Genomic DNA, 132,545 nt, shown 5'->3' with positions numbered 1-132,545 from the left:
AAACACTGCCCGCTTCCATCCCCCGTCGTCCTATGGGAGGTTTGGACTAGGAAGTAAACTATCTTCAACTCTGAAGGAACATCCGAAACATGTAAATAACCAAAAAACAACAACCTGGGACCGTCAAGATAATCAGTTCAGCTCTCTAACCGCAATACCAGGCATTGCTCTTAACTTAATAACAAACTGGTTACAAACTAATAGCCTATTATTGATAAAGAGATGTATTACATATTACAGCATGGCATCTACCTGATATGTACAATATGTCAGACGAGCGATTTTAGATATTCTTTCAGCATTGATTTATAATTGAAAAGAAAAAGAAAATAACAGATATATAGTGCCTGTACTTCGATGTGTCAGCACAGTTATCAACAGAGCTATTGGCATTATCATTTAAATGGAACTAGAATAAAGATGTAGATCTACATAAACTAAACTTCTGATGTAGCATTCTTAATATCTACATCTACTAAATCTAGATCTATAATATAAATTTGGAATAATTCAGATGTAATTTAGATTAGATATATGAAAACAAAATCCTAGATAATCTATCAATAGACTGAATGCAACATTAAATTTAAAAATTGTAGATCAGTTTTAGAATATTATAACAATGCAATATTGATCTAGACGTTTGGAAATCAAAATCTACACTTTAAGTCTAGAAATTGAAATTCTATATGTTGATCTAGTCTATATCAGTCTAAACTAGACCTAGAAATTCTATATCTAGACTCTACAATGATTTTAATTAGAATATAAATCCAGATCTAGTTTGAAAAATCTACATATACTGTAAAATAAAATCTAGATCTAGTTCAAAAAATCTAGATTAGATCTAAATCTAGCTATCATGCCTTTTTAAATACGAGTCAAATAACGAGGTTTAATGAACAATTTTATACCGAGTTTTTGTAGCATTTTATTTGAAGAATTCATTCCATATGACGTCAAAGGAAAAAAATCCATTACGTCACACGACCTGATTAGACTACAAAAGGTCTTCATCAATACGAGCAAGATGTCAAGGGATCATAGACATTGGTGCACCGAGTGAGTTCTTTTAACATTTCATTTAAAGAATTAATTCCATATGACGTCAGAGGAAAAAAATTCCATTAAGTCACAATGGGCAAATAAAAAAAATGTTCTTATTAACACGGGAGATTGAACGAGTCGAGTCTCTAGTGCACTGAGTTCTAATAGAATTCATTTAATTATATATATAACAACTAAAAGCTATAGAAAATTTGATTAACCTTTAATTTTCTTCCAAAACATCGCAATAGTTTTAATTATCTTTAATAGATTATTTCGGATGTTTGTATATATAGTGAGAGAAAAAGAGAATTCTAGATAAATCTAATACCGTTAAATAATTTTTGGAATGGTCTCGTATGAAAATTAGATGTACCATAGCCTTGTGAATATTTCGGTGTTATGAAGTTGTTTTCCTTAAAACTCGGAACATGATATTAGCGATAATTAGATTTTTTTAAACGTTTAGCTAGAAAATTAAATGTAATGTACGACATAAGTGCGATTTTACATAGAGTTAGAACGTTTTTCATAAAAATCTTGAACAACCGATGTTCGTAAATGAGAAGATTATTTGTTTTATTTATTAGAAGAGGGATTTCAAACAGTTATTTGTGTTAGTAGATTTTTCATTTAAAATTTTGGCGACGATTTGTAAGAAAATTTAAGTGATGTAGGTGGATTTCTTTTTCAAAACCAAATCTGGAAGATTCTTTACAGATAAAAAAAAAACTTCTGTTAGGTTTTAGCATGAAAATTCAATGTAAAATAAGTCTAAAAAGTGTTATTCAATAATCGTTTCTAGTAAATTACTTTCTGATTTTTAAATCCTGAACAACATATTGTCGATATTTTGGAAGAAAAAAGTCATTTGACATAAATTTGTTTTAAATTGAAAATACGGAACAGTTGGATAACGATAATTAAACTATAGTGACTTATTGTACAAGAGTATAAGGGTAATATAAGTCAATGATGCTTTTTCAAATAATCGTTTGACATATTTTTTTATAAACAATATCTGGAACAACTTCATAGTTCATAACACGGAAATTTCATGTAATTTAAGTTGGAAGAGCAAACAAACATTGTTTGACAATTTTTGGTTTTTCACAAAAACATCCCGAACAATCTATTATAGATACTTAAAACTATTGCAATGTTTTGGAAGGAACATTAAAGGTTTAATCAGATTTTCCATGGCGTTTAGTGTTGTTGTTGTTTTTTATATAAAATATAAACGTGACGGACAGACCGACCAACAAACAAAACGCACAACAATAAGCGGCTTTTATCCTGATGGGGGCACTAAACAAAAAATAAATAAAATGTGATTATTTAAAAATGTTTAAGGAATTAGTTTAGCACCATGTCATGCCGCGGCGTTACTCTACTGCACGAAAGTCGTTGCATAAAAAGTCCATTTAAAAAAAAATTGCTTGATATTTACATACTACGTGCATTCTTAGCCTTTATAAAAAAAAACATATAAATGTTTTCTTTTCATTTTAGCAGCTAGTTGACCAGAAAAAAACACCTTAAACTAATACTTATATTTGTTGTGAACATTTCTTGTACATTTTATAAATATATTTGGCTTAGTGATACTGAAAATATACATATTGTAACATTGCCTCCCTTGCATTTACGTAATTGTTTTAGAATTGGTGTATTTTTTATGAAAAAATCGCTTGCATAGTTAATTTTATAAACTAAACGGTTAGCTTTTAGAAAACCTAAAGTAGCCGTTGCACCTAAACTTTTCAAGCCGCATCGCATGGTGAAATAATATTTTTCATTTCTCTTCTAGTTTTCGAGAGTGTGACAGACGGACATTTTGCACGGACATTTTGCACAAACCTAAAAATGGAAATTTTTCGACTCCATGAAAAATTTGCAAGCTGATAAAAGGAATTTTAATAACAATTCATCCTGTATGAAACTGAAATCATTTTTTTTATGATTCCTTACTTTGCGCGGAATAACTAATGTAAAATTAATAAAGAAAAAAAAATTACCCCATCCCCCACTCGACAAAGAAATCCTGGTTGCGCCTATGTATAAATCTACCAGAGTATAAAAGATTCTAGCTTGGTGGTATTGATCCAGATTTGGAAACATTAAAAGGAAGTGGTCTAGACTAGAATACTAGAGAGATATGGTATAGACGATTCTTGTTTGTTCTAAAGTATCGATGTTTCGTATTGAAAAATTTTATAAGTATTACATTGTCACACTATAATTCTAGCAGTCCACCAAATGATTTCTACATATATCTTCACTGAATACATGCGGGAAATCCCACTGACGTGTGCTCAATATCTATTATATAAAGTAGAAAGTAAGGCGTATGTATGTATGTATGTATGTATGTATGTATGTATGTATGTATGTATGTATGTATGTATGTATGTATGTATGTATGTGACGAATAGAAATAAAAACCGCTTGACCAATCTTCATAAAACTTGGCAGAAATGTTCCTTGGGCACTAACTTAGACCGTAGTGTATGTATTGTAGCCCTAAAACAAACTTAAGACCCTCAAAAAAAATGAAGTTGTCCGACTCTATTAAAGCTATAGTATTTATGGATCTAGGCTTTGTTTACAATGTTGACATGGGAAAAGATCGAAAGGATTTAAATCTAGATCTAATTTTAAGAACTAAACTTTGCGCTTATAGTTGTTGTTTTTTTGACACATGAAAATATAAAATATAGTCCACTGATTTCATTATTTAATAAAATTAACCTTCAAATTTGTGTTTCAAAAGCATTTTTACATTAATTCGTTATTTATATCTGCGAATTTAGATATCCCTATGCACATTCTTTCACTAGACATTACCGAATGGTTACACATTAGCACATCTCTACTGAGTTTATTCCTAGGTCTAAAACTCTTATTCAACTCTAAGATGATAAAACTTCTTTTCGAAAGACAGTTTTATGCTTTAACACATGAACATACTAGTTATAGTCTATTCATTTCATATTTTAATCAAATTAACATTCAAATTTGTTTTTCAAAAGCATTTTTCATACATTCGTTTGCTGTTCGCTGAAGCTGCGTAGCCATGTTGAGATAGGCCTATATTCATTCATGAAAAAAGCTCACGCATGCGCAGAGCAAAGCCTTCACGCAGCACAGAATGAACTCTATAAAAGCCAATTTTTAACTCTAGATTAGTCTAGATCTAGATCTATGTCTACCCCAAGATCTACTTTATACTTTAACACATGAACATAAAAAATTAAATTAGGTCTATTCAATTTAAATTTTAATCAAATATGTGTAGGCCTACAAGCAAATGTTTTAATTTGAAAAAAATGGATTTAAGTAGATTAGCTATTTTGATTTGATAGCTACATTCATACTATTTTTAAATTTACATATTCGCTTTATTTATAACATTATTATTTCGTTTAATTGTTTTTAAAACACTCTCAGTGACTATATCGGCAGTAATACGCAAATAAAGACCCGCGGGTCGCGGGTAAAATATGTCTAGTATAGACTAAATTTAATTTTAAGGTGATTGTATTTTGAAAAAAATTGTAACGGTAAAACCAGATTTTCACCTGTGTGACGAATTAGCTAGTAGCTTTTTCCCCCAAAGATATAAATAAACTGTCCAATTTCTAGGAAATAGGAGGCGTTTACATGATCCGTATCCAACCACCCACTAAGTGCCCACCACCCACTAAGTGCCCACCACCCACTAAGTGCCCACCACCCACTAAGTGTAGGCACTTAGTTATTATAGTTATCAAAAATATTTTACAAATTAGTTTTAAAAATGCGTTCATTTTGCCACAAAAAAAAAACAAACTTTGATAAACCTTTTACAGACCGAAAAAGAAAAAGAAAATATATTCTATACAATTTCTTCTATTGGAATTGAGCATGGTGCCAAGCGATCCCCAGTCAAACGTTTTACAAGTTAAAACCTTTTTTAAAAATGTGCAACTCAAGTTCTGCCATCGCGACTGTAAGTCTGATCGAAAGTTTGAAAACATTTTATTGTTTACTTTACATTTTGTTTACCTTTTTTATGAAAAATTGTTTTGTAATACATATCTATAAATACATATATTTACATATACATATATAATGGAATTCATTGACTGGTTGGTGTCACCCAGTGCGACCAACACTCCCCCCACCCCGCATTCCCTAGTGACGCCAATGCTTGTATTTACTATTCTACTATTTATTTATCGGAAGCTACACGAGAGTGTGTTTGGGGATGGGGGGGGGGAGGGTTAGGAATATTTAATTTTTTTATTTGAACCTCGACATCCCCCTCCCCCCCCCCCTCTGATTACGTCCATGCAAAGGACTAACAGAAGTAATTTTAATTTGAATAATGAATTAACATCTAAATATAAGAATCCAAAACTTACAACTGTACATTGAGTTTTAAGATGTTATCAAAATGTTCCAATTTTCTTACTATAAGTGAATATGTTTTAGCTACTTTATTTTCGAATTCTTTCTGTTAAACATGTATTCAAGATTGTCTAGTGAAAATCCTTCACTACTATCTACATTACATACAGTGGAGAGCTGTCTATATCATTTATAATTGTAACAAAAGCCTAGCATGTTCATTCGTGGTCCTTCTAAGGGAAGTAACTGTTAAATTCTGAAATTGGTAGAACTTATGCACACAAGTAACTTGCCCTTTTAAAGTAAAAGTAAAGATCCCTTTTCAGACATTGTGATCTATAGGTCAGACCACTGTTAACGATGGTGTCATGTGGCCAGCAGAACCACCTTTACTTTTCACCAACTATTGTCAGGTACCCATTGGAGCTGGGTAGACCCCAGTCTTCCCCAAGATTCCAGCCCAGGAGCTCTCGATTCGGAAGCCAAGCGCTTTACTACTCAGCCACCCCGCCTCCAGCTTGCCCTTTTTTTTTTGCAAAATGTACTTTTTTTGAACAGTATTCATATTTGTTTGTTAGACTAATGTATTTAATAATATTCATTCAGGAAATCAAAAACTACCGGGTATTACTTGCTTGCTAATATTGAAAGTGTTTGGTACTGCTATTCACTAGCACACATAAGTATCGAGGAGTTGGACGTTACACGACAATTCATTGGCGGATCCTGCTCTAACCCAATATATTATACATAAATTCATACCTTAATCGCATTCACACTGGAGACCAATATGAGTAGATTGTTTATTATGTAAGTCGCTTTGGGTCAGACTGTCACTTAAGTTTGTGGGAACATATTAAACTCATACATCCACTGTAATTAGAATTACTAATACTGAAACTTCCAATTTCTTGATATTTTAACAAAACTTGATCAAAGGAAATCAAATATATGTAAATTAAATTTAATATATATATATATACTAGCCTGACATTACCCGCGGCCTGCGGGTCTAAGTTTGTGTTTACTAATCTAGTGGATTGGATTTAGATGTATGTTAAACTTAGCTAATGATCCTTTCAAGTTTTTTCTCTTTCGCTACGAAAATAAAATTAGTTTAGCGAAAATGGATTTACCCGAAGTCGATACATTCTTATCTATTAAAAACGAAAAGAGCGATAGCTTTGTTAAATGAATGGGATTATAAAGTGAACAATTAAACGAAATAATTTTTAGTACGCGATTCATGAATGAATATAGATCTAGGCCTATCTCAACTCGGCTTCACAGCTTTCGTAAACGAATGTAGTCTCTTAAAAATGCTTTAGAAAAACAAATTTGAATGTTTATTTGATCAAAATATGAAATGAATGGACTATAATTAGTATGTTCATGTGTTAAAGTATAAAACTATATGTGCGAAGAGAAGTTTTATCATCTTAGAGTTGAATTTTAGATCTAGGGATGGGATTATAAAGTAAACAATTAAACGAATTAATTTTTAGTACGCGATTCATTACGGTATTGTCTAATGAAAGAATGTTCGCCAGGAAATCTGTAGTCACAGATATCAGGAACTAATTTATGTAAAAAAATGCTTTTGAAACACAAAATTGAAGGTTAATTTTATTATATAATGAAATCAATGTATCTTCTTTTGTATTTTCATGTGTCAAAGTAAAAAACTATCTGCGCAAAGTGTATTTTTAAAATTAGATCTAGGTCTAAATCCTTTCGATCTTTTCGATCTTTTCTCATGTCAACATTGTAAACATGGCTTAGATCCATAAATACTATAACTTTAATAGAGTCGGACAACTTTATTTTTTTTAGGGTCTTAAGTTTGTTTTAGGGCTACAATACATACACTACGGTCTAAGTTAGTGCCCAAGAAACATTCCTGCCAAGTTTTATCACATACATACATACGCCAAACATTCTACTTTATAGTATAAGATATAGATATACATATATACATATACCGCTTTCAGAACTTTCTATCTGTTGTACAGATAATGTAAAGGTCATCAGTTTCTAAGGTTAAAGGCTAATGAGAGTTTCGTGTGGCCAGCACAAAAACCAACGTAATTAAAGTCAGGTACCCATTTGAACTGGGTGGAATGATGGAATCGGGGTTGGAGTCAGTGGGACAAGGGTGTTTAAAAGGTGGCCGTTTTAATGTGTCTAGGGGGTTTTAGAGTTTGTGAATCCACACTTGCACAAATTTACATGCAGGCACAACATTAGAAAGACAGGCAACAAATACTTAAATATATATATATATATGGACAACTGGCGATGGACACAAGAAAAACGGGTCGTTCCCACCTCCGGTATGTGGATGTAATCAAACGAGACCTTAAAACGGTGTACATCGATGTTGACTGCTGAGAAGACATAGTCTTAGACTGCACTATTTGGTGAAAAAACATTGGTCTCATCTCTGAAAAACAAAAGCATGACAGACGAAACATGGCTGGCGTCTCTACCACATCTCACCAGAAGAGTGCTCTACAGTCATATCAAAAAATAACTGCTCTACTAGATGAGCTGCGGCTGAATGAGGCCAACAATAAATTCTAGAATTAGATTTTGGCTATTGTGAGGTGACGTTGAGTATAAATTATAAATCTTTTTATTTCACCTATTTTCTAAGTTGTTGTTTTTTTGACACAAAAAATAAAGTTCCTCTTTCAGACCATGCTGTCTATAGGGCAGATGTTGTAAAGGTCATCTTTTTCTGTAGCACACGGTTAACAGGGGTGTCATATTGCCAGCACAACGACCAATCGCCATTACTTTTCCCCAACTAATATCAGGTACCCATTAGAGCTGGGTGGACTCAGAGGCGCCCTAAAGATCCCGGAATTAAAAATCCCAGTCTTCACCAGGATTTGAACCCGTGACCCTCCTGTTTAGAACCCAGAAGCTTTATCACGCAACCACCTCCCATATTTGGCACAGTCATCTCGTGTTATGGCACGATTAGGAATTAATTATTTGTTTCGGAAATAGTTAAAGTTCTGACTTAGAAACAATGACGTGACTAGTAAAAACAAGAATAGGTTTTAGAGATAGAACGAAATATCAGCTGACGTAAACAGACTACTTCCAGCCTGAAGTTCCAGGACGCCTAAGAGATAGGAAGACTTGTTTAGCCAGTTAGCTGACATTCGAAGGTTCCCTTCATCGTTGTTAAACGTCTTGTCCGACATTCAGTATCAGCGTCGACTAAATTATATAGAATGTTCGGCCTTTCGACAGTGTTCTTGGATTTCGTGGAGTGTTACCTCCGTTTTTGTTATTTGCATTAGACACCGCGGAAGCGCCTAACACTCGACATTAATGTAAACAAATGTTTCGGACACATTTTGTCTTCTTCTCGAAATATCCCATCCGAACGAGGTAACACGTAATCTCATGTAGAGTGGCTTGCCCCCAAGATTAACAGTGAAACCTATCCGATCTGGTAACCACTGAGTCATTTCAGATACAGAACTAGTACTTTGGTCCTTCCAATGCTTCAGAGCATGCAAAGGCCAAATTGGCTTTTTTTTAATGTTTTTTTTTTAATTCATTTATTTATTTACCAACTGATTACTTTTGTTCAGTTTAGGCTTATGGCGAACGTATTTAATATCATTAGAAATTAGAATTTAAGAAAACCACTTGATTGATTTTAAAAAATTGTATAGGAAGAACGTTTTTAAATGTAAATGTTTACTAAATAATATGGAAACAAATAAATTATAATATATTGTTATAAACCTGGTGGTGCACAGATGGGGGTAGTGGTGTGAGTGTAGTCAGCCGACGCAAATCGCCCCAGGCCAGCACTAGACGAGCGGTCAACCGTGATGAGTTACGATGGTCAGCCGAGTCGAGTGTCAACACGGCGGTTCGGGAAGGATCAACGGCGGTTCGTGAACAGAGCTCAGAAGCGTCACGAGAGTTGTAGTCATCTGACCACCTAGAAACGTCGAGAGGCGTTCTGTCCTGTTCGAGAAGGCCAGTAGGGACCCTATATAAGAGCGGAGGTATCGCAGTCAAGACGGTCGAGAAAAGGGGCTCATTACAGCAAGGTTCACGGCAGGGGTTCAGAGCCCGGTTCACTACAGTCCGGTCGACTACAGCACAGTTCAGCGGTGTGAGTCTGTACGGAGCATTACGACGGTTCAGTGCGGAGTACTGTCAAGTACAGTTGAGACGGCTGGCGTCTTGATCTTGGTCTGCGATCGAGTCCGACACAACGAGCCTAGTGTGTGAAGTCAGTCCTGAACTGTTGAACCCAGTGCAAGCCCGGAACGAGACGGAGAGGCCAGTGCAAGAGTTGATACTGCGGAACAGTGTTATCGGAGAGATATTTGTACAGTGTACATGTTGCCAATTGTACAGTATTGGCTGTTATTTATTCAACTATTAAAGTGTTACGTTACTTTGGAGCCCTGGGTTGTCAAGTTCTTTAAGTTGGTGGTGTATGGTGCAGTTTGCAGAGAGCCTGGATAGTAAGATTCGTAACAATATATATAGAGAGAGCTTATTATTATCAAATATATTCGCTTTTTCAATTAGCCTCTGATTATCCAAGTGACAGGAACCCTTTCATTTTGGCCTTAGGATTTTGTCTTTTTAACTAGTTAAAAAATGAGTCGATGTTGAAAGCAGAGGTCCTATGATACGTGCAAGATGTAATTGAGAAGAATAATTGAAAATAATTTCTATGTCATAAAGATCGCCGACACGCTATTCTGTCCTTTAATAATGAGACCATTGCTTGATCGCATTCCAAAACATTGTACCAGGACACTCGGTATTTTGTCCGGGCATGTCCCGATGGCCTCTTAGGGTGTAGCCCTGTTTGATCTTCCCTAGCTGGACACCGCAGTCGATTAAGTCTCTGACCGCTTGCTGGGCAGCTGCAGTGGGCATGTGGCTTGTGAACGTACCCACCAAGCAGAAACATGGACGGAATTGATACAGATATAATAGAGTGCGAATGGATCAATGGATGGATGGATGGATGGATGGATATGTAGATGGGTGGGTGGATAAATATAAGGTTAAACTGATGTATGAGTGTTGAGATGGTGAGGTTTATAGGCCATCAATGATTATTGTAGTAAAACTAGGCTGACTGTTAAATATGCTTTTCCCATGACTGTCACGCCATGATTTTGTCAGGCCATGGTTTGTCACGTCATGATTTTGTCAGGTCCTGATTTGTCATGTCATGATTTTGTCAGGCCATGATTTGTCACGTCATGATTTTGTCAGGCCATGATTTGTCACGTCATGATTTTGTCAGGCCATGATTTGTCACGTCATGATTTTGTCAGGTCCTGATTTGTTACGTCATGATTTTGTCAGGTCCTGATTTGTCATGTCATGATTTTGTCAGGCCATGATTTGTCACGTCATGATTTTGTCAGGCCATGATTTGTCACGTCATGATTTTGTCAGGCCATGATTTGTCACGTCATGATTTTGTCAGGTCCTGATTTGTTACGTCATGATTTTGTCAGGCCAAGATTAATCACGTCATGATTTTGTCAGGTCCTGATTTGCCACGTCATGATTTTGTCAGGTCCTGATTTGTCACGTCATGATTTTGTCAGGTCCTGATTTGTCACGTCATGATTTTGTCAGGCCATGATTTGTCACGTCATGATTTTGTCAGGCCATGATTTGTCACGTCATGATTTTGTCAGGTCCTGATTTGTTACGTCATGATTTTGTCAGGTCCTGATTTGTCATGTCATGATTTTGTCAGGCCATGATTTGTCACGTCATGATTTTGTCAGGCCATGATTTGTCACGTCATGATTTTGTCAGGCCATGATTTGTCACGTCATGATTTTGTCAGGTCCTGATTTGTTACGTCATGATTTTGTCAGGCCAAGATTAATCACGTCATGATTTTGTCAGGTCCTGATTTGCCACGTCATGATTTTGTCAGGTCCTGATTTGTCACGTCATGATTTTGTCAGGTCCTGATTTGTCACGTCATGATTTTGTCAGGCCATGATTTGTCACGTCATGATTTTGTCAGGTCATGATTTGTCACGTCATGATTTTTTCAGGCCATGAGTTAAATAAAAATGTTCTTGAAATAAAAATCATACATTATTATTTTTTTAATCGATTATCATAAATACACTATGTGTTATTTTGGCCTTTAAACAGAGCTTCGATGCTCACTATTGCTTTTACTGCTGTAGTTCTATGTCCTTAGAACATATTTTGTGTACTCACCATAGCCAACACTGTTGTAGTTCAATGTATGGGCCCCAACTCTATCCCATCCACGGCCCTCAAAAACAGAGCCGTCACCACCAATGACATAAGTGTAACCGATGTCAGGCCAGCCTGAAAGAATGGCGAAATATATTTGACTTTTATAAGACACACAAGCCATGTAATTATTAAGACATTTGTTCTCTAAAGGATTTGAAAAGTCAGATTTAAAGTTATATTAATTTTGTATATGTTGTGGGCGGTCTTTGACTTGTAGCACCAAACTGCTGGTAAACAGCTAAACCGCTGTATAATAGCTTAACTTTAAAAAATTGAAATATGTTGAATAACTTCTTTGCTAACTATACAATGTTTGTTTTTTTTTACAATATAAACAAATTTAACTTAAGATAAATCAATGTACTAGACAGTAGTTATAATATAAAATGATATACTGAACAAAATATAGCTCGCTACAATAAGATTCAATAACACGTCTTTTCAGTCTTTTCAATCTCGCGTTCAAGAGTGGTCTGTCCTTACACCGATGACCACAATGCCATTTATCTTGCATTATTCACAGCCAATCGCTAACCTTTTCCCGTCGTCACAATAGAACAGGGGCGTAGCTAGGGATTTGGGGGCATGGTGGGATTGACCTCTTTGGGGACCCCGTGCATTTTATATTGGAAATCATGACATGAGATCATGTACGCATCATTTTGCAGAAAGCATGAGAGGGTACTAATTTCTTCAGCAGCTTCCCGTATATGCAGTCCAGACTTTTGTAGTTTCTTCTGAACTATATTAATTGGGCGCAGGAGCTTTGACCAGAATTCCAGATAGGTAAAAAATTCTTAATTTCCACTGCATGAAGAAGATTCTGTGCACTGCTTCTAGTGACCATTCTTTCAGTTCTTGATTCAGAAAGTTTCTCCAATAGCTTGACTTTGTCGAGATGCAAGGAAACTGCCGACGTAGCTTCTTCTCTTGTATTACTTTTTTTTTAACCCCCGGCTTCATCTTCTTTCAGTTTGGCCCATCACTGAAGTTAATTTGAAAAAAAAGTTGAACAATTCATGTACAGTTCCTAAAAAGGTGACAATTGTTGGATCTATCTCAACAGAATGAAAAGCTGCCAGGTTGAGAGAGTGATTATCACAGTTCAGAAATGTTGCCTTTGAATTTATGTCTAACAGACGTATCCGCAGGCCAGACAGAAGGCCACTCATTCTGGTTGTATTATCATAGGTTCAACCTCTGCGGCACGCTGTTTTGTAGCCCCACTCTGGCAAACTCGACATGGGGGAGGTTCCCATTGAAAGAATAACATTTTTTTAATTTCACAAATAAAAAATATGCCATGATTGTGAAATTTCCTCTGACGAAGAGACATACATTAAGGGTTTTTTTAAATTCATTTTCCCACCCTTGCAATTCACTCTTTTATCACTCTATAAGAACAGTTTTTTTGTTTGTTTTTTTTATTTAGGACAACATGTGTCCATTGGATTGAGGAAAGATGAATAGAGGGGTAATAACTCGAGTGTGAAGTTTTCTTCTGAAATTATAGAAGCCAAACCCGAATAATGGACAATTCTAGCATTATTAAGAATAATTATTGGATCTGTTATACACAATTCTGTACATTTTTCTTCAAGGTTAATTAGCATAACCTTAATATACTCGCCATTAAAATCTAGTATTAGTAACAAAGAGAGAAATATTTTTAGTTCTTGCTGCACATGTTTGATCTCTTGTGAGAGGGAAAGAAATCGCCAACATGTCTATTTTTGCGTTTTAAAATTTAAAACTAACTTAAAAAACTTTGATCTGTGGGAAAAAAATATTTTTAAAATGTCAACAATGTCAAGTGGGGGCCCGGGGGATCTTCAAGTTCTCCCCCCATCCCCCCACCCTAACTACGCTACTGCAATAGAAACACACACACACACACTCACACCATAACAGTATAGTAATGTGTCCTGATATAACTTTGTGACATTCGAATATAGGAAACAATCTCCACCCACATATTCCCCCATTAAAAATGCAAAATATGCCTAGGTCTTGAGAATCAGAAATTTGATATGATAAGTAAAACGTAATAGAACAAAGCAACACAGGCATAAAATGTACTCCGCCAGAGTGAGCCATGAAAACCTACGACTTAACATAGTTTAAATCACTGATTAACATGCAGGACTAAAGGGACACATAGATTCACGCAGGACGTAATTATCTTCACTTTTGAAATATCGTCTATAATTTATAAGCTAAGATAATATAAGAATATATATATATATATATATATATATATATATATATATATATATACATATATATATATATATATATATATATATATATATATATATATATCAATTAGAAGAAAATATGTTCCTCAACAATTACAAAAACAAAGGTTTGTTGTGTTAGTTGTTTTTTTTTGACAATAAATAGATATTTTATCTATGGTGGATAAAAATATAAGTAGCTTGCTTTTTAGTGTAGCAGGTGTTTATCCTAAAAGATGTTTTGGTGCACTATGTTTGTCAAATGTTTTACACGTTTCTGATATTCTTTCAGAGTTGAAGATAAAATACTTCTTAGTCAAAACTTCCCGCAGGACGACGGGGGATGGCAGTGAGCATGGTGATGATATGAACCCGGGACAGTCCGAAAGACAGTTAAGCGCACATACTGCCATCAACATGAAGGTAATACAGAATCGAATTGCCTAAGCTCATCTGTTTGCAGCTCTATTTGTTGAGTTGACTTTATTGAACTTCAATGTCGCGTCCTAGACAGAGTCTAGTTGATCATGAAATAAGAATGCTAATCAATTATCCAGCTTCAAAAGTTATAAGACTTCTAAAAAGATTCAAAGTTACTGGAAGATCGTAGAATGATGTTTGAATAAAGTGGAAGTAGCAGACAACAAGAAAATATTTTTTTAAATATTTTTAAGAAACAAACAAATTATAAAATGTGTACTTGTATCAATTAGTCTGCATCAGTCATGTAATAAAATTTGTAATAAATCTAAAGCAGTTATAAAATAATTTTTAAAAAGGGGGAAAACGACCTGAATTCGAACTCGTGGCTCAAGCCTTCCCAGGCTTTTCAAGCCAACACGGTAACCACTCTGCTAGTGGAGATCTTATGAAATTGTATAGTTATCTATTGTTTCTATAGTCTCGACCTAGTTTTCAGGTTTGTGTTCACTAAGACGCATGACCTATAAAATGGGACTAATTCAGCTTATACCACCACAAAATAATTTATTAACAATAGTTAATTAAGTAATTTTTTTTTTAAATTTATTCTTGTGTTGTCAGGTAAAAGAAATAATTGTGCGAAATTTCAGTGTGAGATTTGAGATTGGGTAAGGGAGAAATCACCAGATAGACAGACAGACTGACAGAGTGGGTTGATGTAAGCTTGGTAAAAATACATGTGATGATAAAGCAGCGTTCACACTTCCCAACTGACCGTTTTCTTCATTTCCCCCACGATACTTTCTTAGTAAAAGTGCTAATAGGTTCATAGTCAACTAACATTTCAGAATTTAAGAAAGATACAAATCAAGCCCCAATTATTTTTATATTGTTCTACCACATGTAAATACTTTGATGAATGTGTGTCTTAGTGACCATGAGACAATGAGTGTTAATTTTTGAACAGTTTTCTTTACCATGTGTGTCCATGTGATAATTCTGGAAAGCCTTCACCTGAGCCTGGCAGCTAGCCCTATCATGACAGTCAGGTCCTGCTGAATGGTGAATGAAAGCGTATTGCACTGGGTTGGTCAAGAACCATTCACCATTCGGTGGCCTAGCGCCCCACTCGGCTCTAGTGATGATATGAGGACACGCCCCTGTAGGACGAGCAATGAAAGCAGACAAAAACATTCTTCTTTAAAAAGTCAAACTCCTTTCTACATTTTTAAATACCAGTAAATACGTATCTTTTTTCTCAATGTTTAGATATCAAATAGCAAAACCTTTATATTATTGACAAGCATTGATGTTGAGAATAAACATTTTCCCTAGAACTAGAACAGAAAGAAATAGGATTCTTTACCATAAACATGAGTAATGTGCACTAAAAGTACAACAGCTAATCCAAACATTCTAACAGGACGTGTTAATTCAAAACAACGTTAGAAAAAAATCTTTCTTATATAATACAGAGATTAGCTTTTGATTTGAAAAGAAAAATGAGATACATAGATCTATGTCGCTGATAGTGTGTTAAGGTTAAACATCTGTTTCAATTCTCATTGTCTGAGTGTTAATGCTTTTGTCTTTGAGTATATCTGACTCTTGGTATTAATTTATTAATACAGCTACAATGTTAGCCTTGGGTTACTGTAGAAAGAAAAAAAAGTTCTGAAGTAATTTTATTATTAGGCCTTTATTAATACCATTTCTTGTACTTACAAAACCTGCTCAAAAATGTTTTCTTTGGTATACTTCGCTAGTTGTGTGCTAATCTTTCTACGCTATCCCGAAATGCTAAATTCAAGGAAAGTAGCATAGGTCCTGTTTATTTTTGAAAACACCTATTTTAATCAGTTTTGATTTTTAAAAAACACAATATTATAGTTCAGCAGCCCTCGAAAGGGAGGAAATCTGCCGTTAGTTTTCTGTGGTCTGTCGGTCCATCCGTCCGTCTCGTATGTTAAAATCTCAAAAACTAAAAAAGCAATTGAAAATGTCTGGCTGAGAGGCAAAGACTACTTGGTTATCTTTCTATCTGTCTGTCTAACTCTGTATGTCTGTCTGGTAAAATGTTTGAACATTTTTTTTCTGCCATTTCCCAAATAAAAAAAAGTAACCAATTATTTAATTATTTGGTGATTTCTCATTTTGTTTGATATCGAAATAAATTGAATAACATCTTCCCAATGACAGATGTGGATGTATATATGGATTTAATCCCCTTATCTCGTTTAATACGAATTTTTTAAAAAAGATTTGAACCATAGCACACTGACAATGTTAATGATTACGCTGTACAATCAAAAATCGAAATCTGAGGTCTTAATATTTGCAGCTTAAAAAAAGTTTTCATTCAATGGCTACGTTTTTTTTTTGGTTAAATACATTAGACCTTTTACAAAGCTTGTCTCACTCTGTCTGTCTGTTAAAAAGTTTGTACACGTTATTTCTTCCACACCCAATCTCTACCTGACAACACAAGAATCAATTTAAAAAAAAAAAACTAACCCTATCTCAAACAATGGAAAGAAATTGTTCTTGACTGAAGTGGTGGTATAAGCTGAATTAGTCCCCTTTGTAGGTTGACGCTAGTCTAAATTAAAACAAACAATATATAACTATACAATCTTGTTTAGAAATAAGTACCTCACTAACAGAGTGGTTAGCACGTAGGCCCAGGGAGGCGTGAGCCAAAAGTACGACTTCAGGTCGTACACCTTTTTTTTTTTCGTAAATGCTTTTAAAAACCAATTACAGTAAAATCCACCCAGATTTTCCTTTCTGTCTCCCCCCCCCCCTTTCCATTTTCCAACTGGTCCAGGTAAGTGACAGGCTCATAAAGTAGTGAGAAAGCTAAAAGCTTGAAATAGCGCTAAACAAAATCCATTGGTGAAAATATTTCTAATCGAAGAGATGTATTGTTGTTAGTCTAGATCTATTACAAATTTAATTACATGACTGATCCAAACTAATTGATACAATGACACTTAACACCTTTACCGATCATTAGTCTGTTGAACCGTAGTGGTACCACATAAGATCTGTCAATGTCTTTCTCCATTACTCTCCGTCCTTTGCCTTAGTTAGAGTTTCATGCAATGACAGGCCAGTTCGTTCTTTGATGTTGTCTTCCCATCGCTTACTCTGTCTTCCTCTTCTTCTTCCTGGTAGTATTCCCTAAAAGAAAGTCTTTGCGAGCTCTAGGACCTTGTGATGTGGCCATAGAGTTTGAGTTTAAGTTTTTTGACAGTGGTTAGCAGGTCATCGTGGGGGCTAACTGCTGTATCAAGCCAGTTTCTAATCTCTTCATTCGTGCTGTGGTCTTTGTAAGTGACACCTAGGATCTTTCTGTAACATCTTAGTTCCATTGTAAGGATCCTCTTCTCGAGATCTGCAGCCAGCGTCCAAGATTCGAATGCATTTAAGAATGTGGCCGTGACCTTGGAGCGCATCAGTCTTATTTTTGTGTCAAGGGCTATGCCTTTGTCTGCCCAGATTGTTTTGCAAGTGCTGCTGTAGACTGTGCAGTTCTGGCCAAAAGTTCAGGTTTGGTTCCTTCCTTTGTAAAAGCTTTGTTTGTTGTTGTTGTTGTTATTATTGTTGTTGTTGTTTTAAGTATTTTTTTTTCTTGTTTAATCATAAAAATACATAATTTTCAAACAATATCTTAGTTTAGTAGAAGGCCTATTAGCTATTAATATTATCGATAGGGGCACCGTATCAAGTATTATTTTTATAATGTTCATACATATAGCATTGTTACCAGTCAAAATAATGTGATAAAAAGTATAAACACCTGTATTATTTATTAATAGAAAACATGATATTTTCTTCAGTTAATGTGGATGTTGTATGCACATTTCTTGAAACAAGACTTATAGACAATGTATAGTAAGTATTCACTACAAGTGTACCTCATGCCCATGATTTAAAGTATTTGTTGAATGTCAAACAGACATAAAAGAAATAAAAATGTAAATTTTGATTAACTTGATTATGGAAACCCCCTTCGGAAAAAAAGTATGTATTAAACAGCAAGATTTAAAAAAAAAAAAACATCAAGAAATAGCCTTCAATCCATGAAGAGTTTATTAATAATGTGGCCAGGTCTTAATGAGATTGTAGAAGGCCGTTCCTGGACATTCGGTGGTACCCATGTCACGGTGACCCCTCAAGACGTAGTTGGCCTGGATGTGTCCCTGGGAGACACCGCAAGCAATCAGATCCTTCACAGCTTGCTGGGCAGCAGCGGTGGGGACCTTACTTGTGAAGGTGCCAATGAAGCAGAAACCTTGAAGAATACATTGAAAACAAACAAATAATTCTGTCATTTTAAAACTTGGGAGGAATGAAATGAAGACGAACACGAAAGGAGAGGTGAGAACTTATCTCGGTCAGTACTGTTGATTGGCAGGGGGGGGGGCATTATTATTGATGTTTATGGAAATCAAATTTAAAAAATGTCAACCCTGAATAAGTATCTAAGATAGCGGAGCTCAGAGTTTATTACTGAAAAAGAAAATTAACGCCGTATATTAAAAGCGTCTTCCAAAGAGGTCTAGTTACTTATTCCACATTTGTTAACATAGAGCTACACAGCGGCTACGCCGTGGATATGTTCTCAGGCTACATCTTGTTTATTTTGAATGGAACCCTCCACACTCTTTTTTAGCACTTTCAATAAAATGGGAAGCATTTTAATGGTGCCACTAACATACTTTGTAGCCCTTGAATTCTAGTATCACTTACGTTGAAATGGAATGGACCTCTATCTCTTTTTCTTCTATTTTCATGGATACCCCGCCTTCTATTTTTACACCCTCGAGTTGCATTGGATAGAACCGTTTTGTAATGCATCCCTCGAAAACACACTCTCAACCATATATAGTTTTTGCCCGTGAATTCTAGTATTACTTTTTTTTTTACACACGCATTCACGCATTCCTATTTTAGGGAAAAAGAAATAAAATATGCTTTAAAATTTGAAAAAAATACGGCAGTCTATTTTGTGTTAGTAAATATTTATATTTAAGCTTTATATATAAAATGCAAACTTTTAGAGAAATATTGAAAATAAAATACAAAGGCTTAATGGAAAGCTTGCGGTTTTTAGTGAATGGCGGCGTTAAGGCTGCTATCAAAACCGTGTCTTAGCTAGCTTCAGTAAAATGGAAGCTAACTTGTGCACGAAATTGTTTGCGAATCCGTACGGCAGTTAATGAAATCTTTTGATACATAAATCAGTCAGTGACTGAGTGGTATTTTGCGCTTATATTATAAGATTAAATGTAAAGCCTAATCAATAGACTCAAAGTAACATTTGAAAAAATGTTTTTCTTGTGTTCTGGTTATTAAATGAGAAAACCAGTTTCTTTAAGAGGTGATGAACCCTTCTGCCCCTGGGCAGCATATTGAACTATTTACCGTGTCCGACACTGTTGTAGCCTTGAGTGTGGGCGCCGACAACGTTCCATCCACGTCCCTCAAAAACGGAGCCATCTCCGCCGATGATGAAGCTGTAACCAATGTCAGACCAACCTAAAACCAGACAATAGAACTAGATTTAGTCATCAGAGAAACATCTTTCATTTCTAAGAGATAGAACAAAAGTAAGGAGTTGACTATTGAGAGTTGTGAGCGTTGAAACTGTCATCAGTAGGCTAGTCAATGAGTAAAGAACGAAACCTCGCATGGTGAGTCACGTGATTTCAGTTGTAACTTGCATAGTCAAAGGTTTACATTACATGTTTGAAGTATTGTTTAGGGGACTAAACATTTTGATTCTCCCTCTTATCTCTCGTCTCCATTCTATCTCCCTCTTCTTCGGCCTTTCTCTCTTTTCTCCCTCTTCTCTCTCTCTCTCTTGTCCTCCTCTCTTGTCCCACTTTTCTATTTTATCCCTTATTTTTCTCTTATACCTGTTTCATTTCTATATTTCTCTTTTTTCTCCCTCTTCCCCTCTCCCCTCTCTCTCTTCTCCCTTTTTTCTCTTCTATCTCTTCTCATTCTTCTCTCCTCCCTCTTCTCTTTTGCCCCTACCCTGAAAATATCTTTTCCCTCTTTTCTATATTCTCTCTCCTCCCTCCATCTTTTTCTTCTCTCTCCCCTTTCTCTTTTTGCTCTATTTCTTCTCTCTCTCACTCTTTTTTCACCCTTTTATTGTGGGTTACTTGTAAGATACGTAAATTGATTTTCATTGTTTCAATGAACTAAAAGCTCAGACATAACCACAATGAACTAAGCCCATACATAACCACAATGAACTAAACCCATACAAAACCACAATGAACTAAACCCACACATAACCACAATGAATTAAACCCACACATAACCACAATGAACTAAACCCAGACATAACCACAATGAACTAAGCCCACACATAACCACAATGAACGAAACCCACACATAACCACAGTGAACTAAGCCCACACATAACCACAATGAACGAAACCCACACATAACCACAATGAACTAAGCCCACACATAACCACAATGAACTAAACCCACACATAACCACAATGAACTATAACCACAATGAACTAAACCCAGACATAACCACAATGAACTAAGCCCACACATAACCACAATGAACGAAACCCACACATAACCACAATAAACTAAGCCAAGACATATCCACAATGAACTACACCCAGACATAACCACAATGAACTAAGGCCACACATAACAACAATGAACAAAGCCCAGACTTCATTACATTAAACTAAGCCCAAACACAGACATCAAATGTCCATTAAATTAAACTAAGCCCAAACATAGACAACACCAAATGTCCATTACATTAAACTAAGCCCAAACATAGACAACACCAAATGTCCATTAAATTAAACTAAGCCCAAACACAAACAACAGCAAATGTCCAGTAAATTAAACTAAGCCCAAACAAACACAACACCAAATGTCCATTACATTAAACTAAGCCCAAACAGAGACATCAAATGTCCATTAAATTAAACTAAGCCCAAACATAGACAACACCAAATGTCCATTACCGTGTGTATCCATGTGATAGTTCTGGAAACTCTTCACCTGAGCTTGACATGTCGCCCTGTCGTGGCACTCCGCCCCAGCTGAGTGGTGGATGAAGGAGTAGTGGACGGCTCCATTAATGTGTGTTGGGGTGCTGGATGGCTGTCTGGCCCCCCACTGAGCCCTCGTGATGATGGCGGGACAAGCACCTGTGTAACAAAGAAAGCGAAAGAGAAAATGAAAGCGTCAGGAAGTTGCATGTGTTTAAAATATCTGGAACAATGTCCAACCTGTTCATGTGCAAACAAAGTATTAGTTTGACGCACGTTTCTGTAACAACATATACACGCACAAGGGAAAAAAACACATGTATAAATATAAAGTAAAGTAAAGTCCACCCCCACCTTTCAGACCTTGCGATGATGATGTTAAGGTCATCTGTTTCTTTGGTCAACGGTTAACGAGTAGGGTGTCATGTGGCCAGCACAACTACCGACCGCCTTTACTTTCCCCAACTAAAGTCAGGTACCCATTAGAGACGGGTGAACTCAGGGGAGCCAAAAAAATCCCGAAATTCAAAATCTCAGTCTTCCCCGAGATTCGAACCCAGGACTCCAGGTTCGGAAGCCAAGCACTTAACCACATAGCCACTAACCCCCTGAATATATAGGTCCCTTATGGCTACTCTGTGTATAAGATATAAAGAATTATTGCATTTAAAAGGTTTTCGCAGAAAATATTCATTCTATATTATCATAAAGGCCGACTTGAAAAAGAACCGATGCATAAATGAACGAGCTTGACCAATGTCTAGATTGTCCGAGTCAAACTTACCGAACACAAGGCCCAACTGGGCGAAAGTGAAGACTACTACAATATGTTGAATCATTTCGGCCAGACTTGAATGATAATTGAAACAAATATGTCCACTTGATTATATCTCCTAATCAATTTGTTTTTTGGTTTCACGAAGAGACAAAAATAAACACTAATTTTTTTAAAAAAGTTAATCTATTTTTTTTTGTTGTCTGTGGGACGTGTGCAAAAATATAGTACAGTATTTATAGTTGGTCCAATTTAGCAATTTTGTATTAATTCACTTGTTTAAAAAAAACGCTGAATCAATAGTCACCATGGCTTCACAAATAACAAAATCCAATCAATGTATGTCTTTCCATGTTCACTTATTAAAGGAGAAGTTCCTACAGAACTATAGATCATTGAGTCCTAGTCCAAATGTTTGCTCATTTGTTTGTTTGTAAAATGTTTGACATGTTTCGGATAATCCTTCAGAGTTGAAGATAGTTTACTTCCTAGTTCAAACCTCCCGCAGGGATGGGAGCGGGCAGGGTTTGAACTTACGGCGCGCAAACCGCACCACCAGGTAGTCATTTCCTTTTTATAGTTGTGACAGCTATTGGGATATTACTTGAATGTTAACCTATATATTAGTAGACATTGAAACCCAAACAAAAACACAAGGACAAATAACAGGACCTGCCATTAGCTGGCCTAGAAGACATTTTTTTGTTCAGTTTTCTATTTCTAAGTTAACGCTTGAAAATTTAAGAACTTAAAAAATGTCTGATCTTCGGGCGTTCATGCCAATCGCAGCACATTTATTGTTTTTTTTTTTTTGCTTAACCAAAGTTAAACATGGCATGAACAAACAAAACAATGTGTAGCTACTGATCCTGACAATAGGTTTTAAATAACATAACTTATCACCAGTTCCTAACTCCTGTACATCGGCCGCTCCTAAAAGAGAGCTATTTATAGTTTTATACAGCTGAACATCTCTTATACACTACGTGTATTTTTTATTTTAAAATAAAATTTCTGTCACATTTTTTCATTAATTTTGAACTATTAAAACTAAACTTCTTCTTATTCTGTTTTTTATTACAAAGCTTATATCCACTCATTCGGTCTGGTAAAATGTTTTTAAAAGTTATTTCTCCCACACTCAAAAATATTATTCCTCGTACCCTGAGGTATCACGCCAATCTCGGATTAAGCATAAATTTCGCGCAATTATTTCTTTTACCTGATAACTAAGACTAAGACTGCTTTATTGATCCTTACGGAAATTTGTTGTGATTACAAGGACTCTTTTCTCATATAAAGACAACACAACAGAAAAATACACATAAATACAACAGAAAACATAAAGAGTTCATTCAGCGACTACATACAGGTATCTTGGTGCATTTCATGTTCCCTGGTCAATGAGTGGCGGTGATAGAGTCTGACCGAGTGAGGTACGAGCGAGTTTTTGTACCGCTCCGTTCTTGTTTTGATTGACAGCAGTCGCCCACTTCGCGACGACCTGATGTAGTTCTGATGGAGCGGGTGGCCGTTGTCTTCCATGATTTTTTCGATTTTTCTTAGGCACTTTTGTTCAAAAAGTTCCTTTAAATGTGGTAATGTTGTGAGTGTAATTTTTGATGCTTTTTTAATAATGTTTTCTAGACGTCGCAACAGTTTAAATGAGGCGTTGCCTTGCCAACAGGTTATTCCGTATGTTAGCAGATTTTGTATAGTCGCGCCGTAAAAAGTCTCAAGGATCTTCTTGTTTAGTTTAAAGCTATTGAGTTTGTATAGAAAAAGGAGTCGCTGGGCTGTTTTCTTTGTCAGAGTTCCAAGGTGGTCTTCCCATGAAAGCTTGTTGTTGATGATAACGACTAGATATTTATATGCGTTTACTTGTTCTATAGATGTAGTGTTTATTTGGAGTTCACGTATAGTTTGTTTTATCTTTCTAAAATCTATTATAAGTTCTTTAATTTTTGTTACATTCAGTTCTAGAAAGTTGTCTGTGCACCAGTTTGTAAACTCTTCTATCGAGCTTCGATACTGAGTTTCGTCTCCTGAAATAAGACCGACTATGGCAGCATCATCAGCGAATTTAATGAGTTTAACTGAGTCATAGATGCTTCTTATGTCATTAGTGTAAAGAGTGTATCGTACAGGAGAAAGTACACAACCTTGTGGAGCACCCGTACATAGTACTCGAGTTGACGATTTGGTGTTGTTGACTTTAACATACTGGGGCCGTTGGGTTAAAAAGTTTAGAACCCATGCTTGTAAGTAAGGGCTTACATTTAAGTTACCGAGTTTGTTTATCATTAGATGTGGCTGTATGGTAATGAAAGCCGAGGAGAAATCTACGAAGAGGACTCGTGCATATGTTTTGGGTATATCGAGATGCTTATAAAGCTGGTCCAAAAGCAATAGAATAGCATCCTCAGTTCCTCTAGCTGCTTTGTATGCAAATTGGTGAGGGTCTAGGCTGTTACTGACTTTTGCTACAAGTTTTTTAAGCATACATTTTTCAAAACATTTTATAACAATAGGTGTTAGTGCTACTGGGAAATCATTTAAGCAATCTATTTTTGGTTTCTTTGGCACTGGTATGATCTCTGAAGTTTTCCAGATGTGTGGAATTACGCACGTTTGCAATGAGTGGTTAAAGATGTGACAGAAGATAGAAGAGATTTGCTCCGCACATAGCTTGATCAGCTCGCTACTAATTTTGTCTGGTCCAGAAGCTTTTGTTACGTCTACTCTTTTAAATAACAAGGTTACAATCAATAAAAAAAATTATCCCATTAATTAATAAACTATTGGTAATTAATTATTTAGTTTGGTATCTTGAACAAGGGAAAGAAATCGTACTTGACAGATGTGTTGGTATAAGTTTAATTAGTCCCCTTGTATAATCTTAAGCCCTGAGTGAACATTTTATGCATTTAAAAAACATTCCTTGAGATATCACTTTTTTTTCTCTCCCCCCCCCCTTCCCAACTGGTCCAGACAAGTGACAGGATCATAGCGAGAAAGGTCAACAAAAACAATTGGTAAAAATATTTGTATCGCACAGTTTTATATGTCGAGGTCAGTTACAGGTGTTAGTAACTACATGACAGATCCAAACTAATTCATACAATTACACTTAATATAAGCTTTGTTTTTTTAAAAAGTATTCTGTTTTTCTTGTTTCACTTCGGAGTCGTCTCCAGATTGTTGTCACTCTGTGCGGCACACACACACACACACACACACACTGTGTGCTCTCCTAGAGACATTACAGCTACAAAACACATTACACACATCATTATGCGAAATAAACTCACACGCAAAATGGTAATAAAAACTTACAAACACACACACGATTTTTCTACAAAATACACACACACACAAACACACATCTCCATTGGCCCCATTCAGTCGTAGAACGACTATGGTTCATCTCAGAGCGGTGAGATGAAAGCCTGGGTATTGTTTATGGTCGGAACGATGTCGCCCACAGTGGCCCACACAGCAGTCCCCCCCCCCCTCTCCGCGCAGCTGATGTGACCAAAGGAACGTTTGGGATCAGTAGCGCCGCAGGATCTGCCAGGCTGTAGCACGGTGTGCCACAAACACAAACACACAAATATTACAATAAAACACACACAATTTTACTACCAAACACTCATACTCAAAATGTTACAATAAAATACACACCATTTACTACAAAACACATCCACAAAATGTTACTTTAAAACACACATATATGTTACTGCAAGAACTCACATATACAATGCTATACGAAACACTTACATATAATGTTACTACAAAACACATATGCGCAAACTTTACAGCACATACAAATGTTTACCGCAACATACACACACAAACACTTTGTCTAAATGTAAAATAAAAAGCACCTATCTAGTTTGAAATGACTTGCGTGAAGTGTGCAAAACTATTTAGGTCGTGACTGGAAGTAGTCTTATCTGTTTGAGTTCAATCAGAATACTTAATGATAGCTTTTATTTAGTGTAGGCTATTTATTTAAAAACACCACACAAAAAATACAATAGATTATTTAAACTCAAAGTGATTTGGTGTCCAAGTGGTCAAACACTGGCACGCCTAGAGTCTAGACAAAAGACAAGAACAAGCTGTTTTCCGGACAGAAAAATAATGCACTTTCCATATTGCCACACTACGCATTATCAGAGGAGAATCCATTTAAGGGCACTCCCCTCTCTACATGACCTTTTTTGAGTTTGAGAAAGTCTTCAACAGTATTGGCAGAGACATAATTAGGAGGCTGATGAAATACAGAGTTCAACCAAAGTTCAGCAACATCATTAAAATGCAACGGCTACTACTTTCTTTTCTAAAAGCGAAAAATCTAAATTTTTGAAATCACTTATGCAAACAGTTATTTCATAAAATACGCCACTTTTACAACTATTCACAATTAATAGTTACAAAAACACGGGAGTTTAAACCCCCGTTCAGAGGGGTTTCTTGCTAAAAAATAACTCTTCAATATAAATAAAAAGCAAATTCTTTGAGCGTAGCGAAGCCAATGGGGGGTTTTGAGTTTAAACCCCCCTCCTTCCAGAACGGCTTTTTTTAAAGTCTAAAAACCCCTCCAGATAGTTTTGAGTTTAAAATCCCCATACAGAGAGTTTTAGGTTGAAAACCTCTCCATTCAATATTATTCTAAAGCAAACTACAGTCACCAAATTCTATGACTGTAGCTAAACGGGGTTTTGAATTTTAAAAAAACTCCAGAGATTTTTTAGTTAAAACCCCCCAACAGATGATTTTGACGATAGAATTTCCCTTTTCAATATAAAATCTAAAGCAAACTACAGTCGCCTAATTCCAAGAGCGTAGCCAAGAAAGGTTACACATTTCGACCAGTGGCTGGGCTCCATTAATATAGGGCAGTGAATAGTCATCTGCCGAAATTAAAAAACACTAAATGTGGCTCAACAAAGATGGCTAAGACAGATTTTAGTAGTCAGCTATAGAGATCGGATCTAAATCAAGGAAATCCTATGCCGAACTGTGAGTCGACCCCTTAGTAAGGTTGTAAAAGAGCGACGCATGAGGTTTGCGGGACATGTTCTCCGACAAAATGAATTACGCATAAGAAGAGTTGCGAAGACATTCTAGTACAACTTGGCGCCACACATTCATGGAGGTCCTCAGAGCAGGTGAGAAGAGGCTTCAGACATTACCAGTGACAGATTTTATGGAAACAGCTTGACGGCAAATGCGCCGAACGGCGCGGGAAGGTCTAAGTCAGTCAGAATTACACATTAGGTTTTTGAAATAAGACTTTTTAATAGCAGGAAAATGCACTGTAGATACCTCAGAATATGCATTTTGTTGCCTTTAATACCAGAAATAGTGATTGGCAGGCGGGGCTAGAGCTCCCCCAGACCCCTTGCTAGTAATGGCGGGGAATCAACAATTTTTCCACTAATTCCGGGAAGAACGTATTCTAGGGCACAATAAACGTCTTCCGAAAGAATGAAGGGTCAGAATGTCATAAAGATTATGTACACACACACATAAATACATATTCATAATTTTTTTACGCAGGGGGGGGTCAGGGGGAAAGAAACAAATCCACCCCCTAACCCCCCCCCGAAAAAAATGGCTACTCCCATGTCTCCACTGTATCTAATGTAGATAGCAGTGAAGGTTTTTCACTAGACAATGTTGAATACATATTTAACAGAAAGTATTCGAAAATAAAGTAGCTAAAACATATTCACTTATAGTTAGAAAATTGGAACATCTAAAAACTCAATGTACAGTTGTAAGTTTTGGATTCTTATATTTAGATGTTTATTCATTTTTCAAATTAAAATTACTTCTGTTAGTCCTTTGCATGGACGTAGCCAGAGGGGGGGGGGAGGTCGAGGTTCAAATAAAAAAACTTAAATATTCCAAACCCCCCCCCCCCCCCATCCCTAAACACACTCTCGTGTAGCTTCCGATAAATAAATAGTAGAATAGTAAATACAAGCATTGGCGCTACTAGGGGATGCGGGGGGGGGGGGATTGGTGGCCGCACTGGGTGACACCCACCAGTCAATGAATTCCATGATATATGTATATGTAGATATATGTATTTATAGATATGTATTACAAAACAATTTTTCATAAAAAATTAAAACAAAATGTAAAGTAAACAATAAAATGTTTTCAAACTTTCGATCAAACTTACAGTCACGCTGGCAGAACTTGAGTTGCACATTTTTAAAAAAGGTTTTAACTTGTAAAACGTTTGACTGGGGATCGCTTGGCACCATGCTCAATTCCAATAGAAGAAATTGTATAGAATATATTTTATTTTTCTTTAAATGAATTCTATTAGAACTCAGTGCACTAGAGACTATGAACCCTTGTTAAATCTCTCGTGTTAATAAAAACATTTTTTTTTACTAGCCCATTGTGACTTGATGGAATTTGTTTCCTTTGACGTTATATGAATGAATTCTTTAAAGATAATGCTTAAAAAAAACTCGGCGCACCAATGTCTACGAACCCTCGATCAAGACGTCCGGGGACAAGTTTGGGTGCAGTGGATGACCAGAGACTTTCTGTGTGTCTTGTCCTGCTCTTGAGTACTCCACAGCACTGTGCTGGTACTTGCCATTCTGTCCGATTAGTCTAGTTTTGTGACGTTACGCACAGGCCGCCAAGTCCAGACTTCACATGCTAGGTTTGAAAGAACCTCAGTGTACTGAGTGCCATGGACACGTCAGATACCCTCTACCTGGTTTAGCCGGCCAGTCAAAGCCCGTTTCTGGGGTGTGGCCGCTGCGCATGCAACAGCTTCTGGGAGCCACAGGTGAGAGTTGGGTACCGAGTGGGGACCAAGAGTGAGCCAAGCTACTCTCAAAGAGAGGGTACGACTGCCTGTCCACTAGAGGTGCTACCTCTCTTAGATACCCCATACACCCTCGATAACTGGCTCGTATTGACGAAGACATTTTTTAGTCTAAATAAGCCTTGTGACGTAGTGGATTTTTTTTCCTCTACGTCATATGGAATGAATTCTTCAAATGAAATGCTAAAACAACTCGGCATATTAATGTTCATTAAACCTCGTTATTTGAAAAGGCATGATAGCTAGATTTAGATCTAATCTAGATTTTTTTACAGTATATCTAGATTTTTTAAACTAGATCTGGATTTATATTCTAATTAAAATCTTTGTAGAATCTAGATCTAGAATTTCTAGGTCTAGTTTAGACTTATATAGACTAGATCAAGATATAGAATTTCAATTTCTAGACTTAAAGTGTAGATTTTGATTTCCAAACATCTAGATTAATATTGCAATGTTCTAATATACTGAAACTAATCTACTATTTTTAAATGCAATGTTGCATTCCGTCTATTGATAGATTATCTAGGATTTCGTTTCATAAATCTAATCTAAATTACATCTAAATTATTCCAAATTTATATTATAGATCTAGATCTAGTAGATGTAGATATTAAGAGTGCTAAATCAGAAGTTTAGTTTATGTAGACCTACATCCTTATTCTAGTTCCGTTTAAATCAAAATGCCAATAACTCTGTTGATAAATGTGCTGAGACATCGAAGTACAAGAACGATATATCTGTTATTTTCTTTTTCTTTTCAATTACAAATCAATGCTGAAAGATTATCTAAAATCCTGGCTACGCCAATGTATAGCACCTTTTTCATTCTCCGCTTTTCGTTAGTGTTTTGATACGCCAGACTCCCAGACTCGATAAAACGTTTTGACATATTTACCAATAGGAAATAACAAGGTTCTTCTTCTAACAAAGGTAGTTAAACAAGTAGATCTTAACATTCGCATATAAACCTTCAGTTATAGTAGACTCTTAGAACTAGTAGACTCTTAGAGCTAGTAGACTCTTAGAACTAGGCTAGTAGACAGATCTCGATCCAAGTTGCGCATTGTTTTATCTAAAAATTTGTTCTTATGCGAAGCCCCCCACCAATACGCAGCCCTTGGCGGCTGCCTAGTTTACCCATGCCTAAGACCAGCCCTGCTCCAGATAACAGGTAATACCATCTCCTCCTTATGAGCATGTATCACACTCGTGGAGCTGGAGAGATGAGATGTAGATTATCTGATCTAGAAAATGATATATCTCAAGATATATTTTGTTTTGTACAGTTTCATCGATTAAGCCCTTATTTTTGTTTTAGAAGTGAGAGATAGTAAAATAGATAGATAAAGAGAGAGAGAGAGAGAGAAAAGAGATGAGAGAGAGAGAGTCGGAAAAAAACAGAGCAAGCGGGTTACTAATATATTTTTTTTTTACATAAAGAAAAAACATACACTTTAGTCTTTGTTCTTGTTTCTTATATTTATTCTGTCCTTGTTAATAATGTGGCCAGGTCTTGATGTGATGCCAGAAGGCCGTGCCCGGGCATTCAGTGCTGCCCATGTCACGGTGACCCCTCAGGACGTAGTTATGCTCAATGTGCCCCTCGGCCACTCCGCAGGCTATCAAGTCTTTCACAGCTTGCTGGGCGGCAGCAGTGGGAAGGTGGTTGGTGAAGGTGCCAATGAAACAGAAACCTGCAATAGTTTTTATTTGTGGATTATTTTCTTTACATTATATATATTTATTTTTTTATTAGTGATTCTCTTTTTTGCGGCCCCTAAGGGAGAAATCTGCTTTGAGTTTTGTGTAGTCTGTCTGTCCGTCCATAATTCCGTCTCTGTAACATGTAGATGTCAACAACAAAAAACTATAGAATAAAATTTAATCCGATTGCTTTTTATAGGGCAGATTGTAAAGTTCTGGTGCAATGGCTAGTTTATATCTACGGTACGGAAAGCAAACTGTTTAAATTTCAAAATTAAATATTTAAGGAGGTTTTTTTTACATAAAGTTATACAATTTTTAAAATATTTACTATTAATAGAAATGTAAAAAAAACAAGGTTACAAAGACAGTTTGTGTGGAAACACAAACTTAAAATCGGCCCCCGAAGTGGTCCACCCAGGCAGGCTTCAATATTTTCAGAAAGAACATCCAAATGAAATTATATCAAAGACAAATGAGAGATAAGAATGGAGAAAGAAGGTTGACAGATCTTGTGTAGTGCCCCAATGGTGCTGCAGATCAAGGGATGGGTGCAAGTGAATGCAAGGTTAGATGTGAACCTGGCCTAATTAGTTCCCGCTTCAGACCTTGTGGTCTATAGGGCAGATGATGTAAAGTTCATCTGTTTTTGTGGCCTACGGTTAACGAGGATGTCATGTAGCCAGCACAACGACCAACCGTCTTTGCTTTTCCCCAACTAATGTCAGGTACCCATTAGAGATGGGTAGACTCAGAGGCGCCCAAGGATTCCGAAGTTGATAATCCCAGTCTTCGTACCCGGGACCCTCGGTTCGGAAGCTAAGCGCATTACCGAGCCTCTCCTGGTCTTCACTTAATGTAATTGTTTTAAAAACACTTGTTCCTTTATTTGAATTCTTAAATACCGTACCTTATAAAAAATTGTTTAAGAAAATGAAGTTTATAAGATTACTATTCGTTTTAAATTAGGTTTAACTTTTAATGCATACTAATTAGCTTTTTCTCTTTAAAAAACTGCTTGCATAACTGATTTTAAAAATTAGATTTTTCGCTTTTAGGAAAAAAAAAAGTAGCCGTTGCATCAGAACTTTGAATGGTCTAAAATATTGTGATGTCGGATTTTCAATATCTTTTCTAGTTTACGAGATCTAAACGGGACGGACGGACAGACGGACAGGCGGACAGAAATTTCGCACAAAACTAATAGCGTCTTTTCCCCTTTCGGGGGCCGCTAAAAAGCAGTGGAGGCTATGTTACCTCTGTAATGTCTTTTGGGTATTGTCGTATCACATTTATACAAAAGGTTTTGTTATTTTTCTACTAATCTTATATTATTTATGTGACTTTATCAAGTGTTTTCTGTTATACAAGGTACTATCACTTTATCAAGTGTTTTCTGTTATACAAGGTACTATCACTTTATCAAGTGTTTTCTGTTATACAAGGTACTATCACTTTATCAAGTGTTTTCTGTTATACAAGCTACTATCACTTTATCAAGTGTTTTCTGTTATACAAGGTACTATCACTTTATCAAGTGTTTTCTGTTATACAAGGTACTATCACTTTATCAAGTGTTTTCTGTTATACAAGGTACTATCACTTTATCAAGTGTTTTCTGTTATACAAGCTACTATCACTTTATCAAGTGTTTTCTGTTATACAAGCTACTATCACTTTATCAAGTGTTTTCTGTTATACAAGGTACTATCACTTTATCAAGTGTTTTCTGTTATACAAGGTACTATCACTTTATCAAGTGTTTTCTGTTATACAAGGTACTATCACTTTATCAAGTGTTTTCTGTTATACAAGCTACTATCACTTTATCAAGTGTTTTCTGTTATACAAGCTACTATCACTTTATCAAGTGTTTTCTGTTATACAAGCTACTATCACTTTATCAAGTGTTTTCTGTTATACAAGCTACTATCACTTTATCAAGTGTTTTCTGTTATACAAGCTACTATCACTTTATCAAGTGTTTTCTGTTATACAAGGTACTATCACTTTATCAAGTGTTTTCTGTTATACAAGCTACTATCACTTTATCAAGTGTTTTCTGTTATACAAGCTACTATCACTTTATCAAGTGTTTTCTGTTATACAAGCTACTATCACTTTATCAAGTGTTTTCTGTTATACAAGCTACTATCACTTTATCAAGTGTTTTCTGTTATACAAGCTACTATCACTTTATCAAGTGTTTTCTGTTATACAAGGTACTATCACTTTATCAAGTGTTTTCTGTTATACAAGCTACTATCAGGTTCTATCAATTTACGGAATACGTTTTGTTTTGTAGCAAAAACAACATTTTGGCATGCATGCTATTTAATTTGAAAAAAGATTTAATAAGCATTACTTGTGCTTCTTTACGTTGACACGGCCTTCAATGAGTGGTCATTTATCTACTTAGTTATCTCATCATCTTATACATCCGTTATCCCAGGCTCACACCATATCCTCATAATTATCAGTTCATTGAATATGCATGAACATTAACAATGTAATATTAATAATACTAAAAATATTATTCCTCCTACTCTGAGGTATCACGCCGTCTTGCGGCCCAACCATACAATCATATCGGCGACACTTTGGGCACGCACACGTCCGTTTGATATGGACGGAGGTAGACTTGTGGTTGTTGATAGTTTCACGCTGTCAGGCGGCCCAACCATACAATCATATCGGCGATACTTTGGGCACACTCGTCCGCCTGATATGGACGGAGGTAGGCTTGTGGTTGTTGATAGTCAGTTGTTCCTAGCTTCTAATATTCGTGATGAAAATATTGAAAGCTGCCCATGCTACCTGTCCAAACGGATCACTTCGAGGACCGCTTCTGAGTTTGTGTAATCTTGTTGGCTCCATTAATGTAACACTTTTACAACCAGTAGACTGTTTGGGAATCCTAGCCCAAAAACAAATGTGGCTGGTGAGTATTTTGTCTTTAAACTGATTTTAATGTGAACAAAGCTATTAAAAGTGAAATAGTAAGCACCCCCCCCCCTTGCTTACCGTTGCCTACACTGTTATAGTTCAGAGTATGAGCACCAACCACGTTCCAGCCTCGAGCTTCAAAGATGGAGCCATCACCGCCTATAACAAATGTATATCCGATGTCAGGCCAACCTGCATGGAAACAAACAACAATCGTGGACACGTTAATGACATTGCTAAGGAGTTTCTCCGCGTAAACCTTTTTATTTGTTGAATAGCTTTGTGAGCCTCAGTTCAAGTCATTTATAAAACTTGTCATTTCATATGTAAGCATTGTTTTCATTTCGTTTATGCACGTAACGATTCTTGATAAGGTTTCAATATGCCTATCCCTGACGAATCATGCCAATATAATCTTATCTTCCATGAAAATGTACATGTGGCATACAATAATAGCGGCACTATGGGACCAAGGTTATTAAGGAAAGATGGTAAGTAAAACATGGTGAAACAAACCAATTTCTCGACTGGGTCTGTTTATGTTTCGCCATTGTTTCCTCTACTTCTTCTCTTAATAACCTTGGTCCCTTAGAGCTTCTATTATTAGATGTTACCAGTCATTTGTATTCATAATTTGTTATATTACTAAAAGCTTCAAACTAATATGTTTCATAAAAATAGCAAGTAAAAGTATACACTGAGACATTGCTGATAGACGTGGTAGTAGCATCCAAATAATGATTATTAGTTTTGGTTTATTCTAGCTTCCATCTACTTATTCCATAGAGGTCGATAAATTAATTATAACATACCTCTATTAATAATGTGGTTAATGTTATACACATAATTATAGCGAAATACCTAGTATCTACAAGGAAATATAAATACCCTAACTAAACATGCTTTGTCCCAATATTCATACATAAACTTCAACACATGCCCGTAAAAATTTTAACATATAACTTGCGTCTATGTGGAAATACCAGCATATCCAAAGTATCTGTAAAAATGTTAACATACAACTTGTGTCTATGTGGAAATACCAACTTACCCCTAATTTCCATATGGAAAAGACAACATACCACTAGTGTCTATGTAAAATTACCAGCATACATCTGGTGTCTATTTGGAAATGCCAACATACCCCTAGTGTCCATGTGGTAATTCTGAAAAGCTTTCACTTGAGCCTGGCACGTAGCTCTGTCGTGGCACTCTGGTCCAGCTGAATGGTGGATAAAGGCATAATGAACCGGATGCCCTATGTGTACAGGAGCGCTGGTTGGGTGCCGGGCGCCCCATTGAGCTCTAGTTATGATATGAGGGCAGGCACCTGTATATGAGAAAAGAATGAGCCTTACTTAATATAAATTCTCTATGCGGCATAAAAAAAAATAACATAAGGTTTTTTAAAAAAAAGCCTAAAAATAGAAAACTCAGTTATCCTACAGATTTACCTCATCTACTGTCATCAAATGAGTCATTGGTTTTGTTTTGGTTTTGTTTTGGTTTTGTTTTGGTTTTGTTTTGGTTTTGTTTTGGTTTTGTTTTGGTTTTGTTTTGGTTTTGTTTTGGTTTTGTTTTGGTTTTGTTTTGGTTTTGTTTTGGTTTTGTTTTGGTTTTGTTTTGGTTTTGTTTTGGGTTTTGTTTTGGTAGTTTTGACGTAGTTTTAAAGCTTGCCAACCAGGGAGATTTACGGCAGTGCAAACAGTACATCTGCCCAGGGCCGTCTGCCTAGGGCCTTACATTTAAAGAGTGGCCTCCACAGACTAAAAATGTATTAACCTTCAAAAAGCATGCATATTGAAATACATACATATATTAAACCTAAATAAATAGCAGCAGCAGGGACCAAGTTTTTAAGAGAGAAAGTAGTGAAAGTGTATGTATCACATTTGTTTCAGCTTCAAGTCTATATTGAAATAAACTAGGACAGCCAGGTTAAATGCTTATGTACTTCAGTGAATCATTACCACAGCATTTAGTCAAAGTATTTTCATTAAAATGTAAGCAGGGATGGAGACCATGCCAAGGCCTTCACTATTTCCGATTGTTTTGAAAACACAAAAGAATGATATTCTTTGATTCTAAAGCACTTACCCAACACCAGGCTCAGCTGGCGACACACAAAAACAACCAGAAGTTCTCCCACCATTTTAGACACAGAGCTTATGAAATACAGCAGACTAAGTTAATGTAAACCAAAGTTCATCTAATGACACAGAGAAAAAAAAAAACAAGGCTGTATTTATGATGAAAGTATTTTGGAGATATAGATTCTCTATACATTCAGCTCGGTGTCTGAAAATGAGAACAGAGATTAATTGTATTGCTGCTTTTAATTTGAAGAATTTTATTTAGTGGCTTGATTACGTAAGACATCCATTCAATTAAAATTTATCAAGTTAATCATTTTCATCAATGTTTTGAAAATATCTCGTGACATTTTTTTATGAATATTTCATGAAGTATTTGGGAAGTGTGGTCGAGAGGCCAAGTACTCTTATACTTGTCTTGGCTTGGCTACCTATGAAGGGGGCTCGAGGTTCGACACCCGACTCGAGCAGAGTTGTGTTTACTGAGTGCCTAAAAGCAGCACGGAAAACTTCTTCCAGATGCCCCCCTCCCCCCACTGGTCCACAACTGAGATTGGACCATAGCGCTCTGAGCATGCTATAAGCATGAAAGTAGCGCTATATAAAAGCTATTATTATTATTATTATTTTTATTAAGTATTTCTTGTTCGCACTAAAGCTGAGATCTGCTAATAATCTATTAACAAAACACAAAGGTCCTTTAACTGTAGCTAGTAAACATTGAAATAGTTGACTCTCTCAAGCACTCGGTAACATAAGTTCGTTCTTTCTCTCGGTAACATAAGTTCGTTCTTTCTCTCGGTCACATAAGTTCGTTCTTTCTCTCGGTAATATAAGTTCGTTCTTTCTCTCGGTAACATAAGTTCGTTCTTTCTCTCGGTCACATAAGTTCGTTCTTTCTCTCGGTCACATAAGTTCGTTCTTTCTCTCGGTAATATAAGTTCGTTCTTTCTCTCGGTCACATAAGTTCGTTCTTTCTCTCGGTCACATAAGTTCGTTCTTTCTCTCGGTAACATAAGTTCGTTCTTTCTCTCGGTCACATAAGTTCGTTCTTTCTCTCGGTCACATAAGTTCGTTCTTTCTCTCGGTAACATAAGTTCGTTCTTTCTCTCGGTCACATAAGTTCGTTCTTTCTCTCGGTCACATAAGTTCGTTCTTTCTCTCGGTCACATAAGTTCGTTCTTTCTCTCGGTAACATAAGTTCGTTCTTTCTCTCGGTCACATAAGTTCGTTCTTTCTCTCGGTAACATAAGTTCGTTCTTTCTCTCGGTCACATAAGTTCGTTCTTTCTCTCGGTCACAACATTTCTACCTTAAGCTCTGTGATGGGGTATTACCCTCAGTTTATCCATGACTATCTTTGGTTCTTATTCTTCTGATGTCCTCCATGTTTGCTTTGGTCTCCCAGCCTTTCTCTTCCAGTCTAGAGCCTGTATTTCAATACGTGTTTTTTTTTCCTTACTGCTCTTTACATTGCAGTCCATTCCGTCATCACATTCAGTCTTTTGAGTTCTTTCTCTTTTGGATTGGTGTTGGCTGGGTCGTATCCACAATGAGTTTTTTTGATCATCAAGAACTACTCTAGTCTAAATGTTTTGCACCACTATTCGGCAGGACTTGTGATTTCACTGTTAACATGTTTCTAGGATTCGGTGGGATTGATTTATATTGAAAGAAACGTAGCAGACCTCAGGAAATGATATATTTTCACTTTTTGATAAATGTTTTAGGTTTTCATTTCAAATTGATTAAGTTTTGAATTATGAAGATAAACAAAAAGAATTTCATTTAGTAACTCTTATGTACAAAAAAAATAATATTCTAGGCTCGTTTTTTAAATGAAATTTATGCATCTAAATACATGCTTTTTATCATTCTATAAAACTGTCTCCCAGTTTTAGAAAGCTTACATCAAATCAATCTGTCCGTCTTTCTGGAACAGATTTATAACACGTTATTTCTCCCACACCCATTCTTGAATCAAGTTGAAACTTTACATAACTATGTATTTTACCTAACAAGACATGAATCAATTAACAAATTAACCAATTTGTCAATAAATTATTGGAAATAATTTCTACATTTTTGAGAGATAAAAAAATTACATGTGGAGGGTTCCCCCCTTTTAAAATATATTTTGCTTGTTAATGAATGTAGCTATGACGTTTCTTGTGCGCTCATACCAAGCTCATAGAGTCTGAAGGTTTCTTTCGCAGTAGAAGTCAAAAGGAAATTTAATTTAGATTTTGCTGAACTATCAAAATAAGACCAAGGTTCTGTTCCCTGGACATTGCTTGGACAAAGTAAGAAAGTTACAGAGATTGTTAGATTGACGCTCTAAAAATAAACAAATTATGTTTCGTTAAAAATAATTAGAAGTTAATGTTTTTAGTAAGTTTGATCTAGTTCTTGAATACAAATAGACATTCGTGTTGATGATGGCAGATGGTCTTTTTAGTTTAGTCTCAAACACACGACGTTCATTATTATAGTTCATGTAGCTCGTGACATTCAGCACAGATAGAAAGTGGTTCTACTTTTTTAAAAACGTTATTGTTACATTTGTTTCAATAAATGATACAGAAAAAAAACATAGCAAGGTGAATAGAAGGACATTGGATCTAGAGATTGATGGGTTAGAGGTAGAACGTGGATAAATGAACGGAAAAGGCGTGTTTACTTGTGTGTTTGTGTGCCTTATTTTACGTAGATATGCAGAATTGCAGATAGCTTACCAAGTAGAAATTTTGGTCAGTCTTTTATATAGTCAGGCAGATATGTAGGTAGATGAGGCTTAGAAATGTAGAGAGATTTTAGCTGGGCAGGTTGGTGGGCAGAGTGGTAGCCATTTTTAGCGTTTCATATTTATTCATAACTTTGAAATGAAAAGAATATTGGCTGTATTCGAACTAATTTTCGAAATTCCAAGAGAGTACATATACAATAAGAATCAAACCTTAAGCCTAAACCCTCCAATCATGTTTGAATTCAAAACTATTAGGACAGTATTACAGCTTTAATTTTATTCAGGGTACAATAGGATTTGATATTGACCAGAGTGTCGAAGTTCCTAATTGAAACAAACAATACATGTCATGCTCAAATTTCCCTTAGAAATAGTTCCTTCATATATTTATACGAGTTTATCCCAGCATCTAGAACAAGAAATGTCTTTTCAAATGCTTGTTTCTATCATTGTGTCCATCAGAGTATGTGTGCATGTTAGGTATTTATGTTTGTATGTAGAATATCACGATAATTTTAATAATATCTAAGTTTATTTAAGATTGTTAACAAAAATAATATTGGCTCAAGAAGCTTTAAAAATACGACAAATAATGGACATCTCTAAAAGGACACAATATTCTAAGAAAATTTCAAGCATGTATTCTTCAGGACTCAGTTGGAAACGATTCTCAAAACCTTTGGTTCGTGTACAGAGAAGCACTTGAGGGAAACATAATATTATGAATTTTAATATCTAATGCTTTAAGCTTTTAATGGGTTAATGGTACAGGGTGGGGCATTAAGATCTCCCACATTTGGATGGGGCACCGTATGGGCTGTAGAGGCAGTGGGACAGGTTTCATTCGTTAGGCAAGGGTTAGGGGTTAGGGTTTCAATTATTATAACATTTGTTCTTTCTTTTTCACAAGCCATTATGAATTGGAAAGGTGAACATCGTGACTTTGTTTGTAGCATATATTTAAAACTCTGTAATACCAACGCTTTGCACTCTGTCAAATTGTAGCTGTACCAGGCGGAAAACAATGTTGAAAACCCATTAAAACAAAACTGGGTTTTTTGTATCTACTTTTCAAAAATAAAGCATTTTTTTTCTAATTGTAAGGGTTCTTTTGGTAGATTCATTCAAAATGTTTGAGATTTAATGTTCCACCCTGTAATTTCTCGTGTTCTAATTAAGCATGAACGATCTCTTCACCTACAGTGATAAATTACCAGATACTTAACAGCCCACAACATTCTGAAGTTACTTCGATCAAAAGGAATTCCATTAAGTGGATAGGGAAAAAAAACGTGCTCGGAGACATTCACTAAATCTTTATTTTGTATAATCCCCTTAGAGAAGAAAAGTCCAATCAGTAATGTGGCCAGGTCTTGATATGGTGCCAGAAGGCCGTGCCTGGACATTCAGTGCTGCCTACGTCACGGTGACCTCTCAAGACGTAATTGTGCTGGATCTTTCCCTCCGTAACACCACATGCTATCAAGTCTTTCACAGCTTGTTGTGCAGCAGCGGTGGGTAGGTGGCTGGTGAAAGTACCGATGAAACAAAAACCTGCAGAGGAAATGCATTTCAAATACAGAACATTTGTTGAACATTTGTTGAACATTTGTTGAACATTTGTTGAACATTTGTTGAACATTTGTTGAACATGTGTTGAACATTTGTTGAATGTGTTTCTGGAAATGATTATAATCTCAAAACACAAGGACGTTGTCGCTGTAGAATTTTGTTTGATGACCGTGTCTCCGGGCACCGCTTCTCAGCTTCAGCGTGGCGCCCGGGTGAAAATGTTCGTTAGAGGAGACGAATAAACTAATAAAGAAGCAAATGAGAAGCGAGTTCATTGCACTGTCGGGTTGAAAGAGAGCCCCAACAGCCCCAACAGCCCCAACAGGCTTGTCTTAATCAACTCACCATTTTAGGTTAGACACCCGCAAGGCCGATGTGGCACCGCGAAGGAAAATGAAAGGGTACCCCAGGGGTTCTTGGCTTTCGACCTAGCCTCTAGCTCGAATGTCTCGGGATATGGGCTAAGGTTAAAGATAAAAAAATTGCATCTACTTGGAACCCTTTCACATTAAACGATTGTCCATTCAGCTCGGTGGAGGGAAGCATTCATTGAATGGCAAATCTTACTTTTCCAATAATTTACATGTAATGCACCATCCTACAATTTTCAACAATATATATTGAACTAGCCTGGCATTACCCGCGGCCTGCGGGTCTAAGTTTGTGTTAACTAATGTTGTGGATTGGATTTAGATGTATGTTAAACTTAGCTAATGATCCTTTCAAGTTTTTTTCTCTTTCGCTACGAAAATAAAATTAGTTTTGCGAAAATGGGTTACCCGAAGCCGATACATTCATATCTATTAAAAACGAAAAGAGCGATAGCTTTGTTAAATGAATGGGATTATAAAGTAAACAATTAAACGAAATAATTTTTAGTACGCGATTCATGAATTAATATAGATCTAGGCCTATCTCAACTCGGCTTCGCAGCTTTTGTAAACGAATGTAGTCTCTTGCAAATAATGCTTTAGAAAACCAAATTTGAATGTTTATTTGATCAAAATATGAAATGAATGGACTTTAATTAATATGTTTATGTGTTAAAGTATAAAACTATCCGTGCGAAGAGAAGTTTTATCATGTTAGAGTTGAATTAGAGTTTTAGATCTAGGGATGGGATTATAAAGTAAACAATTAAACGAATCAATATTTAGTACGCGATTCATTACGGAATTGTCTAATGAAAGAATGTTCGTCAGGAAATCTGTAATCACAGATATAAGGAACTAATTAATGTAAAAAATGCTTTTGAAACACAAAATTGAAGGTTATTTTTATTATATAATGAAATCAATGGATCTTCTTTTGTCTTTTCATGTGTCAAAGTAAAAAACTATCTGCGCAAAGTGTATTTCGTAAAATTAGATCTAGGTCTAAATCCTTTTTTTCTTTTATCATGTCAACATTGTAGACATGGCCTAGATCCATAAAATACTATAGCTGTAATAGAGTCGGACAACTTTATTTTATTTTTTTTTTTGAGGGTCTTAAGTTTGTTTTAGGGCTACAATACATACACTACGGTCTAAGTTAGTACCCAAGGAACATTCCTGCCTAGTTTTATCAAGATTGGTCAAGCGGTTTTGATGTCTATAAGTAACATACATCCATACATACATCCATACACCTCACATTCTACTTTATAATATAGATAGTATTCATAAGATGTTTCTTTCTTACCGTATCCAACACTGTTATAACCAAGTGTGTGAGCGCCTACAACATTCCAGCCTCGACCTTCAAAGACTGAGCCATCGCCTCCAATAATAAAAGTGTAGCCAATGTCAGACCAACCTGGGAAATAGTTTGGTGTAAGCCATTTGAAGTATGAAATAAAATGCACCAAATTAAAATACTACAGTAACTACAGGCATATGTAAATAAGTTCTCTGTGACTTTTACTTGTTGGTACAATAGTTCCTAGCTCTATATGATGGAATCGAACTATATGTAAATTTTCTTAGCAACATCATTTCCACATTTCCAGCCCCTGGCCACATAAGACTGTCCATTTCTTCATTATATCTAATTCACCATTTTCTCTCATGGGAAAACAAATGTGATCTCAAGTGCTGTCTGTACGTGCACATATCACAGTTTGAGCTAGTAACATTGATTGTATACGTTTAAATCACCATATGGATATTAGCAGGACTTGAAGAATCGCCATATTTATAAATTAAATTATGGCTTTTATATAGCGCTACTTTCATGCTTATAGCATGCTCAGAGCGCTTTGGTCCAATCTCAGCTGTGGACCAATTGGTGGGGGAGGGATAGGTGCTCAGTAAACACAACTCTGCCCGAGTCGGATGTCGAACGTCGAGCCCCCTTCATAGGTAGCCAAGCCAAGCTAAGTTCAAGCGCACTTAGCCTCTCGACCACGCTTCCCATTTATATGTAAATTATAAGCTGGGCAGCAGTGCTAGGGGAGGGAGAGGAACTGTGTTCCTAATTCGCTACTATGATTAAACCTTAATTATGTTGGAAGCAAGTTCTCTGATTTTGATCAAGATGGGCACAAACAGAAATGTATAGAATGGCCTGTGGGACGATTGTTGGTCACTTATTTTGTCGAAGATCTAAACCTGTGGCCGTTGGAAAAAAACACAATAAGATTCACAACTTCTAGGCATACACAGGTCAAGGAGGAACACGTCTGCAGGAGACCTTTGACATTTTCGTGGACTTCAATCAAAAGACCACTTAAGTCCACATAGCTAACTATAAGATATATATATGGCAATAATACGTACAAATATTATCTATAGATTATGTATCCCAAGAGATCTAAGACATTATCGTGTGATCAGCACATGTGCACACTATTAACTTGTTTGACTATAAAGTTACTTGTCATAGCTAGCTTTTTTAATCAGTAAATTTTTGACAATGGTTGATACCCATAAGAGGGAATTAAAATTTTCTGGATCTAGAAACAATATTGAAAGTAATATTTTATAGCAAGACTACCTAAGATATGGCGGATCCTAGAACCAAATGAACACGCTTTTAGAAATCTATTATTAGTATCACCAGTTACCGTGTGTGTCCATGTGGTAATTTTGAAAACCCTTTACTTGAGCTTGACATGACGCTCTGTCGTGGCACTCCGCGCCTGCTGAATGATGGATGAAGGCATAATGGACAGCGCCGGCTAAATGCGTCGGGGTGCTAGTTGGGTGACGGGCACCCCATTGAGCCCTTGTTATAATGTGTGGGCAAGCTCCTGGACAAAAGAAAAATATTTAATCATATAACTATTTATTGAGGTTTTCCATCATAGTATTTAATCTTTTTTGAAACCCCTGGTTCTCCCAATACCCCAGATTCTTCCATCACTCCTAATTCTCCCATCACCTCTGATTCTTCCATCACCTCTGATTCTCCCATCACCCCAGATTCTTCCATCACCCCTGATTCTCCCATCACCTCTGATTCCCCCATCACCTCTGATTCTTCCATCACCCCTGATTCTCCCATCACCCCAGATTCTTCCATCACCCCTGATTCTCCCATCACTTCTGATTCTTCCATCACCCTTGATTCTCCGATCACCTCTGATTCTCCCATCACCTCTGATTCTCCCATCACCCCTGATTCTTCCATCATCCCTGATTCTCCCATCACTCCTGATTCTACCATCACCTCTGATTCTCCCATCACCCCTGATTCTCCCATCACCCCTGATTCTCACATCACCCCTGATTCACCCATCACCCCCGATTCTCCCATCATTTCTGATTCTTCGATCACCCCTGATTCTCCCATCATTTCTGATTCTTCCATCACCCCTGATTCTCCCATCACCCCTGATTCTCCCATCACCCCTGATTCTCCCATCACCCCTGAATCTCCCATCACCCCTGATTGCACCATCACCCCTGATTCTCCCATCACCCCTGATTCTCCCATCACCCCTGACTCTCCCATCACTCCTGATTCTCCCATCACCCCTGATTCTCCCTTCACCCCTGATTCTCCCATCACCCCTGATTCTCCCATCACCTCTGATTCCCCCATCACCTCTGATTCTTCCATCACCCCTGATTCTCCCATCACCCCAGATTCTCCCATCACCCCTGATTCTCCCATCACCTCTGATTCTCCCATCACCCCTGATTCTCCCATCACTCCTGATTCTCCCATCACCCCTGATTCTCCCATCACCCCTGATTCTCCCATCACCCCTGATTCTCCCATCAACTCTGATTCTCCCATCACCTCTGATTCTCCCATCTCCCCTGATTCTCCCATCACCCCTGATTCTCACATTACCCCTGATTCACCCATCACCCCCGATTCTCCCATCATTTCTGATTCTCCGATCACCCCTGATTCTCCCATCATTTCTGATTCTTCCATCACCCCTGATTCTCCCATCACCCCTGATTCTCCCATCACCCCTGATTCTCCCATCACCCCTGATTCTTCCATCACCCCTGATTCCACCATCACCCCTGATTCTCCCATCACCCCTGATTCTCCCATCACCCCTGATTCTCCCATCACTCCTGATTCTCCCATCACCCCTGATTCTCCCATCACCCCTGATTCTCCCATCACCTCTGATTCTCCCATCACCCCTGATTCTCCCATCACCCCTGATTCTCCCATCAACTCTGATTCTCCCATCACCCCTGATTCTCCCATCACCCCTGATTCTCCCATCACCCCTGATTCTCCCATCACCCTTGATTCTCCCATCACCCCTGATTCTCCCATCAACTCTGATTCTCCCATCAACTCTGATTCTCCCATCACCCCTAATTCTCCGATCACCCCTGATTCTCCCATCACCCCTGATTCTCCCATCAACTCTGATTCTTCCATCACCTCTGATTCTCCCATCACCCCTGATTCTCCCATCACCCCTGATTCTCCCATCACCCTTGATTCTCCCATCACCCCTGATTCTCCCATCAACTCTGATTCTTCCATCACCTCTGATTCTCCCATCAACTCTGATTCTTCCATCACCCCTGATTCTCCCATTACCTCTGATTCTCCCATCACCCCTGATTCTCCCATCACCTCTGATTCTCCCATCACCCCTGATTCTCCCATCACCCCTGATTCTCCCATCATTTCTGATTCTCCGATCACCCCTGATTCTCCCATCATTTCTAATTCTTCCATCACCCCTGATTCTCCCATCACCCCTGATTCTCCCATCACCCCTGATTCTCCCATCACCCCTGATTCTCCCATCACCCCTGATTGCACCATCACCCCTGATTCTCCCATCACCCCTGATTCTCCCATCACCCCTGACTCTCCCATCACTCCTGATTCTCCCATCACCCCTGATTCTCCCATCACCCCTGATTCTCCCATCACCCCTGATTCTCCCATCACCCCTGACTCTCCCATCACTCCTGATTCTCCCATCACCCCTGATTCTCCCATCACCCCTGATTCTCCCATCACCTCTGATTCTCCCATCACCTCTGATTCTCCCATCACCCCTGATTCTCCCATCACCCCAGATTCTTCCATCACCCCTGATTCTCCCATCACCCCTGATTCTCCCATCACTTCTGATTCTTCCATCACCCTTGATTCTCCGATCACCTCTGATTCTCCCATCACCTCTGATTCTCCCATCACCCCTGATTCTTCCATCATCCCTGATTGTCCCATCACTCCTGATTCTACCATCACCTCTGATTCTCCCATCACCCCTGATTCTCCCATCACCCCTGATTCTCACATCACCCCTGATTCACCCATTATTCCCGATTCTCCCATCATTTCTGATTCTCCGATCACCCCTGATTCTCCCATCATTTCTGATTCTTCCATCACCCCTGATTCTCCCATCACCCCTGATTCTCCCATCACCCCTGATTCTCCCATCACCCCTGATTCTCCCATCACCCCTGATTCTCCCATCACCTCTGATTCTCCCATCACCTCTGATTCTCCCATCACCCCTGATTCTCCCATCACCCCAGATTCTTCCATCACCCCTGATTCTCCCATCACCCCTGATTCTCCCATCACTTCTGATTCTTCCATCACCCTTGATTCTCCGATCACCTCTGATTCTCCCATCACCTCTGATTCTCCCATCACCCCTGATTCTTCCATCATCCCTGATTGTCCCATCACTCCTGATTCTACCATCACCTCTGATTCTCCCATCACCCCTGATTCTCCCATCACCCCTGATTCTCACATCACCCCTGATTCACCCATTACCCCCGATTCTCCCATCATTTCTGATTCTCCGATCACCCCTGATTCTCCCATCATTTCTGATTCTTCCATCACCCCTGATTCTCCCATCACCCCTGATTCTCCCATCACCCCTGATTCTCCCATCACTCCTGATTCTCCCATCACCTCTGAAATCTCCCATCACCCCTGATTTTTCCATCATCCCTGATTCTCCCATCACTCCTGATTCTACCATCACCTCTGATTCTCTTATCACCCCTGATTCTCCCACCACCCCTGATTCTCACATCACCCCTGATTCACCCATCACCCCCGATTCTCCCATCATTTCTGATTCTCCGATCACCCCTGATTCTCCCATCATTTCTGATTCTCCCATCACCCCTGATTCTCCCATCACCCCTGATTCTCCCATCACCCCTGATTCTCCCATCACCCCTGATTCTCCCATCACCCCTGATTCTCCTATCACCCCTGATTCTCCCATCCTCTCTGATTCTCCCATCACCCCTGATTCTCCCATCACCCCTGATTCTCCCATCAACTCTGATTCTCCCATCACCCCTGATTCTCCCATCACTCCTGATTCTCCCATCACCCCTGATTCTCCCATCACCCCTGATTTTCCCATCACCCCTGATTCTCCCATCAACTCTGATTCTCCCATCACCTCTGATTCTCCCATCACCCCTGATTCTTTCATCACCCCTGATTCTCACATTACCCCTGATTCACCCATCACCCCCGATTCTCCCATCATTTCTGATTCTCCGATCACCCCTGATTCTCCCATCATTTCTGATTCTTCCATCACCCCTGATTCTCCCATCACCCCTGATTCTCCCATCACCCCTGATTCTCCCATCACCCCTTATTCTTCCATCACCCCTGATTCCACCATCACCCCTGATTCTCCCATCACCCCTGATTCTCCCATCACCCCTGATTCTCCCATCACTCCTGATTCTCCCATCACTCCTGATTCTCCCATCACCCCTGATTCTCCCATCACCTCTGATTCTCCCATCACCCCTGATTCTCCCATCACCCCTGATTCTCCCATCAACTCTGATTCTCCCATCACCCCTGATTCTCCCATCAACTCTGATTCTCCCATCACCCCTGATTCTCCCATCACCCCTGATTCTCCCATCACCCCTGATTCTCCCATCACCCTTGATTCTCCCATCACCCCTGATTCTCCCATCAACTCTGATTCTCCCATCAACTCTGATTCTCCCATCACCCCTGATTCTCCCATCACCCCTGACTCTCCCATCACCCCTGATTCTCCCATCAACTCTGATTCTCCCATCACCTCTGATTCTCCCATCACCCCTGATTCTCCCATCACCCCTGATTCTCCCATCACCCTTGATTCTCCCATCACCCCTGATTCTCCCATCAACTCTGATTCTTCCATCACCCCTGATTCTCCCATTACCTCTGATTCTCCCATCACCCCTGATTCTCCCATCACCCCTGATTCTCCCATCACCTCTGATTCTCCCATCACCCCTGATTCTCCGATCACCCCTGATTCTCCCATCATTTCTGATTCTCCCATCACCCCTGATTCTCCCATCACCCCTGATTCTTCCATCATTTCTGATTCTTCCATCACCCCTGATTCTCCCATCACCCCTGATTCTCCCATCACCCCTGATTCTCCCATCACCCCTGATTGCACCATCACCCCTGATTCTCCCATCACCCCTAATTCTCCCATCACCCCTGACTCTCCCATCACTCCTGATTCTCCCATCACCTCTAAAATCTCCCATCACCCCTGATTCTTCCATCATCCCTGATTCTCCCATCACTCCTGATTCTACCATCACCTCTGATTCTCCCATCACTCCTGATTCTCCCACCACCCCTGATTCTCACATCACCCCTGATTCACCCATCACCCCCGATTCTCCCATCATTTCTGATTCTCCGATCACCCCTGATTCTCCCATCATTTCTGATTCTCCCATCACCCCTGATTCTCCCATCACCCCTGATTCCACCATCACCCCTGATTCTCCCATCACCCCTGATTCTCCCATCACCCCTGATTCTCCCATCACTCCTGATTCTCCCATCACCCCTGATTCTCCTATCACCCCTGATTCTCCCATCCTCTCTGATTCTCCCATCACCCCTGATTCTCCCATCACCCCTGATTCTCCCATCAACTCTGATTCTCCCATCACCCCTGATTCTCCCATCACTCCTGATTCTCCCATCACCCCTGATTCTCCCATCACCCCTGATTTTCCCATCACCCCTGATTCTCCCATCAACTCTGATTCTCCCATCACCTCTGATTCTCCCATCACCCCTGATTCTTTCATCACCCCTGATTCTCACATTACCCCTGATTCACCCATCACCCCCGATTCTCCCATCATTTCTGATTCTCCGATCACCCCTGATTCTCCCATCATTTCTGATTCTTCCATCACCCCTGATTCTCCCATCACCCCTGATTCTCCCATCACCCCTGATTCTCCCATCACCCCTGATTCTTCCATCACCCCTGATTCCACCATCACCCCTGATTCTCCCATCACCCCTGATTCTCCCATCACCCCTGATTCTCCCATCACCTCTGATTCTCCCATCACCCCTGATTCTCCCATCACCTCTGATTCTCCCATCACCCCTGATTCTCCCATCACCCCTGATTCTCCCATCAACTCTGATTCTTCCATCACCCCTGATTCTCCCATCAACTCTGATTCTCCCATCACCCCTGATTCTCCCATCACCCCTGATTCTCCCATCACCCCTGATTCTCCCATCACCCTTGATTCTCCCATCACCCCTGATTCTCCCATCAACTCTGATTCTCCCATCAACTCTGATTCTCCCATCACCCCTGATTCTCCCATCACCCCTGATTCTCTCATCACCCCTGATTCTCCCATCAACTCTGATTCTCCCATCACCTCTGATTCTCCCATCACCCCTGATTCTCCCATCACCCCTGATTCTCCCATCACCCTTGATTCTCCCATCACCCCTGATTCTCCCATCAACTCTGATTCTTCCATCACCTCTGATTCTCCCATCAACTCTGATTCTTCCATCACCCCTGATTCTCCCATTACCTCTGATTCTCCCATCACCCCTGATTCTCCCATCAACTCTGATTCTCCCATCAACTCTGATTCTCCCATCACCCCTGATTCTCCCATCACTTCTGATTCTTCCATCACCCTTGATTCTCCGATCACCTCTGATTCTCCCATCACCTCTGAAATCTCCCATCACCTCTGATTCTTCCATCATCCCTGATTCTCCCATCACCCCTGATTCTCCCATCAACTCTGATTCTCCCATCACCCCTGATTATCCCACCACCCCAGATTCTCACATCACCCCTGATTCACCCATCACCCCCGATTCTCCCATCATTTCTGATTCTCCGATCACCCCTGATTCTCCCATCACTTCTGATTCTTCCATCACCCTTGATTCTCCGATCACCTCTGATTCTCCCATCACCTCTGAAATCTCCCATCACCCCTGATTCTTCCATCATCCCTGATTCTCCCATCACCCCTGATTCTCCCATCAACTCTGATTCTCCCATCACCCCTGATTATCCCACCACCCCAGATTCTCACATCACCCCTGATTCACCCATCACCCCCGATTCTCCCATCATTTCTGATTCTCCGATCACCCCTGATTCTCCCATCACCCCTGATTCTCCCATCACCCCTGATTCTCCCATCAACTCTGATTCTCCCATCACCCCTGATTCTCCCATCAACTCTGATTCTTCCATCACCCCTGATTCTCCCATCACTTCTGATTCTTCCATCACCCTTGATTCTCCGATCACCTCTGATTCTCCCATCACCTCTGAAATCTCCCATCACCCCTGATTCTTCCATCATCCCTGATTCTCCCATCACCCCTGATTCTCCCATCAACTCTGATTCTCCCATCACCCCTGATTCTCCCACCACCCCTGATTCTCACATCACCCCTGATTCACCCATCACCCCCGATTCTCCCATCATTTCTGAATCTCCGATCACCCCTGATTCTCCCATCACCCCTGATTCTCCCATCACCCCTGATTCTCCCATCAACTCTGATTCTTCCATCACCTCTGATTCTCCCATCAACTCTGATTCTTCCATCACCCCTGATTCTCCCATTACCTCTGATTCTCCCATCACCCCTGATTCTCCCATCACCTCTGATTCTCCCATCACCCCTGATTCTCCCATCACCCCTGATTCTCCCATCATTTCTGATTCTCCGATCACCCCTGATTCTCCCATCATTTCTAATTCTTCCATCACCCCTGATTCTCCCATCACCCCTGATTCTCCCATCACCCCTGATTCTCCCATCACCCCTGATTGCACCATCACCCCTGATTGCACCATCACCCCTGATTCTCCCATCACCCCTGATTCTCCCATCACCCCTGACTCTCCCATCACTCCTGATTCTCCCATCACCCCTGATTCTCCCATCACCCCTGATTCTCCCATCACCCCTGATTCTCCCATCACCCCTGACTCTCCCATCACTCCTGATTCTCCCATCACCCCTGATTCTCCCATCACCCCTGATTCTCCCATCACCTCTGATTCTCCCATCACCTCTGATTCTCCCATCACCCCTGATTCTCCCATCACCCCAGATTCTTCCATCACCCCTGATTCTCCCATCACCCCTGATTCTCCCATCACTTCTGATTCTTCCATCACCCTTGATTCTCCGATCACCTCTGATTCTCCCATCACCTCTGATTCTCCCATCACCCCTGATTCTTCCATCATCCCTGATTGTCCCATCACTCCTGATTCTCCCATCACCCCTGATTGCACCATCACCCCTGATTCTCCCATCACCCCTGATTCTCACATCACCCCTGATTCTCCCATCACTCCTGATTCTCCCATCACCTCTGAAATCTCCCATCACCCCTGATTTTTCCATCATCCCTGATTCTCCCATCACTCCTGATTCTACCATCACCTCTGATTCTCCCATCACCCCTGATTCTCCCACCACCCCTGATTCTCACATCACCCCTGATTCACCCATCACCCCCGATTCTCCCATCATTTCTGATTCTCCGATCACCCCTGATTCTCCCATCATTTCTGATTCTCCCATCACCCCTGATTCTCCCATCACCCCTGATTCTCCCATCACCCCTGATTCTCCCATCACCCCTGATTCTCCCATCACCCCTGATTCTCCTATCACCCCTGATTCTCCCATCCTCTCTGATTCTCCCATCACCCCTGATTCTCCCATCACCCCTGATTCTCCCATCAACTCTGATTCTCCCATCACCCCTGATTCTCCCATCACTCCTGATTCTCCCATCACCCCTGATTCTCCCATCACCCCTGATTTTCCCATCACCCCTGATTCTCCCATCAACTCTGATTCTCCCATCACCTCTGATTCTCCCATCACCCCTGATTCTTTCATCACCCCTGATTCTCACATTACCCCTGATTCACCCATCACCCCCGATTCTCCCATCATTTCTGATTCTCCGATCACCCCTGATTCTCCCATCATTTCTGATTCTTCCATCACCCCTGATTCTCCCATCACCCCTGATTCTCCCATCACCCCTGATTCTCCCATCACCCCTTATTCTTCCATCACCCCTGATTCCACCATCACCCCTGATTCTCCCATCACCCCTGATTCTCCCATCACCCCTGATTCTCCCATCACTCCTGATTCTCCCATCACTCCTGATTCTCCCATCACCCCTGATTCTCCCATCACCTCTGATTCTCCCATCACCCCTGATTCTCCCATCACCCCTGATTCTCCCATCAACTCTGATTCTCCCATCACCCCTGATTCTCCCATCAACTCTGATTCTCCCATCACCCCTGATTCTCCCATCACCCCTGATTCTCCCATCACCCCTGATTCTCCCATCACCCTTGATTCTCCCATCACCCCTGATTCTCCCATCAACTCTGATTCTCCCATCAACTCTGATTCTCCCATCACCCCTGATTCTCCCATCACCCCTGACTCTCCCATCACCCCTGATTCTCCCATCAACTCTGATTCTCCCATCACCTCTGATTCTCCCATCACCCCTGATTCTCCCATCACCCCTGATTCTCCCATCACCCTTGATTCTTCCATCACCCCTGATTCTCCCATCAACTCTGATTCTTCCATCACCCCTGATTCTCCCATTACCTCTGATTCTCCCATCACCCCTGATTCTCCCATCACCCCTGATTCTCCCATCACCTCTGATTCTCCCATCACCCCTGATTCTTCCATCATCCCTGATTCTCCCATCACTCCTGATTCTCCCATCATTTCTGATTCTCCCATCACCCCTGATTCTTCCATCATTTCTGATTCTTCCATCACCCCTGATTCTCCCATCACCCCTGATTCTCCCATCACCCCTGATTCTCCCATCACCCCTGATTGCACCATCACCCCTGATTCTCCCATCACCCCTAATTCTCCCATCACCCCTGACTCTCCCATCACTCCTGATTCTCCCATCACCTCTAAAATCTCCCATCACCCCTGATTCTTCCATCATCCCTGATTCTCCCATCACTCCTGATTCTACCATCACCTCTGATTCTCCCATCACTCCTGATTCTCCCACCACCCCTGATTCTCACATCACCCCTGATTCACCCATCACCCCCGATTCTCCCATCATTTCTGATTTTCCGATCACCCCTGATTCTCCCATCATTTCTGATTCTCCCATCACCCCTGATTCTCCCATCACCCCTGATTCCACCATCACCCCTGATTCTCCCATCACCCCTGATTCTCCCATCACCCCTGATTCTCCCATCACTCCTGATTCTCCCATCACCCCTGATTCTCCTATCACCCCTGATTCTCCCATCCTCTCTGATTCTCCCATCACCCCTGATTCTCCCATCACCCCTGATTCTCCCATCAACTCTGATTCTCCCATCACCCCTGATTCTCCCATCACTCCTGATTCTCCCATCACCCCTGATTCTCCCATCACCCCTGATTTTCCCATCACCCCTGATTCTCCCATCAACTCTGATTCTCCCATCACCTCTGATTCTCCCATCACCCCTGATTCTTTCATCACCCCTGATTCTCACATTACCCCTGATTCACCCATCACCCCCGATTCTCCCATCATTTCTGATTCTCCGATCACCCCTGATTCTCCCATCATTTCTGATTCTTCCATCACCCCTGATTCTCCCATCACCCCTGATTCTCCCATCACCCCTGATTCTCCCATCACCCCTGATTCTTCCATCACCCCTGATTCCACCATCACCCCTGATTCTCCCATCACCCCTGATTCTCCCATCACCCCTGATTCTCCCATCACCTCTGATTCTCCCATCACCCCTGATTCTCCCATCACCTCTGATTCTCCCATCACCCCTGATTCTCCCATCACCCCTGATTCTCCCATCAACTCTGATTCTCCCATCACCCCTGATTCTCCCATCAACTCTGATTCTCCCATCACCCCTGATTCTCCCATCACCCCTGATTCTCCCATCACCCCTGATTCTCCCATCACCCTTGATTCTCCCATCACCCCTGATTCTCCCATCAACTCTGATTCTCCCATCAACTCTGATTCTCCCATCACCCCTGATTCTCCCATCACCCCTGATTCTCTCATCACCCCTGATTCTCCCATCAACTCTGATTCTCCCATCACCTCTGATTCTCCCATCACCCCTGATTCTCCCATCACCCCTGATTCTCCCATCACCCTTGATTCTCCCATCACCCCTGATTCTCCCATCAACTCTGATTCTTCCATCACCTCTGATTCTCCCATCAACTCTGATTCTTCCATCACCCCTGATTCTCCCATTACCTCTGATTCTCCTATCACCCCTGATTCTCCCATCAACTCTGATTCTCCCATCAACTCTGATTCTCCCATCACCCCTGATTCTCCCATCACTTCTGATTCTTCCATCACCCTTGATTCTCCGATCACCTCTGATTCTCCCATCACCTCTGAAATCTCCCATCACCCCTGATTCTTCCATCATCCCTGATTCTCCCATCACCCCTGATTCTCCCATCAACTCTGATTCTCCCATCACCCCTGATTCACCCATCACCCCCGATTCTCCCATCATTTCTGAATCTCCGATCACCCCTGATTCTCCCATCACCCCTGATTCTCCCATCACCCCTGATTCTCCCATCAACTCTGATTCTCCCATCACCCCTGATTCTCCCATCAACTCTGATTCTTCCATCACCTCTGATTCTCCCATCAACTCTGATTCTTCCATCACCCCTGATTCACCCATCACCCCTGATTCTTCCATTACCCCAAATTCCCCATTTATTTCTTTAATCACTCCAAGTTCTTTAACCAGTTCAACATTGTTATAACCAAGTGTATGAGCTCTCATCGTCACTCCTAGCTAAAACTATTTTGTCCAATAAAATATATTGCTGCCTCTCTCTCTCTCTCTCTCTCTTCTCTCTCTCTCTCTCTCTCTCTCTTTTTTAGAACCATAATACAAAGAGCAATTACCAGCTTTCGATCAGCCGGGAAAACCAATGACTTAGCAGAGTTTATATCACTACTTAACACGCACTAATGAATTTCATAGTATAAAACAGTAAAATGTTTATTTTTATCACGTATTAAAATCTTTTCCACCAAATCTCGGCCTGTTCAAAAGTGAATAACAAATCTTGTCAAATGCATCAGGGGAGAAGGTTGGTAGGAATTGGTATATTTTGTTATCTACTAACATTTACAAATATATTTTAATATCTTCATCCCACAATTCTACAAGGTCCATAACACAGTAAAAAGTTGTTTCCTTAAACATTTATTTCTAGAGATCATTGTCAGGACTAACAATAGCTATAATAGCCTAAAGAGATGAAAGATAAACTTGACAATCTTATCCAGTCTAATCTCAGCCAAGCATTTTTCATTCTCTCAAAGGTCTTGGACTCAAAACAAAATAAGTTTCATGACGTAGAGAGTGTGATTTCAACAAATAAAACTAAGTGTGATTTCAACAGATAAAACTAAGTGTGATTTCAACAAATAAAACTAAGTGTGATTTAAACAAATAAAACCAAGTGTGATTTAAACAAATAAAACCAAGTGTGATTTAAACAGATAAAACTAAGTGTGATTTAAACAAATAAAACTAAGTGTGATTTCAACAAATAAAACTAAGTGTGATTTAAACAAATAAAACCAAGTGTGATTTCAACAAATAAAACTAAGTGTGATTTCAACAAATAAAACTAAGTGTGATTTCAACAAATAAAACTAAGTGTGATTTAAACAAATAAAACCAAGTGTGATTTCAACAAATAAAACCAAGTGTGATTTCAACAAATAAAACTAAGTGTGATTTAAACAGATAAAACTAAGTGTGATTTAAACAAATAAAACTAAGTGTGATTTCAACAAATAAAACTAAGTGTGATTTAAACAAATAAAACCAAGTGTGATTTCAACAAATAAAACTAAGTGTGATTTCAACAAATAAAACTAAGTGTGATTTCAACAAATAAAACTAAGTGTGATTTAAACAAATAAAACTAAGTGTGATTTAAACAAATAAAACTAAGTGTGATTTCAACAAATAAAACTAAGTGTGATTTCAACAAATAAAACTAAGTGTGATTTAAACAAATAAAACTAAGTGTGATTTAAACAAATAAAACTAAGTGTGATTTCAACAAATAAAACTAAGTGTGATTTCAACAAATAAAACTAAGTGTGATTTAAACAAATAAAACTAAGTGTGATTTAAACAAATAAAACTAAGTGTGATTTCAACAAATAAAACTAAGTGTGATTTAAACAAATAAAACCAAGTGTGATTTAAACAAATAAAACCAAGTGTGATTTAAACAAATAAAACTAAGTGTGATTTCAACAAATAAAACTAAGTGTGATTTCAACAAATAAAACTAAGTGTGATTTAAACAAATAAAACCAAGTGTGATTTAAACAAATAAAACCAAGTGTGATTTAAACAAATAAAACCAAGTGTGATTTAAACAAATAAAACTAAGTGTGATTTAAACAAATAAAACTAAGTGTGATTTAAACAGATAAAACTAAGTGTGATTTCAACAAATAAAACTAAGTGTGATTTCAACAAATAAAACTAAGTGTGATTTAAACAAATAAAACCAAGTGTGATTTAAACAAATAAAACTAAACATGTGAACTGTGTTCTGTTATGCACAGGGATACGATCAAACTCAATTAATAGAGACAGCGCTTTTATTTAATTACAAGAGATGCTGATGAACGAATATTTAAAAACTCTATTTTTTTTAAACTGTCACATCCAGACTCCTGGTGTTCACAAACATAAATAAACAATGATGTAATAGATATACAATATAGCCAGCTGGTATTTAAAAAGAAAATGAAATTATGAAAACCTATTCAATCTTTGTTGTTGATTTTTTTTATTCCTAGATTCTGTGTTTGTATTTTCTTCCCCTCCAATTTTCCACCTTGTCCTCCACTTAATGAGTTCTATTAATACAGTCTAATGAAGCTTACACTTACCAAGCACCAGACTGACCTGCAGACACACGAAGGCCACTAATATTGCTCCCACCATTTCCGACTCGGGTTAAAACTTCACTGATGAAGATTGTGAGAAAAGAAACCAATTTATATTCCAAAGGGATTTCTTGTTTGAAAGATAACAATATACTAAAAGAACACAAGAGAGATAACAATTATTTTTGGTTTTCAAAAGTTGACCAAAGTGACGTCAGCTTATTCTCTGTACATGCATGTATCTTATTTGACGACAAATATCCAAATGATCTATTAAAGGAAAGATGTTTGCGTTCTATATTTTACTGACATTTGAGTGTTTTAAATAAATCCAAGGTAATATGATATATAACTTATTCTATTTGACAAAGAGTGACAATAAAATTTGGGGACATTGTTTTGTCCTACGATTAGATAAAATTGTTTAACTGGGTCAAGTATCGGTTCTATTTTTTTGTTTCTTAACCATAGACATGTAAAATTTAAGTTTTCACTATAAGCAGTAGTAATGTTGTTTTTAAATAGGAGAATTATATGGTCACGCGTTACATGTTGCACACATATGATCTAGAGTTGAATTGTATTGCTGGATTTTTTTTTTAATAAATTTGGCATCACATTTTAACCAAATCTAAACTTTAGTCATTCAAATATATTCAAATTTTAAATAACCGCATCTCATCTATCCTCTGGCTGTCGTCGTAGGGGGTGCTGCGACAGTTCAGGTAACCAAATCCCTCCACTCTATCCGCCCAGCTGTTCTTAGCAGAATATCAAAACAGGCAGCTTCATTCTTTCAAGTTGACCAGTCAGCTTGTTGTTTGGACAACGCTTTCGTCGTGCACCCTTCACTGTACCCTGAAGGATGACTTTAGACAGAGAGTCATGTCTTACAGAGACTTTAGACAGAGAGTCATGTCTTACAGAGACTTTAGACAGAGAGTCATGTCTTACAGAGACTTTAGACAGAGAGTCATGTCTTACAGAGACTTAGACAGAGAGTCATGTCTTACAGAGACTTTAGACAGAGAGTCATGTCTTACAGAGACTTTAGACAGAGAGTCATGTCTTACAGAGACTTTAGACAGAGAGGCATGTCTTACAGAGACTTTCGACAGAGAGTCATGTCTTACAGAGACTTTAGACAGTCATGTCTTACAGAGACTTTAGACAGAGAGTCATGTCTTACAGAGACTTTAGACAGAGAGTCATGTCTTACAGAGACTTTAGACAGAGAGGCATGTCTTACAGAGACTTTAGACAGAGAGTCATGTCTTACAGAGACTTTAGACAGAGAGGCATGTCTTACAGAGACTTTAGACAGAGAGTCATGTCTTACAGAGACTTTAGACAGTCATGTCTTACAGAGACTTTAGACAGAGAGTCATGTCTTACAGAGACTTTAGACAGAGAGTCATGTCTTACAGAGACTTTAGACAGAGAGTCATGTCTTACAGATAATAACGAACCTGTCCACAATTAACAAAAACAGATTTTGTTTCACCACTTTGACCTATTTAGACACAGCAATAACACAGATAGTTTTATAACAGACAAGATAAGGCGACTACTTACAGACCAAATCGCTTGAACCAGATAACAGCCAATCAGTTTTATTGTGTCTTGATGCCCAGGGGATCGAGAGCAACACTCTTAATCTTAATCATTAAATGTTTTAAAGAGTTATATAAGGCATAGAGATCATTTTTATTATAATTGTTATTAGTAAAAGGAGTAATATATCACTAGCCTTTAAATGCAAACAAGTACAACCCTTATTTCACGGGCTTACTAGAGAATTCTCTCAACAAGAAAACTTGGAAAAACACCACACGAAAAAAAAAACTTATACGATGTTAATTGTATCAATTAGTCTGGATCAGTCATGTAATTAAATTTGGAATACATCTAGTATTCTAGACCAACAAAAATAAATGTGATTAGAAATATTTTTACCGATTGTTTTGTTTAGCGCTATTTCATGCTTTTAGCTTTCTCAATACGCTGTGATCCTATCACTTGTCTGGACCAGTTGGGAAAATGGGTTAGAGTTACAAAGAAGGGGGAAAAAAGAAAGGGATATTTGGGTGAATTTTACCGTAATCACTTTTTAAAAGTAATTATAAAGAGAAAAATAGGGGAAACGACCTGAATTCGAACTCATTGTTTACGTCTACTCCAGCCGACACACTAACCACTCTGCTTGTATTGTTATCTATTGTTTGTTTCAAACTTACTTTAAAGCTGCGACCTATAGAGGGGACTAATTCAGCTTATACTATCACGTCAGTCAAGTACAATTTCTTTTCCTTGTTCCAGATTCCAAACAAAATAATTAATTACCAATATCACCTTAGTTGCTTGCTTCTTGTATTGATTATTGTGCTGTCAGTTAAAAGAAATAATTATGCAAAATTTCAGTTTGATACGAATTTGGGTATCGGAGAAATAACAGACAGACAGACAGAGTGAGTTGATATAAGCTTTGTAAAAAGAAATACTGTTATCAATCGTATATAGTATCCCCTTGCTTTTCAATACACTTGGTTCAACATAGTATCCCCTTTGCTTTTCAATACACTTGGTTCAACATAGTGTCCCTTTGCTTGTCAATACACTTGGTTCAACATAGTGTCCCTTTGCTTTTTAATACACTTGGTTCAACATAGTGTCCCTTTGCTTTTTAATACACTTGGTTCAACATAGTGTCCCTTTGCTTTTTAATGCACATGGTTCAACATAGTGTCCCTTTGCTTTTCAATACACTTGGTTCAACATAGTGTCCCTTTGCTTGTCAATACACTTGGTTCAACATAGTGTCCCTTTGCTTTTTAATACACTTGGTTCAACATAGTGTCCCTTTGCTTTTTAATACACTTGGTTCAACATAGTGTCCCTTTGCTTGTCAATACACTTGGTTCAACATAGTGTCCCTTTGCTTGTCAATACACTTGGTTCAACATAGTGTCCCTTTGCTTTTTAATACACTTGGTTCAACATAGTGTCCCTTTGCTTTTTAATACACTTGGTTCAACATAGTGTCCCTTTGCTTTTTAATGCACATGGTTCAACATAGTGTCCCTTTGCTTTTTAATGCACATGGTTCAACATAGTGTCCCTTTGCTTTTTAATGCACATGGTTCAACATAGTGTCCCTTTGCTTTTTAATGCACATGGTTCAACATAGTGTCCCTTTGCTTTTTAATGCACATGGTTCAACATAGTGTCCCTTTGCTTTTTAATGCACATGGTTCAACATAGTGTCCCTTTGCTTTTTAATGCACATGGTTCAACATAGTGTCCCTTTGCTTTTTAATGCACATGGTTCAACATAGTGTCCCTTTGCTTTTTAATGCACATGGTTCAACGTTGCACTCGCTGCAAGCCAGGAATGTACAGCTACTTTCACTACTTCATACGAGGTAAATCTAAGGCCCTTTAATGCCCTTTTGGGTGGACCAAACAGAATTCCGTTGGGGGTCTAAAAAGGGTCTAATGTTATCTTCAACTTTCTAGTTACATGTAACATTATGCCCTAACTGTTAAATTTATTTGGAGAAAGATATGATTGTGGTTAAAGTTAAATATTTCCTACGACTTATTATAGACACAAAAGGACGTTTACAATTACTGCTAAAATGGTTTACTGGTGATATTTCTTTCTGCTCAAAACGTAAAGCGTTGACGTGCTCTATAATTCGACCTTCATAGTCGTGGTGCTTATACAAATTTAAAAAAATTCCTTTGGGCCAAATATAGGGCCCATAATGACGCCCAAGCTTTTATGAAGAAAAAAGCAAACTTCATTTTTTTACAAAGCTTATATTCACTCTGTCTGTCTGTCTGTCTAGTAAAATGTTTTATGCACATTATTTCTCCCATTTGCAATTTCTGATCAAGTTGAAATTTTGCACAATTGTTTCTTGTACCTGACAAAACAAGAATCAATAAAACAAAAATAACCAATGAATAAATTAACTACTGGTAATTAATTATTTTGTTGGGTATCGAACAAGGGAAAGAGATCGTGCTTGACAGATGTGGTGGTATAAGTTGAATTAGTCCCTTTGAGGAGGCTTGAGCTCTGAGTGATGTTTTTATTCATTTAAAACGCAATCAAGTAAACGTTCATCCAGAACCCCCCCCCCTTTCTTCTCTTCCCATTTTCCTAACTGGTCCAGACAGGTGATAAGATCATGGCGCATTGAAAAAGCTAAAAGCATGAAATAGAGCTAAACAAAAACAATTAGTGAGAACTATTTCTCATTGCGCAGATGTATTATTGTTAGTCTAGATCTATCAAAAATTTAATCACATGACTGATCCAAACTAATTGATAAAAGTACACTTAATAAAGGTTTGTTTGTTTTTTTAAATAGTATTTTTATATTTTAATTTATTTTTCAAAATTCATATGACATAGAGAATGTTGAGAACGGAGAGCCTTATCCAAATTTCTATCCAACTTAAAATGGTGATATCAGTTTCAATTGCTCTCTCACTATTGTTGGATTGTTTAGAATGTTTCCAATTTAAATATTTAAATGTGCCGCTCCTCCTGTTGTACGAAACTCAACATCTACTTTATAACGCAAACAGGAATGTAAAGGAAATACGCAGAATGAGCACACGAGGACTTAAAATCGACCATCGAAACCAACACGAAATCTATGTCTGACGCGTGTGAGTCTGCATTTTTCCGCAGTCGTTAAACTTGAAAAGATTTCCCCTTATAAACAGCTGATACCCATCATTAGTAAGCGAACTCACAGAAGGACGTCGAGTTCCCGGTAAACGTTGGGTTTGCAGTTCTACGCTAGAGCCTAGTTCATAGAGTTTTAATTTCATATAACATAAAAACATTAAAATCAACAGAAGCATCGAGACAAGAGTTTGTGTTTATTTAGGATCAAATATTTACATCATCGGTAAATGTGTTTTGTAACCAAATATTTATTAATAGTGTGGCCAGCCCTTGATAAGTCCGTAAAGTACATTTCCAGGACAATCAGTGCTGCCCATATCTCTATGTCCTCTCAGGACATAAGCGCTCTGGATCTTTCCATTGCTGACACCACAGGCGATAATATCTTTGGCTGCTTGAATTGCTGCAGCCGTGGGGGCTTTGGTCATGAAGTTACCAATGAAACAAAAGCCTAGTAAAATAGATTTTTAAAAAAGCCTTTATTACACACAAGCAATGGTCCCCCCAAAAATACAAGTCACCCCACAACACACTTAAGCGAAAGCTCACATTAGCTCAAGTAAAATCACACAATTTAATAAGAAAAACATTACATGTATTAAATTACAAAGACTATCTCCTTTATACAAAGTAAAAACTTATAAATGTTTGATTAAAAAACAATGGAACATTTTTCTTATCCTGCCCCCTCCCCCTAAAGGAATGTCTAGATCTAGTACACTTTATAATATTCCGTGATATGCTTTTAGGTCAAGACTTAGAAGACGATACGCCAAATATTCCTGAACATAATATAACTCTTGGATCAATAAAGCCTTACATTCGGAAAGTCCCGAAAAAAGCAACAGTCCTGTCAAGAACGCGATAGTCCTTTCAAAACCGATGTTTAATCTAGACCTTGTCCTTTAGCCAAATTTAAATTTCTTTAAAAAACTATAACTGTCAAACTAGAGTTTTCCCCGAGTGGCCAACGAGCTAGCAATTCTTTTCTCAGCGATATACATCTGTTAAATTTCTAGGAAAATCGTTACAGCCGTTTTGAGATCAGCGTCCACACACACTCCGCCCACCCAACCCCCATGGAGGTCTGACTTGAATAGCGGAATTGTAGAAAAAAAAATAAATAAGCATTTACAAAACTTTGAATTTTCAATATAAGCTGGAACGTCATTAGTTTGTTTCGAGGTTGACAGGAAAGTATATTGAGCGTGTAAGAAACTTATTTAAATAAAAAGAGAAGAGTAAAGAAAAATGACGACCACTGTCAAGGTTTCCAAGTCTTACCATATCCAACACTGTTGTAGCCTTGAGTATGGGCTCCAACAACATCCCAGCCACGGCCCTCATACACGCTGCCGTCTCCGCCAATCAGAAAGGTGTACCCAATATCTGCCCAGCCTGAAAACACACAATTTGAAAGTCAGTTTGTTATCAAGCTACCCAAATGTTCGCTTCCATTTCTGGGATGTGTGACTGAATGGTATATAACAGCTCTGCTAAATGAGAGGGCTTGAGTTCGAATCTTCATGTAGGCCTGGAATTTTAATTCGTTTGCATTAACTAAACCATCTCCCAGATACCCTTGTAGTGTGTCTGTCACCACCTCAAAGTTGGTGCCATAGAGTAGAAACCCTAATTCTGTATTGTATATGTTAATTCCATATTGTGAATCTTATTCACAACCCATGTTGCACTAAGGTGAACACTTTTGACCTTAGGTGAACCAGAGAGTTAAAGGCAGTCAGTCCACATAGAGATCTTGTAGCAAGCACTTGTATTGAGGCACTTAAGATATAAGCAGTAGAGTTAGATGTTTAAAGTAGTTGGTTATAGAATAAGTACTAAGTTGTGATATTCGTATATTACTGTTGGATTAATACTGACCATTCCTGGGTCGAATTGTATGGTGTATTCACTATGTGGTGTTATATTAAACTTATTGTATCTGCTACACCCAGCGTCATTTCATTATTCAGTGATTTGTAACAAGAACCCAATGTCACCACCACGCCTACATTGATAACCACAGCCACATCCATAATATATAAAAACAACACAGTGACATTTATGGTGTCAGAAGCGGCCGAAAACGACATTTATGACAGCATTGTTCAAAGTCACTTTAACATGATATGCTGAGACAACCTGCATGGACGAAACTAGACAACCCTGATCTTACAACCTGTGTGGGTGAAACTAGACAACCCTGATCTTACAACCTGTGTGGGTGAAACTAGACAACCGTGATACTACAACCGGTGTGGGTGAAAATCTAGTACTACAAGTCATTCAAGTCATCGTTTGAAGACAGCTGATATATGGTCAGTCGAAGTAGCTGACATATTCAAGAATCATCTACATCGAGTGCTCGTCATAATTCTACTGACACACTCCTATTGTCGCTGTCTAACAGCACATTTAATAAGAGAGCGCTCTTACTCTTAGACCTCTCTTGTCGTCACTACCTATGGTCATTTTTAGTTATTTATATTTGTTTCAGCAACTGTATGAAAATGGATTACCTGTCAAACATCTGAAGTATTTATTGGATTACTTATGAACTGTAACATTGTACTGTGGATTTAACAAGTGGATTACTTATGAACTGTGGATTTAACAAGTGGATTACTTATGAACTGTACTATTCTACTGTGGATTTAACAAGTGGATTACTTATGAACTGTGGATTTAACAAGTGGATTACTTATGAACTGTACCGTTGTGCTGCGGATTTAGCAAGTGGATTACTTATGAACTGTACTGTGGACATATTTTATGTGGAGCATCACCGGAACTTTATGTACAAGTCAAGCATCAAGTGAATATTTAAGGGAAGTAACTTTAATTACCCTTAGTATTATCAGTATTGATTAGTTCTCTTGAACTACACCACAATTTTCTTCATTGTTTACATTTGTATTTATATATACATTTGACTTTAGGGACTAAATTTAATTATCTATTGAGTCTGAGCATTTATATTTTTTTCAAGTAAGCATCCAGGTATTGGTAGGGACTCTTTAGATAAAGTAAATACTTGATCGTATAGCTGTACTAGTCAAGTTTGTATTTCGTGAAGTATCTATCATATTGTTAAACTCTTGTATTGATATTGTCTTGTTTACATTTGTTGAATTTCTTTTGCGTCATAGTTATTTCTCATTGTAATTCTTTTGTCTACTATTTCTACTATCTTGTAATGTCTCTTTAAAGCAGACTGTTTAGTATCTATAGTGTATTTATGTTTGTCTAATTACTTATTAATATATATATTTATTTTACTTCTTATTTCAACCTATTTTTTATTATTATCAACACTACACTACACACTTGATACACTATGGGATATATTTTGATTTGAGATTGTGACAAGATTGATTGTATATAATATATACTTTGAGCACATTGAACTATTTTGATACTATTGATACATTGATCACTATTTATCAGACTAATAAGGCTCACATAATTGTGAATTATTTGTTGCAATAAATTTTTATATTGCAAGTGGAGATACTAGAAATACATAATCACATAATTGATCAGTAAAGTATTACATTACGAACTAGACAAAGTACCAAGAATAACTTAAGATACCTCATAACCTCAATTGTTTCGCACAAAATATATATCTACTATTACCTGTAATTACTATTTGAGCAATAATAAGTATTTATAGTACAATATTCATTTACAACTACCTAGTGTACACATATCTATTAATTAACTATATTACTAATTTGAATCTTTGAAAATGGCTGAGTATGAAAAACTAATAGAGATAGTGGAAAAACTAAAGTCAAAAGAAGATGATAGAGCTGCATTCATTAAAATTGAAATAGATAGAATTAGAGTAGAAAAAGACAAGCAACGGGAAGAGAGGCTACATGAAAGAAGACTGAGAGAGAAAGAACAAGAAAACTTAGAGAAAGAAAAAGAACGCCAGCATGAAATAAAATTAAAAGAACATGAAGAAAAAATGGCCAAGCTAGCAAAAGAAAATAAAGACAATTCAGCAAGTCAAACTTCATCTCATCATCAGTATCATAGCAAATTTAGGAACTTTGATCCAAAAGAAGACACATTAGAAAATTTCATTATTCAATTTGAATACATCTGTCAAACAGCAAATATGAATAGTGCACAAATGGCTCAACAACTGCTAGCTAACCTAAGAGGTGAACCACTAAACATCATCGACACACTAACTATGGAGCAAAGAAAAGACTACAACACAGTAAAACAAAGACTTATTGAACATTTTGGCAAAACGGAGGAGCACTATCGAAAACTTTTTAGGGAAATAAAACTAGCTAAGAATACAGATTTAAAAAGAACAATACATGACATGCGCCAGAACATGACTAAGTGGCTACAACTCGCAAACTGCAACTTAGATGACCCCAAACAGATATTAGATTTCTTTCTCATTGAGAATGTGCTAATTAATGTTACAGATGCAGCATTCTCATTCCTGAAGGAGAGAAAAATAAAAAATGAAGCTGAATTGATATCAAACTTAACAACATACAAAGACTCCCACCCAAACATCACCATTGACAAAAGGGAATTGTACAATGTAGCTGCAACAGTGACAGAAAACCATCAAAGAACTACAAATAAATTTAAATATGCCAAGAGCATACAATGTTTTTTCTGTGGCATATTGGGTCACACCAAAGCAGAGTGCAGAAAGAGAATGGCATCAGAAAAACAGCAATATGTAAATAGAAACCATAGATATGGAAGAGATAACAGAACTTTCCAGAGCTTCAGTCCTAACTATAATAGATCCTATCAACAACAATATAACAGAAGAACATGGCAAAGCTACAGTCCAACTAACAGTAGATCACATCAAACAAACAGAAGATGGCAAAACAACAGAATGTCTAGAAGAGATCAATTTCAAGATAGACAACATACTTACCACAATAACAATCATACCAGACAAAACATGGCAGCTGTAGCAACTGAAAGACCAATAGAATATGAAACAGTAGCATATATACAGACAAAGGTAGCCAAATTAAAAGTGTATCCTGCCTATGTGGATGGCATTAAGGTATATGCATTACGTGACAGCGGCTGCACCTCAATCATTGTGAAGAAATCACTAGTAAAACCTGAACAGATACTTGAAGACAAGGTCACACTGACTTATGCGAATAAAGACTTATGGGAAGTATGTGAAACAGCATTAGTTTTCATTGAATCACCATGGTTCACTGGTCAATACAAAGCCATAGTAATGAACAACCCAGCTGAAGAACTAATTATAGGGAACATAGAGAATATAGTTGAACTATCAGAAGAAGCCTTAGTAAAATGGGCTAATAGTGTAAATCAAGAAAATATAGAAGTAGCTGCAGTAACAACAAGAGCTCAAGCTAAATTAGATAAGGAAAGCAGAAACACTGACACAAGTGAAGTGACCAGTGAAAGAAATAAAGGCAAACAGTATATTTCAAACAAAGATACTGTACATATAGAGTGTCAAACGGAGAACACATCAAAAATAAAAAATGACAAGAAAGACAAACCTTTTATGGCCATAATTCCAAACATGAATGTCAACAAAGATGAATTAATTGAGATGCAGCAAAATGATCCAACAATTTCGAACATATGCAAGAATTTATGCAACAGAACTGAAGGACCATACAGCAAAATAAATGGAGTAGCTATAAAGCATAAGAAAATAAGAAATGGAAATGAAGTGCTACAAATAGTAATACCTCAGCAATTGAGAAAAAGCATCATTGAAACATGTCATGACAGTCCCTTGGCTGGACATATGGCTTACACAAGAACACTAGAAAAAATAAGACACAACTGTTTCTGGCCTAAGATGGAGCAAGAAGTGAAGGCATATACTAAGAGTTGTGTACAGTGCATAAGAAGAAATCCAATCACAGGGAAACACAAAGCACCTCTACAAGAAACAGATACAGTAGAGACACCATTCGAAAAACTAGCCATGGATATAGCTGAACTTCCAACTGTAACAGCTAAAGGAAATAGATACATATTATCATTCATGGATTTTGCCACACGCTGGCCTGAAGCTTTCCCATTAAAACACATTGATGCAAGTACGATATGTCAGACGCTATTACTATTATTTACCATGATAGGCTTTCCTAGAACCATTGTCAGTGATAACGGAACTCAGTTTAAAGCGGCCCTAACAGCTGCATTCACAAAGTTAACAGAAGTCAATCAAGTCTTTAGTACAGTTTACCATGCACAGGCGAACAGTATTGTAGAACGTTGGAATAAATCTATGAAGATTATGTTGGACAAAGTATGTATGGAAAACCCAAACAACTGGGATGAGATGCTACCATATATATTGTTTGCGTACCGTGAAGCCAAGAACGAATCAACAGGTTTCTCTCCATATGAATTAGTACATAACAGAAAAATGAGAGGACCATTACATTTATGGAAACAAAACATGCTTGAGATTAAAGAAGAAGATTTCCCACTTATAGTGAAGAACAAAAATCAGTTAACATATGCGGTCAAAACGGCACAAGAGAATATTAAAAGAAGCACAAAGAAACACAGAGACATTAAAAACAAAAATAGAGTGTTAAGAGAATTTGAAGAAGGAGATACAGTTTACGTAAAAATGCGAGATGAGGAAGAATTTTATGATGGTCCATATACTATTGAAAAGAAAGTAGGAAACGTAACATATGAAGTTGAGATGAATGGAATAGTGAGGAAATTACATGTCAACAAACTGAAAGGTAGCCCCAGAAGAGAACATGCTATGATAGTACAAAGCAATGATGCGGAAGAATGTGAGATATTTGAAGATGAGACAGATAGCGAACTAAATTTTTTTCTTCATGCCTGTGCTGTATCACAACATATTGAAACACCAGCAGCAAATGAAGAGCAAGTAGAAAATGTATTGAGAGAGTACAAGGATGTGATTACAAATCAACTAGGGAGGACAAGCATAATTCAGCATAAAATCAGATTGAAAGACTATTCTGCAATAAAGAAAAAAAACTATACAATACCAACAGCATACTGTGACAAAGTTAAAGAAGAATTAAATAAGTTACTGAAGGATGGAACAATCAGAAGGGTAGATGAACAAAGTGAATATGTGTCCCCAATAGTAATAGTCAAAAAGAAAGATAACACTCTACGTGTGTGCTGTGATTTTAGAGAATTGAATAGCAAAACAGTGATTGATGCAGAACCACTACCTCTACCAGAACAGTTGATAGAAAAAATAGGAAGCTCAGAAATATTTACCACTTGTGATTTGAACCGTGGGTTCTGGCAAATAGAGATGGAGGAGAGATCCAAAAAGTTTGCCGCGTTCAGCTGCAATTTGCCAGGTCTAGTAGGAGTGTACCAATGGAATGTGATGCCATTTGGCTTGGTGAACAGTACGGCAACATTCCAAAAATGTATGGCCAAGTTGCTGGAGGGAATAGAAGATGTAGTTTTCTACGTGGATGATATCTGCATATTTTCAAAAACTTGGGAAAATCACATTAAAACTCTCAAACAAGTATTAAATAGGCTGAGGGAGAACAAGTTGACTATAGCCCCTGATAAACTACATATAGGGAAAACTAAAATAGAATTTTTAGGCTATGAAATAGGAAACAAACAAATAAGGCCTACTAGAAGCAACCTAAATAAAATAATGCAAGTTAAACCACCAGAAACTAAAAAAGACATTCAAGCCATTATAGGATTATTTAATTTTTACAAGAAATTTATTAGTAACTATACACAATTAATATCTCCTCTTTATGACTTATTAAAAGTAAAGAACAGCAACAAGGACACATATAAGAAAATAATTGCAGCTTCTAAAGAATGTAGAGAAGCAGTAGATAAACTCAAAGAAATATTTAATGATGATAAGAGATTACATATACCCAGTAAAGATAAAGTATTTGAATTATACACAGACGCATCTGACACTGCCATAGGAGCATGTCTTATGCAGAGAGATGATAAGAATAATCTGGTCCCCATAGAATATCTTAGTAGAAGATTATCCAGGGCAGAAACAAGATACAGCACCATAGAAAAAGAATGTTTAGCCATAGTGTGGTGTACACTGCGACTAAAAAGACATCTGTTAGGCAGATTTTTCCTAATATTTACAGATCATAAACCATTAACCACTCTAAATGTTAAAGCAAATACTAATAGTAGAATTACAAGATGGACCATGATCCTAGCTGATTTCCATTTTGAAATAAAACAAATAAAAGGGAAAGATAATGTTATTGCTGATTTTATGTCCAGATATATTCAAGATAATCAGAATGACTTAGATAATGATCTATGTCATGTTAGTCAAAACTTGTATTGCTAAATGTCAAAGATTTAAGATTCACACCTTAAAGTAAAAAATTATTTTTACAACCAGCTATGATGTCATGTTGTAAACACTGAGCATTATTTTGTAAACATTGAGTACTATTTGTAAACATTGAACTAGAACTAAGACTTCATTTTTTTTAAAAACTCTATTGGTAAACAAACTTTGGAATTTGATTACTTCATTGTAACCAACAATTTTTTCACATTCTTTTGTCAACAAGAATAACATTTTTGTACTCAACAATGTAAACAAACATTGAATTTTTTTCCCAACTTATTCAGTACCTAGCTAAATTTTTTTCCATGCAATGTAAACATTATTTTTTCTCATTGTATTGAGAACAACTGTGACAAATTTTTTTTTTCCACAGCTATTGTAAACAAGATTGGAATTTTTTACTATGTCATTTATCACAATTATATAACTTAGTCACATTTTTCAATACTATTGAAAAAGGAGATTGATTCATAATGTAACTTATTTATTCAATGTCAATTAGTGTAATGAAATATTGACATACACTTGTATTTTTTTGAAAACATTTTTGTCAAACTATTCTTATGAACTTTATTTTTGTAACAATCATTGATGTCAACAAGAAGATCCTTGTAAACACACTTTTTGATATTTCAAGTACTGAAAGAGACACTTGATATTATTTTTTAAATTGGACTTGCATTTTTTATCACAACAGATTAAAATAAATACAACTAAACCATTATGAAGTTATGCTTGTATATATATGCTTGAACAAATTAATGTAAACTCAAAGATTGTATCACAACTGACACATTTTCTCAGTTGAATTTTTTGACAAAGATTTTTTGAACTTTGTACTCAATAATTATTTGATAAACAATGTAACATTAAACTTTTGCCATTACTAGCTACAAATTATTTGAACTGTCATATGGAGAAATACTTAATTGAAACATAAGGTGCATGTAGCAAGAACTATGAAGGATACTTATTACTTTGATTTCATGTTGATACTTTTGATCCAATATTTTGATACTTGAATTATACATATTTACTTGTGTAATATTAATGCACAACAATTTTGTATGGAGATATCAAACCTCATATTGAAGTAAACAGATACATTGAATTTGTAACAATGATCATTAAACAATTTGATGTTGAATTTTGACACATATTTTGAATTTTTCTATACTTATCACTTACATATTGAGACTTACTTGTAACATTTTCTACATGATTTGTACATATTGTACTATTGGTGTTAAAAAAAAAAACAGACTTCTAACATTGCTATAGTGTCAAAGATTTTTTTTATAAATAGATATTGTGAATTAAAATTTGTATTAATTTTTCACATTGTGACATAGGAGATTGTCATTGAAATTTTTGTCACACTTTGCACATATTATTATGAAAAGACTTGTAAATATTGAACACATTTGAACATTGATGTATATATTAGAACTACATGTAAAGAATTATTTGGGATGTTAAGTATTTGACTCAGAGAATTATTTGAATTGCCTTACAAGAATATGATGAATTAGAGAATTTTGCCCTTGTATGAATTTTTTTTGATTCAGCAAATATTTTGTGTAACACTATCATATTATATATTTTATTGCAAGTTTGTAGTTATATTTGAACTCAGCAATTGTACATTTCATAGACCCCAAGAATTCCAATTGATCCTACTTATGATAATTATGTCGTCAAGCTGAAAAAAATTTCTTCAAAATTTTTTTCAAAAGGGGGGTGATAGGTAATGTCACCACCTCAAAGTTGGTGCCATAGAGTAGAAACCCTAATTCTGTATTGTATATGTTAATTCCATATTGTGAATCTTATTCACAACCCATGTTGCACTAAGGTGAACACTTTTGACCTTAGGTGAACCAGAGAGTTAAAGGCAGTCAGTCCACATAGAGATCTTGTAGCAAGCACTTGTATTGAGGCACTTAAGATATAAGCAGTAGAGTTAGATGTTTAAAGTAGTTGGTTATAGAATAAGTACTAAGTTGTGATATTCGTATATTACTGTTGGATTAATACTGACCATTCCTGGGTCGAATTGTATGGTGTATTCACTATGTGGTGTTATATTAAACTTATTGTATCTGCTACACCCAGCGTCATTTCATTATTCAGTGATTTGTAACAAGAACCCAATGTCACCACCACGCCTACATTGATAACCACAGCCACATCCATAATATATAAAAACAACACAGTGACAGTGTCCATAGTTCTATTTCAATTGAGTTGACACTTTTCATATTCTATGACGTACGAGCAAGATGAAATACTTTACCAGTGGGTGTCAGGTGTCCTATACATTGATGTTGGATGTCAGGTGTCCTATACATTGATGTTGGGTGTCAGCTGTCCTATACATTGATGTTGGATGTCAGCTGTCCTATACATTGATGTTGGATGTCAGGTGTCCTATATATTGATGTTGGGTGTCAGCTGTCCTATACATTGATGTTGGGTGTCAGCTGTCCTATATATTGATGTTGGATGTCAGGTGTCCTATATATTGATGTTGGGTGTCAGCTGTCCTATACATTGATGTTGGGTGTCAGCTGTCCTATATATTGATGCTGGGTGTCAGGTGTCCTATATATTGATGTTGGGTGTCAGGTGTCCTAAACATTGATGTTAGGTTCAGGTAGCCTTTATATTCATGTTGGGTATCAGGTGTCTTATATTTTGATGTTGGCCTTCAGGTAGCCTATATATTGATGGGTGTCAGGTAGCCTATATATTGAGGTTGGGTGCTACATAGCCGACCTATTGATGTTGGGTGTCAGGTAGCCTACAGCTGTCCTATATATTGATGTTGGGTGTCAGCTGTCCTATATATTGATGCTGGGTGTCAGGTGTCCTATATATTGATGTTGGGTGTCAGCTGTCCTAAACATTTTGTTAGGTGTCAGGTAGCCTTTATAATCATGTTGGGTATCAGGTAGCCAATATATTGATGGGTGTCAGGTAGCCTTTATATTCATGTTGGCTTTCAGGTTGCCTATATATTGATGGGTGTCAGGTAGCCTATATATTGAGGTTGGGTTCTACATAGCCGACCTATTGAGGTTGGGTTCTACATAGCCGACCTATTGAGGTTGGGTTCTACATAGCCGACCTATTGAGGTTGGGTTCTACATAGCCGACCTATTGATGTTGGGTGTCAGGTAACCTACGTGTTACCAGGATTCAAAGCCAGCTCTCCAACTGAACACCTACCATCTTTTGCTTTTTTTTTTAAATATCCTTTTTTAAGAAAATTCTATCTGCTAAAAAATAAGTACTCACCATGTGTATCCATGTGATAGTTCTGGAAACTTCTGACCAGAGCGGAACATGAGGTTTTATCATGGCAATCTCCAGACTCTGCGTGATGAATAAATGCGTAGTGTGCGGGATTTGAAAAATGAGTGACGCTGCGTGGAGCACGGGCTCCCCATTCATGTCTAGTCACAATCGTAGGACACGCTCCTATGTAGACATATGAAAAATAATCTTAGTTTAAAATTGGTGACTACAAAAAAACATGTATAATGATGACAGTCAAACCTCGTTCGTTGGATTCTGTTACTTGTTTTTAAGTCAAACTTCGGTCATCTGAATCAGTATAACCAAGTTATTTTTGATCAAAATCCCAGTCGAGATTTATTCGTTTCATTCTGTTCCTTTGAATTTTGGATAGTTAAAAAAAATTGCATATTTTGAATATTTGGACAAACAATTACGTTTCAAAATGTTTGTCTAATATCCACGTAACATAAATCAAATGTAGCCTACTTATGAATTACCCTGGATCACTTGAAACAAAAGCAACCTAGCAGCCATTAAGAATATATCGTAATATATCTAATATTTACATTTTTTAAACCATACAGTATTTTAATAATGTGGCCATAAAGCTGAGATTAAACAAGAAGTGCGACCAGGCGCCAGGGTATTAGCGTCATGCACATAACAAGGTAGCCCGATGCACACAATTGCCTGCCAACTTAATTATAATAGAAACTTGTGCTAAACTTGAGCTAAACTTGTGCTAAACTTGAGATAAACATGTGCTACAGGTCATTATAAGAAAATAGGGAGAAAATTTTTGTTTACATTATTGGAAACGAGACAATTTAGCACAATTTAGTTGACTGTTCCCCAACAGCGGAATGTATAGATTTAAGCCAGTAGGCCTATATTAAAAGATACAAATACTTTTTTGAGATAAGTATTTATGCCTACAATTTAAGTGTAAGGTAAAACTAAAATGAAATTTAAAGAAAAACCTATCAATCAAAATAAAAAAAGGTTACCAAATGCTTGGCTCACATGAGCAACCAGTAAGGCGAAACCTGCAAGTGTAAACATTTTGTCAAAACTGCCAACTGCAAGAAATGTGTACTGAAACCTTTTCACTGTTTGACACAACATTTTATAATATTTACAAAACAAACAGTGGTTCTAAAACTATTGATTGTAGTGGTCACAAATAGTGTAAGTTTTAACTCGTCCTAAAGAAAAGTAAAGAGACTTTTATCCTGGTGTCAAATCTCAGAAATGCACGTGTGTGTGGGTAGGCTACCCCCGGGGGTAGCAGTGACAATGAGGCTATAAAAAATTACAATCTAAAATTTAAATAATTATAATAGTTATAAATTATAATAAATGAAGTGTGATCTAATTAGAATACATGCTATTCTTGAAACTCTATTAATGTGTCCATACGTACGTCTACGACATGTTCGGTAACTCTAGAGAGTTTCCAGTCACAATGTTGCACTTGAAGATTGACGTGTTACAATTTCTGGTCGTTAATCGCAACCGAAAGCAAATAGAAATCCCAAATATAAATTCCCAACTCAGAAGTTGTCTATTTCTACAGTACTTGACCACAAGGAAGTGTTAGACATGGCACACTTAAATAACTTTCCTGCACTACAACCATTATCCTATGTAATCAAGCCTCGACTTTCACAATGTAAGATTTTACAAATTAAACATCCTGGGTATTTTTTTAAAAAATATGATTGTTTTTCTCGTAAGAGTTCTGCTCGTAATTATCTTCCCTTTACAAAGGGAAAATGGTAACAAGAAAAAAAAAAAAAACTTTTTTAACACATAGATTATCAAAGGAAAAGTACTCCTCGTTACAACTGTTTCCTCTCAATAATGTTGAATTTATTTCCCTTTTTCGATGTCAAACAAAATAGTTAATTAGCAATAATTACTTGATTATTTGGTGTTTTTTTTTTTTATTGATTCCTGTTTTGTTAGGTACAATAAATGATTGCCTAAAGTTTCAACTTGATCCAAGAATGGCTTTGGGAGAAATAACGTGTACAATTATCTAAGGGGACAAAACGATTGATTTTCCTTATTGGTATCAAACAAAATAATTTATTATTATAAATAATTGTCAAATTGGTTAATTGTTTAATTGATTTTGTTTTGTTAGTTACAATAAATATATGTTTTAGTTTCAACTTGATCCAAGAATGTGAATGGGAGAAATGATTTTTTCAATTGTTTGTTTCCAGACAGAGCTGATATAAACTTTCTAGAAATTAAATGTAGTCCTATCATCCTATGTTTGGTTTTAGGTTGGAACCATTTAGACTTACATTTCTTTCTTCCTTATTGTATATTTATTGCATTAGGGGCCAGAATCCTGGGTCTAGTTATCAAATTAAAACCCTAAGCATGTGGCAAGATATAAAAGCATTAACAATCATTTGCTACTTTGGACTTTTAATCCCCAATCAAGCTGCCTAAGTTTTTAGCTCAATGTTTGAGCCAAGAAATTCGCGACTTTTTCTCGTTCTGCTTCGTTCTCATACTCTAGTTGGAGTATTGTAAACTAATGTAAACCCTCGCTTTGGTTTTTGACATAAAATGACTCATGAATGACGCCATTTCATTGTTAATACATGTATGATATTATTGTAAACCATCTTTTGGTTTTTCAGCATAAGACATTATTGTGCGTCTATGATGGTGGTCCTTTCATTATGTTGACCGGAAACTGTCTTGCTACTTTGCTTAGTTTCATTATGTCATTTTCTTTTGGTGAGCCTTTATTGCCATTTATATTTTTCATGATCTTTTTCTTTTGTTTGTAAATAAACTCCTTTTTTTTTGTTGCAACTGAAATCTCAGAATTATTATTTGTTTGTCTCGGTAGTTTTATACATCTAGAGGCTATAGTTATTAGCCTAGATAATATAATTGGGACCACAAAGTACCACTGGACTAACTTGCCAGTACAGTACAGGTCACTGGTCTTATGACCTATCCTATTTATAGGTCACATGGGACGTAGGACGTAATCATCTTCTTTTTTGAAGTAACGTCTGTATTAGATAAGATAAGATAAGAATTTAGATAACCATTCCCTAGATCTGAAATGAGAGAACCATTCCCTAGATCTGAAATAAGATAACCATTCCCTATATCTGAAATAAAATAACCATTTCCTACATCTGAAATGAACTGAAGTTTTGCAGATCAGGCAGATATTTTTCTTCTGTAGGGGTGTTTAGGTGCCTGTATCTTAATGGCATGTTTTAAAAAGTAACTTTTTAAAACTATTCCAATTGATTAACTAATAAGAAACTTCCATTCATCAGTTTCCTCGAAGCCGTGTGTCGAGATTTAGTTCACGCATTATTTGTTAATAGGTTTATTGTAAGGAGCCTATGTCTTGACTGTAGTATAGAGCTCATTAGTTTTGTCTTGACTGTAGTATAGAGCTAGTTAGTTTTGTCTTGGCTGTAGTATAGAGCTCATTAGTTTTATCTTGGCTGTAGTAAAGAGCTCATTAGTTTTATCTTGGCTGTAGTATAGAGCTCATTAGTTTTGTCTTGGCTGTAGTATAGAGCTCATTAGTTTTGTCTTGGCTGTAGTATAGAGCTCATTAGTTTTGTCTTGGCTGTAGTATAGAGCTCATTAGGTTTGTCTTGGCTGTAGTATAGAGCTCATTAGTTTTATCTTGGCTGTAGTATAGAGCTCATTAGTTTGTCTTGGCTGTAGTATAGAGCTCATTAGTTTTGTCTTGGCTGTAGTATAGAGCTCATTAGTTTTGTCTTGGCTGTAGTATAGAGCTCATTAGTTTTATCTTGGCTGTAGTATAGAGCTCATTAGTTTTATCTTGGCTGTAGTATAGAGCTCATTAGTTTTGTCTTGGCTGTAGTATAGAGCTCATTAGTTTTGTCTTGATTATAGTATAGAGCTCATTAGTTTTATCTTGGCTGTAGTATAGAGCTCATTAGTTTGTCTTGACTGTAGTATAGAGCTCATTAGTTTTGTCTTGGCTGTAGTATAGAGCTCATTAGTTTTGTCTTGGCTGTAGTATAGAGCTCATTAGTTTTATCTTGGCTGTAGTATAGAGCTCATTAGTTTTATCTTGGCTGTAGTATAGAGCTAATTAGTTTTGTCTTGGCTGTAGTATAGAGCTCATTAGTTTTATCCCCTCTGTAACAAGATGTATTCCTCTAGATTTAGAATTGCCCACGTGATTTGATTTATTTGATTGATTTATCGCCTTTGTTTATAGAATTAACCCGTTATGTGATTGATTCCTCCTTCGATGTGCAGGCGACGTGCGTGATTTTTGTGTTCATTGGTGTGTAAGCTATGCAAGACAACACATTTTTTTCGTCCTGAAGTGTCTCTAATTTAGTGATTTTACTAATTGGTTCAAAACAGAGGATGCATATTCTAATAATGGCCTAATCAAGGTTAAATGGCATCTTGTTTCATTTGTAAAAAATTCTGTTAATAAAGCCTAATGCTTTGTTTGAATTTATAATTTCATCGATATGGGTATTCCATGTTAACTTCAAATTTATTATTACATCTACATATTTTGAGTTTTTTGTCTGTGTAACAGGTTTACCATGAATAAGATAAGAAATTATTATTTGTTTTAGCTTTTTTGTTAATCTTAATAATTGTCATTATTCTGGGTGAAAAGGCATGCTCCAATTTGATTTCCATTTCTGTAATTCTCTAATTCTCTTTGTTCTAACCACACATGAAGATGAAAAGAATGAATATGAGGGGCCTCCGCAAACATCTTGCGAAACTAACCCTAACATTAACTCTTTGTCTACTGAGCACCAAACATAATATATTTCTATTTCAAACAGATTTGTTTCAATAGATTTGTGGACGTTCTAAGAGTGGACGACTTGAGGACAAGCTACAAATGTTCATTAACTCTTTCTCTCCTAACCGACGATACAAACGTTGATTCCATCAGAATGTGGTAAATAATTACGGAGAGAAAGAGTTAAGAAATATCGACTAAATTGATATTGTCGTCTTTTCTTTTTTTTTTAAACCAAAAACCCTTTTAGATTTTTTTAGGTTCTGTTCTTGAAAATATATATTTAGTAACTACATGTGTTTTCATTTTCATGGTGACTTTTCATTTTGTAATATTAAAATAAGTTCCATACAATGTACACAAGATAAAGAAGGTCATTTTAGGAAACTTTTGCACACGGAACTATAGAATGTTTTAATCAGTTTGGTACTTTGGCAAATCGGACTACATTTTTTTATCACTTCACTGGACTGTGTAACCTTGACCTTTAAAACTAATACAAAAATTCAAATTCGTCCAAATGAATTTTACAAAATGATTCTAAAAAATAATTTTAGTCCATATTCTCATAACAATAAACGAGTATTCTCTCCATGGCTCCCCCTCGCATTCTCTATCGCTCTCTCCTTCGCTCACTCTCTATATCACTCTATCTCTCTCTCTCTCTCGCATTGTCTCTCTCTCTCTCTATGTACGTAGAGGCCCAGGGCAAGATTTTTTCTGTAGACCCATCATTTTACCTTTTTATTATATTCCACATACATTTTTTAAACAAAGTTTTATGGATGACGCCTAGGGTCGCTGGGCGGCTGCAATGTCAGCGCTACTTTATATCCGGCCTTGATGAGAAGAAGAGTTGTTCAATGTCTTTCATCCTTAAGTCCAGCTTGTTCACAAAGCATCAAATTGAAAGCATGATAATAAAATGTATTGAATAAATAACATTATCATTATATTGTCTGCTTTACAGGACTCCTACTATCTATATTCTATTTATAAGGGGCATGATTGATTGACTGACTCATCTATCACTAATGCTCCCACTTGGAGTGGACGAACAAAACCTAACCTTTGACCTCTTACCTTGGATCTAGGACAATTCAGCTAGATATATACCATTGCAACGCCCTCGACTTCAGTCCACTGATTGTAGACACACGAGGATTTGAAATTCTGGTTTTAATTTGTGTCAGTCTCCCGCCATCGATCTGGGGGACAACTAAACCAGGAAATTCAGAGTTGTCTCCGTTTTTCTTCCTGAGGAGTTTTTTTGTGGCCCCTTATAGCCCGATAAGAACTTGGGAGAGCCATGAGGACTGAGGAGCGCTCAACTTATTGCAGACACTTTCACTATTGCATTCTCTCTCTCTCTCTCTCTATCTCACACACACACACATACATACACACACACACATACACAAAAGCACAAAAACACACAATGTCGAACAAAACCCAAGGCCCATCACTCCTACTGTAACCAGAGAAATAAAAAGACTCAGGAGAAGAAAGGGGGACAAAAAGAAGGCGAAATAATATATCAGAAAATATCCCAAAGTATTCTTTTAAAAAACACAGTAGGACAGACAGAAAGAGAGAGCGAGAGAGAGAAAGAGAGAGACTGAGGCAAAGAGAAATGAAAGACAGAGCGAGACAATGGTTGACATAACAATAGACTGCGCTCTGAAACTCGTGCTAAAGAAAGAATGGAAATAGATTCTGAACAAAGCCAGCCACTTTCTATTGACTTTCTCTTCCTGACAAACGTAACGATTAAGTTCTATTTTGAAACATGAAATAATGAGAAACACTTTTTCAAACAATAATCCTCACGTGATATTATCCCTACAAAGTATAAGACCAGTTTAACAATACCTCCATTCAATTCGTAACTTCGTGGACACTTCAAAAACCTGGGTGGGTGGATGCGATTATTGGAAACGATTTTCCTAGAAATTTGACAGTTGCTGTATATCGTTGGAAAAAAATGTCTAGCTCGTTGGCCACATCGGGAAAATCTTGTTCGACTGTTAAGATTTTTCAAAGTAAATATATATATATGTGTGTATACAATAATATATTGTAACGTTTCTCGCTATCCAGGCTCTCTGCAAACTGCACCACACGACAGCACAAACTTAAAGAACTTGATAAACTTGACGCCTCAGGGCTCCAAAGTAGTGTAGCAGTTTAATGTCAACAACATAACACAAATACATCACAGTCAATACTGTACAATTGGCAACAACATAACACAAATACATCACAGTCAATACTGTACAATTGGCAACAACATAACACAAATACATCAGAGTCAATACTGTACAATTGGCAACAACATAACACAAATACATCACAGTCAATACTGTACAATTGGCAACAACATAACACAAATACATCACAGTCAATACTGTACAATTGGCAACAACATAACACAAATACATCAGAGTCAATACTGTACAATTGGCAACAACATAACACAAATACATCACAGTCAATACTGTACAATTGGCAACAACATAACACAAATACATCAGAGTCAATACTGTACAATTGGCAACAACATAACACAAATACATCAGAGTCAATACTGTACAATTGGCAACAACATAACACTGTACAAAACCTTGCCTCTGTTTCGGGCCGACTTCCTTGACCACCATCAGGGCTTCTCCCTCTAGTCTCAGCGGCGGACCTTGCCGATGACTGTCTACTTGCAAGGGTCACGCCGTTCTGGTTCTGACTTCGCCTCGTACTGGTGACATTGCGAGGTAACGTGAAGTCGGTCTTCTTTTTATTTAAATCAGCTTTAATGAAATAAATCTACTAGAATACCAATATCTTGACTTTATTCAACAAGATTACAATGAGCGAGCATAAACATGTCTCACAAGACATTAAGTGCTATAAAAACACAATTGACAAGGCCATATGACTCACAACTTAGTTATACAATTTCAACATTGTCCGCTCTTTCAGAACTTCTATAGTCCACTTAAGCTTAGTGAAAAGATCAGGCTTGTCTGAACAGACGGACGCGGTTAGAGAGAGAGTCGTAGACTTGGCATTGATGAAGAATTCTAGGATTTGTTTTCCGATTCTCTCAGCACTTTCTACCGTAGGCGCATAGCGAAGGGATAACCATGGAACTAACAATGCGTTCAGTATTGATGGTTTAGCAGTTGGAGCATTCGTTTCATCGAGTTAATAAAGTCTCTTATCTTATAAATTACAGGCGCTTTTTTAAAAAAAGAAAATGTTTATGTCCTACGCGTATCCATGTATCAGTGCATGTTAATTAAATACTTGGCCTTTACTTAGAGTAAGTGTCACAACACTTTAGATGTCACAATGTGTTGTGATGCCGGGGATTTTACTTGAATTAAAAATAGTTGAATAAATGACGATCTAGAATCACAATAAAAGATTCTTTGTTAAAACAAAACTCTGGAACTTTATTTAAATATAAAACGTAAGTACAGCTTATGTACAAATTACAGATCAATCAACACAAAATATCACAAAGGCTTTTAAAACAGAGCTCTTAGAAGACCGACTGACTACTATCAAAATATTTTATCGACTGGCGTTCTCTCTACTCTCGCCAATTCTCTGGCGCTAACTCTTTAAAAAAAATGTCTTTGTTTAATTTCAAATCAACCAATAGATTTGCAACATCATAATCACGTCTTGGGTAAAACCTGAGGTGCTGTCAAGGGTCTAAATTTGTGGGGTAATTCCTGAGGCTCAGTCAAGGGTTTATATTTCTTTTAAATGTGAAATGTACAAATAATTCTATAATGACATCTGTGACATATTATCCCCCCCCCTCCATTTAGCATTTGTATGGTAATAGAAATGCTCATATGTATTAAAAATATTTAAATATACACAAAATACCATACATGAAATTATAGAAAAATGGTTGAGGTAACATATGACAATGCTCTGAAAAATAAAGTCAACTTGGAGATAACAATAAAAAAAATGTAAATGCAGTGTCAGGTATATGAGAATAAAATTATTGATGACTTTGAACACCTGTTTCACTATTCAAGTGGTTATGAAAATGAGACAATGCTTGTCATGAACAATATCAAAAGTTGTATAAAGTATAATACTTGAATAAATTAAATCTTGAATTGAATAAGTTACTTCTCTTCATGGTGCTTTATGATGAAATTAAAATATGACAATACAAAACTGATATACTACACCTGTGGAAGAAAAATATATACACAATTATGTAAAGAATTAAATACATCTGGAAAGTGTGTCAGCGAAGACATTCTCACGTCCAGGAATTGTCTTGACCTCAAATTGGTAGTCTGTGAGTTGTAGACTCCAACAAGTTAAACGACTGTTCGCTAGCTTCTTTGAGTTCAGAAATGCTAGTGGTGCATGATCAGTTAGGAGTGTGAAATGAGCACCTAGTAGATATCTGGAGAACTTGGCTATGGCCCATACAATGGCTAGACATTCACGTTCGATGGTTGAGTACCTGGTTTCAGCTGTTGACAACTTCCTGCTGATGAAAAATACTGGGTGCAAAGTCTCTTGGCATTTCTGTGAAGTGTCTTGGTATTTCTGCATTAGGCATGCACCTATAGCTGAAGATGAAGCATCTGTGGCGAGGTAAAATTGCTTCTCTGGATTCGGAAGTTTGAGAATAGTGTCTCTTGAGAATTCAGCTTTAATGTTCTCAATAGTGGTATGTAACTTTGTAGACCATGGAATCTTCGTTGGTTGTCCTTTCTTAGTGAGTTCAATCAATGGAGCTATGAGTGCTGTGTAACCTGGTATGAAATGTCTGTAGAAATTACACAGACCCAAAATACTTCTCACTTGCTTTTTACTGGTGGGGACTTTGATGTCTAGTATGCGTTGAATAATGTTCTCTTGTGGTCTCAGCGAATTGTAGCTGACTTTATAACCCAGGAAGGATATTTCTGACATGGCTAGTTCTACCTTACTAGGCTTTATGGTAAAACCATGTTGTTTCAGTATGCTGAAAACTTCTTGTAGTCCTTTGATATGTTCGTTCCATGTCTTATGGAATATGCAAATGTCATCTATATATGACACTGTGTCAGAGCGATTGCTTAGTATGCTGTGAATGGCTCTATTAAAGGTGCTGCTGGCGTTGACTAGACCAAATGGCATGAAGTTGAAATGGAATAGTCCATAAGCTGTGGTGAATGCCGTAAACTGTTTGCATTCTTGTCTGACTGGTATTTGGTAATAACCTCTGGACAGGTCTATTTTGGTGAAGAACTTTGCCTCTGAAAATTTGGTCATAAGATCTTCAGGATTTGGCATAGGATATGAGTCGAGTTGGGTTATTTTATTCAACTGTCTGAAGTCGACACACATTCTTGGAGTTGTCGTTTGCTTCCGTTTGACAAGAACTATTGGTGCAGCATATGGAGAGTTGGAATGTTCAATGATTCCTTGCTCTAATAGTTGGTTAATTTCTTGTTTAAGAAAGTCTCTGTAGTGTACTGGTAATGGATAAGGTCTTGCTTTTGTAGGCTTGGAATCAGTAAGTATTATATTGTGTTCCGCATTTGACGTTTTGCCTGGAACATCTGTAAATATGTCTGAATTTTCTTTGAGAATGGTAGTCAGTTCTTTCTGCTTTTGCGGTGTCATTGAATTGAGTTTGATGTCTTGCCAAAATTCAGTTTGTTTGGTAGTTGTTTGTGGCATATTGATGTCGTCAAATTCAGACGTGTCATTTTCATCTTCTTCTGGTATGACTGCAAGACATGATATGGCTCTTTCATTTTGTTCTGGGCTTGTGGTACCTTCTTCAAAGTTCAACAATGGACATTCGGGAATTGGAGGTGGACTTATGACCGGTAGGGATGGGCTTGATGTAACTGGGGGTGTCCATGTTGAATGTTCTTGATTGTTGCTGGCTACTGGACTAGTAACTGGTTCTGTTGCATTCTGCATAACTTGCGTAACTGAGGTAGCCATGTGATTATTTTGGCTAACTTGTTCAGGTGCCAAATATTTTTGACCTTGCTCTATGGCATTTGTCCATTCAGTAAGTTCTTGAGGAGTGCATTCTTTAACTCCTTCTATGTTTCCAATGATTAGGTCCACTGGTAGATTGGGTGTTACTAATGCTTTTGTTTGACCACTGAAGAATGGTGTAGTAACATAAATGATGGCTTCAGGTAACTTGCTGACAGTTCCGTTGAAGGCAGTGGCTTGGACGTGGTTGCCTGTGAAACGGTTTGCGTGTACGAAGCGTTCATGTACTAATGTGGACGTGCTTCCGGTGTCACGAAGAACTTCCACCTTCTTGTGTCCTACAAAGCCTGGATAAAATTTGAGACCATTGGACTTTGCAATGACTGTCAGAGTTGAATGCTCATTGTAATAGCTTCTGTTATATGAGCTTCTGTTTGGCATATATTGTGGTCTGGAGTCCTGTGAATGACTTCTGTGGCGACGTTTGTTATCTGGTTTATTATTTCCAGGTGCTTTGTTGAGATTGTATTGCTCTCTATTGCTGTATCTTTGAGTTGGTGATGTGGGTCTATCAAAATTTTGATTTTTGGAGACTGCCTGTTTTTTCCAACATTCATGAGTTTGGTGACCCTTTTTATGGCAATATGAACATTCTGTGGTTCTGCTGCGGCATTGAGACGTGAAATGCCCTAGTTTATGACATTTGTTGCATTTGATTTTGTCATCTGACATATCTTGCATTTTTGTCTTGAGCAAAACAGACAAAATTTTCTTCAACAGATGGTTTGACTGACTTGTTTGGATAGGCTGCTTTATATTGTCTGATGATCTTGGTTAATGTCTGGATATCAGTAGGATTTCTCTCTATAATGTAGGATTGAATATCTTCTGAGTGAGCATGGGTAATGTTGTCGATAATAATATGTTGACGAAGAGCTTGGTAACTTTCTTCTATTTTGGCCATGGATACCCATCTATCAAACCACATTGACATATTAGCTACAAAAATTTGAGGATCATCATTTTGCTGTGGCCTTTCATTATAGAATTTCTTTCTATAGTTGGCTGAAGTTGCTCCGTATTGGCGCAGTAGAGCTTCCTTGATATCAGAGTAAGTGCTGCGTTCATTGATGGACAGTTGTGAGCAAATGTTGACAGCTTTGCCAGTCAAGAGGGTGAGGAGTGAGCTCGACCAATGTGCTTCAGGTAGACCGGATGTTGTAGCTATTTCTTCAAATCTTATGAGATACGAGTCCATATTGTCAATGTTTTCGTTGAAAGCCGATATTTTGTTCATCTGTATTTGTCAAACATATTTGAGTGACCTTGAGTTGGAATGCTTTCTTTATTTTCTTTATTTTGTCTTTCGAATTCCATTTTTTCTTTTTCATGTTGCCTTTGCTTCTCGGCGTCTTGTATTTTTTTTCTTCTAATTGCATGCGTTTTTCAGATTCTTGCCTTTGTTTTTCAGCTTCTTGCCTTTGTTTTTCGGCGTCTTGCCTTTGTTTTTCGGCGTCTTGTAATTTTTTTTCTTCTAATTGCATGCGTTTTTCAGATTCTTGCTCTTGATATTCTTTCTCTTCTTGTTTCTCTGCCCACTGGTCTGGCTTTGAAATTTGCTTTTCTTTGGCTAATTCTATCAATTCGAAGAATCGTTGTGTTCTAGAACCGGAAGCCATATTTAATTTTTTTGTTAGTTTCTTGTATTGGAGCAAAATGTTCAATATCTGGATTTTGGCTTTATCTCAGATATAATAATAATATAATGACAAAGTTCTTGAAGCCTCAATTTGCTAATAAATTCTTGACAGTAGACTTGTAGTTACTGGAGTCGTATGATTGAATATATAGATCTATTGAGCCGAGTACTTTTTACTGGTTTAACAGTTGGTTAAATCTGGTCTTCTGTTTACTTTGTGCCAGACAAATGATTATTTACTGGTCTTCTTTATAATGACTATAATGCCAGTTATTTGCTTTACTGGTCTTTTATATTGCCAGTTATTTGCTTTACTGGTCTTTTTTATAATGCCAGTTATTTGATTTACTGGTCTTCTAATAATGCCAGTTATTATGTATATTGGTCTTATTCCTTTTGCCAATTACATATAATAATAGATTTCGTGAGTTAGACGTAACTCTAACGAAAATCTTTATAAAAGAATTATGGATAACCAACTGACCTGTTAAACACAGAAATTCTGTCCTCCGTTAAATAAGAATGAAGTTCCTTTGAAGAGTTTAGAAATTGGTCCTAGATCTTGAATAAATTTCGTTAAAAGTTGTCCATAAACTTTTATTAGTCGGAGAGTGCCAAATTGTCACAACACTTTAGATGTCACAATGTGTTGTGATGCCGGGGATTTTACTTGAATTAAAAATAGTTGAATAAATGACGATCTAGAATCACAATAAAAGATTCTTTGTTAAAACAAAACTCTGGAACTTTATTTAAATATAAAACGTAAGTACAGCTTATGTACAAATTACAGATCAATCAACACAAAATATCACAAAGGCTTTTAAAACAGAGCTCTTAGAAGACCGACTGACTACTATCAAAATATTTTATCGACTGGCGTTCTCTCTACTCTCGCCAATTCTCTGGCGCTAACTCTTTAAAAAAATGTCTTTGTTTAATTTCAAATCAACCAATAGATTTGCAACATCATAATCACGTCTTGGGTAAAACCTGAGGTGCTGTCAAGGGTCTAAATTTGTGGGGTAATTCCTGAGGCTCAGTCAAGGGTTTATATTTCTTTTAAATGTGAAATGTACACATAATTCTATAATGGCATCTGTGACAGTAAGAATGAAAAGAATGTTCTTTTAGCCTCCGCCAAGATGTTTTAAACAAGTTTAACAATAACATTCATATTATATAAAGCTATTTGTCTGCTTTAGGCGACAGTTTGGAGGATATATCACTCCGCCTGCCTACAAAAATCAGTGTCTACCAAGCATTGGTTTTCTCAACTCTTCTGTATGGATCTCAGGCATGGGTATTACATAGAAAGCAACCAAGACTACTTGAGCGCTTTTACCAAAGATTGCTTGCGCTCATGGGCGTAGCCAGGGGGGGGGGGGGTTTGGGGTTCAACCCCCCCCCCCCCCGAAATGAAATCCCTCCCTTGGGGGGGGGGGGAGTCGGAATTTAGTGACTGATTTTTTGTTTTGATTTTGTTTATTTTAGGTGAGATTTTAATACTTAACCATCACTTGCCCCAGCACAACCAAAGGGGTTTTGAGTTTAAAACCCCCTACCAGGGGGGTTCGAGTTTAAAAACCCCTACCAGGGGGGTTTTGAGTTTTAAACCCCCTACCTGGGGTTTTTGCAGTTAACTCCCCCTCTTCTATAAAACAAAACAAAAAAAATGCAAACGAAAATCCATTAATTCCAAGAGCACAGTTATGGAAGATTTTGATTTTAAAACCCCGTCTAAAATTTACGATAACCCCCCTCTTTAATATAAAAAAAAGCTAATTACGCACTCAAAATGTTATGAGCGTAGATAAATGGGTTTTGACTCAGTTTTGAAGGTAAAAAATACCTCTTTAATAATAAAAAAAAAAGCAAATTATACACTAAAAATGAGTGTAGTCTATGGGGTTTTGAGTTTAAACTCCCCTCCAGTGGAGTTTGAAGCTAAAAAGTACCTCTTTAATATAAATAAAAGAAAATTACTCACTCTAAAATCTATGAGCGTAGTCAAAGGGGTTTTGAGTTTAAACCCCCCGCCAGGGGGGTTTGAGGATAAAAATACATCTTCAGTGTAAGAAAAAAAGCAAATTACGCGCTCAAAATGCTATGAGCGTTGCCGAAAGGGGTTTTGAGTTTAAGCCCCCATTCAGAGGGGTTTGGTGCTAAAAATACATCTTCAATATAAAAAAAAAGCAAATTACACACTAAAATTATTTGAGCGTAGCCAAGCCAATCGGGGGGTTTTGAGTTTCTTCTACAGATGGCTTTTTTTTTTAAAGTTTAAAACCCCTCCAGATGGTTTTGAGTCTAAGATCCCCCTACAGAGCATTTTGAGGTGGAAAACCCCCAACAGAAGATTTTGACGATAAAACTTCTCTTTTCGATATAAAATCTTAAGCAAACTACAGTCACTTAATTCCAAGAGCGTATTCAAGAGAGGTTACGCATTTTACCAGTGGCAGGGCTCTATTAATAAACTGCAGTGAATAGTCATCTACCGAAATCGAAAAACACTAAATGTAGCTCAACAAAGATGGCTAAGACAGATTTTAGGAGTCAGTTATAGAGATCGGATCTAAATCAAGGAAATCCTATGCCGAACTTCGAGTCGACCCCTTAGTAAGATTGTGAGAGAACGACGCATGAGGTTTGCGGGACATGTTCTCCGACAAAATCAATTACGCATAAGAAGAGATGCAATGATATCCTAGTACAACTTGACGCCACTCATTCATGGAGGTCCTCATGGTAGGTGGGAAGAGGCTTCAGACATTACCAGTGACAGATTTTTATGGAAACTGCTTGACGTCAAATGCTCCGAACGGCGTGGGAGGGTCTAAGTCAGTAAGAATAGCACATTAGGTTTTTGAAATAAAACTTTTTAATAGCAGGAAAATGCACTGTAGATACCTCAGAATATGCATTTTGTTGGCTTTCAATACCAGAAATAGTGCTTGGCTTCGCCCCGCGCTGGGGAGCCCCTGGCGCTCCCCCAGACCCCCTTGCTAGTAATGGCGGGAAGTCCACAATTTTATGGAAACAGCTTGATGGCGCCGAACGACGAGGGAGGGTCTAAGTCAGTAAGAATAGCTCATTAGGTTTTTGAAATAGAACTTTTTAATAGCAGGAAATTGCACCTCAGAATATGCATTTTGTTGGTTTTCAATATCAGAAATAGTGCTTGGCGCTCCCCCAGACCCCTTTGCTAGAAATGTAGGGGAATCTACAATTTTTTCACTAACTCATGGAAGAACCTATTCTAGGGCACAATAAACGTCTTCCTAAAGAATGAAGGGTCAGAATGTAATAAAGATTATGTACATACACACACACACACATAAATACATATAATTTTTTTTTCGTGGGGGGGGGGGGTGTCGGGGGGTTGAGAAAAAGATTCACCCCTCAAACCTCTCCCCCCGAAAAAAAATCCTGGCTACGCCCATGCTTGCGCTCCATCATGAACATAAGGTGGCAAGACTGCATTACAAACAGCCATGTCGCGAACGCCGGTATGGCAGTATAGAGGGACTTTTAATGGTCCAACAGTTACGCTGGGCAGGGCACGTATCCCGTATGGGGGACGAACGTATGCCAAAAGCAGTCTTTTTTTAATGAGCTAAAAGGTGGTCGACGTAACAGAGGTGCCCCACGGAAACGCTTTAAAGACCAGCTAAGGCGCCAATTTGCCTTGGCTGGCATAGAAGAGAGCACCTGGTTGCATGCGGCCTCATAACGAGACAGCTGGAGATCACTCACAAAGTCCGTGGGATACATATTTGAGACCAAAAGAAAACCCGCTGCCGAGAAAAGATGCAGACGGCGAAAAAAAAATCTTAATCGACCAACAGCGGACAATGGTTATGCTTGCCATGGGAGTGGCAAAATATGTAGGTCACAGCTGGAGCTGCGTAGTCACGGGAAATACTGCATTTCTCATTAATCTTCGAACTCAAAGACAGGCCTTATTATTATTATTATTTGTCTGCTAATAGTCTTAATGTAGACAGTAGTACATAAATCTATGACGCCATCATATTGATTTTTTGAGGCAACGTCATTTCCGCTTCCACTGACGGAAGTGCAAGCAAAATGTCTGCTCTGCGCGGTTCACAGTAGCAAATGAGACCGGGCAGACAAAAATCTTGCGACTGGCTGGAATTGACTGAAAGATCACTAGTTCTCAAAGTGATACCTTTGAGTAAGAACACAGATTGAACATTGGCTTCGCGTGCAATGTCCGAAACTGTCCCGAATCGGCCTTCAGATTGTCTTCTTCATTCTGATCAGCTGTTCCAAGTGTTAGGGGGAGACGCCATGCAGATTCTTCGATGTGGAATTTGCATGGAATTTTTTGACGTGCCAATAGTGTTACCTTGTGGACATACTTTCTGCCTTCAGTAAGCTTCTTGTTCTTGCTGCTGTGTTCTATTAGAGAATTAATTAAACTTACAGTCCTAAGTATCAAGATGTAGCCCTAGAAAAGCGACTTTCTTAACAACAAATTAATAAATCTAGATCTAGAGTTTTGCGAGAATTAAATCTATAATTTTAATTTCTAATTCTTTTGGTTTTAGAATATAGTTCAAGTAAAACCTGGCTAAGGTCAGGACATTCCCTTTGTTTTTCCTTGTTTAAGCTTTCTGGATAAACATGAAAGAAAAACGTAAGTCTACAATCTAGAATGTAGATCTACTCTGTTGCATGTTTATGGCATTTAGTCGAAGGACATAAACAGTCATGGATATTCGACTACATCTAAATCGTAAACCCAGTAGGGATTAAACTTTTTATTGTAAACCTTATTTGTGTCTGGAGGTGCGGTGACGGTAAAGCGCTTAGCTTCCAAACCGAGGGGTCCTTGGTTCAATTCCTGATGAAGACAGGTATTTTCAATTCGGGATCTTTAGGACGCCTCTAGGCCTCTGGGTCCACCCAGCTCTAATGGATACCTGAAATTAGTTAGATAAAAGTAAAGGCGGTTGGACGTTGTTCTGTCCACATATCACTCTCGTTAACCGTGGGCCACAGAAACAAATGACCTATACACCATCTATCCTAAAGGTCGCATGGTCTTTTTGACAACTGAACATTTTTAGTGGCCTTTTAATAATTTTACAGCAGTATCTATTCTGACGTTAAATCTTGTAGAATTTATTTTTAGCCTTAACAAAAAAATCCTAAAATTAAAAAGAAAAAGGATAAAATACATTTTATTATTATCTATATTTTAGTATCTAAAAAATAGATACCTCTTTCTTAATTCGCATCAATGTAAATTAATCATAGTTCGTAATTATATCTAGCATTATTGCCTTTCTTCGATTCCCAGATGCCTGACAGAAATGTGCAAACATGCCAGCCGTAACTGTGTTCTGAGTCCTCTCAAAGACCTCAGGATTGGTTGCCCCAACTGTCGAGTCCTCATCTACGCCTCGCCGATATTGGAACGAAATGTCACGTGTAATTTCATCATCCAATCATTTCTCGAATGCCTCAGATCGAGGGAAGGTGGGAAGAGAGTAAGGCCAACTATTCTATGTTTGGTTTTCTAAGAGTATTCGTTTGGATCTGTTCTGTTGGTTACGTCATGTTGGCTCCTATTTATTGAAGCTAAATTTGTAGTAGATAGCTTGTCAAGCTCTAGTGTCCCTAGATCTGCATGTTTTATTAGCATGTATAATTTGGGGGAGCATATATTACATTAAATGAATTAATTGTCCGAATTTCTAGAGGGATAATTGGGCATATGGAGCCTACAATCTGATGAGAATATTCACATGACCATTGGCGCGAAACGACTAAAAACTGGTCTGCATGGATAGCGAGTTACCCTCTAAACCAAGCTGAAAATGACCATCCAAGTGTACAGCGTGAAACGCCCGATACCACAACACCTGCTTCTTGAAGAGTCCGGGATCTGCAGTGTAATTGTTGAGATAGGCAAGGCAGTCGTCGGATGGTGTATGCTAAGTAATGTGCTCTACTTCTCGACTACAAAATATCGTCATTAAATGCATTGACATATATACTGTAATAGATACACACGGAACGTTTTGTAAAGATTGCGCAAACAGTCTGTGCGCGGGTATCAAAAAGTACAAAGCTTTTGACGGCAGCTCCTCCCCTGGTTCCAATCCACAACGTACAGCTTCAGTGAATGTACTGAATAAAAGTAGCTTACGGTGTCCTCAACTGATGGACGAAACAAGATGGACAACATTCTGGACAGACATACATTCATTCATTCATTATATACGATTAGTTGCAAATAATTATAAGCTAGCCAAAATATATTTTAAACAAAACACATTTTGTAAGTGTATTATATTATGCAGGTTATTAGACATTTTAAGAAGTCGTAATTTGGGAAAACAATTCCATTCCCTTCAGAGAGTGATGTCGTATGCTACTTCACACCCAGCTCACATCTTGCTCCTCATTTGACTATGACTTATGTTGGTCTAATTCAAGTGTGTGACACAAGCAGATGAGCCTCCATCACCAGTTAGAAACTGAACTTTGTATTTGACTTGATAAGTGACATGTTCAATGCTATGTAGTTTTGTTTTTATATTTCCTCCAGCTTAACGCAGGCGTCAACACGGACGAGGTGAGGGTGGGGCCCAAGATACGAACCGTCAGCGACATTGAGGTGGAGAAAGTCATTAAAGAGGTCAGTAGCTTTTTTTTTTTCCTGCATTGCCAAGTAGGCCCTAAGTAGATTGTCTACATTTAAAAAAAAATAACTTTATAAGTAATCTGGCTGTTTATGAAAGTCTTAGGTAGGGAATTATAGAGGACATTCCGACAGGAAACATACATTTTTTAGTTTCTTATTATGTATCTATAGGCCTATCAACTACAATCTTCTAACCATATATCTAAATCCAGAATTCTCGTCTAGACTAATGTCTTTTTAAAAAGCTCATATCAACTCTTTTTGTTTGTCTCTTTGGTAAAACTTGTGTACATACCCATTCTCAGATCAAGTGGAAACTTTACACAATTATTTATTGCACCTAACAAAACATGAATCAGCTTTAAAAAATAACAAATTAGTCAATTAATTACTTGTAACTAATTACTTTGTTTGTCACCAGTAATGGAAAGAGAGATATGCCTAAATCACTGGCGGATCCTTGGGGGGGGGGGGGCGGCGGTAGGGGCGATCGCCCCCCGCCCCCACTCTACATTCGAGTGGGGGGGGGCGATCCAATTTATTTGTAGAAATCACAACTTGCTAACAGAATCAATTAAATATCTATATGATTAAAACTTATTGGTGTTTTAACCGATCTTAATACTATGTCGTTCCCTTGTTGGCCGATTGGGTGGGGGGGCGAATACCTAAACCCACCTATACCCTTTGAGTGTGTGTGTGGGGGGGGGTCCTACTTGTATGGGGAAATCATAGTTTGTGAACAAAATTAGTTGAATTAAAATATATTTATTTTTTATATTATGTCGCTCCCCTTCTGGTATCTTGGCGGATTCGGTGTGGTAAAGGGGGGGAGGCGATTGCATCTACTGCAGCTGGACTAGAAGAATTCTGTGGCATTTTACGTCTCGCGAGACGATCTTTTCCCTTTGCAACTTCTTGTGTGACTAAAGAGGCCAATCCTTGATACACAGCTGCGATCACAGGTTGGGCATATAAAATCACCAGGCGCCATTGCATTTTCACCCTTCTTTCTGCTTCTGTTGTGTATGACATCTGCAATCTGTGACCCTTCCTTTATGCTCTCTCTCCATGTGGATCTGTCCAGTGCCACCTCTTCCCAGTTGCCAGTGTCGATTTTGAAGAGCTTCATGTCGCGTTTGCATACATCCGTATAACGTAAAAGTGGGCGACCAGCGGCTCTCCTGCCTTCAATTAGATCGCCATACAGGATGTCCTGTGGAAGTCGACCTACTGGCATTCTACGAACGTGGCCAAGCCAGCCAAGGCGTCTGCTGCTGATAACAGAGCGGATGCCCTGGCATCCTGCTCTATGTAGCACTTCCTCATTTGTTATCTTATCTTGCCACCTTATTTTAAAGATCCGCCTTAGGCATCGGAGGTGGAAGACATTCAGCTTTTTTTCCTGCCATGAGTAGGTTGACCATGTTTCACTTCCGTACAGCAAGGTGCTCAACACACAGGACCGGTAGACTAGGGCTTTAGTCCTGCTAGTCAGCAATATGTTGTCCCAGACTCTTTTCTGCAACCGTGACATGGTGGCCATTGCCTTGGCTATCCTGTTGTTTATGTCTTTATCCAGTAGAGTGTTGTTGGATATGATGGAGCCAAGGTAACAAAAGTGATCAACAATTTCTAGTGGTTGGCCATTAATGCTTACTTGAGGTGCAGTGTTTGTGTTTTGGACAAGTATCTTAGTCTTGCTTTGACTGATGTTTAAGCCGAACTTCTGGCAAGCAGCAGATAGTTTGTCAACCATGGACTGTAGCTGAATATCAGAATCAGCCACAATAGCTGCATCATCGGCATACAGGAGTTCCCTGACGAGTAGCTTCCTAACCTTGGTTTTTGCCCGCAGCCTTGATACATTAAATAGTTTTCCAGAGGATCTTGTATGGAGAAACACACCTTCGTTTATGTCGCTGTACGCATAATGCAGTAGACAGGAGAAGAATATGCCAAACAGAGTAGGTGCGAGCACACATCCCTGCTTGACACCACTGCAAACCTCAAAAGGTGCTGATTGGGCTCCATTGAATTTGACAGTACATTTAGTTTCCTTGTGAAAACACTCAATTAACTTCAGTAGTTTGGGAGGGCAACCTATTTTCCTCAGGAGTTTGAAAAGGCCACTTCTGCTGACCATGTCAAAAGCTTTAGTCAGATCGACAAAAACAATGTAAAGGGGTCTGTCTCTCTCTCTAAATTTCTCCTGCAGTAGTCGTAGAGAAGATATCATGTCTATAGTGGACCTACCACTCCTGAATCCACACTGAGACTCTGGGTAGACTCTAGAAGCTATCACTTGCAGCCTGGATAGTGCCACTCTAGCAAAGATTTTGCCCACTATACTGAGGAGAGAGATACCCCTATAGTTGTTGCAATCACTCCGATCCCCTTTGTTCTTGTATATTGTGACTATAGTTGCGTCACGCATGTCCTGTGGGACATGACCTGTTTCCCAACAGCGGCAGAGGAGAATATAGAGTTCAGGGAGCAGGAGTGATTCGTTGACTTTCACTACTTCCACTGGGATACCATCACTCCCAGGAGATTTTCTATTTTTTAAGCAGTTAATTGCTTTTTTGAGGTCACTAAGGCTCGGAAGCTCATCTAGACATTCCAGTACTGGAAGATCTGGTAGAGAAGCCAGGGCGACATCGTCTACTGTATTCTGTGTGGCATAGACTTCGAGGTAGTGTTCTGTCCATCGTTCTAGCTGCTTGGTTTGATCTGTAATTTTTTCTCCTGATTTGGATAGAAGGGGGGCAGGCTTAGACACTGCTGGACCCAGGGCCGCTTTAATGACATCAAATAGAGCTTTGCTATTTCCTGAGTGGAGACTGTCTTGGATTCTGTTGCAGGTATCCCTCCAAAAGTTGTTAGCACATTTTCTAGCCATTTGTTTTGCCTCTTTATTAGCACTTTTGAAGGCCTCTAAAGATTTTGGATTAGGCTTTGTCTTGTGAGCGAGGTGTGCAGATCGTTTTTTCTCGATGCAAGGTTCCATATGTGTGCTAGATTCGCCTCAAACCAGTCTACATTTTTGTGTTTTTGAGGCCCAAAGGCGGTGATTGCCGAACTGTAGATTACGTCTCTTAATTTCTCCCATCTGATCGAGATGTCTTCTTCATCACTTAACGAGGGGATTGAACTGTTCAGGAGCTCGCCAAAGAGTGCACGCTTCTCTGGGTCACCTACATGGTTGACGTTAATTCGCCTAGTTCTGGGTTGAGTGGAAGTGTAAGCCTTCTTGAGAAGTAGTTTGATTTTGCTTAGCACTAGTGAATGGTCTGAGTTGCAGTCCGCACTATGGTATGAACGGGTGTGGATGACACTTTTCAGATCCATCCTTCGGGTGATGCAGAGGTCAAGCTGGTGCCACCTTTTTGAGCGTGGGTGCTGCCAAGAGACTTTATGGCGTTCCTTGCCAGAGAAGAATGTGTTTGTTACACACAGTTCATGAGAGCTACAGAACTCGAGTAGCCTTTGGCCATTGTCATTTATTTTGCCAACACCATGAGGTCCCAGGCATTTTGGCCATGCATCATTTCCATCACCAACACGGGCATTAAAGTCTCCATTTATATAGAGGTGCTCGGATTTTGGAATACTTTTAATTACGTCCTCTAGAGCTTGAAAGAATCTGTCTTTGTCCTCTTCTGGTGCAGCAAGGGTTGGTGAGTAAGCACAGATTATATTAACTTTGCCTTGCGGTGATGCAAATTTCATGTGTGCTACTCTTTCATTGCCAATCGGAAACATTGCAATGCAGGGGACGAGACTGTTTCTTATTGCAAAGCCGACGCCATGTATTCTAGGGCTTTGTTCTGGTTTTCCTTGCCAGTAGAATGTATAGTTGCTTTCTGTAAGAGATCCACTGTCTGCCAGTCTGGTTTCTTGCAGGCAGGCCACATCAATGTTTAGTCTGCTGAGTTCTCTGTCGATGATAGCTGTTTGTCGCATGTCGGTGACGAGTTCAGGGTCAGTATTGAAGCCAGGACACATTGTCCGTATGTTCCAGCTTGCTAAACGCATTAATGTTGAGGGTTTTCTTTTCATTTTATTTGCAGGTGCGGGTGAGCAGCTTGCTTTTTGATTTTGTCTTAGCACCAAGCACCCAGTGGTGCGGCAAGCTGTGGCGGGATAGCACTTTATTGTCCGAGGGCTGCTCGGCTTAAGGCAGGCAGTAGCTATCCAGTGAGGCTAAAAAGCCCCTCCTACCGTTAAGAGTGGTCCCTGGCGTTCCAGCTTACGCCAATCAGCTAGGAACTTATCACCGGTAGCTACCACTCTCCGTGTTTTTTCAAAGACATTACTGTCAGAGATGGAGTGACCTCTCCATTGCTGGGGGAAAGCCTGGGCGGTAAATTTGCGAGTGCTGGGCTGCCCACACGTCAGCACCCGCCTCTCTTCCATACTGACCGGGTCCAAAGGGATGGCGAGCCATCACAATTTGGGGACAGGTGGCTGCAGGAGTTTGCCAGAGAGCAGTAGTCTTACTACTGTCCCCCCGCCTACGGGGCTCCAGGACCGGATTTTCTGTTAGGGTTTACTCCCTTAGCCTTAGACCTTACAGGGACACACACACAAGGCAGTGCGGCTATTGACCTATAGCTAGGGGTTTGGTTTGTGGGCAACTGGGCGTGTCCGCAGGCCGACGGGCCATGCCTGCCTCACATCTTGGGGCCAAACCTCCTCCGAGACCCTTGCAGTTTAGCCTAAGGCTTCGCAGCCTCAGTTTCCATCTGCCACCACGAGGAGGTACTGCATAGGACTTGCTGTGGAGAGGCTATGTACTGGCAAGAGAGACTTACAAAATTGCTCCCCTTTCACAGATGCTAGCCAGCGGTGGCAACAAGTTAAGCTACCACACTAGACGCTTCACACAGCCATTGGACAGACACTGTGTGAAGCGTCTAGTGTGGTAGCTTAACTTGTTGCCACCGCTGGCTAGCATCTGTGAAAGGGGAGCAATTTTGTAAGTCTCTCTTGCCAGTACATAGCCTCTCCACAGCAAGTCCTATGCAGTACTAGAAGAATACAACTAAATTAAATAGGTAACACTGTCGTTTTATATCGCTTCTCTCGATCCCCAGCTTCTCAAGGGGGCTGGAACGCGAAACAAAATCTCTTTAGGGGGTCGAAATGTTTGAGAAACACTGCCTTAATATGTTTTATTTCAAGTCATTGAATACATTACTTGTACTTAGAATTATTTATTTTATATCGATTCAAGAAAAATATTCAGCGCTGAGTTGCTTCATTTTGTGCTAGTGATGTGTTGGATAAATCCGCCGTATGTCAGATGGTTGGGGATACAATGCACATCTGTTCAAAATACAATCCAGATAATCTGTAAATATGTAAAAAAAAATCATTCTCTTGAAAAGAAAACAACAGATGCAACGCATTAAAGAATCAATGATTTTGAAAAGTAGCCTACGCAATCCTTGATATTATTCTATTCTCGGCAGTGTCTCGTTTTGAAAGGATCCACAAATAGTTCATTGGACACACACAAAATGGTAGTTGTATCAATGAATACTGGCGGCTAGTCCAAATTTTCAGTGACATAGACTATAAAATCCTTCCAATTGTATTAGCACACAAATAGGCCTACTTTCACAAAAACATTAGATTCTACACCAGATATGTCTCACACCGAACTAATCACTATTAGTATTGCTTCTGGTTCTTATACATCTCATGTAGAAATACATGAACATTTTGGGGGGTTTCGCCCAATTACTGATACAACAGGAGAAAACCTTATTAATATCGCGATAGAAAAAAAAATACAAAATTGGAAATAAAACTTGAGGAATACGACAACGGTGTTAATATGAAAGGAGAAAAAGATGGAAAGCTCCATTAAAAATGGATTTAAATCAACGGGTGCTTTTGGTCCAGCTTAATAGTAATACATTTCCTTTGCTAGAAAAAAAGGGGTGGCGGCATTTTAAAATTTAGCACGCAGGCGGCCACAACCCTCGCGGCGGCCCTGATTCCATTGATACAGCTATTAAATCATATAAACTATATGTCACACAAAAATACACAAGAAAAACAAAAAATACTTTTAAAAAACAACAAAGCTTATACAAAGTGCAATTGTATCAATGAGTTTGGATCAGTCATGTCATTACATTTGTAATAGACCTAGACCAACAACAATACATCTGTGCGATTAGAAATAGTTTGACCAAATGTATTTGTTTAGCTCTCTTTCATGCTTTTAGCTTTCTCACTGCGCTGTGTTCCTATCACTTACCTGGATAAGTTGGGGACATGGAAGGGGTGGGAGAGAAAGAAGAGATATCTGGGTGAATTTGTACTCGCTTTTAAAAGCATTTATTTTTTTTTAAAAAGGGGGGGGGACGAATACGAACTGATGTCTCAGGCCGCCTTATGCCGACATACTGACCACTCTGCTAGTGCGGTGGCTATGAAAATAGAAGATTGTTTATTGTTATGGCTAAGTTATGGCTATGAAAATAGAAGATTCTCTATTGTTTATTATAAACTTAGTTTAAAGCGTTGACCTAAAAAGGGGACTAATTCAGCTTATTCTACCACTTCAGTCAAGTACAATTTCTTTCCCTTGTTCGAGATACAGAACAAAATTATAATGTTTTCACGTAAAAGAAGTAATTTTGGAACATTTCAGCTTGATCCGAGACTGGCTTGGGGGGAAATAACTTGTATAAATTTATATCAGACAGACAGACAGAGTTTGTTGATATTAGCTTTTAAAAAAATGACATTTTTTTGGTCAATTGATCAATGTCCAGTACTTTTTATGTTTCGTGATTTTCCGCCTCTTCGTGGAATGGCCATCTATGGTAGAACATAAAGCTGTCAATTTGGTTAAATTTTATGTATATGTAGTGGGGAGGATAAAATCTAGCGGAAGGCCTAACTTGATCAAGCGGTCCGCAAAGAACGAGTTGACCTCTGCCCCGGAAAGGCCGCCAAATCAACTGATTTAAGAGGAAAAATCAATGTGATCACTTTTAATTTCTGCAGGCACTCTTCGCTGAAGCTTGGTTCAGCATCTACTCCTTGATTCCACATTGTGTAGTTCTTTTGTATAAGTTTTATTGTGCTCGTGTACGGCTGCAGGTTTTTTTTTATCTGTAATAAAAGTTTGAAATCGGCCTACACCTTGTCTTGGTCATTTGTTCAATTCTGTGCCAGATATTAATGATCTTCGTGGCGCAGTTATACAACTCTTGGTTCGAATCCTGGTGAAGACTTTGTTTGTTTGTTTTTTTGGTCGTATGACACCCTCGTTAACAGTTGGCAACAGATCATCACCAACTTCATAAAGCGCAATGTCTGAAAGAAAACTTACTTTACTGAACAGAAAATTATTTTTTAATAAGAAATTGTTTACAAAAGTTAATTATAAATTCTTGCACTTGTTGACCAGGTGGACCGACTAACGGACTCGCTGGGCAAAAGAAATGTTCTCGACAACGCATATTTTGAAGTCGATGAGATCAGAAGGCAGCATTTGGCTGAAGAGGCCAAAAGACTAGAGGAAGAAGAGCATCAACAGAGGCAGAAACATTGGTCAGTTGATGTCCAATTAATCCTTGATTTTTAATTTTGTTTTTCTTTTAGGAACATTAACAAAAACTAGAGGAAATTCCCATCGTGTTTCATAGACCATGAACTCATGTCATGATCTGGCAAAAATTGTGTGTACTTTAGGTTTAAGACATGCTTTTTTTTCTTTTTGAATACTATTAATTAATAATGATAAGCATTAACAGAAGGACAACCTTTATAATGCCATTTAATGCCAAGTTATCTCAGCACTATTGTTTACACACATATTAATGGCTGTTGATTTAGGTTTACATAATGTGGCAGTGTTTATAGAATTCACCTTAAAACAATTTCTTACGTAATCTCACCAGAGAAGTAAATAAAAATAATTAGCTTATGCCTAATTACAATCTATTATGTCAATAAGCTTAAGTGTTCAAACTGTATTCATGTGACAGATATTTTACACATTGGAAAGTTGGTAAATGACCAGTTCGGAGAAAGTTCAGAACAGCTTCTACCTACAGCCTCACTGCAAGTTACTGTAGTCTGGGGAAACGTGTGTTCTAAAACTATCAACTTCTGTCCTAAACATGTGAAAACTGTCCAAAGTTATAAAATACTCGTCAACACTGACAAAAGAAATTTCATGCCTTCGCACCCCTTTTTGGGCGGTCACCCTAACGGTTGAGAATCGCAGCGATAGCGATTGAATAAATTTCAAAAACATCTGAGATTTCCTAATCGTACTGTTAAAATATTTCAAAAAATCATTCGTAGTAACATGGAGCATGAGAAATAACATTTAAACAACTTGAAGAAATGGAGGTCCTACCTCCTGACATCGACTGGTAGGAATAGAAAACTGCCTACACTGCACCAGCACTTCACGGTCACAAATTAATGCCAAAAACTTCAGGAATCTAAAAAAATATCTTTTTTTTTTTTACTTTCAAAAACGGTTGAAACGTCGTGTAGATAAACAAAACACGTTATTTGTTTTTCTCATAGTGATTAGACATATCTCCCTGTTCTAATTTGACATATTTTGTATTTGAAGGAACTCGAGAAGTATTCCACCAGCGATGCCAACGCAGCTACGTGTTCAGCAACATCCGCAGCAGCAGCTGCCACCATTTGTTCAACCGCAACAACATCCTCGCCCGAGGCCCTTCTGCTGGGACGCCATAAACAGCCAAACTTTGACCTTGACTCCACACTCACCTTTCTATTTCCCGAGCAGCTTCCAACAACCAGCGCCGCCGTATCCTACCCAACCACAACTGCAGCCACAGCAGCAACAACCGCAACCGTTCCCCCAACAACAGAATCAGAACCAGCAACAATTCCAACTACCAAACATTTCCCGAATTTCCAAAATGGCGACTGTTCTTCCGTTACAGCGATGCCCGGATTTCAGCCACTTTTCGAGCTCCGTTGGCCAATTAGATATCCACGGAAGCCATCCATCTCGCCTGGATAACGATCCGGCCGTTATGTCTTACTCTTATAAGGCGGCCGTAAACTCGAGTGGCAACAAGTAGACACCACGGAATCCCAAAACAAACATCATATGAATTGAGAATATGAAGAACAAAAACAAAAGCTTCTACTGGAGTTTTGTCTGAAACAATCTCAATCATTAGTGAGTGACCACAACATAGTATTTAATGTTTAGCATGTGATAGGAAAGAGTCATTTGTTTGAAATCTTGCACAGTATATAAGGTAACATCACTCCGCAATATTCATTCTATCAGAAATATGATATATCTTGCAATAAAAGTAAATAAATAAACAAGATACTAAAAAAGTGATCCCGAGAAAAGCTGAACGAAACAAAAACTATAATGTCTTAGCTCTTCCTTTAAACTCGGAACCAACAACTAAATGAAGGCTTCTAGGAATTGTGGGATGAGGCTCGCCATCTTTAATACTGACTTAGTGTGTTGGGATTCATTTTTTTTTAACTTTTTTTTGGTTTTCTTAACTCAACGACTGGATTGATTTGACTAACATTAAGTAGATTTGTTTTTAATGTTAAATCTCTATTTTGGAACTATTTTACTAGATGTATGTATTTGATTATCTTCTGTAAATGTACAATATATATATATACATAGTACACACTCCACAAGTTTAACACCGCAGAATATGCAGGCGGTGTGGACAATAAAGTTTACAATGTGCAAAACTAAATAATATTTTTTCCTGTGTGTTTTTTTTTTGTTTTTTCGCATCCTCAAGTTGGATGGCCCCAAATACATAGAAGTATAAGCTAATCACATTTATTATCCTACATAAGCTTATTCTAACAGTAAAATCAAGTAAAATATAAAAAAAATATTTTTTAAAAACTCTGAGGTTCAAGAATCCTCAAGTTAACACTCTAGCCACTGAGCCAGCCAAGTACTTATGAAAGTAGGTGTTATAGTTATCTATTTTTAGTTTCAAATTTTTATGTCACGACGTAATGCTATACATTATGCATTTCTGCCATTAGCTAGTACTGTCTCTTATGACTAGCTGATAAAATAATTGTTCAATTTTTTTATTGATAGATGTTTTATTAGGGGCAATGAATAATTATGCAAACTTGATCCGAGAATAGGAAGTCGAAGAAATTCCGTGTACAAGATTACATATAGACAGACAGAGTGGATACAAGTTTTGTAAAAAAAAATGGTCGCTGAGTATTCATTAAATTCGCTCTCAACAAAATTCTCGATTTTAAGCTTTAAAAATGCAATACCCATAACCAAAATGTAATCAGAAAATGATCGAAGTGTGCTCTCGAGTTCTTTGTCCTACGCCAGTGGCGTAGCTAGGGTGAGAGGAGGAGGGGGGGGAAGAATTTGCAAATCCCCCGGGTCTCAACTTGAGGGGGGGCACCAAATGAGTGTTTTTTACATTAAATATTAAGTATTACGCAAAATGCGGAGGTCCCTAAAGAGGTCAAGGCCACCAAATGATGGAAAATTCCTAGCTACGCCCCTGTCGAGGCAAGGACCAAGGTAAACTACGACTGCATCAGAGACCTGCTATTCGCTGATGACTGCCCTAAACGCCGCAAACGAAGAAGACTTTCAAAAGAGCCTGTCCCTCTTCGCTAATGCCTGCAAAAATTTTGGCCTCACCATAAATGTAAAAAAGACAGAAGTACTGCACCCAACCTCCTTCAAATAAATCTGTCACAGAACCAGACATTCTCATAGATGGCCAGAAATTAGCAAATGTCAAAAAGTTTATCTGGGAAGCACCATATCAGCAAACGCCAATCTAGATGATGTGGTTGACTTCTGTATTTCTCGTGCCAGTGCTGCTTTTGGCAGACTTGAAGAACAAGTGTGGAAAGCATATCCACAAAACTGAAAGTCTACAGTGCTATAGTTCTCCCGTCACTCCTATATGCATCAGAGTCCTGGACCCTATACTCCCGCCACACCAAAAAGCTAAACTCCTTCAATCTACGCTGTCTAAGGAGTATCCATAAGGTGCGTTGGTCTGACCAAATAAAAGACACAGAAATCTTAAAGATGTCCAACATGCACAACATTAATGTGACAGTAAAAAGTCCAAACTCCGATGGGCGGGACATGTAGTCCGCATGCCAGACAATCGCCTTCCCAAAGGTTCTTGTTTTGTCAGATACAAGAAATAATTTTGAAAATTTAAACTTCACCCGAGATTGGGTATGGGGAGAAAAAAAACGTGTACGAAAATTGTACCAGAAGGACAGACAAATAGACAGGCAGAGTGAGTTGAAATAAGCTTTGTACCAGAAGGACAGACAAATAGACAGAGTGAGTTGAAATAAGCTTTGTACCAGAAGGACAGACAAATAGACAGTCAGAGTGAGTCTAAATAAGCTTTGTACCAGAAGGAAATACAAATAGACAGTCAGAGTGAGTTGAAATAAGCTTTGTACCAGAAGGACAGACAAATAGACAGAGTGAGTTGAAATAAGCTTTGTACCAGAAGGACAGACAAATAGACAGTCAGAGTGAGTTGAAATAAGCTTTGTACCAGAAGGACAGACAAATAGACAGGCAGAGTGAGTCTAAATAAGCTTTGTCAAAAAAAAAAGGATAGGACGTTTCGGCCATAATTAGCAATATAAAGAGTGTGAGCAAATAAATGGGCGTAGCCAATGTGTAATGCTACTATAGATATACGCAAGGGCCTTCACTGGCTCTCCTATCAATAATTCTCCCACTTGCCGTGGACGAAAGGATACGAAAATTCAGCCTGTTATTACTTGCCTTATCTGTAGAACAACTAACTCATTTTCACGATCGAAATCGCAGAGATAAAATTTATCAAAAACGATTTTTTATTCGCAATTTCCAGCCAATATGTTTTAATATAGCCGACATATTAAAAACAAGGTTATAAAAGACAGTTTGTGTGGAAACACAAACTCAAAATCAGCCCCCGAAGTGGTCCACCCAGGAAGGCTTCAATATTTTCAGAAAGAACATCCGAATGAAATTATATCAAAGACAAATGAGAGATAAGAATGGAGAAAGAAGGTTAACAGATCTTTTGTAGTGCCCCAACGGTCCCGCAGATCAAAGGATAGATGAAAGTGAATGTAAAGTTAGATGTGAGCCTGGCCTAACTAGTTCCCCCTACAGACCTTGTGGTCTATAGGGCAGATGATGTAAAGTTCATCTGTTTTTGTGGCCTACGGTTAACGAGGGTGTCATGTAGCCAGCACAACGACCAACCGCCTTTACTTTTCCCCAACTAATGTCAGGTACCCATTAGAGCTGAGTGGATTCGGGAAAGGGGGGGGGGCAAAGATTCCAAAGTTGAAAATCCCAGTCTTCACCAGGATTAGAACCCGGGACCCCCGGTTCGGAAGCCAAGCCCTTTACCGCTCAATCTCTTATTCGAATCCTCAAAAAAGAGATGCGGATATATTACTGGCATTGATTAAAGTTCAGGAAAATGAAGTTTACAAGATTACTATTCGTTTTAAATTAGGTCTAGCTTATAATGCATACTAATTAGCTTTTTCTCTTTAATAAACTGCTTGCATAACTGATTTTAAAAATTAGATTTTTCGCTTTCAGTAGCCGTTGCATCAGAACTTTGAATGGTCTAAAATATTGTGATGTCGGATTTTCAATATCTTTTGTAGTTTACGAGATCTAAACGGGACGGACGGACAGACGGACAGACGGACAGACATTTCGCATAAAACTAATAGCGTCTTTTCCCCTTACGGGGGTCGCTAAAAAACGATACAAGATGTAACTTCCTCCTGCCTTGAAACACCATTTAAACTTTTTTTTGTGCGTAAATTTCTCGTTTGCAAGAAACTTGCTTTGTAGACATTGTATAAAATAATCTTTTTTTTTTCATGTGAAGTTGAATATTACGTGTTTTGTATGTAAAAATGTATAAAAACAAACTTAAATATATGTATGATTATATTATTATGTGTGTTGAAGGTTGAGGTAAAAGGCGGATAGTTGGGGGGGGGGGGGAGAGGAGATAATCAGATTGACGGGCCGGTCCATTCAACGTAGTAGATGCTAGAATTCGCTGGCCAAAAGAATGTGTGGGGGAGTAGGTATTTACTTGTGGGCTTTTATGCGCCCAAGAAATATATATATATATATATATATATATATATATATATATATATATATATATATATATATATATATATATATATATATATATATATATATTATATATTGTTACGACCCTATTGGCGGCGCAAAAGGGTTAACTATAGGCTCAGCTGACACACCCGTGAATCACTCAGGTCAGCGGGGCCATGGACAAGGGACAGTACTACGATTACACGCAAATATGACCAATGTTATGGTTATGTGATCGAAAGCCTGCGGTACGAGTGACACAGTGTGTAAGAAAGCGGCAGTTCAAGACCGGAGAGCGTGGAGACCAGGACTGTTAGTTGGCCATGAAGTCGGTCCTTGTCGAGTCCTCAAGTGTTATGTACGAGTCTAGGAAGAAATAGAGACAGTAGAGTTGTATACGGTGATGTACAGTTTAACATTCGTAGTAGCTTATTGTGTTGCCAATTGTGTCGTATTGGCTGTCTTCTACTTATTCACTCATTATTAAAGTACCAGATTATTGTGGAGCTCTTGTTGGCAGGTTCTTGATGTGTTGATGTGTTGTGTTGTGTTTAGCAGTGTTTATAGAAGGCCGGAGTAGAAGAGAACCGTAACAATATATATATATATATATATATATATATATATATATATTATATATATATATATATATATATATATGGCTTATTATGAATTAAACGACAAACAACAAAGTATGATTAAAAATTTGAACACGAGAAACCAAATCCATCGATGAAAGAAACAAACTTACGAAATAATAAAAACTAAGGATATATGTTTATTAAAGAAGACATCAATACTTATAGCTAACGAGGCATGCGTCAGACTATTGAATGATACACTTGACATTTACATCTTTTAGTTCTCGTTAGCGTAGTAATTGAGTAAGTAAACAAAGTAATCAGTTACGGGGATCGAATAACTTCGAGTTGGCGCCCCATGATTGCCCTTGTCACTCGTACCCCCATACTGTACACAGCAGTGAGCGTCAGATAGACCTCATCCTTCAGTGTGCTGAACTGTCCTTCGCGTGCGACACCGCTGCCTTTCCCGTCAGACGGAGCAACTGTTCTAGTCTCACCGTAAGGGTTCATGGTTAAAGTTGAGCTGCTGGTGTTCGATGCAGAACTTGGCCAGTTGGTCGACATCCCCTCACGCAAGGCGTTGGAAACGGCATCTCGCCATGTTGATGAGCTGAAACGTTGATTTTTGTTCTTCCCCTCACTGGGAATCGCCGATCCCCGAGGAAGAGAAGACGGCATGCCCAACGGTCGAACGCGTAAGTCTTCAATGTTTGTATCCCTTGGTTTTGAAGCTAAAGTCAACGGTAAAGGTGGTCTATTGCGGCTTTCTTGGTCTAACGTTCTCTTTTCTCCTATAACTGAATTAAGATTTACTTCTAGATTGGAAGCGTTAACATTGTTCTTATGCAGCGTGTTATTCATGTATAAAAACTCCATTTTATCACTATAAGGCAAATGTCCGCTATTACTGTTCAATTCGTAGACCGGGTGCAGGGACTGTAAGTTATAGTTGTAACTACCCAAATGAGTATTCTCTGCCTTGCTGGAAAGAGGGAGTGATTCCGGCTTGCGTTTGTAAGAATCGGTAATCATACTTCTGGTTCTAGATCTTAGGACTAATGTGCGTCTATGTTCGTTTTCAAGACTTGAATTGTGTAGGATAGAAGTTAAACCTCTGGCGTTGTCTGGTAGGTTATAGGCTTCAAACCTGTGCAGTGAGTTAGTCTGTTTCTTCAAACGCTTGGCTTGTCCGCTATTTGTGGATGATTTCGGTGCTATTGGTTCCCTGCAACTGTTTTCATAAGCTAAATGTCTGTTGTTCGAAGGTATAGCCAAAGACACTATTTGCAGATAATTAGAACTGTTTTCGGACAACTCATGATCAAACTCATCTGTTATTTCTTTAATCCGTCTCTCTATGTTGCTATTGCTCGATTGTTTCACTTCTGGGGAGTTCAAGTCTGTAACATTTGAGAGAGGAGTATTGAAGAAGCTTGCCTCTTTTCGCCCGTCCCGATACTGGGTGCCTAGACGTGTCTCTGTAGTGCAAGGCTGAACGAAAGCCTCGCACAATGAAGGCGCCCCCTCCGATTCATTCCTAAAGCGATCCTTTTCGTCAAAGATAGAACCGCCATCAAACTTTCTGCGAGGAGCGTTTAATGTAAACTTGTGCGTCACGTGCTTAGTGTTGAAGTATTTGATTGGAGCTTCAGTGAACAGGCTAAAGTAGCAGTCTATCATGTGGGTGTTGGCCCAGCCAGAGAGCAAGGTCACGTGCCATTTGGACATCTGAGTGATGCACCACCCAAATTTGTGACTGCCATGGGACTCCTCATCATACGTTAGAGTGGATTCCGTCAACTTAGGGGTCTGGTAGCTGTATGAACCCCTGTCCAGGTTACTAGAATACCTGGATAGTGTTCGCTGACGGGGATATAGACTTTTAGTGTGAGCGTTTTGGAATGGTTCCATGAAGTGCCTGTCTAATGGATAGTTGAGGTTCATGTTTCCTGAATTTAAATTCAGACTACAGAGTCTATGTTGGTTAGTTTTAGGATAGAGATCAGAGAATCGTTCATTGCTATGATTGTAAAGTGTAACTGCCCCCAGATGCGAGCTAGAATTATGTTTTGTCGATGTATGGTTCAGAGGGGACGAATGGCTAGAATCGTTGTACTGACGCTTAGATACAACTTGGCTGTCGTAATGACGGTACATAGTAATAGTTCAATTTACCTACACACACAAAAAAAAACAATATTATTATGTGATAGTGAAACTCACTGAAACAACGTAAAAAAAAAAACAATGTCAGTAGATCTACGTTTCTGGTCAAGTTATCTCTAAAACTTTTAGCCTAATATTTCACTTTGCTATAGTTATATAGATCTACGTACTCTGTGTATGTAGGTTCAACTGCTGCCTGAAGAATTATTTTCTTTGAAAGAGTTTATCTTGGTGAAATTATATTATTAAATAATGCACGGGCGGACGAGTCCGCCATATCGTGACGACACTTCCTGTTTGGGAAATTAAAAAGAAGAATCTTTCTTTAAATAATACGTCATTGAAAACATTTTCGTTCACCGTCTGAATAAAGCAAGTTTAAAGTAGGCAGCATGTCTGATCAATTATTTATGTGGCGGAATAGGAGTGTCGTAAGGCACTTTTACTTCATGTTTTACTTTTGAACTAGAATCATTCAATATTTTAACAAATACAATCCACCAGAGGGGGGGGGCAAGGGAGAACGATACCCCTGGCGCCGTAAAGATTTCCATCTATGGTTCGAGATTACCTCAACCCTTTTATGAACTATGTGACCCGGGAAAGGATTATATCCCGTGACCAGGATAAGGAACTTCACCAACTCCTCTGCGACTAGATGATCATTTAATCAAATCCATCTGGTCGTGGGACACGCTCCCTTAAGCCAACGACAGGATTCCCCCGACCCATGCGAGGCCAGAGGCCGAGCCCATGGGGCCCTCCATATGCCTATACTGTCCCACTGACCCCGTGGGGGAACCATCACCGCCGTATGGTCCCCGTTGGGGAACGAAGTATTGGGGGTCTCGGACTGGTTAGCAAGCCTTTTTCACATCCCCACCACGTGCAAGTACACTCGCTAGAGCATATCTGTGGTAGCTCAGTGGGAGCCATGTTTGCTCTCGTTCTTGGCCTATCCGCTTCCTCGGGCGGACGTTTCCACGGAGTTTCCACGCTGAGGCGACGGAAGCTGGAATCCTCCGGCCCCGGGCGCCACTCTCCGGAACACCCCACGCATACGGGCGCCTACATTATTGTAGATATTTTAGTTAGGTAATACATTCTTAAGTTATTTGTTTTATATTATTATTAAATACTGTTTATTTATAAGCCTATATTTCTAGGTGATGTTCATGGATAAAGTACCTTGCCCCTACGTTTTGCTCACTACGCCAATGCCATCCACTTATGTAGATCTACGTTAATGTTGTGGTCTGGTGCCAGACAAAGAGCGATCCATTTCTGAGACGCTGCTATTTACAGACTACAGCAATGGAGAAAGGGAAAAAATACGGGCATGCTCCCGATTTGGCCGGCCAATTACTTTACTGGCAGATTTTGGGCTTTGAGCAAACACATAAGTTTAAATGTAGCCTATAAGTTTCCCTTTCAGACCTTGTGATCTATATGGCATCTGTTTCTGTGGTTTTACGAGGGTGTCTTGTGACCTGCACAACGACCAACCGCCTTTACTATTGTCAGGTACCCATTAGAGCTGGGTGGACTCAGAGGCGCCGGAAATCCCGGAATTATAAATCCCAGCCTTCACCAGGATTCAAACCCGGGACCTCGGTTCGGAAGTCAAGCGCTTTACCGCTCAACCACCGCGCCTCCTATAAATGTATAGGCCTATTGGAAACATTCTATGGCGCATAACTCTAAATAGCTATTTGATGTATTAGGTGTACAAAAAGTAGGAATTGTAATGTGTAATGTCGTAGTGAAGGTATGAGACATCTTTTACTTTAGTACCCTGGACATTGTTTCGGGAAAAATCCCCAATAAGTCACAAAAAGACCAGCAAGATTACTTACTCTTCAGTTGTAGATCACACTACAATACAGACTGACTTTTTAATAACAAAAGGATTTGCTTTTATAAAGCTTAATGTAGCTGGTGTCACTCTAGGAAGCAAGATAAAGGCAGTAATGATGATACTGGATCTTCAATAGCACTTTTAGTTTTTGAGATGTAAACGTCACAAAGAGCACACATGCACACACAAAGCATCGAAAGTGACACTAGCAATGGTTGATTATCTCTACATACCCGTGGTATGTCTGTACACTAGGTAAGGTCCTGGCTAGTTTATGAGAAAAAAAATATGAATAAAAAAGACTACTCTGGTTAGGACTTTAAATTGAACATTTTTTTAGGAATTTATAAAATGATTAAAAGATTTTAAAGATATAATTAAGAATGCAGTTAATTCCTACAATAATTCAAACCTGAATCCACGTGTGACTTTTCTATTCCAAGAATTTCCCCTAGATTTAAAAAACAACTTTGCTGTATGTTAATGTAATGTAACTTGGTTTCAGGGGCCAATACTCAGATTATTTTCAGGCTTACATCAAAGCCAGGAGTGGGCAAATTACGGACCGCGGGCCACATGCGGCCCGCCGATGCTTAAAGAAATCAGGTGTTCTTACACATTACACATATAAAAATGCTAATATATTTATATAAATAATTGTAAATATCTATAGATCTAGAAATAATTGAAACTTCTGATTCTTATCCCTTATCATGAAGAGGCTAAATAAAATTGTCATTGAACGTCATTCTAAAATGCCAAAACCAAACAAAGATTATCCTTACTGGCAATATTTCGAAACATTTAGTCAAAGACAAACACAAGCCAGTATTTATTCAATTCTATCAAAAACTGTGTTGAAAGAGTTGGGTCGGCTCGTACAAGATGGCAAGTGTAACAACTAATAGAGCTCGTGCTTTGACTAAGAAAAACAGGCTTTTTAATAAAATAAAGCATTGAATATCAAATATATTATTGGAATTGATTTCTCAATGATCTTATTATTGGCACAGGGACAGCCCTAGGCATAGACAAAGTGCTTAGGGTCACCAATTGGTGAGGGCCTTGCAATGACTTCCTTCTTGTTATTTTAGAGAAGAAATAGCGAAACTTGTCCTCAATGTTATCGTTGAAGTACAATATGTTTTTAATAAATGTAATAATTTTACTGTTGTCGCATTTTTATTTTATTTTATCTGAGGCCACCAAATTCACTTTGCCAAGGGCCTCCAATTATCTGCCGGCCATGACTGGCAGTTCCGAGAAGTACTTGAAGATTTGGAAACAAAACATTCCATGTTCGGTTACCAGTAGTATCCGCTGGCCTATAAGAATATGGAATCTCAAGGAAGAAATAGTTAGGTTCATTGAAGGACATTGACTGTGACTTTGTTACTAATATTTCTAATGAAGAGTTGAAGACAGACTTCATGTTTATCATTGGAGACTTTGCAATGTTTTGTTTGCAAATGAAATTTATCTGCATCTTAAATCTTTTCAAACAAAGTTATTCCACTTCTTGAGGCAGCGAGTGAAATCGGTTCTAATCATTTTCCTTAGCTGAAAGGTGAAACTATTTCTAGTGAAATGGGTGAAATTACAAGACTTATTTGGATTTCTTGATTGTGGAATTTGAAAGCAAATTTTAAGAGGTCAAGATCTTGGAACTAGTTTTCAATACCATCAGCTCACCATTTAATGCAGAAGCTGATTTAGCTCCAGATGATATACCTCCAAGCAAATTATGACCTGAAAGAGTAATTCCAGTGAGTTCTTCCACAGAAGTTTCATGACTGCCAGAAGCTGTATTCCCATACTTAAGAAATTTTTGCTGCGAAGCTTTCACATTATTCGGAACCTAATTCATCTGTGAACACGCTTTATTTAGTTTGTTTGAAAATTGTGAAGTGTTAGAACAGGTCGATGCTCACTGACTGTAATTTGACCACATTCGCAAGAACAAAACAACTAGTAAGCTAGTTCTATAGTTACAGAACATTATGCACGGATGTTAACAGTTAAATGCTTCACATTAAGTACAATTGTACATTTGTGGTGAAATGTTGCGATGTAAAAAGACAATAACAAAATTTTAAAAAAATTATTCGTAAAATTAATTCAAGAAATTGCTGTTATTTTAATTCCTCAATTGGGAGTAAAAAAAAAAAAATAATTTATGCAGCCCGCCAGTCCCTAAATTTTTTTAATGTGGCCCTCTGTAGAAAAAGGTTGCCCACCCCTGATCTAAGCTGATATAAGCATCAGGATGGTGAAATAAAAAAAAAATTACACACACACACTCACTCGATATTTGAAATCTACAAACTGGTACTTTCTGTTCTCTTCCTACTTCTAGTATTAATGATTCCAAAAGAAACAGTTGACACACACACACACTATACACACACACTAGCACAAATGAAAAAAACATACAAGGGTTGATTGTGTTTTCCTTTAATTATGACTTCCTCTTCTATTATCATTCCAACAGACAATCTTCTCAACTGAAAATTCTAATAGGTAAATTGATTTTAAAAAATCAAAAACTTTTATCAAATATTTCACATCTTCACATGAACACAACACAATAATCTTTCTGAAATAAACTCAAAAGCCACAAAACTCTTTAACATGAGCCATTGAATAGACATAAATTTGAACAATAACCAGCCTTACCCCAAATATACAGTTGTAATGAAATTTATAATAAATGTTGTAAGTCAGAAACATTCTAGACAATTATTTCAATATATCACTAAATGTTCACAGCTCAGAATAGGTTTAAACATGTTTAATATAGTGATGAGACTAAGTGCCAACTTTATAGCTGGTTTTCCAAAACAAAAGGTTGTAAAGTTGTAACTAGAGTAAATAAATGAGAGCCCTAGTACCTAGATATCTGCCCAAGCTAACAACATTCTGTCTTGGACAAATGAAAACAAAAAGAAAGAAAATGGCTTAATCTGTTCTGACAGGAAATAAACAGAAAAAGAGATACTTAGAGCACCAGTGCAATTTAGGAACTGTAACACTTGACATTATTTCAGTTTCAAATCAATGCCACAAACACTCCCTAAACAAATTTAAACTTAGATATGACAAGGATGGACTGCCATTGTTCAAGCATCTGATCAGAAACCCTTTTAATGTATAGAGAGAAACATTTTTGTCTGATAAAAAAAAAGAAAGTGTTGTTTTTTTTAAAAGTTCAAGAGAATGAAGAGATCTAGCTTGGAATCAAAAGGTAATGTGGTTCATTAGTGGATAAAATGTGATGAAAAGTTACCTGAAACTTTGTATTCTACTTATAAAACATTTCAGATACCTAAGCAATCCAATTTAATGAATTCAAGGGAGTGATGATAGATATTCACGTACCTACAAGATTCTTTGAACACTTAATTTGTTGTTTGAAAAACTGAAGTTGGGAAGTTTGCATTGTTTCTTAACATCACAAGAATATAAGTTTTTGGTTATATAAATTGTACCATGTATAACATATGAAATATAATGAGTGTATCATGCAGACTTAAGAAACTATATTATTGTTTAACTAACTTTTTTTTAAGTCTACATCTAATATATCACAATTATACTGTACTATCTCTCTTCAATTTATTTTTTTAATTAATAAAAAATGTATACATTAATCCCATTTGGAAATAATGAACTGTGAAATTAATTTGATCAGTAAATGCAGTGGTCAAAGAGGGTGAATAACTAAATCTGTGTAAGAACTAAGATGTTTCACATTTTGTTGTCGCCATTGCTATTGTAGGTCATGTTTCTACCACTTTCCTCCCTTGCCAGTCTTTTTCTTCTTCTTGTTGGCTTGAACAGGTTTCTGTTGCCTGGGTCCCTGAGGGAGTGGTGTGGGTGTAGACTGGGGGGAAGCCGTGCTGGAGTTGGAGGCTTTGGGTGAAGTGGGCTCAGTGCTGGCAGGCTTACTGGCATCTCTGTTGAGAACAGAATAGATTGAAATAAGAAATGAGAAAACAAAAATCTTGGCTAGCAGTGAGCACACCAAAATGGGGTGCAAATAATTTTTCAAATTCTAGGTAGAAAAAGTTTCAGCAAAACTAAATATGTTGTCAAAGCATGATGTCTTTTTCACGATTAGTTTGCATTTTGATTCACCAATAAAAATCAAAACCAAACTGACTACAAGGCTTGGCAAATCAAAACAATATAAAAAAAAATGATAAATAGAAGCAATATGTATGACTTACAAAGAATCAGCAATGGCCTGTGATGCAGCAGACATTCCCTGAGTGCCTTTACCTGTAGATAAAGAAATGTATATTTAATTAGAGGATCAACTATGTTTAATCTTAAACAAAATGTATTTAAAATATTTTTTTTTTTGAAATCTGTAAATGTTTACAATTTATTCCTTCTAATTCACTAGTGTTAGAATGTTGATAAAAACAAGTCAGGCGTAAGAAACATTTTGAAAAATTAATTGTGTCTTTTGAAGCTTTTCTCCAATATAATGTCTTGTACGATTGACTTAAATGTGACATTGATATTGTAAGGTTATTTCAAACTTTATATTTCTAGGCATAAATATAGTACATAACATCCAGAACTAGCAGAAGATTCAAGAATTAGTACCAGTATACAATAAACTCAAATTCACTTCAGAAAACTTTGCAATTTCAAAACTCGAATCAATAACCAAAAACAATGCTTCAAGTGTAAAGACACAATATTAACCAGTTTAAATAATAATAGTAACAGTAATAGTGTCAAAATGAAGCACAACAAACAATGGACCCCAAATTTTAAGTTTTATACTTTTATACTCTGCGATTTATAAATACTTCTAGAATTATCATTGTCTTGTTTTTATCATTCTTTTATTTTGAGCTTTCGGTTCATGAGATATTTTTAGCTCTTCTCTAAGTTTTCCATGTGGTTTTGACAAATATTCTAACAAAACAACTTTCAGTGTTACTGGCAAGCCTGACATGTTTTATCACAACACAGTTTACAGAAACACATTGTTTAATTTTTCAATATATGTTTGTATAGGAAATTTTTTATAGATCTCTTTACAAGACACTATTGTTAGCAAGGGTTTAAACTCAATAAATATTTAGAAAAAAAAGAAATGTCAAGGGCCAAGGGGTGAGAGAGTGAAAATTGTTTTTTTTATTAGATTTATAAAGTGTTACTGAAGATTAATATTTGTACAGGACACTTGGTCAGTGAATTCATTTGAACTATCATGAAATCTCTAAATCTTGTCTTCAGTTAAACATTTGCTTTCATTTAGCATGTCTACTTACCAATGTCTTTCCTCTTGTCTTTTCTTTTACCTCTGTAGTAGGATCTTTCTTTACGAGGTAACCAACGCTCAGGATCAATGTCACTTCCTGGTTTACAATTCTTAGGGAGTTTACCTAAACAATAGTTTATAATAAAAAAAATATCTTAGTTTGTTGTTTATATTAAATTGAACATCTAGAATCAATAAATAAAATAAACAGTGGTTAATAAAAGTGAACAAGAATTATACACAGCCTCTAAGCAAATAATTAGGGAAAAAAAAAAGATCACAAAAGTGATTACAATAACTAAAGAAAAGCAATAACAATGAATACCAGCAAACTAGCACCAAGGCTCAAGATAGTTGAAGGTAGAGATAAGAAGAAGGAAATGTCTGAAGGATGCGTAGAAACACGCATGAAAGTATGGAAGGCAGGGCAGTTAAAAGAAAGGTTTAGAAGAGAAAGAATATGAACAGAAAAAAAAATTGTTGTCAGCTTTGAGTGTGTGAATTTTTTTTTCTGTATGGTACACTAACATGTCAATAAAAACAAATATTAAAAAAAGTACCTTTCTTCTTCTTTCTTGTTTGTTTCTTCATCATTACTGTGTCACCTGACTTAGCATCACCAGAACTGAAATACACGAGTGTCAAGTTAAATTAAACAAACTTAAAAATATTTCACTCCCTACTATTTGCCAACTTCTGAAATCAATTTCAAATTAACAATTGAAGTATTATTCCAGAGAGAAAGAGTAAAAATGTAAGAATACATTAATAATAGAAAAGGTTCTTTTTGAACTATTCTTGGAGAGACAGTAAGTTCCCCTACATCCAGTAAGGGGATCTAGAGTAGCACAAAAAGCTCTTCCAGTAGAGTCTATGCTGAGTCTCGTCACCAAACATTTTCCTGCGCAAAGAGCTTCACAACTTATTTTTATTCATATTAAGAAAAAGCAAGTTAAAAAAGGTTTATGGATGGGACAGGCTGATATTGAACTGTTTTTTGCAATAGAACAAACTATTTATTCCAGTAAAAAAAAAAAATGAAATGAAATCTAATATAGGAGGCCGCCAAATACTATTATGTGTGAACATTTGAGCAACATAAAACACAACTGTGTCTATAATAGGCTTGATCATTGTATGATCATCTTCATGCCACACACCTTTTTTTTTTGATCAGTTAAAAGTTGTCAACATAAAGATGTACAACAGTGGGGAGATTTTCTACCATTTTGAGTCAGAAAAGATTTAAACATTTTAATCTGTTCAACATTGGTAAAAATGTTGTTTTACTTAGTTAATAATCAAACATGAATTGATAACTACAATAAAAAAACAACTTTTTTTCCTGCTCTTTGTAAAAGAAATTGACTAGCTCCGTCCCCACGCCCTTGTGGCAGGATGTCAGGAGATCCACTAAAAAGTGGACTGGCTTCACTCAAGCAGAATTTTGTTGAAGACAGGGGAGGATGGAGACAGATGAGATGAAGTTGTGATAGAATAAATAACAGTGCCTACAATTATTAGAAAATATTAATAGCATTTAAAAATGTGAGATGGTGGTGAGTTAGTGATTGAATGAGCAACTCAGATAATTGCATGTCTTAGATGATTTACTGACACAAAATGTTTGTTTGAATTACTTACGGTAGTGGAGAGGCTTCACCTTTAGGTTGCTGTTTCTTGAGGTATTTGGGCCCTAGGGTACTAAAAGATGCCTCAAGTGCATCAACATCCAAACCTTCTACAATCTTTGCTACTGGTGGCAAATCCTTGCTGATTCTGATAAGTGTATTAAGGCTATGCACTGTTTCAGAGTTAAATCTATATATTAATAGACAACTCACATTTAAAAGAAAAAAAACTATAACATCAAAATATCTTTTGAATATTTTGGATAATGTTCCAACATATCCCAACATAAAATCATTGAACTCAAATCAACCATAAAGAGCTATCAGCCTTAATTTGATCAAATACTATAAATAAATTAATCTCTCAATTCAATGTATATCTGCATCTAGCCAACATGGGCAACAGTTTTCTATTTTTGGGGTTCAATATTGAAAATCTATTATTCTATTGTAACATATGTTAATTAATAAGCAAAGACATTGTTCAGTTTAAACTATTCATAAAACATATCACAATAAAAATCTTTTTGGTATAAGTCTGCTTATATAATGATATTTAATAACTTGAACATTGCACAGTGTTCGTTATTCTAAGAAACGCCATTTTTGCTAACACAATTAAAAAGACGAGTCTATTTGCATAAGTATTTTGTTTTTTATTTACAAGCATTTTAACATTGAAACTAGAAATGTATTTAACGCATGAAGAAGTGCATAGGCTTATTATTATTTTAACAAGCATTTGAAAATGAGAAAGTTAGACAAATTTTAGGCATGAGATTTTCTTCAATAACTTAACCAAGAAGCACCAAAATATACTATCTACATATTTTGATAACTCACTAATACAGAATTTTTAAATTTACTACCCTAGTAAGCTGAAATGATTGAATGTAAGTTCAAATTTCCTTAAATTTGAAATAATGCCCAATAAAAGACTACACAATTTTTTATTTAACTCTTATAATGTTAGGTTTTAACTCTTATAATGTTAGGTCTACTATTAAAATGTTATAAACTTCTATAATAGCAAACTCTCAATGCAATAGCATGATATGGACAAGTGAACAAAGTCAAAGTAACATTTTCAAAATAGTGTCAGCATTATAAACTCATTGACTTGCCAACTAAGGTTTGACCATACATCAGTTTGATCAAACATGCTCATTTTATGACAGAATCTAATAATGATAAATTTTTCATTCAAAAGATACTGTTGTGCTTTGGCTGGGTCAAATTGAGCATAGGAAGAAATCAGCTGTGCCAGAACTAAAGCATCTTTTGGGTTAGCCCTAAAAAAGGAAAATTCATCTCTAGTTAAATAAATATACAATAAAAACTAATAATTAACTTTGGAAATAGAGATTACAAACATTTAAGTACTCAAATATGTAACAACTTCAAAAACAACATAACTTACTTTCGAAGATCCTCTAACATTTTTGCTGCTTCCTCTGCTTTTCCATTTTTCAATTGGAAGTCTGCATTAGCTCTTGTCAAGGTCATCAAAGCTGGTGACTTAGGCTAAAGGAGATAAATTATTTACACAATAGATGACTATGAAATTGAAGAAATGGACAAACTTAAAACAGTTCAATCTTTCAGACTTTTATCCTAGCCCTGAAGTTCAAATAGATTGTTTTCTTCTCATTAAGTATTGTGAAATGCAATCTTTATTTTTAAAAAATATTTACATTATTTTTCTTGTACCAGTTCACTGCATTAATGAGAACCTCTGATGCTGCTTCTTTGTCTTCCTGACTTAGATACAGTGCCACTAAAGTAGAAACCTGTTTTTATGATCAATAAAGTATAGTTTTACAAGTACATCTACACACTAAAATATACATGAATAATCAGTAACACTATATAGAGTTTAAAATGAAAAGAATTGTTTACACTAGTTGTACACATTTATAAAACACAAATAGAATATTTGTCCATTGAAAAATGTCATACTATGCCAGGTTTATGTGCCAGGTCAGCCAAATCTTTGAGGGCATCGCATGCTTGGTAGACACTGCCCTGGTTAAGGTGTAGCTGAGCAATGATCATGTTAGCCTTAAAAGACATCTCAGGTTTAACTTTGATGTAATCCTAAAATGAACAAAACCATACAGTAAATATTGTAAAATTTAATAAATGTTCAATAAGCTCCTGGGAGAAGAAGCAAAGCCTTTTTAAAGTACTGAAAGGGAAGCATCAACTTCTCACTAGAAACAAAAGACAAAACTTTATCAACACAACTTTAGGGCAGTGCCACAAATACAAGTCAGAAATGCAAGACTTGACTTTTGAGGACCTACGGTGACAGCAGGTGACTATTACGCTTCTTCTATAGAAAATTTAAGTAGAGACCTTGTGTAAACTTTGTCAATGTTTGCAGTTAGCATACTGTCCTTACAACTTTTTTGTTTTGTTTTGGTAAATGAGAATAAAGTCTTGATGGGATCTAGTGGACTGAATAAAACGAAACAAATTAAACATTTAGTTACATAGTATTGGACACAAGTTTATCACAGTTACTCATGTGAGAAGAGCTCAACAAAAAAAACAAAAAAACTGAACTTAGATAGTTAGATATGAAGAAAAATACATAGCTTAAGGCAAAGCTTATAAATAGTACTTGTAGGAGTTGTCAAAAGTGAAAGAGCAAGTAAAACATTTATTTGAATTTTAAGGTTTTATTGTGCAGAATAGCTCAGCTCAGCATTTTAACCTGCTAAATAATCAAATATACTGAACCAAGAGGCTTGTGATGTACAGCTCACCAATATCTGTGACTAAATCTCTATAAGGATGATTTACATCCAGCACAACAACCAAATACATTTATTTTTCTCATCCAATGTCTGGACTCAGGAATGTCTCCACCATGAATAGATTAGCATTTAAGATCTTTGGTTGAGAGGCCAAGAAAGTTATCCATAGGCCACCACACAATTTAAGCTTAACAAAATTAAATTTAAAAAAAACAGTGCTTCTTGTTTTACCACACAAACACAGTATTTTTGTTTTACCACCCAAACACAGTATTTCTTGTTTTACCACACAAAACACAGTATTTCTTGTTTTACCACACAAAACACAGTGTTTCTTGTTTTACCACACAAAACAGTATTTCTTGTTTTACCACACAAAACACAGTATTTCTTGTTTTAACACACAAAACACAGTATTTCTTGTTTTACCACACAAAACACAGTATTTCTTGTTTTACCATACAAACACAGTACTTCTTGTTTTACCACACAAACACAGTACATCTTGTTTTACCACACAAAACACAGTATTTCTTGTTTTACCACCCAAACACAGTACTTCTTGTTTTACCACACAAAACACAGTATTTCTTGTTTTAAGTTTTACCACACAAAACACAATATTTCTTGTTTTACCACACAAAACACAGTATTTCTTGTTTTACCACCCAAACACAGTATTTCTTATATTACCACACAAAACACAGTATTTCTTGTTTTACCACCCAAACACATCATAACATGAAATCTAGAAAAAAAACATTTTTGAACAGATAAACACATAATATTATCTTAGTTTAAAAACTAGTGCCACCATGTTGTCACTAATATAAAGATGATTATCATCATGACATTAATTTGTAGGATGCTTGTAGGCATATTTCTCATAGGCATGTCATTCATAAGCAATATTACTCTATTGAAAACTTGACTAGCAACAAAAACCAGAACTAGGAATTACAAAAATGATAAAATATGATGTTTATTTACATGACATAAGTCCAACTTCAATGAAAGTATTAGAGGAATAAAATAACTTTCTAGCTTCTATTTATAATGTGTTCATATCACTAATTTCATTACTTCACATAAACTTGTTTCATCAATACAACTATTTTCTTTAACTTCTAAAACTTAACTTATTACAACTTGCTACAGTAAAACTAACAACTTCAACTAACAGCTTCAACTGGACTACTTCACTTGACTAACTATTTCAACTGACTTCTTCAACAAACTAATGTCGGCTTACTACTTCTACTGACTTAGCTCCACTTATTCAGCTAACAACTTCAACTAAAAACTAACTCAAACTCTCCATCTCTCAAACAGCCTTACATCCTACCTAACTCATGTTCACTATTTAAATTTTCATGCTGTGTATTTACAAAATTCACAAAGTACAATAGGATACAAAAAGTTAAATATTATGTCTGTGACACATGTATTCTATAACAAGTAATAGATGACTTTAGCTAAAATTTACCTTGAGTAATGTTACAGCATCATCAACCTTTTTGTCTTGAATGTACTGAGCTACTCTGATCATCAATGGCGTATCTAGGTTAGGGTACTGTTCTGTCAACTTTTTGGCCAGTTGGTGACACTGATCACTCTGTAGGAAAAATCATTGTTTTTCATCTATCTTATGGTTGCACACACCTTTTTTTTGATCACATATTGTTTTAATATATTTAACATATATTTTTAGAAAGTTTTAGATTTTATTTTTTTTAATTAGATAATTTAAGAAAACAACATTTTATTAAATAATTTAACAACTCAAAAACATTATCAGATAATACAAGAAAAGAAAGACATTCAAACAATGAACAAGTTCAAAGACTGAACAAAATTGTTTTTTTCAGTTGCTAATAAGAAATTTCCTGGACATTACAAAGTTAAAAATGAAATAGTGTAAAACAGTAAAAGTACTAGTTAATGACAATGCAGGTAGTCAAATGATATGTAAAGAACAATCATTTTTTATTTTGTAATCAACCTGATAGCTAACTTTCTTAACTAATCAAGCAAGTTGTGATTGAGTGGCATAAACCACTTAGCTACCAGTCAAGGGAGATCAAGTTTCAATCCTCACTCGAGATAAGTTGCATTTGCTAAGCCATCAAAGACAGCACATAAACGTTTCCCAGACACCCCCACTTGTCCACACAAAAGATTCAACCATAGCATACAGAGAATGCATGAAAAATGCGCTATTCAAGAGCAGTTTTTTAAAAATGGTTGTCAGTAGTCCAAAGTATCAATGTTAATTTTTTTTTCATTTCAGCATTAATTAGCTGTAATTGCTTCATCCAACATGCTAACTAGCAGCTAAGTAATGTTTTTATTTGACTGTCATGGAGTTTAGGGTCTATACAAACCTGATTTGAATACAAGTGAACAAGACATTGATTGATATCAATGTGCTGACGCTGGGCAGACACTGTTTTATGCTTGAGGTGATCTCCAGTTGCAGCTTTGATTTTACGCTTGGAATCAAATATATTTTGTTCCTAAAAAAAATAATAACATTTTCATTGAAAATATTGTCAACTAGGACAATTTATTAATTATTAAATTTATCAGCACAATACAAACATCAATTGATATAAAGCAGTGATGCCCAAAATACGGCCCGCGGGCCACGTCCGGCCCGCGATGTGAATCGATCCGGACCGCCGAAGTGTTGGCACAAAGTGTAGAAAATCCCCTTTCCAAAAAAAAAAACAAAAAACTTTGAATTTTTTCCCCCTTTCTTTAGGGTAAATAGATTGGCACCGATAGTTATCCAACATACCCGGAGAGTGGATATTTTTAAAGAACATAATATTAAACAGCTTTATGAAACTAAACACATAAATATAGGCGGCATTCCAGGTTTGAGACGTGATTGTAAAATACACCTAAGGTGGAGGATTTATGAAAATATTTACCAAATAGAAAATGAATCGGCTGTAAGGCTAGCTAGCTAAAGAGTTGTGCACATTGTAAGTAGAGACACGAAGCCATTTTCCGACAGCGAATGCATAAAAAGTGCTCGCTAGCAATGATGGAAGAAATGAATCCTGAAAAGAAGAATACTGTTGAAGCCATCAGCCTTTCTCATAACAATTACAAGGCGAGTGAAAGATATGATTGAAATTCTCCATTCAAAACTAACAGACAAACCAGATTTCAAAATGTTTTCTGTTACCACTGACGAGTTTACCGACATATCTGATAACGCCCACAATCTTGGTATTTTTTCGCGGTACAAACAACAGTTTTGAAGAAGAGAAGTTAGTAGCTATGAGGAGCATGCATGGGACCAACACTAGCAAAGTCCTTTTCAAAGAGAAGTTTCAACCAACGCTGAGGATCTTTCTCTTGCTTGAGAGAAATGAGTGGGAGTGACTATTGATGGTGCCACAAGTATAGTTGACAGCAAGAATAATTAGAAAAGTTGTTGAGTCTAATTGAACCGAGCCTCTGTGGCTTCATTGAATTATTCACCAACAAAATCTCAGTAGCTAAGTGTTCAGTCTGAACCAAGTGATGATGATCGTGGTTCAGATTGAACAATGTTCGTCGTTCCAAAAATCCATCTGCGACCAATGTGTCAAGTGCCTAGACAGAGCTGCAACTGGAACTGATTGATTTACAAAGCTAAACATCCCTGCTTGTGTAATTTCAAGAGAATTGATTTATACCCCGTGTTGCTTGCAGAAACTTTTCTAGATCTCCGAAAACAAGCGATAGGGATGATAACAATAATTAACAGCCCCCAAGTGTGAGGACAAACCTTTGCAGTGAGAATCCTCCGGAACCCGTAGGAACATCTAGACATTTCGGAGTCAGTGCTCATCTCGTGCAGCGAATATTTAAAAGTTGGTTTAGGATAAACTTATCATGAATTAATGTAACTACTAGATACACGGGTTTCTAATACGAATGGTTCACTGTCTATTTCCTTTTTTTTTTTTTTTTACTTTTTGTTGATGTGGCCCGCGACACGAGGGTCGGAAATTAAAATGGCCCGCTGGCCGAATAAGGTTGAGCATCACTGATATAAAGTAACAAGACACCAAGTGTGGAATATTGAAAATAACAAAAATGTGTTTAAATAGTCATTATTAGTCACAAAGTAATCAAAAACCTTATTGAGTGTAACAATATTGTTAGAGACGACAGCTATCAGACCAGCATCTGTAGGTTTGGCCTTCAACACCTGATTGTACAACTGAGATGCTTGTTCTTGTTTACCTTGGATCTGAAAAATGTAGCCTCTCTGAACTCTGTAGAAATATCATGTTTAATTTTAATAATAAAAACGTATGTATTTAGTTTCAGTAATTGCATCAAGGAGGCGTGGTGGCTGAGCAGTACACTGCTTGGCTTCCAAACTGAAGTTAATTTCTGAGAAAGTAAGATGCTTCAAAGTAAAAGCAATAACCATGTCTCTAACTGGAGGTGCTGTGGCTGAGTGGTACGGTGCTTGGCTTCTGAACTGGGGTCTTGGGTTTGAATCCTGGTGAAGACTGGGATTATTTTTTATTTCAGGATTTTTGGCATCTCTGAGTCCACCCAGTTCTAATGGGTACCTGACATTAGTTGGGGAAAAGTAAAGGCAGTTGGTCGTTATGCTGGCCACATCAGCAAGACACCCTCCTTAACAGTGGGCCACAGAAACCGATGACCTTTACATCATCTACCCTATAGATCGAAAGGTCTGAAAGGGAACTTAACTTACTTTAATTGCATCAAAGGTTATGTAACATTGCATAAAATTAGGTAATGGAAGTTGTTTTTATGAAAACAATTGGAATGAAATAAATGCCAGATTTTAGTTATGTTGGAAAAACTTGTTTTCAGGTTAAGGTTTTTACTAAATACTTTAGGTGAATTACATTTCAAAACTCTCTTATCATTCTCATTGCAGCCCATTCTGCATTTGTGGTACATGTGGAGGAAGGGCACCTGGGAGTAGTTGTTTTTACAATTCCTCTTAACAGCTTGCAGATTCTTCATGGGCAAAAACTGGAATCTGGACACAGATCTCGAGAAAAGGTCTAAAAATGTTCTTACAAATTTGATAGTTTATATGTATATCTTTTGGAAAAAAATTACTAGATAATTGGCCACAAAGGTAAAATTCTGGTTTGACAGTTATTATTTTTCAAAATATAATCATCTTTAAAATTAAATTTAGTACGGAGATCTATATCTTGAAAAATTCTGGCTACTATTCACTGAAGAGTTAATAAACAAATAGATTTTCAGGGCCTATTATTCATTAGTTATGAAGAGCAAAGTAATCACTCTTACAAAAAATCCTCAGCTTCATAAGAGGCATTGTCTTTTATGTTACTTGTTATGACTTAAGAAACACAACTCAGCTCAAGTGAAACCCTCAATAAATATGTATAGCCACAGCAGAGACCAACCAGTCATTCACCAACATTAGAGAATGTGATACAGTATTTCTATTTTTGAAATCAGCCAGGCAACAGCACCTTTTTTTCATATTATTGTTTCTAGCTAATGTAGTAATGTTAGCTGCATATAAATGAATTAATATGTTCAACTATTACCTAATTATAGCAAGTTCTTCATCTAGTTCCTCCTCTGTTAAATCACTATCATTTTTTAGTAGCTCTGGAAGAAAATACATTAAATTAGATCAATGTCATGATTTCTAGTGTATATATATATGACAGTCGATCACAATAAAAATAATTTACCTTCTGCTTTATCCAGCTTTTCTAGAGCCACAGAGAGGTTTCCTTTGCCTATCCAGTAGCATGCATTGTTGTAGCAAATTTCATAGGAGTTCTCAGCAAAGTTTGGATCATCCTGGAAGTATTAAACAATAAACAAAGTCAATCAAAATTTACTTTTTTATATATTAAGCATGTTAAGTCCTTGACTTAAAGTTAAAGGAGGCTGAAGCTGGACCTGTATATGAATCTACTCAATATTTTTACTTATATTTCATCAAATTACTATTTCAATTCAGTAGCAACATATTATATTAGATAATTCTATGGGACACAATAACCTCTGCATAATAATAATGTCAGTTATATTTTATTTTGAATTTTAATTATTACAAATGTCTTTTAACAATAATTACATATAGGGTTTCTAAAAGGTTACACCAATAAAACAGCTCAATTAGTAAATAATAATAATAACGTTATGATTGAAACACTGGATTTATTATTACTGTTATCTGTGTCACAGTAGTGACATTATATAGTTCAATTTTTATAAATAAGATTTATTTAATGAACAGAATTGTCATTGTAATTTAGAAAGTATAAGAATACAATGACATCCTTGTACTTATTGACTAAACTAGTCTAAGAGGTTAACATTACCATGTCTTTTTTATTCCACATCTGTAGTGAAGCAATAACAGCTGCCAAGTTTGTCTCCCTTTCTGAATCAAATTCATCCTAAGAATAATCAAATAAAAAATGTAAAACAAAACTAATGACAAGGAACTATGAATTAGTTTAACTATTAATACAAGTGTGCACAAATGTGAAAAGCAGAAAGGCAAATCATAAGTGAAAACCCCCCATCACTACATCAGAATAATTTCTACAGATATTAAGATATTTAACTAGCTATAAAATTACCTGTGAATTTTTAATGACATCTCTGTATAAATTATAGCACTCGTCATATTGTTCAATTCTATACAGCTGTGGGTTAAAACATGCAGACAATTCAATACAAATAATGTTCTAATCTCAATTATTTATTTTATTGTTAATTTAATAAAACACATTATCAGACAAAGGCATTACAACATTTTTCACCAATATATTTTTATAAAAAACATTAGTTAATAACAAAGCTTTCTTACCACTTGACATAGGAGTTCTTTAGTTCTTGGGGTGGGGTTTGTGATTGACCTCAATGTACTTAATGCTTCATTAGTTCTATTTAAGCGATATTCACAATATGCTTTTTCCAATTTAAGGTTACTGGAAACAATTTACAAAAAACAAATGTCAACCAAAAAAAGTAATATCTCTAATATTTACAATAACATTGCAAGAAATAAAGCACTGAGTGCTTTTAAAAGCTCATGAACTGTGATAATAAATTTCTTTCAGCTGTTCAGATGTCTCAAGTTTTAAAGGATTTACAAGACAATATGTGAACATTTAAAGAAAACAAAGTACTGTGTCAATAATAAAATGTATCAAAACCAATTTCTTTTACACAGCTTACCCAGTATGAATTTTGTCCTTGTTGAGAGCAGCAAGGGCTTCATCAAAACGATCCAAAAATAAAAGACTAATGATCTTACAATTAAATGCAGCAAATTCTTCAGGATTTTGCTGAAGTACTTAAAAAAAAGAAAAGAACATTACAAAGTCATAGCAGTTAAATTCTTGCCGAAGGAAATTAAAATATTAGAAAATTCAAATAATTCTGTAATATTAACTTAACAATGCTATATCTTAGTGCACATGACTAGATACCTGAAATCAGGTTTCTAAAAACTTGTATTAAGAAAAGAAGATTACAAAGAGTAATTTGAACTACCCAGAGACTAATAGTTTGTTTTTTTTTCATATTTTTTTTTAAACACTTGATGACAGTCTAGACCAGTGATGGTCAAACTACAACTCCTGGGCCAAATCCGACCAGCCAAGAAGTTTCATCCAGCCTGCCACATGTTTTGTTTTCACAATGAAAAATACAGATCGTTAATACGAGTTGAAACATTTTCTGTAACTGAAGAGTTCTGTATGCATTCCTTGAAGGGAGCAACACAAGGGAAGATATTTTTCATTTAATTTGTGGTATGTCTAGGAATTTTGTAAGTACCAGCATCAAGATATATGCAACAAAAGACAGAGCGTGGTGGCTGAGCGGTGAAGCACTTGGCTTTCAAACCGCAGTCCTGGGTTCAAATCTTGAAGAAGACTAGGATTTTTTATTTTGAGATCTTTAGGCACCTCTTAGTCCACCTAGCTCTAATGGGTACTTGACATTAGTTGGGGAAAGTAAAGGCAGTTGGTTGTTGTGAGCCACAGAAACAGATGATCTTTACATCATCTGCCCTATAGATCGCAAGGTCTGAAAAGGGAACTACAGCTCCAAATATAAGGAAAATACTGGGAATTGGAATTGTCAATGTAAATCAGTACTATTGTTTTCCTTCACTACACAATACATCAAGAAATCCTTTGTAAAACTGAATAGTGAGTTCTTTAATTATATGCAATCTGAACAATCTGATTTGCTTTAAATATGAATATAAAACAACTTAATGCAGGGCACAGGGTGCGATTTTAAGCAAGTTTGGGAATTTCCTAAATTTAATTTCTCCATGCTCAGAGAATGATGCAAAGCAAATTCATTAATGAGCAGACTAGAAAAATCTGTGTCAGCAATAGATTGACAATGAAGACTTCTGTGCACTCTTAAGAATAACTAGGTGCCAATTGGAAGCAAAGCATGAATACTATCAAACCACTTGCAGCTTGAACTAATAGTATTAGATGGGATTAACATAATTTTTGTAGCGTAAGATTTAATGCAAAATTTCTCAATTTTTATATAAAGGCACACCAAAACTTTTCCTTTTTTGGCCCGATTCTAAAAAAAGTTTACCTATCACTGGACTTGTCACAAGTCTAGACCTTACCACGGACAAGACGGACAACAATGAGGTTGTTCCGGATTTCTGACCTACTTAAACCCAATTCACATGGTTGTTAAACAACAGAGGCCTTGTCCATTATTTCCATTGCTGTTGCTCCTCTATTTTTAAAAGATTTTACATTCACAAACATTTCAAAATATACAGAGTACATCAACAAACTTTGTGAATGTTCAAATAACTATAAGAATGTTTTTATAAAGGGCCAAGAACTGTTTAAGGATGGGTTTATCAGTGATATTTCTTTATAGTCCATGACAAGCTTCAACACATTGCCGATGATACATTCACATACAGAAGATGTTTTTACAAACGTTCTTGAAAGATTTTTAAAAAAAGGCTTGGTGTAAACTACACAAACACACACACACACACACACATATATATATATATATATATATATATATATATATATATATATATATATATATATATATATGTGTATAGGCCCAGTGCTTTTTTTTTTTTTTAAAATAGGTGCGGTACTCAGTGATTAGTTGCTGGTACTCACCCTAACCCTAACTTTTAATTGCTAAAAATTAATAATATACGTTAAAACACAAGAAAAGTAATATTTTGTTCAAAAAGGTGCCGGAACGCTGTACCAGTGAGTACCGTCACAAAAAGCCCTGTATAGGCCTGTATATGGGATAATATGCATGTTAGTTGAAACATTGTTATACAATTATTTTCATAAACTTTTAAGCTTTTTTTTAACGTTATGTATTTCATATTCCGCTAGTTCCTAATACATTATGCACATCGATAACATTAAGAATAATTAAAATGTGTGTTAGATACATGATGTATTATGTTCTTAAAAGTTCTATTAGTTTTAAGTAATTTACCGAGTTACTATAGCTTTAAAAATGCGTCTACAAAATAGATCTAGATCCATTTTATTACCTAGAAACCAGCAATGAAATAGCGGGGTAAGACACATTTGGCCTGTGTAAGAGTAGATCTAGATTTATCCTTGACTATCAGATGTGTTATTTGTTCGCTAAACAACTCAAGCATGTTGCGCACAAGGAAAAATACATGGGAGTCTTTTCATCTTTTAGCAACTAGTCGACATATCGACTACACACTAGACTTGTCCTAGAGCTATCTGACCAATTAATACACACTGGTCTGCTGTCCAACTTTTAGTGTTCTACTCAAGTTCAAGCTTGTTTACTTTTGGCCAAAGAGGAAGGGGTAGATGAAAGTGTTATTTTTTTTCTAGGATTGGTTATCCGAATGCTAAGAACTTAACTGTAAGTGTAGTCATTATAGATCAAGAAATCTAGATCTCAGTATGGCAGATTGGCCAACACTTCGGTACCTTCTATCAAAGGTTTAACAATTTTTTTTAGTTGATACTATTAATAAAATGTATCTCTAGATTTTCCTGTTATTAACAAATTATAGTTTGAAGCTAATGACTAAATTGAAACCACTAAATATTGACTTTTAAAATAAAACGCTTCAGATTCCCACTATAAACTATAAATGTATAAAACTATAAACTAACTGAAACTAAGCACGTGCGCAATGTAAACACAACCACGTAACTTGGGGGGAATCCGGAACAACCCCATTTTTTGTAGAACAATGTTACAATCCCTCTGTTTAGTAACCTAAATATCTAGATCTATAATCTATATTCTATAAATCTAGATCTATTTTTCTATAGTAGTTTATTTATTTCAGACATTACATGAATTCGGACATTCGCTGTTTTTTGTGGTCATTAAATAATTATTTTAATATGTATTATAAAACTAGCGCACTGTATAATGTGCTTGTCCATTTTCCAATGATTCTAACCCTATTTCCTTCCATTTAGCTATCTTTTTATGTAAGAAAAACGAATTTCAAATTTGTTAGTCAGGTTGTTGTTTTTTCCTATGTTACCCGGATGAATTTACCTCTTCCTAGAGTTAAGACTATATTTTTTGATTAGCTAAGTCTATAATAATGAGCCTGGCAATATTTATTCTGTTTTTGGAGCTACTTTATTTGATTCATAAGCCAAGTTTTCTAATTCCATACCAAAAAAAAATTAATACGGTGTCCGAATTAAATTACGATTTTCTTACCAAAATTTATTTCGGACAGCCAGTTTTGGACATCAATAAAAATGATCTTATATTATATTTGTTCTTTTGTTGTTGTTTTTTTTAATAGAGAATAAATGGGCAAATGTTTCGAGTGAGCTTGGTACATTGAATGAAGTTAAATGCTTAGATCTAGACCTACTAGATAGAGCTAGATTTATATAGAGAGAATATAGAGGATTCAATTAGGCAAGAATGGCTATCCTAACCTGTACTATACTACAAAAGATCATCTGTATTAGAAATTTATTAAATTAATAAACAAAAAAAACACAAACATTCAACACATCTAATCATGCAAACCCCAAACATTCAACACACATAAAATAAACAAACATAAAATAAGTCTAAAAGTCTGTGCAGAAATCACTATAGTATTCCAGTGACCTAATTTTGGTAGAATAAGTGTGTTCATATTTTAATTTTTTGTGTTCGTATTTATGCATAGTTTGAAAACATCGTAATGATTTCATGTGAGGGGCTATGCCTGGGGATCTTAAAATTTAGTTAATGTTAATATAGAATTAAAATCTGAGTTTATTGATGCCTAAATATAGAGACTGTCCGAAATAAATTATGGTGTCCGGAATCAAATAATGTAGGTCAAATGTGTCCGAATTAAATGAAAACACACGGCCTCTTTGACCTTAAATATAATAACAAATATAGGTTTGGGGAACAAATATAAGTAGTCATCCTTATTCTCCTTTAACTAAAGAAGATTTTGATACGTCATTTTCTTTTCTATGTCAAACCATTGTAAAATAATGTCAAAGTCAAACTTTCAAATTTGGGCCTATAGGTGTCCGAATAGCATTTAATAAACTACTCTATATTTAGATTAATAATTTGTTTTTAATCTTGTAATGAGGTAGTCTAGATTGATTCTACATTTTTTATCTAGATCTAAAACTATAGTATGTCAAAGCGAGACAGAGCCTGCCTCTGCTCTGCCTGGTTTTTTCAATGGATTTCATCACATACCATACAGGGATACTCCCGGATACCCCATATGTTTTCTTAACTTTGTTACAATGTTACTTTCTAATCTAACTTCAAGTTGTTCTTTATTGACAGAAACATTAATTAAATTACTATTTTGTTACAAATATTTTAAATACAAATAGGTAGATCTAGGTTATATTTTCAAAATGCTTGTACTTTTATTGGCTATTCGTATAGCTTTTTCATATTCTTGTTTCTGTCCACATCGACTTAACTCAGCATACAAACTGGTTGTCGATGCTGGCTGCGCCATGTTGACGTTACTTAGTTTTTAGCAAATTAGCAGTCAAAAATGTAATCCGGTGCTACCTCTACGTCATCAAACACACTGACCTAGAGAAAGTTTTCGTAGATCACACATGTGAAAGCATTCAAAGAAATAGCGTTAACTAGTGTCACTTTGGCAGATAGAATAAACGACATGTCAGTCAGGTTGCGTGAACAATTAAAGAACAAAATAGCTGATTTTGAATTATTTTCATTGGCTCTCTATGAGTCAACTCATGTAAAGGGTGTAGCACAGTTGGTATATTCATAAGGATCTGTGACAGGAATTTTGACATACAGGAGGAACTACTTGAGTTCTGTTGTATGCATAACACCACAACAAGCGAGGATGTTTTTGAGAAATGACAGAAGGTGATAATGCAGTACAATTTATCTTTGATAAAGCTATCTAGTCTAACAAGAACCAAGAAATGAAATGATTTTGATGCAAAGTTACTTGCAAAAATAAGAGAGACTGATGATAATTTTAAATTTGCTCATTTTCAGTGCATCATTCACCAAGAAACATTCTGCGCACAGTAATTACATTTTCAACATGTCATAAGACCGTTTTCAGTCGCTTCTCAATTTTATTCGTGCCCGTGGTTTTAATGCTCGCCAATTTTTAAT

The 132,545-nt window shown here is 37.1% G+C and overlaps 8 protein-coding genes and 1 long non-coding RNA gene across 9 annotated transcripts; 1 reads left to right on the top strand and 8 right to left on the bottom strand.

The window, feature by feature from the left end:
* Positions 1–10,107: 10,107 nt before the first annotated feature.
* On the bottom strand, positions 10,108–15,900 carry LOC106052355 (peptidoglycan-recognition protein SC2-like). The gene is made up of 4 exons (XM_013207732.2): positions 15,760–15,900; positions 15,371–15,553; positions 11,692–11,805; positions 10,108–10,400 (listed from the first exon to the last, which is right to left on the bottom strand). Exons 1-4 carry the CDS (start codon positions 15,806–15,808, stop codon positions 10,195–10,197), a joined length of 552 nt encoding a protein of 183 aa, XP_013063186.1. The 5' UTR covers positions 15,809–15,900; the 3' UTR covers positions 10,108–10,194.
* Positions 15,901–18,470: 2,570 nt separating this feature from the next.
* LOC106051796 (peptidoglycan-recognition protein SC2-like) lies at positions 18,471–22,378 on the bottom strand. The gene is made up of 4 exons (XM_013207002.2): positions 22,221–22,378; positions 21,410–21,595; positions 19,824–19,937; positions 18,471–18,690 (listed from the first exon to the last, which is right to left on the bottom strand). Exons 1-4 carry the CDS (start codon positions 22,273–22,275, stop codon positions 18,491–18,493), a joined length of 555 nt encoding a protein of 184 aa, XP_013062456.1. The 5' UTR covers positions 22,276–22,378; the 3' UTR covers positions 18,471–18,490.
* Positions 22,379–30,539: 8,161 nt separating this feature from the next.
* Positions 30,540–35,979, bottom strand: LOC106051807 (peptidoglycan-recognition protein SC2-like). The gene is made up of 4 exons (XM_013207011.2): positions 35,827–35,979; positions 34,874–35,059; positions 33,808–33,921; positions 30,540–30,773 (listed from the first exon to the last, which is right to left on the bottom strand). The coding sequence occupies exons 1-4, from the start codon at positions 35,879–35,881 to the stop codon at positions 30,574–30,576; spliced, it is 555 nt and encodes a 184-aa protein (XP_013062465.2). The 5' UTR covers positions 35,882–35,979; the 3' UTR covers positions 30,540–30,573.
* Positions 35,980–39,866: 3,887 nt separating this feature from the next.
* LOC106051664 (peptidoglycan-recognition protein SC2-like) lies at positions 39,867–57,040 on the bottom strand. The gene is made up of 4 exons (XM_056026463.1): positions 56,884–57,040; positions 43,186–43,371; positions 41,823–41,936; positions 39,867–40,121 (listed from the first exon to the last, which is right to left on the bottom strand). Exons 1-4 carry the CDS (start codon positions 56,936–56,938, stop codon positions 39,922–39,924), a joined length of 555 nt encoding a protein of 184 aa, XP_055882438.1. The 5' UTR covers positions 56,939–57,040; the 3' UTR covers positions 39,867–39,921.
* A 4,724-nt stretch (positions 57,041–61,764) lies between these two features.
* Positions 61,765–74,464, bottom strand: LOC106051785 (peptidoglycan-recognition protein SC2-like). Its single transcript, NM_001311298.1, is given in 4 exon segments — positions 61,765–62,036; positions 62,870–62,983; positions 73,254–73,436; positions 74,264–74,464. Coding segments are annotated over 4 exon segments (552 nt in total). The 5' UTR covers positions 74,319–74,464; the 3' UTR covers positions 61,765–61,836.
* A 15,336-nt stretch (positions 74,465–89,800) lies between these two features.
* On the top strand, positions 89,801–102,178 carry LOC106051459 (uncharacterized). The gene is made up of 5 exons (XM_013206639.2): positions 89,801–90,138; positions 91,071–91,260; positions 92,325–92,414; positions 99,856–99,998; positions 101,038–102,178. Exons 1-5 carry the CDS (start codon positions 89,975–89,977, stop codon positions 101,519–101,521), a joined length of 1,071 nt encoding a protein of 356 aa, XP_013062093.1. The 5' UTR covers positions 89,801–89,974; the 3' UTR covers positions 101,522–102,178.
* A 4,171-nt stretch (positions 102,179–106,349) lies between these two features.
* On the bottom strand, positions 106,350–108,657 carry LOC106060042 (uncharacterized). The gene is made up of 2 exons (XM_013217778.2): positions 108,512–108,657; positions 106,350–108,350 (listed from the first exon to the last, which is right to left on the bottom strand). Exon 2 carries the CDS (start codon positions 108,330–108,332, stop codon positions 106,497–106,499), a length of 1,836 nt encoding a protein of 611 aa, XP_013073232.2. The 5' UTR covers positions 108,333–108,350; positions 108,512–108,657; the 3' UTR covers positions 106,350–106,496.
* Positions 108,658–112,637: 3,980 nt separating this feature from the next.
* LOC106051816 (signal recognition particle subunit SRP72-like) lies at positions 112,638–131,961 on the bottom strand. Its single transcript, XM_056026828.1, has 19 exons — positions 131,805–131,961; positions 127,101–127,218; positions 126,730–126,850; positions 126,500–126,565; positions 126,236–126,313; positions 125,597–125,708; positions 125,447–125,510; positions 124,012–124,150; positions 122,258–122,389; positions 121,360–121,488; positions 119,071–119,208; positions 118,806–118,901; positions 118,532–118,635; positions 118,326–118,403; positions 117,125–117,259; positions 116,041–116,105; positions 115,491–115,604; positions 114,429–114,480; positions 112,638–114,155 (listed from the first exon to the last, which is right to left on the bottom strand). The coding sequence occupies exons 1-19, from the start codon at positions 131,899–131,901 to the stop codon at positions 113,987–113,989; spliced, it is 2,007 nt and encodes a 668-aa protein (XP_055882803.1). The 5' UTR covers positions 131,902–131,961; the 3' UTR covers positions 112,638–113,986.
* Positions 130,889–131,430, bottom strand: LOC129925844 (uncharacterized). Its single transcript, XR_008777564.1, has 2 exons — positions 130,965–131,430; positions 130,889–130,932 (listed from the first exon to the last, which is right to left on the bottom strand). It is a non-coding gene; the product is annotated as an uncharacterized LOC129925844 (long non-coding RNA).
* Positions 131,962–132,545: the final 584 nt, after the last annotated feature.

Source organism: Biomphalaria glabrata, chromosome 4 (assembly GCF_947242115.1).
Source record: "Biomphalaria glabrata chromosome 4, xgBioGlab47.1, whole genome shotgun sequence".
Lineage (NCBI taxonomy): Eukaryota > Metazoa > Mollusca > Gastropoda > Planorbidae > Biomphalaria > Biomphalaria glabrata.
The sequence above is the reverse complement of the archived record's forward strand: the minus strand, read 5'-3'. Positions and strand labels throughout refer to the sequence as shown.

Coding starts and splice junctions, on each gene's coding strand:
- LOC106051816 (XM_056026828.1), bottom strand. CDS start 131,901: ATGGCGCAGCCAGCATCGACAACCAGTTTGTATGCTGAGTTAAGTCGA. Junction 115,605..116,040: donor AACAAGAAAGAAGAAGAAAG/GTACTTTTTTTA, acceptor ACTATTGTTTAG/GTAAACTCCCTAAGAATTGT. Junction 114,156..114,428: donor CAGGCCATTGCTGATTCTTT/GTAAGTCATACA, acceptor TGTTCTCAACAG/AGATGCCAGTAAGCCTGCCA.
- LOC106052355 (XM_013207732.2), bottom strand. CDS start 15,808: ATGTTTGGATTAGCTGTTGTACTTTTAGTGCACATTACTCATGTTTAT. Junction 15,554..15,759: donor GCACATTACTCATGTTTATG/GTAAAGAATCCT, acceptor CTCGTCCTACAG/GGGCGTGTCCTCATATCATC. Junction 11,806..15,370: donor TTATCACATGGACACACATG/GTAAAGAAAACT, acceptor CCATTCTTTCAG/GCTGGCCTGACATCGGTTAC.
- LOC106051807 (XM_013207011.2), bottom strand. CDS start 35,881: ATGGTGGGAGAACTTCTGGTTGTTTTTGTGTGTCGCCAGCTGAGCCTG. Junction 35,060..35,826: donor CCAGCTGAGCCTGGTGTTGG/GTAAGTGCTTTA, acceptor TCTCATATACAG/GTGCCTGCCCTCATATCATA. Junction 30,774..33,807: donor CTATAACAGTGTAGGCAACG/GTAAGCAAGGGG, acceptor AAACTATTGCAG/GTTTCTGTTTCATTGGCACC.
- LOC106051796 (XM_013207002.2), bottom strand. CDS start 22,275: ATGATTCAACATATTGTAGTAGTCTTCACTTTCGCCCAGTTGGGCCTT. Junction 19,938..21,409: donor CTATCACATGGATACACACG/GTAATGGACATT, acceptor GTCTGGTTTTAG/GTTGGTCTGACATTGGTTAC. Junction 18,691..19,823: donor CTACAACAGTGTCGGACACG/GTAAATAGTTCA, acceptor GTATTCTTCAAG/GTTTCTGCTTCATTGGCACC.
- LOC106051459 (XM_013206639.2), top strand. CDS start 89,975: ATGTCCGAAACTGTCCCGAATCGGCCTTCAGATTGTCTTCTTCATTCT. Junction 92,415..99,855: donor TGGAGAAAGTCATTAAAGAG/GTCAGTAGCTTT, acceptor CTTGTTGACCAG/GTGGACCGACTAACGGACTC. Junction 99,999..101,037: donor CAACAGAGGCAGAAACATTG/GTCAGTTGATGT, acceptor TTGTATTTGAAG/GAACTCGAGAAGTATTCCAC.
- LOC106060042 (XM_013217778.2), bottom strand. CDS start 108,332: ATGTACCGTCATTACGACAGCCAAGTTGTATCTAAGCGTCAGTACAAC.
- LOC106051664 (XM_056026463.1), bottom strand. CDS start 56,938: ATGGTGGGAGCAATATTAGTGGCCTTCGTGTGTCTGCAGGTCAGTCTG. Junction 43,372..56,883: donor GCAGGTCAGTCTGGTGCTTG/GTAAGTGTAAGC, acceptor TCTTTTGTCCAG/GAGCTTGCCCACACATTATA. Junction 41,937..43,185: donor TTACCACATGGACACACACG/GTAACTGGTGAT, acceptor ACTATTTCCCAG/GTTGGTCTGACATTGGCTAC.